Below are 106153 nucleotides of genomic sequence, written 5' to 3'. Positions count from 1 at the left end.
CATGAAAGAAAATCAGAATAAATGCATTATCTCCTAAAAAACAAAAATTGCTTTCCAGAATAGTTTACATATCAAATTTTTAATGAATTATCAATATTAGATAATCGAAAAAAATTGCATGTTTATCCGCCTCCAGTCAACTAAGAATTTAGAAAAGTTTTCTTAGCTCAACCAATAAAGGTAAAATATTCGCAACTGATTGTTAAATAGAACTTATCACAGTAAACTATACATTTGTGTTTTCTTCAAATTCCACCTAAGTTGAATACAATTATTCTGAAAAAAGTAATAAAAAAATTTTGTTTGAATAAAATAGGAAAAGCATAAATTATGTAATTAAAACTCTTGAGACATCAATGCTTCTTCTTTCCGTATTTTTTCACTTATGAAATGAGTGATTTAACATCAAGTTCATAAAAAAGAAATACGTCTCAAAATAAAAATAAAAAAAAAAGTTCATTTTATTTTTCAGATGAAGTTTGCTTTATTCTGCAAACATTTTTTCACAAACTTATATTGTTTACAAACTCGCAATGATGCAACATCATTCGTATTTCAATGATTTGCTTCAACCGCAGTTAATTCCCTATTCGAATTCGTAGAAGTTTCAACAACGACGTTACTTGCAACAGGCAAGCTTTCGACCTCATCATAACGAGGAGGAGCATCAAGTGGTGGAGGAGCACTGTAATCATAAGAGGACAATAATCCTGTGATGGTACCATAATTAGTCCTCAACCTACTAATCGTTGGAACTGTGTTGATTGATGGCTCTTCTGTGTCTGGACCTGCGAGATCTCTTCTAGGACAGGCAGCCCGTCTGCATTGAGACATTCTTTCAATTTGTTGGGAGATTTTAGGTCCTCTGAGATAAGCAGCGATGGTTAACAGAACTAATGCTCCAACGATGGTAACAAGTATCACAGCAAGAGATTCTCCTGAGGACAATGAAGCTGAAACAAAAGCAATAAAAAATTAAGCAAATGAAAATGTATTTCATCGGAGCTAATCATAATGGCTACAGGATGAATAATATGTGCATAATGATCTTGTGCTTTGAAGTCATAATGGCTTTGAAGTCATAAATTGTTAGCAATGATTAGGGTCTCATACACAAGATCCTTCTGGGATGGAAGGACCTTGTGTATGAGACCCTATTCCATTAAAGATTCACTAGATTAGCGGAAAGAAGAGATAATTCTGATGAAAATTTAAAATACAGACATAGGTCAAATATTCTTATTTTAATATAATGTGTAAGAATGGAAATGAGGTGTCATTTTTACCATCAGATCACGATTCAAAACTATAAAAACCTTCCAAATAGAAGAAACGGAACTTTAATCTAAGAATCTCGTGGTCCAAGTAGGATAAACGAATTCAAATTTACAGTAAGATTTGTTGGATCAACGAAACATTTTTGTAGGTATATAAGCTTTCAAAATTATAATATACCCCTTTATTGATCATTGTACCTGCAAAGGCAGACTTGTAAATAAACTGAGTAATCTTAGATACTGATATTAACACTAGGCCATCTGATGGACCCACGTTGGTATCATGCGAAAACTATCAATTAAATGCCGATGACACCACACTGGTGCCAAGCAAGTTTTTATTTATTTTTAGAATTTATTTTATTATAATTATTTACTATTAATAATTTTTATGTTATGAAAATTATTATTTTGACTAATTATTTATTTATTTTATGAAAATAGTGATCTTTTGAAAACCTCTAAAAACATCCAGCGGCAGAAGTCCTGCCAAACAAAAAAAAATCCCAAGTTAGACCAACGGATGGCATAGTGTTAATATTAACAATAACTGCAATTCAATTGACAAACCTCAAATAGTTTAAGAGCGGCCAACGCTAGCAACATTCAATACCACTTAGGTAATGCAGTCAGATATCAAAATCTACTTTTCCACATGTTATACTATTATCAAATCCTAGATAGTATTTGAGTTAATTATAAAGGGAAGTATACATTTGAATTAAAACACCGGCTTTTGATAAAAGATCATCTTGAAAAAAAAATCAGATTTTGTACAAGGATTCATTGTCGTTGTTTCTAATGGCACTTGTCATAGACAAGCCCACTGACTTTAGAAGTCTGTGATCAGCCAAGAGTGCGTCTCTTGTTTTTTCAGTAGCGCCATTTAGGGCCAAGAGTACGATTTAGTTACACGCACTTCACAACCCTTTTTACGGGGCGGACTTCATTCATGCATTTCATTCACTCGTAATTTAGACCTGAATCAGAACGATCACCCCTAATCCAGTACCCACAGTGGTATTACTCTCGACATGGAGGACTTTGTGACCACAACAGATTTATAAGTGCGCCAGCCACCACACACACAAAGAGTCTTCGGCCGACGGGGTTCGAACTCGTAATCCAAGGAACGCGAATCCAACGCCCTACCAACCAGGCTATCCCGGACTCTAGGATTCATTGTTCCAATCTTAACCAAACGCTTTATTGGTGGACTTTGAAGTAATATTTATATCTTAATCTACAAGGTAGATATGAAAATTAATACTTTTGCATTTAAACAATACTTTCTAAAATATTTTAAATTAAAATCATACGAAACCTCATACATTTTCAGAATTAATTACGGTATGAAAGATAAATTATATTTTCTAAACTCAGAGCAAATTTTTATGCACTTTCGAGCGTAACTGTGGAAATGCAAAGAACTCGAGTTGTTCCATTAATAAAACAATTTTTTACACTGCTTGATAGTCACTAACTGAGTCATCAACTTGATAGTCATTTCAAATCAACCCAGTATATTTTTTACTAGTTTTCTATTGAATATCATTAAATATTCAGGCTTTACTTACAACACTGAGCAATAAATGGATCCAGTTCGTCACTGAGATCTCCGCAGTTATTGTGACCATCGCATATCAGTCCTTTCCAAACGCAATGACTATTATGACATCTTTTTTCTTCTTTGAAACACCAGTTGTAACCTATGAAAGAGTATTCTTGTGATTCTCAAAGAAGTAATGAAATTTATACTATGATTGTAAATGTAAACAGTGTACAATAGAAAGGATTACATAGTTCAAATTAACTCATCCGACATTCACGACTTTATTATTTAGAGCATAGAAAACTTCATTTTAGCATAAAAAAACTTCATTTAAATGCGGGAAGCTCCCTTGGCTTCTTTGCTGTGAAGTGCATAAATTATAGTGTTTAAATCTTATCAATTATTTAGTGGGTGCGATGGAATTAAATAACTGCTTTCTCTTCACTGAAACGGCTGATTCGTTTATGTTACAAATAGACAGAGATGGATGTTTTAGTCCCGTGCAGTTTTTGAAGAGTTAGCTTCCCAAATGCGCGCAATTCGCATCTGGGTTTATTTCATAAATTCTTCTGCTCAAGAATTTAAGTTCAAGACTTAAGTAATCAAGTGTGGCTTTAGTAGATCATCTCCCCTTCTCTATAGTTCCAATCTAGCTGCATTATATTTCTATCCCACTACTCGTGACAGCATGTCAAAAAATGGGTTATGCTGTCGTAAATTAAAATAATACATTTTATTAGCAATGGCTGAATGCTTTTAATTCCTACGATACTAAAATTCTTTCTGTCAGTAACTTTGATACTGTTTATTCCCCTCAAAATTCGTTCTGTTCATTAGTTCTAGCTACCGAAGACTACAAAAATATTATTTCATAAAAACTGATGTAAGTTTCAAATTTTCAACTGAAAAAGGGGGGGGGGGTTTTAAAGAAGGAAACTTTGTACAAAAAGCAAGGGAAAAAAAATGTTGATATTATAATGCGTTGCCTTACCTCTTCGTACAACAGTAAAGGTTAGCTGAAATGCTGCATTACTGACGTCCCGGGTATCTGAAGTGTGAAACACAATATTAGTCTTTCCCCAATAAATATATGATTGAAATTCGTATGAATCATAACTATAACCGCAAAGTCTGGTATTTTTGAAACCTCGTTCTGATGATATCTGTCAAAAATAAAAGTAATAGTTATACAAGTTAGCTCACAAGTCAGATCTGAATCAAATAATATCTATATGTGCATTGCATCTAAAGCAAATAACTAAATATTTCGATTTTATTTGTCATTTGTGAAATTAATATCGGGTTTTTAAGCCTTAAAATGTCTATCTGGAATATAACTAAAAAATTCGAGACTTAGTCTGATACCAAGAACCATATGTGATTTACAGATGACATATTCTTTAAATTTTATTACCTCTTTATCATCAGGATTTCCGTTCCTGACAGATTTAATGGGTAAATGGATGACATATATGGCTGATCTAGGGTGGAAGGTATTGAACCAATCGTTTTTCTATCCATCAAATAATTAGATAATAATATCAATAGCGCTTATCAAAAAAATATATATATTGCATACTCGTAACAAAATCTGTTTGAAAAATTGTTCATAATCGTAATTATAAAAGCAACATTTTACTATCGGCACAAGCCTGCCTGATAAGATTATATATTGTCAATGTTAGAAGATAAACAAGATAGAAATTTGTCATTGATGAAAAACGTTTAAGTGATTGGCCATAAACACAGGTATAAACTATAGATTAATTAATATGCCAGCAGTTGATAACGAAAATATTAAATTTATTTTTTAAGCTTAGATAATCAAGACAGTGAAAATTTTAAAGCAAGCTTTATTATCCTGAAAATGTCTTCTTTCAATCAACAGAAACATTTGTCATCATTCAGACATGGTTAAAAAAAAAGCAACATAACACATGGACACAAAAATCGCTTTGCTAAATTCTTACTTTAGAAAATTAGTTAGTTTTGTGTAATTCTCATTTGCAGGTAGGCATTAGTTACTATAATTACATACGATGGAATTGCTTTAAAGAAAAGACTTTATTGGTTTATTAATTAGTGGCCTGTTAGGAAAGCCACGGCTTAGTAATTTTAAAGATCAAGTATTGAGATTCAATATTTCATGAAAACTATAATTTATGTGGGCTTATGGAAGTAGAATCCATTGTCATCTGTCCACATTCAAAATCACAAAATCTGACCTAAGCGGTCTTCATGCGTTATGAAAAGAGGACGTTTATTTATTGAATCAAGTAATCATTGAAGTTTGATTATTTATTGAATCAAGCAATTGTTGGCCATTTGATTATCTATTGAATCAAGTAATCATTGGCTATTTGATATGTAATCTAATATTGTTGGTCTGTAGCAAGTTACATTTATCGAGTCTAATTTGGATAAAAGATCAAAGAATTGACTTAAATAGTAAGTGAACTACGAAGTCAATATTAAATATAAATAAATTATAAATGTTTTTATCTGTGTATTTAAAAAAAAAATAATTTTCAGGAAAAATTTGTAGATTAAATCGAAAATTGCAAGAAAACAAGACGCAGGCAGAAAAACTTTACGTAAACTCAAACCTTGACTACATTTATAACGTATCTTAATTTTTATACAATAAATATTTAGGATTCTTGTTTTTTATGATATTTATTGTGGTCTTATAGCCTTTTCCAATATTTTCCTAAAAAAAAAAAATTCTGTAAATGCTTTGTTTATTGTAGAAGTGCAAAGGATAAAAGTTTTTTTCTTTAATTTTTTATATTAATTATTTTGTCTTTTTTATATTTTATATATTTTTTATATTAATTATACTGTCTTTATTTTCAATGATTCATTGTGGCTTTAAAAAAAGACATAAAACTCATAAGCTGTATCTGGGAATCGAACGCAACTATGATTTCGCTACAAATCTTTACATAAACCACTATGCCGAATTATTGACCATTTTTCTTTAAGTGAGTATCTTTATTTTAAATAATCGTATAAAAAGTCATTGTGAAGAAAATTATTAATATTCTAAATCTCTAAGAATAAATATCCTAATTCGCACATAATCTAACATTCGAAGTTAAGTAAAAGCTTTAAGAACATATCTAATTCTGAATGTTGATATAATGTAGTTTCAGAAATTGATGAAAGAATAAAAAACTTAAATTGAAAAAAAAATAAACTTGAAGTATACTTTCGATACAATAAGCAGTAAGCTAAAATGGTGAAAAAATGACATTTTAATCGTTTTCAGTGACTTCCATTCTGATTATGTATTTATTAATAAGAAAATTTTCGATCTATAGATACCTATGATCACGTTACAAAAGCGAACAGGTTCGTATCTTTTATATTACCTACTCATTTTCTTTGAAAATATCAACTGCTACTAAATAATTAAGGTCAAAACAATTTCCACTTGCATTTTAATTGCTTGGTTTCATTAAAATGTCAAAATTGAGCTTATTTAAAAAATAAATAGTAGTTTAAATTATAAATAGTAATTAAAATAAAGTAAATTATTAAAATAAAGAAAATATAAATAAAAATAATGTAAATAAAAATAGTAATTAAAATAAAGATAATTTTACTTTATGTCTGTTGTATTAAATAGTAACAAAGATAATTTTACTTTATGTCTGTTGTATTAAATAGTAACAAAGATAATTTTAATTTATGTCTGTTGTACAAAATAGTAATAAAGAAACTTAACTTGTGTCTTCTGCCATTTGTAACAGTTTAGAAATACAAGATCATTCCTGGTGGCTCTCATGTATTATGAAATTCCTAGTTCATTTCCTAGTAGCCCTCATGTATTGTGAAATGAGGAGGAATAGCGAAAAATTTAATTTAAAAGGATCCAATTGATATGATAAATTCAATTTCAAGCATTTCATCCAACATGTTTCAAAAATTTTGTTTGTAAAATGGAAATAAGTGAAAGATTCCTTACTGCTAATAGTGTCTATTTATTCAGCCGTACATACAGCTTTTACTCAGTCAACATTTAATTGCGATGGCATATTTATTCAGCACTCATCAGTTTATAATGGAAGAGGAAATAATGAATGAATAAAGATGTTGAACCAAATAAAAATAAGCAAGTTTAACAAAAACATTCAATAATGGCAACTATTTAATTTGCTAATAACTACCTTTGAAAGACAGCTGCCCGGAAAAAGTGCTGCTATCAGTTAAGTTACATGAAACACAACTTCTTATTTTAAAAATAATCCATAGAAATTAAAAGATATCTATGAAAATCTGATATTTATAAACATATCCAATATAGTACCAAAATTCGCCTTTGATGACAGAACTTTATACATATTAATCTCACCAATGGTATGGTAAAGTCACAGAATATAGCCCAACAACAATAGAAGAAATAATTTATTACTTCAATGCCCCCTGCCAGGCATTCAGAAATGGAAATTATTTAAGTCTTCCAAGTGCGATTTCACTACACATATCTGTCTACACTGTAAGATGCCTCTTTAACATTGGTTTTTGATGCAGATGTAGCCAAAAACTGGCTTTAGTGTAATTAAAGAAGCCAAACCAAAACATTACAATGCTTATAGTGATGATGGTTTTCGCAAAAACACACACTTCTGTAAGTCACTATTTATCAACAGAAATTGAGTTGTCTTGGAAAATAAAAACATGCAATAGCCTTCATACTTCCCAGAAAATTGACTGCGCTTTGACAATGACTTATGCTAAAAGGCCTAAACTGAGGTATTCGTGTCTTTATTTCTCTCCTGTTCTAATGCCACAAATCCAGTGCTTATAAGATAAAATTGTGAAGAAAACATTTTGCTGAATAATCTCCCGTTTTTGATACGATGCAAGACAACATATCATCTGACTTTCCAGATCTGAACAATTATTTCCCGAGAAGAAATGTGATTCAAATGAAAACCGATGTAAGCCTGCAACATCAGGAATTATTATTTCTAATTTATTCTTCTAATATCCTCTTAGAAGTCAATCACCGCATTTAATGCCAAGAAAAGGCACTTATCTGTTATCACCTTCGACATCCATTTTGACCATTCTAATTCTCCTTCACTCTGCATAGGATTATCCAATACTTATATGTCTTGTTAAAAAGTATCTTGGTTATGGACTCATGATTCTTTGTCTTGTATTATTTTGCAAGATTTTCCTTAGAAATTGGAAAAAGTTTATTTAATGTCAAATTACCAATTTTGATGAGGACAATGCATTGTTTCAAAGATGCCAGGCGGAATCTATACAAGATCTTTACTACAAATAACGCACCTCTTGAATTCAGACTTCAACGTGACCTTTGCAGATATAATTTAACCTTTCAAGATGGATTTGAAATAACTAAAAAATGCATTGATATAATAATGTTCCATTAAGTTCAAAAGTATTTGAAAAGTTTAAATAGACAAGAAAGTTTCAGACAGCATATGTATTGTTTAAATTTCTACTTGCTATCGCTTTTGATGTTGAAAAAATCACTACTTCATTTCTATCGCATAAATTTTATCACGATCCTGAAATCGAGAGATAAATTTTAAAAAATGAGACATCAGTGAATGTCAGATAGGGAGTTCAATTCAATTTTTTCAATTGCTCTAATTTATAACAGTTGAAAAAAAAAGTTTTATGAGAAATATTTCATTAAATTTCACGGTTGTTCTTAAAACTTGAAAGTGCTTCTGTGGCTTTCATCTCTTCTTTCAAAGGCATTGTTCAAAATAAGGTGATTTTTAGTAACCAATTTAAATTAAAACAGTTTATTTCAAAATATATTTACTTACAACTAGTTCTTCACATGAATAATTTCTAAAATTGTATCGTTTTTTTTTTTTTTTTTTTTTTACCAAACTTATAAAGGAAAGATCGAAGAGTTTCATTTTTCCCCTTAGACCGATTCATAACTATATCGTAGGTAAAAATGTCACCATCAAAATTTACGCTATCCGTGTCTTTTATTTTTATTTATAAAATAGACAAAATTCACGAAGATTCATGTTTTGCATAGAACGATATTGGCAATCATTTTTTTAATGCGTATGAACTATTATAAAAAATGAAAATAAAAACTCGTGGCACTGAAAACCTATATCATCCTTTTCATATTATCAAAACCAATTTTACAATTGATTCATCTATGAGATTTTGACTTGGTAAAGAAATGATACAGGAGAAATCAAATCAAGAATGACAGATGTATATTTTTTTATATATGTATTATCTCTGATGCAATGTTTTTATGAAAATCATGGACAATAGAGAAAAAGAGATAAACAACCACATGTGAAACTGACATTGCCCTACATATGCCAGAAAGTCATTTGATTTCTAGATTGCCATTGATTAGGGAAAGCTCATGAGCATATCCAATGTTATCGAAACTCTCGCCTCATTGAATGTTAAGTTATTTTTGTTCGCCTTATTGAATGTTAAGTTATTTTTGTTCACCTCTTTGAATGCTAGGTTATTTTCATTCGCCTCTTTAAATGTTATTTTCTTTTGATGGATTTTCACTAACGACGGTTCCGAACTTTTTCAGGAATCCAAAAAATGGCTGACATTAAGAACCATTTGTTAAGTTGAACACTGGACATCTATGAAGCCTCTTTTATTAAAGAAGAAATATGAATAAGTATGATAATATAATGAATACATCTAAGAAATATGAATGAGTATGATAATGAAATGAATACATACCTCTAAATAATTTTGACATGATGATGAATTATCCGCATGTGGCAGTAAATCTATAAATTTAATGCTAACAACAACCCCATATGAAGGTGGTGGTCGTAGAATAACCTCACAATGCAAATGTGGTTCATACCAAAAGTTCCAGTCAGAGATTAAAATTCCAGATGAATTCCATGACATAGGCGATAGTTCTATTTCAACGGATCTATTATTGGAACAGCTTCCTAATTCTTTCATTGAAACTGTAATTTAAAAAAAAACAATGCTTTCAGTTCAGAAAATAAGATAAAAGCAGAATATTTTTTGTGAAATTATTTCTAAAGATTTTGATGAAATAAATTTTTAATTTAATCCTTAAAGATCCGTCTCATGTTTGCGAGCAAATTAAATATCTATAAATAATAACATTCTTCTATCTTTTAGAATATCTAAAAGAAATTAACTGTATATATTTTAATTTCGATAATAAATAAAAAATGTCAGAAAATATTCGCGTAATGAAATTTAAAAAGAAGGAACTTTTAACTTAAAACAAATATAATCAGAATTGCATGGAATTCTAGGAACTGGCATTTTTTTCTGGGTTACTCTTCAATTACAGATTCAATAATTAAAATTTTCTTTTGGGGTGATTAAATCAGCAATATATTCGTCTGTTACAATTAATTCATCACTAATCAACGTTAAAATGCAACTTAATTTTTAAAAATAACTCTGAAGACACTCTCCAATTTTTTAATGTTTGAAATAACAAATTTACGAAAACTAAATTTTCGTTTAATTCTTTACAGTTTAATTCTGTTCTATTCAATTTGGCTGTTTGTATCCACAGGAGAGTTATTTGGATACAGATAGTCAAGTGATGAGGTTGACATAAAATTTTATTGAAATAATCCTTTATAATTAATTACATTCATATTTTTAAATATTCTAAATCCTATTCCATTCCATTCAGTTTGCCATCTTTATGATGGAACATCGAATTTTGAAGAATTTAAGAAAACCTCATTCCAAATTTTTTTTATCTAACACAATAAAATGAAAATTTATATCTATTACTTATATACATGAATTAACACTGTTAACAGTAATAAAAAATTCTAAAAAATATTTTTTAATAATTGTGTATTCTTAGTCACTTCATGTGAATTAGACATTAATTATTCTATATCATCTAAAACAATAGATTTCATAGACAGATAAAAAACAATAAAATTTTAAGTGTACTTACAAGTCCTGTATCCTTCCACTGAGCATAAATACCAAACATGCGCAGCAATGAAAGCGCAAATATTTATCCGACGCATCTCCTGCCCATTTACTAAACAAAAATAAAATCTAAAAGTTCTAAATGCTTCCTTGCATTCTCCAACTACTACCAAGATAGTATTGTTGGACTCACAGATAAGATTTTTCACGCTTTTTCTATGATTAATTAAAAGGAACAATCGTAGCTGATAAATGTTTTGTTCGATCTAAAAAAGTAGACGTCGCTTTGCAGTTCCGATAATCTCAAGTACTACAACGCACTTCAACTGATTTTGATATTTTTAGGGAAGCCAGTCATTTGAACTTTTTGTTTTCAGAAATAAACAAACTAGATTCGAGTGTCGCATTTCTCACTAAAGTAAAACAGAATGAGTGAAACGGCTATTAAGTCTTGTTTTTATAAATCAGTCATGTTATAAATAGCTTCCAAATCATGTTAAACTGACGTAACACAGAATGATATGAAATGGCAAATTTCAAGGGGTGATAGGGTTCACAAAAACATGCTTCTTTTAATGTAACAATGTGCTGCTGCGCATGATTCCTATAACACATGATTCCAGTAGCATGCATATGATTTTTGTAACACATTAAAAATGACAAAATTTTCATCCTTACAACATCATCAAATGTTTTACCAATACTCCTGAAAAGTGCATGAAACCTTCCTGTTACAAGAATTTGAGTATATTTCCTAAGTTATGAGACATTCTTCGATACAATTTAAATCACGAACGAAATTTTTATGACAATCTCAAATGGCTCACCTAAAGGTTCATATGCAATCAAAATAAGTTATATAATATTCTTATATATCTTAATATATATTTCTAATATAATAATAAGTAATATATAAAGGATGAAAGATTTGAATTTCCCACCATTCGTGCTGTAAAATGTTAGCAACCCTATTAAAAAATATTTCACAGTTGATAGTTTAGGGTTAGTAAAAATGGAGCGTAACGCTATAGAACAACGTGTTTCCATTGTTGAACAATATTTCAAAAAGAATGAAAGTCTGGCGGTCACTATCCGAAAATTGAAGAATTGGCCTCTTAGATTGTGCGATTTAACATATTGGATTTCTTTTAATGGGGTTATTTGAAATCAAAGGTCTATGCCAACAAGCCCACAAGCACACGTGCGTTGCAAAAGGAAATGCAAAGCTGCACCAACGAAATGCAGTCACATTTATGCAAAATGGTCATGGAAAATTGCGACAAAGGAGTACGTATTTGCTAGCAAAACAGTTGAGACCATTTGCCCTATGTGTTATTCCATACATAACCATATCCTACGTATTTTACAATTCAATTAAAATATAAAGAGAATTTATAGGAAAAAAATTATCTTTTTTTTATTTAATTCAAATATTGCGTTAACTCGTAGTTCTAGCGTGTAACGCTTCATTTCCACTACCCTAAACTATCAGCTGTCAAATGTTTTTTTTTAAATAGGGTTGCCAGCACTTTACTGCACGAATGATAGCAAATTCAAATCTTGAGTTAATTTTGGGACACCCTTCATTTCTGATATAATATATGTCCTCAAAAGAAAATATCCAATCCAGACAAATCACATGGTACTGATGATCTATTGGCTTCTCCATTTTGATCAGTGTTTTTAAGAATTCTTAAGAATGTTTTTTGGCTTAACCCTTCGGTCCTAGGTGGGTTCAAGATTGCTCAACCTTCATCATAGCCCTTTATGCATGTTGGTATACATTTTAATTCACCTCAAAAAGTTGAAGTTACTCATAGTCGAATAGTTTTTTTTTTTTTTTTATCTGAGGCAATGCTATGCACCAACGTTAAATGCGTAAATAAGTGGAAAAATTACACAAATCGAAACATCAGTAAGTTGCGTGTGCTGCTACGATTAAGGTTCGTGCATTATGTGATGCAATAAATTTTTGTTGTTCATAACAGTACGTGTTTTATTACGAGAGAATAGATTTCTTTATTATAAAAAAGCATGTTATTAAAGGTTTTATTCTAATATTGAAACTGTAGAGTGGTGGGATTATATACGTCCCATCTTGTAAAACAGACTTATTAAAAGTATATTATTTTCTTTAAGTAACGTTTTCTTTTAAAAAATTGAAATAATTTTTTTTTCATTTCATAATAAAAATTCTTTGCGACTAGAGGTTTATTCTCTTTAAAATCGTGTGCCTTCAAGAGTTAATAGTGAAATACTCTGGCGTTTCATCTTGCTAAAAATATAGTTGGTTGTGTGCGGCAAACAGGACAACATTAAGTTTGGAAAAATTGAATCCTCATCCCCCCCCCTTAGTACTTTATCTTGTGCATATAGATAAATGTAGAATTTTAAGTCTGATGATCTGATGCATGGTAATGATTCATTGATTTATTCCACATCTCTTGGAAGTGCGATTCTTAATTTATGCGAATTAGAACACTCACAAAATAGCATCTGTTATTAAACTAATCAATGTTCCTTTAGAGATTAGAACTATGATTATTATTCCCCATATTCAGAATAGCCAATACGAGTTGTACACAGGTGTACAAAATCTGTAACGACTATATATTTTCCATGTGCATTTTTTTAAAAGGTGAACTCAATTTTTTTTTTAATTGAATAAATTCTCTGACTGGCGATCATTGATTTTCCATTTGCTGGGCTTTGGAGAACACAGTTGAAATTAGTATTTATACAGTCAGTTCTCTGTTGAAGATCAGTGGATCGTCAAATTTCATTAAATAGGATCAACTCAGTTTTGTGATCAAAGAAAATTTTCTATGTAACTGAGATTTCGGTTGGGATAAATAAAGCATATGAAACCGACTCTGGTACTAAGTATGTCGGTCACATGGAAACTACAAAGAGCAGATGGTTATTTCGGCTTCTAACTCATGTAAAATTTTAAATTAGCAAAACTCTTGAATAAAGACAGCGGAGGATCTGGAACAGTTATGAATTGGACTCAAGCTAAGGGGGATCATGATTTTGGTACCCTACGTGAATTAAAAAATTTAATTTATAATGAATGCTTAATTTTCTTTTAACCCTTTCGCCGTTTTCTCCTGTACTCAAAAATTTCCGTTTTTTTCCCTCTGTTTTTCGCCGCATTAGAACAAAAATAACGAATCAAACAAGTAAACATTTACAAATAATATTATACATACAAGTAAACATTTACAATTAACAACATTTACAAGTAAACATTACAAAGCGTTTAAAATGTAGAAGAACGCTTGAAGCGCGTTATGGCCACCCTGCAGAAGTTTCACTTGAACGCGCTAGGTTAGTTACGGAAGACGAAGTGGTTAAACTGGAAAATAATTTTCTTTATCACCATGGAATTAAAGACTAAAATTATCATTTTGTCCTTGTGGTCAGTTGGGTTATACAGTCAAACGCTTTATTCAAGTGTTACGACTATTTATACATTCAATTACTCTTTTAGTAAGGCAAGATTTGAATGTATGAATGCCATCTTAATGAAAATATAAATAGATTGCAATTTTGACACGAACGTAAATCAAGCATTATAGTACCATCTTCAGCCCCGGCCCACTATATTTAGATATATCCTTTATCACTTACAGTCCAAGCAATTCTCCCAGCCTCCATACATGGCTTTTATATGGAGAATCCGAATTTTGACCCTCGATTCATCGAATCCAAAATGCCTTAATTACTTGGTCTCCGGTATTATGTTGAAGATTATAAATGAGAAGTCATTTTTAAAAGAAAAGGATGCCAAAGAGAGGAAGTTAGAGTACTGTTCACTTATACAATATTTGCGTATAATTAAACCATAGTGGGAGGATTAATGTTCAAGGAGCCGGTCTTTGAGACAAAACCTTGGGACGTTTATATCGCTTTTTAAAGGTCAATTCTGATCAAGTGCCGAAAATAGATTCGTACCCAGTAAAATTTAAATGCCTTCTGTCATTAACGACTACTAGGGGGACGAAAAAGCTTTGTGTCCCTAAAAATGCCATCATTTGTTATATAGGAAGTACACGGTGAATAGTTTATAGCAAGTTTAAGTTAATGTTTGTAAATAGTATGCAAGTAATGTAAGTAAATAGTATAAAAGTATGCCGTTTCATTCTCATGTTGCAGAATGTGTAGGTCAAGTGTTTAAAAATGCTACATAAAATGTAGCCAGTTTGTAAAAACTAAAGCCATAGTTTCCAAAAAAGTACATTTTTATTTACAGTTCGAAGGCATAGTAAAAGTTTATAAAAATTTTACATGCTTTGATGGACATCGTTGAGCGTTTTTAAAAGCATTCAGGTACTGGTAGAAGTCTATGGACTTTACCAGAGCTCGGCTCTCGTCCCGAAGCAAATAGTGGTCGTCAACTATCAATTGCACATAGTCATTCCTAAGATGCAACAGGATTTAAGAATTCATGGCTATTCAGTGAAGATTCACTTTGTCAATATAATAAGTTGAAAAATAAAATCAACTGGTCAAGCCATTAAAAATCAACAAGGGTTGTTATTTTTCCATCGGTGAACAGCATAGAGAATTTGCATTTCAGATGCGTTGAGTTTCAGTTTTAAGAGCGTATCGAAGATTGAGCGAGGAATTTTGGCGAAATCATCGGAAGACAAGATACGATCTGCATGATTTTCGATAACACTCACGCACTTCTCCTGTACGAAGCGCATTTTCAATTTAATTGCTATCTGCAAGATTTTCAAAACCGTATCCGGAGTCACCTCTTTGCAGATAAAAAGCTCAGTTTGTGTCATCAGTTCCTTTACTTTAAATTTCAAAGCCGTTTTGTACGTTTCCACAGCAATCTTCAAATTCGTTAAATAAATGTTTTGTCCGTATAGAAACCTGTAAAGAAATTACTTTAGTTGTGGAAGAGAACCACTGCATTCATAAAACGAGTTCCAATAAGTCGGATACATTGCATGCAATTGGAATTGCAAGCCGCATTTCAGACAGTTTCCAATTTTATACTGAAGTATAAACATAAGGCCTTAACTAGAATTTTTACTCAGATGAAATTCTCATTTAATTTTATTTACAATAGTAAAGAAATAGAAGCCTGTTTTTATTTAGAACAAATTGGTGGAATGACTCATTATGGTCCATAAAACAGTGATTATCTAATTTGCGTCGAAAGATCAAAAATGAATTTTACGAACTGTTTAAATAACCTTTTAACAGCCACATACGAGTTCAGTAAAAACCATCAGTGTGGATTATAGCCACATGCGCTTCTGGCCCAAGCCTACAGTTCAAATTCCACGGATCGATACTGCCGGCCCTATGCCGTTCACGCAAAGCACTTCAGCTTGGAGCAGTTAGTCAGAAGGTACATCCTTAAAGTTTAGATTGCTGTTGTATGGCAAAATTGGATCTTACTAAAAAAATTTGCCGAAATTATTGCCGTTTCGTTTAATACAAATTGATGCTAGCAGACATCCCGATTTTACTTTACGAAACAAGCAACGATTATCAAACATTTGATTTTATAAACATAAATAAAACTAGCCCACATAATGCAAGTTGCACTTCACTCAGCTACGTAAAATTCATTGAACGAAACTAAAGTATGGTTATTCTTAAACTTCCGAATGCTTATACTTTTAGGAAACAATTCTTATCTTAACGGCCTTTGTACAAATTTGCGGTACTTGCTATACCAAGAGAAGTTAGTACTAAATGAGCGTTCTGAAGCCATTAGATTAGATCCTCAAGTGTTCCGTTTCATTACTGCCCAATTCAATGACATTATTTCAGAAATGCTGTACTTCCGATTCGTAAAATAACTAACGAATTACACCATTCACCGATTGGATACAAATCAATATTTGTAATAATTGAAAGACTAGGCTTAAGCGATAATTCGGTTCATACGTGAAGAACGGACAAGGCCTTGAATAGTCTAGCTCGTCAATTGCCGATAGATGTGATGGTTGAACATTAATGCGGAAAGAAAATGGCCTAAAAATTTTAGATTTTAGTTTGGCAATAGTGTGGAAAGCTACCTTTAAGGTTCAAAAAACAATTTTTAAAAAATTGGGTTGCAATATTACATTATCTTGAGATGCCGCAAAAGAGCTTGAAATTTGTAAAAAAAATTGAATTTGGATGGAATATTTCCGAATTTTTCGTTCATATAATGTTAAAGATTTTTAAATACATATATAAGCATTGCAATTTGAAAGATTACTACAAAGTATAAATATTTGTCAAATTTTGCGTTTATTTCCGTAACCTTAATGATTACAAACGTTACAGCGGCAGAATGTTTCTACTTCATTGCCACATTAAACTTTAAATTTTCCCATCATCACACGTTAGTCAATTTTTGCTCTTGTGTAACCTCTTGCGATTGAACCACAAACATTTGAAGCCGATTCGGCCACCAGTTCACAGCTCTTCCCACTGCCTGCATGTGACAAGTAAGCGCAGGGAAAGTCGATAACCGAGTCCCCTATACTATTTGGTTCAGTTTCAGATGCCTTCTGTATAAAGTTTGAGAGTCACTTGAAACATTTTAGCAAGGGGAGTTCAGTTACTCCATTTTTAAGCCATGAGATCATGTCGATGTAGTCCTTTGCATTGAAGTTCATCTTTGGAACTTAAAACTTCCCGACTCTGTCATTACTTTCAGTTCCACTTTTAAAACGCGTCCTAAACTAAGTTCTCTTAGAATTCTAGGCTTATCACTTAGCAAGGACAAAGGGATATTTTCTGAAGCGGCAGAGTACCCATTTCTTCGCCTAATCTAGTCTACAGCGTTCTTGAAATTGACAGATATAACGTGATTATGAGAAGGTTCAAGAAGATGTTTGGAACTATTAGTGCATGAAAGTTTTCACGTAATATCAAACCACACATGCATCTGGTAGTTTTATCTCGCGTCTAATGGATCTGGTTGGTTTGCCTCTTTTTGTAAAGAATACCGCTGTTTAGCGTTGTCATTGTCGCCAGTAATAGCTTCTGATGCTCTAGCATTTTTGTCCGTTTTTGATTTAGTTATTCTCTGTAGTTCTTTATTCTTCCTCAAAGCGCACGTGGTAGCGATGTCAATATTAGCTATAACTTTATCAATATTGCCTTAACTCGGCAAAGCTACCGATTTGAAACCAGCTCCGTCCTTGTCACCGGATGCAGACGAATCTTCGCCTTACTTCAACAACAACCGCTCCAGCGACGACTCAGAGCCATGCCTATGTCATAGGCAGACTGTTTATACTCGTATTCATATGACGCCTATTTAAAGCCTTATTTCATAATCGGGGCAATCAAAAATCCTTAAAAGTTGCAAAAGGTGTTTATGAAATTAACGTCCTTGCGGCACCTCAAGATGTTCTCGAATATTTATTATCTATACCAAAAGGCAACTTTTCCGCGCTATTACAAATTAAAAATCGCAAATTTTTTTCGTTCCACCCTAGTCAACAGTTGCAGCAATTCCGACACGCCATATCAGGAATAAAAAGTATGCTCAACTTCGTTCAAAATTTTGCAAAATTACCCATGATAAAACCGAGTGCTGTGTGTGCACTTGTGAGACAATATAATTTAAGAACTTGGCAAGGAAGTTTTACTTCAACTCATTGTAGAGAAAAATACGGCGATAATATTCAACATTAAATTGCTCTAGATTCATACACAAAACCAAAATTCTGGAGTTCCCAACACCTTTCAAGTATGTTAAGAATTAACCAGGAAGTGTTTTTAAAGATAGAGTTCAAATCAACTACACATTTAACTTGCATTTTTACTTGAAAAGCCATCAAATTCGCGAATACATCTAGAATACAAATAGAAAGTAAAACTTACTCGATAAGATTTTGAAAGCCTTCTTTCGAAATATCGGGTACCCTAATTGGGTCGCTTATCTGATCCGATTGACAAAACATCTCCTCGAGCACTGGACTCCAACAAGCCAGAATCAATTTATGTGCTTGGAAAGATGCTGTTAATCCATCCTTCCCAACTAGAAAATTGACGTCTGTTAGCTTACCCGTTTCTCTGAAGTGATCAATTTTCTGAGGCTTCGTCATATGAGTTCTGGGTCTGCCCGATCCTGGAACGACCATTTTCATTATAAATTAAAGTAAAAATTAAATTTTAAAGCAATGTTATTAAGCAAGCCACCTTTTGAAAGCCTTCCACATCCCCACACGAAGTATCAATTTCATTATCTCGGCAATTGCAACAGTAAGGCACGTTTTCAGTGCTGGCAAGGATTAAGGATGTTGGGCAAATTATCACTCGTAAAATATTGCAAGTTTATGTGCTGAAGTCGAATCAATCTTCGCGATATTTTATGGCGGGGAGGGAGGCTGCTTCAAACCTTAGAAAAAATATACCGTTTCGTAGAATTTTTACATGAAAACGTTACATTAGTTCAGTTTGCCGTTAGCTTCAAGTTATAGTGGGCCAAAATAATAACCATATGCTTTTAAACTTGGCGTTAAAATCTCGCATGAGTTGTGGGACTCGAGATTTGCCTACTTTATAGTGACAATAAGTCAAATCTTCAGTGGAAAAAAAATTCGAACAATCTCGTTTCGATTCCTGCAAGAATAAATTGGGTATTAAAATCTAGACAAACAGCGATGATCAGGATTTCAAGTTTTTAAAAATTTGAAAGATGAATAGTTTATTTTTTCAATGATTTGTCTAAGTGTTTCTCGGAATTCTTGCTAATATTGGATTAGAGGTGGTTTTCCAAGAAACTGCACTTTCTCAACATGAAATTTCTACTCTTTGTTAGCACACAATAAAAATCTTACAAGATCAGTTTTATTCAATTTAAACTGAAAGATTCTTCACCGTTTCTCTTTTCTAGACTTTATATTGACGAGAAACCGATATATTTTCTTAAATAATTGGGATAGAAATGTCATTTAAAGGCAATACAAGTCCTTTAATTTTGCATTGGTGCAACAAATCAACTGTAAAGAAACATTAGCCCTTTTAAAGTTTCTTTACATAAACTTCAAATACTGTGTCTGACAGAAGATTACGTATCGTATACTTACTCTACTGTCATTTGGGAGCTAATGCTCAATATCGATGGATTCAGGCAATTTGACCCTAGCAGAGGGCATCACACGCCTTTTAATAAACTGCAAATTTAGTTTCATATTTTATCGTATTAACTCATCAATGCATTTTCATGCCACTATTTCGTTAACGGCGATTGTTTTTATTTCAGCAAATGCTCGATGTTCGCAGGTACAGTAATATCAAGTAACTTTTCAAATTTTCTTAGCCCTCAGCCCTAAGTTTTAAAATCTTCCCGACTGAATCTTTTGCATGCATGTTTCATTAGAAGCATACTAGAGCAGTAAAGAAGTATATTTGAACGAAAATGATATCGTCCACTATTTGGCCCAATTTTCAAAATGGCTTTGCACAACAGAAGGCGGTCAGGATACGAGAAGCTAAACCACGCCAAATTTTCAAAGAAACTGAAACTTTTCAAGATGCATTACTATGCATTCGCTCACATTTCAACAATATTAATGTCATTGCATGCGTCTTAATATTTTTTTAGAAAAAAAGATTTACCTAAAAAGCTTTATTCGCCATTACCAGCTCTATCGAAGAAGCTAATGTAATGATCAAAAGATGATTTTCCCTTTGATTTAGACCTATCAGACTCAAGATTCGTACCGAGCATGCACGATAATGCACCGTCCACAAAACCTGGTCTAAAGTAGCTATGATACTTCGACAAGCAGGCTTTTTTTCCGTAAAAAGCGGGGGGGGGGGCGCTTTTAAATGGGCAATTATTTAAAATCAAACTTAATTTTAAAAACGTTTAATTTTTTGGAGATTAACAGGAAGTCATTAACTAGAGAAATAGCATTCGAAAAAGTTTTCGAGGAACTGACTAAATATAGGATCTCGCAGTTAACTTCCAGTAACTCTGCATGTCTTTAATATCTAGGTAGTACGAATCTTGTTTTTAAATATATGAATTGCATTACTTGAATCATTATTAATTTCTCTTCAATCACGATGTCCATGAATTTTTTAAAAATTAGAACAGCAAAATGCATTAAAATTCGACAGTTTTAACTGCAATGAGACTTAAGGCCAAAAACTTCATTGCATTTTTCCTGTAATTTTTAGTATATTAGCTAGAGAGATACGCAAGTTAGTTGGGAAAAAAAATCGCAATATTAATAATTTCGCTTACCTTTCATCATAGCTGTGCTATTTTAAAACCAAATGACGCACAAAATAAGCAGATTATCAGTTCAACCAAATGAAACTTCAAATTTGATCAGTGATATTTATTTAAAACATTAGAAGAAATTTAAATACTAACCATTGCCACCATTACACAAAAATACAATATTTTTTTAACTAGTTATATAATCAATCTGCCTTCAGTTGAATTTACACTGGGACAGTTTGGAATCACGTACTTCCGTTCAGATCACTACAATAACTTTGTGTGATCTCGATGGATGACATATTTTAAACCCAACTTCACTGACTTGTGGCCATACAGTGTCATCATCCTTTTGTATGTGAATGTCTCACTGGGGCTAAACATTTTGGTACTGACTATTGTCTGGAATACATCGAAGGGTAGACTTGAATCCCCCCAAAAGATATGTTTATTAACTGAAATTCAATATGAACAACTGTGTATAGCCGCACATTGCTCTACATATTGAACTGAAGACACAATCATGATTCATCATGGAGCCGCGGTGATCTAGTGGTAAAATCTCGGATTTGGAAACTTCCAGATTCGAACCCTGATTCCACTAAGGATCTGTTGTGTATGTGAGCCTGTTGCAAGTTAAATTTGACATCATGACATGGCTAATAGCATCATTCAGTAATACTTGAAACATGTTTCCACGTTTAGTACTATTTACTTTAAACCCAACTTCACTGACTTGTGGCCATACAGTGTTATCATCCTTTAGTATGTGAATGTCTCACTGGGGCTAAACATTTTGGTACTGATTATTGTCTGGAATACATCGAAGGGTAGACTTGAATCCCCCAAAAAGGTATGTTTATTAACTGAAATTCAATATGTACAACTGTGTATAGCCGCACATTGTTCTACATATTGAACTAAAGACACAGCCATGATTCATCATGGAGCCGCGGCGATCTAGTGGTAAAATCTCGGATTTGGAAACTTCCAGATCCGAACCCTGATTCCACTAAGGATCTATCGTGTATGTGAGCCTGTTGCAAGTTAAATTTGACATCATAAGTCATGCATCATTTCAGTGGTGTGGCGCGGAAGTTTTGAGAGTGTGATACCATCTCAGATGTCATTCTCACCATTTGATCATGATTCAAAAGTACGAGCTCCATCCCTAAACAGCCTTCATGTTGTCTCATAACATAACATTAAGCCTTCTTGCGTCCCCGGTGCCTATAACACTGAGTTATCTAACTGGTTGGATGAGCACAAGATACGACAAAAGAAAAAGAAAGGCATGACAAACCATCCAAGGGATCTCCACAGAAAATCCAAACGAAATCTCATTCTGAACAGCTATATTTAATATTTTAACAAAGTAATAATTAAATGAAGTAAGCAAAAATATCTAAAACAAATGGTGACAGTGAGTTGAACTTACAGCGAAACGTTGATATTTACAAATGCAACTTCTCTACATTTTTGAGGCCGTAAGATGTGGGTAAACTAAATAGAGATTACTAATTGAAGAGAAAAGAAGAAAGAAAGAAAATGAAAAATGATAAAAATTATCAAAAGTGGACGTTCATATGACTAAAATTAACTTAAAATTGATTTCTTACAATAGTTCATCCAAAGAAAGAATTTAATATTCTTGAAAGTTCGAGTAAAAATCTTGATTTTTAGAACCATTTATTTTAATTAGTTCCCTATTTTGTTCAAAATTAATCTAATTTCAAATGTTACAATCATTTAACCCTGCTGTTCGTCCTGTTGTTGTCCTGTAACCCTGCTGTTTGTTTTTCGTTCCATTCACTATGTATTGAAGTCCGTAGAACAAATGCATTGTAAGCAGAAGTATCAAGCATGTTATAGAATACTATCATGGGCCAGCGATTTGTTTTTCTTTTACAAGTGTATATGTTTAAAAGCTGATCAAGAGTATCCACAGCCCATTTAGTTGAATTATAATCTAAGATCTTTAATGGTTTTTTATCAGGTTTGTTGCTAATTTCTTTGTCATGATTTAAAGTGCTCATAAGAATAACATTTTTGTTCTTTATTGGGATGTAGTTTACAACTGTTATGTCTTCTGTAAAATAAAATGATGAGCTGTGAACTTCTTTGTTTGGCAATTGCTCAGGAAGATCTGATTTATTTTTTCTAATGGTGCCAAGCATAGTCATTTTCTGTTTTAGAAGAAGTTGTACTAAGTTGTAAGATATGAAAAAATTATCACATGTAATATTGTGTCCCGAATGCCAATAAGTAAGATCACACACTACTCGCATTCCCTGATTTTTTTTTTCTGGCTTTGACCCTTGTTCTTTTCCAGTGTAAATTTGTGCTATCAGTACATACGAAGTCTATTTTGATCCCATATTTAGAAGTCTTACTTGGTATATACTGTTTGAAAGGGCATTGGCCACGAAATTAAAGTATCATGCCACTTTAAAAAGCGACATGATACATTCCTTCATTTGTAAAGAACGGGTGAATGATAACTATCAGTTTCCGCTGAAAGAATTTTTTTTAAAAAATTGCACATCTTCAATTGCAAGTAGAAGGAAGGGGAGAATTGCCGAAGCTGGAGGTTCGATCTTTGATCCGTCCAGACAGGAAGAACCTTTCTTTAATATCAATGCTTCTAATTTCGTGCAACTTAACGAAATGAGTGTGAGTAATAACAGCGTGTATTAACAGCAATTGTGACAACAAGTGTGAGTAATAACAGCAATAGTTGTGAGTAATAACAGCAATAAACAACAAAAGGCATTGTTGATTACAATTATTTGTTGATGAGCCAAGGAAAGAGACACGGTCGCGTTAAACAGGATTGTGTACATATGTTAGGATTAAAGAAAGAAAATAAAAAAATATTTTGATATCAGAATTAAATGATTCTACGATCCTTATATCTAAGGTAAATGCTGAAATTACAAATGAAAACAAAACTTATGTTTGAACCTCAAACTTCTTAGTGTTAACATCTTCTAATAAACTCAAGACACCTATAATAATGTTAACATGAAATTAGCAGATGAAAAGTTTAATGTACTTGAATGAATGGATATACCTTTAGGTGTAGATGTATTTTATAAATTGCTGAGGTCAAGGTGAATTTCTAAACCGGAATCAAATCTCCTTCTGCAAAATGCTGTTTTCGGCTTCGTTGTGTCAGGAACCAATAAAAACTTCCGAGATTCCAACAGTCACAAATGGCTATGAGGATTTTAAAACAACCAGCTACTGATAAAGACCAAAAATTCCCTGCTGCAGAAGTTCATATTAGAAAATGATCGTTACATGGATGACGTACTATTTGGCTCTGGTGACTGAATTGCTTAAACGCTAATTGCCTTATTGTGTAGTAGAGGGATATTGTTACGCAGATGGTGCGGTAATAACTCTGACTTGTTGTGAATAGCGAGTAATATCTCTTTTCCAATCCCGAAGAGATGCTTGGAAATCCAAAAAGATATTTTTTTGTTTCAAGGTTACTTATGAAAATTCTGGTATGACGAAACGCCGTCAACCATTACAAGCGTCTTCGATCCACTTGGCATTCCGGGTCCAGTAGTTACGGATGTAAAGATATTTTTGCAGAATTTATGGTTGCTGAAACTAAATTGGGACGACCCTCTTTCTGCAAAGAATGGTTTTAATAATTTTTCCCATCATTTAATTGATTTTTGGAATAATTATCGTAAAATAATCCCTATTTTAAGCCGTACTTACAGATTTATAAAGAATTTTAAAAACAAAAGTAATAAAAAAAGAATCCTTTAGAATCTGGAAAGAGAGTATTCGAATTCTTTGGTCCAAGAGAATCTTTGTTTAAAGTTTGGAAAGAAACTTGTTTGTATTAAAGCAGGTACAAAATGAATACTTTGCTAAAGATGTTACACTGTGAAAAAGTCAGAGGTAAGTAAAGACCATTAGTTAAGAAATTTACATCACTTTCTTGATGATGACGCTCTTGTACAAGTTGGTGGAAGTCTAGATAATAGCAAGTTAAGCGTTGTTAGGAAATATTTTCATGTACGCCAAAAATAGTGGCCTATAAACGGAATTATATATTGCAGAAGCATTGTTTACTTTCAAGAAAATTAACTAATCAAAAAAACTTTTTATAAATTTTTAGATTTAGTTAGATAATTTTATTAAATATTAATTTGGATATGTTCTTATTATCCAACATTAGGCCTTTATGAATTCCTGTATCCATTTTTGATTAATTCATTTTATTGTAATTGAAATATTTTGTAAGTATTAAAAGAAATTCAGAATTTTGTTAAATTCGGACTAAATTGATTGTAGATAAAAAGCATATTCCTTGTTAAATTCCTATTAAATATTTTCATACTCATGTTTCAACAAATTTAAGTGATTTATTGATGAAACCTGTGTTTCGATATATATACTAAAATCTAGAATGAATAACCAATTTTTTTTTTTTTCAATAGTTACATTTCAGCGCAATTAAATCTCAAGATTCTCATAGATATAGATTCAAATATTGAAATCTTTTGATGGTCCGCAAAAGAAACTGAGTAATATTTTTTTTCAAATGTCCGAACAAAGTTTTAATAATGAGAGAAAAATTAGGGTCATATTTGATTAAAAAATTATGAATTACTGTATCCCTGTTCGATTAATTCATTTTATTGTAATTGAAATATTTTGTAATTATATTCAAAAAATTCAGTTTTGTTAAATTTGAATGAAATTCAAAGTAAATGAAAACATATTCCTTGTTAAAGTCCGATTAAATATTTTCATATTCAAGCTATAACAAATTTAGGTGATTTATTGCTAAAATCTGTGTTTCGATCTATATACTAAAATCTGAAATAGATTCAAATATTGACAATCTTTTGATGATCTGTAAAAGAAACTGAAAACATTTTTTTTTTTTACGAATATCCTAACAAATTTTTAACAATGAGAGAAAAATTAGGGTCATATCTAATTTAAAAAAATTAAAATCGTGAAAAATTTTACTGAGCCAATCCTTTCATAATTAACTTTCATTTAATATAAAATTAGTTATTCTTAGTTACTTTGAAACTAAATTAAGGAAATTGTGCTTGCTTCCTTATCGAATTTTTTTTTGCCCCCACGTCGATAAATCTCTGGCGCACACTCTTGACTAAAATGTTTAATTTTATCTGGAAAAGATAGCTGAATAGTTTTTAGCTTGAACTACAAAATGTGTATATTTTGTATCGATTACGATGTATTGCAATGATATCTTAAAAAGAATAATTTATAATTCCGTACTCTGACTACTGTATACAGCGCCGATTGTCGACAACATTTGTAACCGATTTTAAAATTTCTGCATTATATGTTTATGACTTTCAAATACACAAAAGCCGTTGTTTTATTAATTTGGGGGTCATAAAGAAAGGCAAGAGTAGAAAACAAAATTAATTTATTATCAAAAGTTATATATAATTATATTCAGTAGATGCAAAAGTTTTGTATATATAAGAATAAGATACGAAAATTAAGTTTATATAAGGATAGAATACAAAAGTTATGTAAAATCATACTTTACAATCTCTACCTTTTATTTGTACCTACATAAAAGGGACAGTCAAATAAAAACGGGGCGGATTATAGAACGAGCATTCTCTTAAGGGGTCAGTGGACTTTAAAATAAGCAAAAATGAACGAAAATGTACATTTTTATTTTTATTGTTTCATTGCCAAAATATATGTTTATATTCAACTAAAATAGTGTTATAAAATATTATTGTTCAATAAAATAAATATTTGACGGGTTAACAGAATAAAAAGTACATCTTAATGACTTTTCTCTAAGTGATATTGTAATTAGATTCACATATCTTTAAAAGGTTCTAGGTGTCTTAATTTTTGAAGAAATTAAATGAAACTGACAATAAAGATTTCGGTCAAACATTAAAAGAAAATAGGGTATGCATTTTATGTTTCGAGGTTTTTTAGCTAGTCTAAAAGTTAATTTTAGTTCAGAAAAACATAAAATTCCTATGAAAACTCAGTAAGTGTGCATAAAAATATTTCTAAAAAAATTACCATTTAATTGGAATTACGAAATCATACATAGTTTTGTTCCGATAAATTTACATTGAGTAATAAGAAAAAAATAATTGAAAAAAAATTAAAAATTAAGTCGCCTGGAATATTTTGAAATTTTAAAAAATGATATATCTTTTAAATTTTTAAAAATATATTTCGTTTCAAAATGTTTTTTTAAGAAATTTGATATATTTATATTTTAATACATATGCATAAAAAAAATTTATAAGAATAACTGAATAATTCCTAAAAGTTACTAATAGAATCCACTGTCCCCTTAAAGCATATTGAAAGATATTATTCTGCAGAATAGTCCAACAACACTGGGCAAGTTTGAACTGCAAAAAGTGCACATTTTATATCGATTGCGATGTATTGCAATGATACCTTAAAAAGAATAACTTCTAATTTCGCACTCCGGCTACTGCATACAACGCCGATTGTCGGTAACATTTGTAACCACTTTTGAACTTTCTGCACTGAATTTTCATGGCTTTCAAAATACAAAATGGCTGCAAGTTTTATTAAGCTCCGATGGGTCTTAAAGAAAAACAAGAGTAGAAAAAATTAATTTTTTATCAATTTATATATAATTATACTCAATTTTTTATCATGAGTTATGTATAATTATACTGAGTAGATGCAAAAGTTATGTATATTTAAGAATATGATACAAAAATTTTGTATATATAAGAATAAGATATAAAAATTTTGTATATGTAAGTATAAGATATAAAAATTTTGTATATATAAGTATAAGATATAAAAATTTTGTATATATAAGTATAAGATATAAAAATTTTGTATATATAAGTATAAGATATAAAAATTTTGTATATATAAGTATAAGATATAAAAATTTTGTATATATAAGAATAAGATATAAAAATTTTGTATATATAAGAATAAGATATAAAAATTTTGTATATATAAGAATAAGAAACAAAAATTTTATATATATAAGAATAAGATATAAAAATTTTGTATATATAAAAATAAGATATAAAAATTTTGTATATATAAAAATAAGATATAAAAATTTTGTATATATAAAAATAAGATATAAAAATTTTGTATATATAAAAATAAGATATAAAAATTTTGTATATATAAAAATAAGATATAAAAATTTTGTATATATAAAAATAAGATATAAAAATTTTGTATATATAAAAATAAGATATAAAAATTTTGTATATATAAAAATAAGATATAAAAATTTTGTATATATAAAAATAAGATATAAAAATTTTGCATATATAAGAATAAGATATAAAAATTTTGTATATATAAGGCTAGGATGCAAAAGTTATGTACAATAATAATTTACAATATCTACCTCTTATATGTACCTATCCCTAGCAGCACCACAATATTGTATAATATTTCGAAAATATTGAACAATATTGTGAATACCGAGTTACACCGAATACCGTATCAACAATATTATACAATATCAAATAACCTGAAAGATGGTCCGAAATTTTTTGAAGTATTATAAACTTAAGATTTAAGGCTTAATATATATTTGCTTAATAATTCAGTTTATTTGAGATTTTATTTCAAGAAATTCACTGGAGTAATTTTTCATTAAAAAGCTGAATATTGTATAATATTTTATAATGTTGTGTAAACTATATTGTAAATACAATATTTAGCAATGTTAAAGAATATTGCGAAAACCATATTGTGAATTCTATGTAAAACAAAATTGATCAACGTTGTGATGTCAGTATGTTTAATTTTGTATTTGATATTATGGTACAACTTATTATTTTTATTTTAATAAGTTTTCAAATGAGCAGACAATTGGGATATCTTGGTGCATATCTTGGCTTGGTTTTTTTTACTCCGGTTTTAAAAAAATATCCTCTTTTATTGATAAAAGGATTTATGTTCTTTGTATATTGAAAATAAAATAATGTTAATTTTAAAGGAACTAATTAGGTGTAGTTATCTGTATAAAATCGAAAAATTGTATATTTCATTTTTTGAACATGGCAAATTTTTATCTCGTCTGGCCAATGCTTGTTACAGTATACAATAACTTAATCGAATTCTGTTTTGACCTGGAACAAATACACAAAAGCAATTTCGTTGCTTTAAGCTGCTGTGTTGAATTTCAAAACAAGAAATTTAAAATTGCGTATTTTCATATTATCATAATTTGTCAAAGAATGGTTGAGGTACATTCTTCTCTATGAAAGGATAAAGATACAAAATTATGAGATTTCATCATTAAGATGTTAAATTTTCGCCTTTCAACACACACACACAAAATAAATTCTTTGGAAAAAACTAAAGTATAGAAGATACAGATTTTGAAAATTAATATGCGTTCGAAAAACAAATTATTTATTTGCATGAAATATTACTTATAAATTCTGCAGAAAAAAAAATGTAAATAAGTCGCATGGTTTTAACACATTTATATCTCTGAATGTTTTTTTCTTTCATTTTTATGTGATATTATTAATGAAAAGGCAACTTGTAACTTAGGGTTTATTTTGTAAAATTGTTGAAATAAAGAAAGATAGGTAATACTCAATTTAATTATAGAAAAATCTTAATGTTTTTAGTTGCAAAAATTAAGAGTTCCAATGGAAAATATTTTTTCAGTTTCCGAAGTGTGGAAGTTTTTCGAAAAACGAATTTGGATTCGAGTTTAGTTTGGAAGTAAATATTGGTTATGTGAGGAAAAAGTTGTGTAGGGAATTGGCGAGTCAGTAAGTTAAGATAATCAGATTCATAAGAATCCATTTTCCCCACTGTGTTAATTGGATCCCCGCGATTGGGAATGAAAGGAAGTGAAAAATGCTGTTTGTTTTCCGAACTCTCATTCGCGTGAAACTGATATTTTTTTAAGTAATCTTTTGTTGAATAGAGATAAATTTTAGAGCAGCCATACTCAGAATATTTAGGCGCTCGGAGGTTTAAATCAAGATAAATGAATGATATGAAATCAATAATTAAGTATTTCATTGCTAAATTAATTTTAAAAAATCGTTATTTGGGATAATTAATTATTTTTAATTATCCCAAGCAATGATTTGCACTATCAACGACAGGCAGTGATAGAAAATGAACAACTAATAGATAAATTACTCATATTAATTCATAAAATGTGCCGTATTGATACTGAAAACGAATTTTCACAATATTATTTAAATATTATAACAAAATAAAATAATAGCCAAAATAAGTAAAAATAATTATGAACTTATAATCAAATTTGACTATAGAACAATATTTTAAGATGTGTTGATCATTTATAAATGAATCAACTGCTAAAAATTTTTCGAAATCATATCTGGATTATTCAATAAAGGATAATAACACAATTATAGTTGTGATTTGCTATTTTGATAAAGTAAATAAATTCTTATCTATACTTATAAAAAGCTCAATTTGTATATGTGTGTTTGTTGGCGCTCTATAGGTCAGACCGCTTGACCTACAGCTACCAAATTTGGTACATGTATACCTTGGAGGTCGGGAATGTGCACCTGGGGTCTCTTTTTTTTGAATTTTTAATTAGAATTTTAATTATTAATTAAAAACTAACTTTCCCACCAGAAAATCTTTTCATTTCCCCACCGTCAAATGAGTAAGGCTTCAGTTTTTTTCTTTTCCCACGCTAAAGAGGATAGGCTTAAGAAATTTTCGGCAGATTATTTCAAAGGATTCTGTTTATTTTCTTAAGGTTTGATGCATTTAAAGTTAAACATTGTTAATGAATCGATCTTTCAGATTCATTCTGAAGTACTTTTGAATTAAAATAAAACAGAATAAAGGAAATTAAAAATTTCTAATCGGCATAGCGTTACCCCAACTGGAGTAGAAAAAGTCACGCATTTGCGTTACCGTAACTGGCGTTGAAAATTCAAGCATACGCATTGTGTTCTGATTGTTGGCAACCATTATCAACGGATGCGGACTTGATTTAAATAATTTTTAGGTTAGTTGCATGCTTTTGTATGTAAATTGTATTTATGTTAGTTATATATTTTTTTATATGCTTATAGTTTTAAGTACATCGTTTTTTAGTAGTTTTTTTAACCTGTTTTCGATTATTTTAAACGATTCTGTTTATTTTCTTAGTGTTTGATGCATTTAAAATCAAACATTGTTAATGAATCGATCTGCTCATGATGAATCTGAGAAAATTTTGCTGACAAATTCTTGAGATATTATATAAATTAAGAAAGATATTCTTTAGTGGCCATAAAGTTTAAACGCTCAGTGACTCTGTTTTCAGTAATTATATTATCAAAAAAATGGTTTGTTTCAGTAAAACATATAATTATATTAATTGCAGATTAATTCTTTCCACTTTAATTTAAAGCATAAATTCTACGGGAGCTAACAGAAAATTAGAGATATACATATTACATTACGGCTGAAGGCCTTTATAATATAATAAATGAATTATATGACTATCAAAATTTGAAGCTTTAAAATATTTTGATGAAGAAGCTGTTAAAATAGGAGTTACATAAAATATTTAATTATTAAAGTTTTAACGAACATTAAGATTGGCGAACCGGCTGGTCGCCAAAGGCGGCTAGTTCAAAATAAAGTTGCTTCTTCTTTGTAAAAGTTCGAATTTCAACAATAAATTTGTTTTAATTAAAAAGTATTTTAGAAAAAAAAAAATTCTGATTAATTTCTAATTTTTATTAGTTGACAGTTAGTATTTTTCAATTCCTCAAATTAAAAGAAATAGTAAGTTGTTTTAAAACTAAAAAGCAGCGTGATATGCTACAAAATACGTGCAAGTCACACTCACTTACTAGTTGTTCAAAAAGACTTTTTCCATAAGTTTGATGCGTGTTAAAAAGTAACATCAAAAACTGCTTAATTTGAAAACAAAAATCATTTAGTTAAAATTTAAATATAAATTACAAAAAAAATTCATTTAAAATTTCGAAACTTAAAAATTGAAGAAAATTAAAATTACATTTAAACTATAGCATTTCCCAATCCCCCTAACAATTCTGTTTAGTTATGAATGAAGGGTATGCTGTGCATTCATTATTTCATGTCGTATAAAAGATGTGATCTTTTTCAAATTAAGATATAGCAATAAAATGAATTTCCTAAAAATTGAATTCATTCGCTTTTACTTTTTCCTATACGAAGAAAAATTACCATAATCAAAAAATTAGAATTAGAGATTTTGATGAATTTTAAAATTCAAAGTTTCCTCGAATTCAATTTCCCGGGCAATTCAAAAACGCTTTGAGCTAGACGCATGAAATTTGGCAGACCAAATTTGAAGATTTCTATCAAATTTTGAACGACATTTATTCAGAGGAGATCTGTCTATCCTGCTATTCGAATGTAAGCTAACACGATAATACAAAACAAAGAGAGCTAGATGGATGAAATGTGGTGCACAGATTTAACATCTGAAGTGTAGATATGTATTGAATTTGAAACCAAATTTATTCAGAAATTGACCATATGTCGATCTGTATTTTTATATCAAGCAAGTGGGATAACTCAAAAACACAATGACTAATATACAACATTTAGTATGCGACTCTGTGACTACATTTGTAGTGTTGTCTCAGTCGGCCAAGGAAAAAAAAAAAAAGGGCTATTCGAAATAAATGATGATTTTCTTTGCAACTGCTCCATTCTAAAATAGGATAAAAATTCCTTTTACATTTTCTTCATTAAATTACTTCTTATTAATTCTTAATTTCGAAATTTTTATCCTAAAGAAGTCAGGAAATGTTAATATATATAAACTTTTTTCAAATGATTGCTCTTTTACATACTGTAATTTTTAAAAATATCTACATTAAAAACCACAATTTTTTTTTCCGTTATTCCATTTTAGAATAATATTTATGACTTAGAAAAATAAAAGATTACATCGAAATTGAAATAAGATCTTTGAAAAAAAAAAATTTTGGGATTGAAAGGGACGGGAAGAAACAACAGAATTGCCTAATTACGCAATTCTAGTGTCGTCCAAATGAATGAGGCACTCGTGTCAAAGTATTTATCGAAAATGCTTAAAACAATTGTTTTGGGAAAAACAGAGAAAAGACAATTTATTTGTTGCAGATATTTTTATTATAAGAAAGAAAAAGAACAAAAAATAAAATGGCGTTTCAGTTTTTTAATTTGTTCTCATTGTAATTATATTTTATTAATCATATTAGTTAATAATATTATATTATTTTATAACTATCAGAAACAGCATTAAAATTTTGGATTATGTACATTAAATTATTCTTTTAAATTTGCCCGATTTGCAATTGAATTAAATTTTAGCAAAATTCAATCATTATACACTGCCAGTTATTAGAACTAGACATACTAAAATTCTTATTAGTTATTTGTCATTTGCAACAGTAGAATGGAATCTAATAAATAACCTTGCTTTTCTAAGCCTAAAAAAAATAAGAAGCTTATAAAAAAGTTTCAATGAACAAATGATTGTTTTAAAGTTAATAAAAATGCATATTGAAATACAAATCATCAATACAGGTTTGAGTATTTTTACATTATTGACAGGTACATGTAATTATGATTACATCTGATTATCATAGTTGAAAATGTTGTGAATGAATCGATATCTAAAATATATTATCATAAATATTTTGTGGCAATATTTGCCTGCTTGCGAATCGGCAAATATAATGAAGGAATGAAAAAAAAAAAAAAAAAAGACTATCCATTTCATCAGTATTATTCCTCTATCCTTAAAATTGAATACAGCCCGAGGTAAAAAGTGCTGAAATTCTTGTGGCACTTGTCATAAACAAGCCCACTGACTTTAGAAGTCAGTGATTTTTTAAACCAAGGGCGCGTCTCTTGTTTTTTCAGTTGCGCCATCTAGGGCCAAGAGTACGACTTTAGCTACACACACGTCACCACCTTTTTTACGGGGCGGACTTCATTCACTCATCCACAGATCGTAATTTAGACCTGAATCAGCGAACGATCACCCCTGATCCAGTACCCCCCGTGGTATTACTCTCGACATGAAGGACTTGGTGACTACGACAGAGTTATACGTTCGCCAGCCACCATACACATGAAGAGTCTTCGGCCAGGGGGTTCGAACTCGCAACCAAGGGGCACGAATCCAACGCCCTAACAATCAGGCTATCCCAGCCCTTACTGAAATTCTTTCTATTGTGGAACTAGACCCCCTTTCTCGTATAACAATGAGTCATTTCACGACCTTCATAATGTTCGTCAACGGATTCTGAGACGACCACATTTCGATGACTCCATCTCATTAAGGGGTGAGACGCGGAACGATGAGTGCATTTCTGGTATTGACCTTGCATTTCCCATATTAGATACTAGCAAATGTAAACATCTCCTCCTTTCACCTCTATTTTGACGAATTAAACCCATGCTAACGCATGCACAAAAATGCGGATGGTTTTACAATCCGTTGCTGAACAGTAATTCGTCGTGTTTTACGAAGGTTGTGGTCATTTTCTATATTTCCACTCGTTACTTTAGCTTTGCGCATGCCTTAGGCTTCTCAATGAGGGGGAAATTGACAATTTCACTTCAGGACTCATTTTAGTTTACATTATAGCTAGGGATTGCAATACCGGTATTTTGAGCCATTTGTTTACATTACAGCGTAGTTTAGTTTACATTACAGCGTAGTGGCTTTGTTTCTGGCTGTTTTCCTTGATATTTTCCCCTCCGTGATGTGAGGTCAGAGAAATTCTTACGGAACTTTCAGTCAGCAAGCTTCAAAACGTATTAAAATTAGCTCTAGAGCAAGAAGAATTGAATTGTTTAATTACCGAAGCTCAAAACCTAGAATTTTCTAAAAACAACTGCTATCAAAAGTTTTGTCTCTCTCACAGGTACCCGACTTTTCAATTTTCACCTCTCTCAACAAATTAATTTGATTCAGTACTATTTCTAATTATGTTTAATAAGTTAATGTTATTATTTACATTATAAATGGATTTCACATAATATTGGAATCGAGTTTCTTTTCCGAGAATGGAATGACATTTATTCATTGTTTTTATACATTTACTAATACTTAAGTTATCGATTACGTAGAGTAATTAATTGAAATGTGCATTTTTGTATACGACTCTGAATTTTTTGTTTAATCTTAAAAAATACAGTTAGTAGAGAATAGCTGCTATTAATAATTAATATCGAATCTGATAAATAACGCTAAAAGAACATTAAGTTCATTCATAAAGCATTTACGTAAATAAATTTAACATAAAATGCTTTTGAGGTGTAAATTTTTGACCACCACAGATTAAACAGTACTTCCAAAGATAAAAATAAGGGTTTAAAAACAACAACATTTGCATTGTTCTCTTCCTCAGGAAATATTAATTTGAAAAATATCGATAGAATTATTGTAGAGTTTATTCTTTTGTTTAATTTTTTTAGAGAATTGATTTTTAAGAGTTGAGAATGAAAATTTTTCTTCGATTTTAAAACAACCGAAAAGAAATTCGGATAAAATTAAAGATTCTATTTTAATTCATTTAATTTGATTTTTTTTAATGCTTGAAATGTATTTTGTTGATTTTCTTTTAATTGGTTGGGTAATTTGCGTTGACTTTCACTGGAAAGCTGAAAGTTCTATGGTATCGTCTTTTGCCAACTGTTAAAAAGAATTCAGACTCCATTTCGTATGTCAGCGAGAAATCAGTCTCCCCCCTTAAAAAAAAAAAAAAAAAAAAAAGTCATTTGCACTACAATTTTGCTCTTGATTGTGAATTTTCTTTGAAAAAATTTTACATCTATGAGCCTGGCTGATGTGAAAATTCTAGTCCCGGAAGATGTTTTTCGTCTGCGAAAATAGAACGGAATCTTCTCTTCCTTCAGAGTGAAAACAGAAGGGGGACACCTGTTGCGCTTTAATTGAAACGTTCTACTCTAATAGGACATTCTATGGTTGTCATTTGCGATTTTAAGGTAGAGTTTGATTAATTTGTTGTTAGTTGCTTAATTAACATTCAACCGTATTTCAAAGATTTTCGTATATATTTTTTGTGCACCTTATCGCTGCTATATAATTAGAAGCATATTGTTACAAAATTTTTCTTCTATTACAAATATCGTTAATTAATCGTAGCACATTTAATCGCTAATCATTAGTTCAGCAACTTGCTTGCTTGCTGTCTAATCCTCTACAAAATCTCTACGTGTCGGCGACTCCGACTCCTCTCACACACTTCTGACGATAAACACACAACTTCTTCTGCAGATTCAGATTGCTTGTCTTTTATAGTTCCGGGAGGCGGGGCTGGAATCTTCAGACCAATCAGGGCGTACCTGGCTGTATCTCGGGTTACTACTGGATGGATCGTGAAGCTTCTCGAACTTTCCAGTGTGATCCATTTAGTCGCCAACCTCTGAGTTCATAGACACGGCACCCGCTCAGCACACACAGGACATATCGTACAACGGTCTTTCTTAAGATGACACTATTCGTCTTGCTGGGAAGCAAAATTACAGGTTTGTAACAATATATATACAGGGTGTCTCAAAAACCTTAACCGCGGCTTTTATTCCTTAAATATTGATCATAGACATATATTGTAAATTACAAAGTTGCGTAAAAAAAGGTGTAAAATGTTATGAAATCGATCAAAATTTTCAGGGGATTAAACTTTGAAAAATACAAAATTTAAATTTTTATACGGACCCCGTACGAAAAAAAAAATCCCAGTTAGTAAATTGTGCCCCATCCTCTAACGTCATGTACAAAATTTCAGCAATAACTAAAGATACGAAGCATATTTTATTTCCTTAGGATGCATTCCTTCGTCGCGTCATTTGCACTGAAGCTGTAAACATTTGCATTTTAATTTGTGATTGACCCTTCACCAACTTTGTTTTAACATATCTTTGAGAGTTTTCATGAAAAAATTCTGAAATTTTGTACATAACCTTATTAAAGAATGGGGCACATTTTACTCATTGGGAATTTTTTTGTACGGGGTCCGTATTAAAATTAAAATTTTGTATGTTTTTTGAAGTTTAATCCCCTGAAAATTTTAATCGATTTCATAACATTTTGCACCTTTTTTTACACACTTTGTAATTTACAGTATATGTCTGTGATCAATATTTAAGGAATAAAAGCCGCGGTTAAGGTTTTTGAGACACCCTGTATATATATATATATTAAATCAGGATAGACGAATCGAATATAAAGCATTATTATCAATGAAATTTCAAACCGCTTTACATTTTTTTTCTCGAAAAATGCATTGCTTATTTATTCTCTATGAAACTTTTTAATTATTAAAATAAAGCTATTTGAAATTCGCTACGACAGAGGAATTCGCTTCATAATTATAAAAAAACACTTTATATACTGCTTTAATTTGATCGAATTATAAATAATCATAAATGAATGCTTAAAATACAAATTTGTTTTTTTACACATCCCCAATAACGTCATTCCCAACATGGTGAAGAGAAAACAGCTTTACTGATTCATATCATCTTATTTAAGAATATCAATTTTGTTTTCCTTTTCAACAAGCAATTCATATTCAAGAAATTTTTAATTTAAGTTTTTTTTTACTTTCTTTTTACACAAATTATGAATGTAAATAGAGACTTGTCACTTTAAAGCAAAGTGTTTCCTGCCTTTTTAAAAAAAAAAATGCAATATTAAGCATGCATATTTAATTTTTGCATTTCCTATAGTCTGTGTATTTTCTGTAGGTCACATTTCTACCGCGTTACTGGTACCAGATAACCAATAACGAGGTAGAAAATGTGACCTTGAACCGCCTATAGAAAATACACAGACTATAATAGAGGAAATTAAATTTTCTTCCATTCCCCCCCCCCTTCTACAAATTTAGGAAAACAATTCTAACAGCTCTTAAATTTGCGTAAATTTTATTTCGAAAAATGCAGACAAATTTTCTATAATTTTGCATTTGGAAGGACAAACTTCTTAAATTCGATTCAAAAACTTTATAAAATATTACCAATAACGAAGTATTAAATATTGCATTTTATTTCGTAAAAAGCATGTTTCTTTGCAAAAAGGCTACATAATAATGCCAAAATATATATTAGAGAAGGCTGTTATTCTATAAATTATACAAATTTGATTTTTTTACAGTTGAATACATCAAAGTTTATTTTATTTCGAATTGAACTGATTTTAATAATATTTAACAATCATAAAAATAAAAATCATGTTATTTAACAACATAAAAAATATCTGTGCACAACCAGCTGGTAATTTTACATTGTTTTAATAGTGTAACACAATATTATACAATATTTTTTTTCTCAAATTTTACAATATCATGTGTTATTAGGAACATATTTATAATATTTCAACAACAACAAAAAAATTGTTTATAAACAAATTTTGAACAAAATCATGCTGAGCTTTCAAACTATTTTGGAAACAATGAGTTTATGCCTTTTATGCTCTTCAGCTCCAGTTTCTTCCTTTTCTTTAATTGTTGAATATTTTATAAATATTAACTACGCTAACATAAGAAAAATAGGATGATTGAAGCACCGTTGGTGACGATGAGATACAAATTCTTTCACGCTGAAGAGAAAGCAAATATATGACGTCATTTATAAATCAGGTAAATGTGTTATATAAACGTATAAAAGATGCTAACTGCAAAGTTTCTAATAGAATTGAGATAGTGGAAAATACGATAAATTTGTAGAAGGCCGACGAGCCACAGGCACAATGTTCGGAAGATCTTCAATTTATATTTTCCACTATCACAATTCTATTAATCACTTTGCAGCGAACATCTATCGTACGTTTATATAACGCAATCACCTGATTTATGAATGGCATTATATAATTGCTTTAAAGTTTTAAAGTAAAGAAAAAAAATTATGAATGGCTAAACATTCCCGGTAGGGTGCGTAGTGTGAAATGGATGCAAAAATTGAGCACTTTTTAAGCACCATACCGAAAAATACTAAGCACTTTCGTATATGCATGAATACATAAACTCAAAAATTGTCTACTTATAGGATTTTTTTTTTTTTTGAAAAATCCTATAAATAGTTTTTATAGAAAAATTTGAAAAAATATCTATTTAAAAAAAAAAATTCTAAAACTTTAATCATTGATTAAAAAATAACTTTTCACATTTTAATCGATGTTTGGATGTTGAATCCAGCCTCATCTTTTATTTAAATTGGCAACATTATCTTCAGCAATAATTAATACAAAGAAACACAAAGTACAATAAAACAAAGCAATACAATTAATACAAGGAAAAATGATTAGAATTAAGAGCAATTTGAATAGAATCAATATATTTACAAACATTAAAGATTAAAATAATTAGTAAATTCGATAAAGATGAGTTATACAAAATTATCTTCACAAGACATCGGACGAAAAAAAATTATGCTACTTATACAAAAAATAACTATAATCAATTACGTATTAGGTGAGAAAACTTTATTAATACTAGATAATGCTGACAGGTTTTTATCAGAATAATTTTAAATTTATATTGAAATTTTTTTTAAAAAAATCATTAATAGAAAATTAAATAACTTCTATGTCTTAATAATTTTTATTTTTTTTATGTGTACAATTTTTAAAAATTTACACTTAAAAAGTAACCGACTGTTCCCCTTCATAATTTTTAAAATACTCAACTCAAATTTTAATATTAAAATGACAAAAATCTGACAGTATTATTTTGCATTGATTAATTAAATTAACTAATACGTACATCTTTTATTTTAACATTATTTTTATTCAAAAAATTGATTATATATGACATTTTCTATTCATATAAATATTTATGTGAATCGAAATAATAAGCACAGAAACTACAACATTGTTATTACAGCTAATTAGATAGGTTAGTAGAGAAACATTATTATTACACAACATATTATTACACAACATTATTATTACACATTGTTATTACACAACATTATTATTACACATTGTTATTACACAACATTATTATTACACATTGTTATTACACAACATTATTATTACACAACATTATTATTACACAACATTATTATTACACATTTCACATTTTTTTTAAATTCTGAATGGCAATTTCAGATTCTACATCTTATAAAATTCCCCCCCCCATCCCTGAGCCCCAGATTTGACAGATTAAAATTCTATTTGTTAATACATTTCATTAGTTTTCCTAAACTTTATTCAATTTCTTATTTTGCAAATACAAAGAAATATTAATCTATATAAATGATTTAGTTATGATCAGAAAACGAACTGCTAATTGAAAATAACAGTTATCTATTAGGTATTCATGTAACAATTGAAGCTGAAATTTGTAGATATTGATAGCTTAGAAGCCCACACAATATGTCTTAGGCCTGAATAAAAAAAAATTCTGTCATTAATTGTAAAAATGGGCATATACAATCCAGTTTACAGTTCTGGATTAAAGTTTTTAAAAAGTTTATCACACGATGTTTAGTTGCGCAACCTACCATTTTTCTTTAAGATAATTAATGCGTGAGTTATCAACTTTGCCTACTTCTTTTACAAAATTAGCAAGGCACTGATGGGACCATTGTTTAATACACATGATTTAGCGACATATTCAGAGTAGCTCTCGATATATAAAAAAATCGTCTCTTGTTCATAAAAAGAATGGTGATCATTATGTTTTACAAATCAATTATTCCCCGCATTTCCTTGTAAGACTTCCATAAAACGCCTATCATATATCTTACAGATGAAATTTTAAATCATTTGTATTAATTAAAGGATGAAATATTCTGCAGATTTGATTAGTGACGGTAATTCTCCCACTGGAAAGTTATATTAGAAAATTAGAAAACTAGCTTAAACGATGGAAGAACATATTTAATGTGGAGAAAACTGAAACAATCCTTTTCCGCAAAATTAATAACAATTGGTCTAAAATTCAGAGCACTGAATGGAAAAATAACAAAATATTTAAGGTTGGTGTTAGATAAACCAACTTGAGGCAATATTATGCTGATTTAGTGGGAAATCTATCAATTTTTCCAAACCGAATGTCTTATTCTAATGGCATAATCTTTTCAGTCAAGGCCTACTTTCATCCTATAAGAGCCTAGGCTTTTTCTGCTCCGGTTCTTGTGTATTCTCCTGAGAAGCATATATTTTTAGGTTTTGGAATTCTACTGAATTTAACCACCTTGCAACAATATTATGTTGATATTCTGAGAAATCTGCCATAGTCTTTCTAAACCGAATATCTTCTTCTGATGGCACAATCTTTTCAGGTTCCAATGGTTGCAGTAAACGACGTATTTCGGCCTCAGAACAATAGTTAATTCTTGCATATTCTAAGGCAGAAATCAGGGCCCATAGTTTAAAATCCTTGTCGTATTTCGCTATTTTTGTAATTTCTTCTACTATATGGATGGGGGTCTGAAAAAGCTCCTCTGTTAATAAAACATTTCTGAAATTATACGAAATTTTTTGGAAAGCGTATTCCTTCGATCCTTTAAAATTGTTTTCAATAGCAATTTCTAGTGATTTTAACACGCCAGCATACTTAACAACAGCGTTCATTTTAAGTTTAGTTTTTCGGAGCAGCTCTTGCTCCTTGAATTCCTTAGCTGCGGCATGGGTTCTGAAGAGGCCAATTGCATCACTCGGAAGATAATCTACATCGCCGTACAGATACCTACAAAGAAAGGAAGAATTAATTATGCATTGCAGATGTTAACGATCAATAAACAATTAAAACATCTGATAGAAGAAAATTGGATTCGATGCCGAAAATCAGATATTATGATATATCTATAAAACAACCAAGAAATAATTGATTAAAAACTGATAAGAAGAGAATTATGAGAATAGCAAACTAATATTAGGAACTGAATTTTAAAGTTGCAAAATTAAAAATTCCATTATCCAATTTAAATTTTTGTGGAAGACATTTCATCTGATTGGCACCTTCTGTTTCTCAAGATAGTATCTTTAGAGGGAAAAGGGGAATATGGGTCCTCTCAGATTCGTTGTTTAAAAGTCGAACATGTCAGCGAGTTCACGCTTCCCTGGAAAATACAAAAATGGTAGCATGGCTGTGACAACCCTATTTCCAATGATGAATATATTTTCTTCAGGAGGGTTGGTATAATCCGGCGATGGCCCTTTTGTAACTAATTGTAAATATTGGGTTATTATTGCGGCGGTTCAGTCAGGACTTGGACGCATAGGAGGGCGGGAGAAGGTAATCTGATTTTCAGGATCGCGCAATTTCCTATATTTTTACAATACACTCGATCTAAAAGTCGAACAATAATATCAACTTTAATACAGAGGTGACTACCTTTTTAATCTATTTTAGTGTTGGTAGATTGATTTTAGAACTAAAACCTTCAAAAAATTGGATATGTAGAGAGTTTGATAAAACATCATTTGTATATAAACTACTAATAGACCAGGAAACACCGAAAAGGTACTTAATAGCAAAGTATATTCAAATAACTGTGTGTGATTAAGTTATATGCTTTGTCTTTTGGCAGAGAAAATTCAAATTTTTCATTCAAAGTAGCTAAAATAAAAATATCAGTACATATATTTATCCATGAAAAGCGAAAACACTACAAGCAACAAGTCTCACATTCGCAAACCAAGTACTATATTTCTGCGAACTCGACACTAAAATCTCACCTACACTTACAATAAATTTTAGAAATGCAACTTATTGCCAGCGATGGATTTAAGCATTTTACGGACATAGGCAGTGTGCACCAGACTCGATTTTTGATGAATTGGTCGAATTACCTTTTCGTTAGAATGTATTTTTAACTTATATTAATGATTTATTTATTTTAATAACTTTGAAATGTATTCATTGGCTAAAATCCTCAAATGGATAAGTTGCTATGAAAACTAAGAATATGTATTAGAATAAGATTTAATAATAATTACAACCGAGTAAAAGCAATAAGAAGAATAAATCCACTAAAAAATAAATTTAAAAAGATTAAGGAAACAAAAAAAAAAAAAAAATTAGATGTTATGAAAAATACTAATGATTTTCAAGTATATGAAGAGGTTATGTATTCTTTCCTAACAGTAAAGGCAAGTTAAAAATGTTTGAGTTAAAGTGCTTTAACAGATGTCTCTTGAAGGCTACACAGTTTATTAACCCTTTCTAGGGCAGTTTGAAGTATGCTTCCCACCAAATTTATCAATCTTTGTATGAAATTATGTAGGTTGGCATGTTCTGACAAATTTTTTTAGTAAGTCAGAAACTTAGATGCTCTCCAGTTCTTTATCTCAGACAAAATGATGTGTCTTGATTTGTCACTTCCTTATTAATTAACCAAATTAAATTAATTAATCAAATTAAATTTATCTAATAAGCTAAATGAATCCCTTTGCTTATTCTAATTTCAAGCCCAAAAATATTTTAACATAATATGACTAGAAAAAAATGGCCCTTTAAAGGGTTAAAATATGTTGGACAGCCGATGTATCCTCACAACAATTATAAGTTGAAGAAGTCTGCGAAAAGCAGATATTTATGTGTACATCGTGTATGTTCAATACGTGCTAAAATAACATCACAGCATGTATTGTTTGACAACGGATTCTAAAACCCTCCGCGTTTTTGCGCATGCGTTAGGATGGGTTTAATTTGTCAAAATAGGGGTGAGAGGACAGATGAAAGGAGGGGATGTTTACGTTTAACAATAAAATAAACTCTGATTATTCACAGACTGAATTAAAATAATACGGTCAGAAAAGACACGCTATTCACATACACGATAAAAAAAAAATTGAACAAAAAATATCTAATAGGGCGAAAATCAAGGTTAAGAATGACGAAGAATTCCGGAAATGCGCTCATCCTTCCGCGCCCCTCCCCTTAATGAGACAAAATTGTCGAAAAGTGGTCGTCTCAAAATACTGAAACGAACAATATTAAGTTTAGAAAGCTATTGTGAAAGACTTGATTTAAAGCCACTGAGTTTGCTATTTGTTTCCATATCCCCCCCCTCCCCTGCCACTGAAAAAAGCACCCAACTACGTAAATGAAATGGAATAGAAAGAAACCTGATCAACTATACTTAACTGTTAATATAATCCTATATAATCCTAATAATTATATTAGGATTAACATTTTTTACAAATGTGGTAATCGACCTTCCAGCGCCCCTAAGTAGCTGCCTAATCAGTATCACGCTTCCACTTAACGCAGGGAATTAAGCATATATTGGCAGGGTCATAAACTTGTTATAGATCTCATGCGCCCAGCAAATTTGACAGGTCTACTCTAAACTAAGACAAAAGATTGCTTTTAGTCTTAAGAGACTATAAGTATTATTTTACTCATAGATTTCCAACCTGCGAGTATTAAGTAAAATCCTGGGCCTTAAGTTGCTGTAGAACCACGGATTTCTACTTTTAAAAGACGACCCAATTGGTTGTTGAACGAGGTACAAAATATACCATTTGACAATGAGTAGATTTGGATAACCGAGTAATACTGAAACATTCGAGATCAGGAAACGGACACTTAACTTCAGCTAGATTTAGGTACGCAATTTGAAAAATGCCTGTAGGAGATTCAGTTGTATGCGAAATCTGTAAAATTATAAGATTGACAAAAATTTTCTGTCATCTACGATTAAAACTTCGAAACAGGTAAAATTCAAATAGATTTTTGAGCATAATTTTTAATTTATAATAATTTTTACTCATATGCTTAGAAGTTAACCCGAGGAATTTGAGAAGAAGGTCATTTAATAATGGGTGACTAAAATTCTCTGGAGAAGACCTCATCAGCCCATTTTCCTATCTTCATTTTGCAAATAATTTCAGTTAAAAATAAGACACCCGAGTACAAATCATACCTATAACTACTAATGGCAGGTTTATTTTTGCGACATTTTTTAAAGAAGCAATATAAAGATTAATTACCTAATCAAAACTGTAAACCCTTGCACGTGAATCTTCGGGTTTATTCTAATTGCATCACCATAATTCTTTTCAAACAAGTTTCGGAATTCGGCATTCACACAAGCAAGCGGAAGTCGATGGGCAGAGACAATATCTAGATTGGTCTCTGGGCCAACTACGAAGCTGACATCAGTATATTCACCGATTTCCAGGTCCGCCAATAATGCCATCCTCATTTCATGATTGCATTCTACTGTCCAAGTTGCATCTTCTGTGCAACTGCACAGAAGAGGCACAGCCGATTCTACCGCTTCAGCGCTGTATTCTTCCAATTCAGTGCTGTTTTCTTCCGCTTCAGCACTGTCTTCTTCCGCTTCAGCGCTGTCTTCTTCCGATTCAGCGCCGTTTTCTTCCGATTCTGTGATGTTTGTTGTTTCTGTGCAGTTTTCTACCGCTTCAGCGCTGTCTTCTGCCGATTCAATGCCGTTTTTTTCCGATTCTGTGAGGCTTGTTGTTTCTGCGCGGCTTTCTGGGCTTTTTCTGCTGTAGGTGGTGCCATTTCTACTGTAGGTTTTTCTGCTGTATGTTGCACCTTCTCTTCTACATGATGCCTCATTATCTAGAAAGAATGAAATTTCTTAAGTTATAGAAAAGTTGAATTTGTGTTTAAATTACATGACATTTAAATTACAAGACGCTTTTCCGCACGCAAGGAACAAAACATTATAAACGTGCCTATGATACCGAGTTTCTGCAAGTACTTAGATGCGATGCTTTTGAGTATTTAACAGAGTTAATAAAAAATTTACATAAATATGAATCTCACCATATTGATGAAGTTTAGTTCAATTCATTGGCTTCGAACTGGGACCTTCAACTGCGTCTCTCATGCAGCTGCAGAATAATAATGTAAATTACAATTAAAGCACTAAAATTCCAGTGCCTCTTTAGACGCGTTCAATGGAAATTTTTTAGAGAATGTTTTGAACCGACCGTATTTCTTCATTTTTCTATGTATTTTGAAATGTAATCTGAAATAGAGGAAGTGAGTATTTTATTTGTTAATCACACTGGTTAAATGGATAACTATATCTACGGGGAATCCGTTTACTGCTCAAGATACTCTTTAATTTCTTTCGTTTGGTGTCCCAGAGCAATTTTAGCGTGTTCTGCTGCTGCAAATGTTCCATGATATTTGTACGAAGTTGTTTTTCTAAATTGGGTAATAAAGGTAATCTACTTAATAAATTCGGATAATCTGTTTTAACCTAAAACCAAGATACTTGGACATAACAGATAAATATATTTTTCTAACAAAATTATTAAGAAATCTTGCTTTTCAGATTTAGAAATCAGTTAAGCTAAATTCATTTGAAGTTCTAAATTTCAAATTGTTTATCGTACTTCATGGGGGGGGGAGGATATTTTTAATTTATTGAAGACACGGTAAGCACTAAGCGTCCTACTTCCGAACTGGTATAGAGTTGCCACTCAATTTGGGGAAAAAAATGCCTTGTGTTTTCTCTATACGTATAATCAAGATACGTGGAAATGCACGAATAGCACTGCTAGTTATAATGAAATTTCATTTTAAGGAGTAGTAAAAGAAAGGAAAGGAAGCAACAATTTAACATAATTTGAAATGAGTAGTATATTAAAATAGTATATAAAAATATATAATATATAAATATAATAGTACATATTAAAATAGTATTAATAGTATATTAAAAGAAAGTTTATACTTACACACACACACACACAAAAAAAATCCCTTGATTTATTATCCAGAATTTAGCAAGACAAAATTTATATATTAAAGGGAGATATAATACCTCTCATGCTCTTTAATTGTATGTCACACAAAATTAAGCACTCGGGTAAAATAAAACACAAAACATTTTTATTATCGTGATACAAATCATTTGATGATCACTTAACAAAAAACATTACAACGCACGATTACTTGTTTTTATTTATTCATTTTTGCCAATAAATTTATTTGGGCAGAAATTTGCACATTTTTCAGCCATCACTTTCATGAAGTTAATCCGTAAGAAATAAGGTATGACACTTTTGTACGGCCTAACATACATTTTTTAGCTATTTCACTTTCATATGTAAAAACATTTCGGATATATCAATAAATGCATTAAGCAACAAGTCATACATTCATTTAGTGTGACGCAACAAGTTTTAATGCCCATAAAAATTCAGCTTTAAATTATTAAAACGTTTAAACAAACATATTAATATAACGTTTATAACAATGTATTTGAAAAAATGGTAAATTAGCATAAAGAGCGTTTTAAAATAATGTATCGTTATTTGTCTCTATTATACAACATTTGATGCTACATATTAAAATAAAAATAAACAAATGTACATAATAGATCAAGCTGATTTCAGATTACACAAGCTGATTTTATTGCGTGAAATATCTCTTGTTGATAGTTTCAGCTTTTCAAAATCAGCTGAATAGCATGAGCACTTGTTATATAATCACTTGAAATAATCGTACTGACATGATAACATATGTATGTAGATGAAATTACGGGAAAATTGATAATGATTTCAGAATCATTAAATTTTTTTCATGAAAAACATTTTTCTTAACAGTTGTAAATCACTTTTAAAAATGGCAACAGTACTTAATCAGCTATGTTATGTATAAAAATAGAGTTAAATGGTAAGGGATAATTCGATATTAAAACGAATGACCTGGTAATAGATTAGAATAGAAAATATATCGTGTAAACAAAAAAAACTGCTGATTAATTGTCTTCTAATATCGATTTCGTGTGACTTAATCGTTCAATACAGAAAATTGTTAAAATTCTGTAACAAAAAAAGCTATCGATTTTACAGCGTTGAGTAACAGTGTGCGAATTAAAAATATCTGTGAATATTATTATAAAAATATTTTAAAATTTTAATTTCGCATATACCATTGTACTTTCATTACAATTTACAAAAAACAAAAACTCTCAGCATTCTTAATTTAATATATTTGATTATTTTGGTTTCTTTTATTTTAAGATTTCAAATTTAACTTATTAGTGGAGTACTACATGAGTTATTTAGTACATACAGTTATTGAGTTACGCTGATAAATTAAATAGATTTTTAATCAAAATTCCAATAAACTAACTTTACAATTCTATTCCTTAATATACAGTATATTATTTTGATTTTGGAAACGTAGTTGATTTAACGTGTTGAGATAAGAATAACGCTGAGCGAATATCATTTGTTACTTGTATGGAAAAAGCATGTGAGATTATTGATTAGTTTTGTGATAACATTATCGGTATAGATAAACTATGAAAGCAGAAAATATGTTAACTAAAAGAGAAAAAAAAAATATTTAAGTTCAAAAGAGAAATTGCTAATGGCAAATTATCTCTAACTTAACAATTAGCTTATTTTTAAGTCAAGTTATTTATTTTAAGATTTTATCTGAAAATTATCTAAATTCTGAAAACACAAGAAAAGTTAACCCAAAAGTCATTTAGTACAAGAAATGAGAGCAATCTGAAAACGACTGAAATAGTCTTTGCCAACTCAAGTTGACATTATGAAAAAAGATATGAAAGACCGAATCACTTTAGAAGAATGAAATGCATGTTTTTGCGCGTCTTACAGTTAAAAAATGGACTCTGTGATATTAAATAGCAACCGTTTTAAATAAAGAACTGGTTCACATCGAATATATTGATTACTAGGTCTTTAGTGATCACCTGGTTTGTTCGGGTTGATGGTTGTTAAAATTTTCAGTTTGATATTTGTAGCTTCCTCTTAATAGCATCTTCAGCAAAGTATTTTGAAACTTCAAATTTGGATACACACATTTTAGACTAGCATATATGATTTCCAATGTGTAAAAAAAGTAGGACAGTCGCTAAAATATTTTTATTTGGTTGTGCACAAGTAAAAGAATAACTATAGTCCATTATTTAATAGACTTTATCAAGAAAAGTTTATTTTGTTAAAAATTGCGTTATTATTATTTTTTATTTTTCTTTCCTCAATGCCTAGAGCAATATCCTTATATGATTTTCAAAAAAGAGCAATTTTTGGATGTAAAAGTGATGGAAAGATGTTAGACAGATTGCTCTATTGCGTATACTGCACGTCAGTTCCAATACAATTTCTAACTTCAGAAATCCAGAGAAAAATTACAGTTATATCTAAAAAGTTAAAGTTTAGCGATGAAATAAAACTTGCATATCAGTTTAAAAAGAGCAGTGGAAGTGTTGCCAAGGCTCGAAATCAAGCAGGGCGTGTTCATTCGCGACAAACCAGTTTACAATTACATAAAATATCCAAAAAATTCATTTTCAAACAGCGGAAACATCATTCAAAATGGAAATCTAGAACATATTGATAACAGTGTGGGGAAAGGCAACGACCATCATTAATATGAAAATATATTTATTAAAATTACAGGGACAAAACATTACTAAACTAATGTAAAACACATAAAAAGATATATGAGCGTGAGCGGTACGTCTTACTATCAAGCTCTCGTCTGCCACTTATGGCGGGAAAGCATCATGTTATCAATGACGCCATACAGGATATGAGATCTGTTAGCAGCTCCCACAACAGTTTATCTTGGGCCAAGGAACACATGCCATGGACTACAGAATGGAATTCTATATTTTGAGATGAGAAGTATTTCAACATGGTCAAATCAGACGGTTATCAATAGTACTGGCATTGTTTGAAGCATAAAGAAGAATTTTATTCATCTCGACAAATGGGGGAAGGAAGTTTAATGATCTGGTTAGCAGTTGGATATGGAGGAAAAACAAGTCTAGTCTTTCTCAATGGTAGACAAAAGTAAACAGACTATATTCAAGAGCTAAATTCTAAGCTTTTTCCATATGGCTCTAAATTAGGAGAAGAGTGGCTGTTTCAACAAACCGGAGCCTCCATTCACACCGCCATCGGGAGTTAAAAATTTGTTCATTGCAAATAATGTATAGGTGCTATCATAGCCATCTAAAAGCCTCTATCTTAACTAAGTGGAAAACATCTGGGCATGCTTGTTCATTGAGTATTTGCTGGTGGAAAACAGTATGAATTCATTAAAGAGCTGCGAGAAGCATTGGAAAGCTCATGGAACAATTTTTACCAAACAGAAATCCAATCTTTGGTTGATTAATTACCAAACAGAATATTCCAAGTTATGGAAGCTAATGAAAAGAGTATTCATCACTAATATCGTTTGCATTTCATTCATTATATAATTGTCCTTTAAAAAAAAATTACAGTTTCAAAAAATAGAATTTATTTTTGTCATCGTTAATATTTTATTTTTAAATATCACTGTAATGATATCAATACTTTCTTGTTAAATGATCTGTAAAATGTTGCCCATAAAATTACTTTCAGTAAAAACTCAAAGTTCTAATTCAAATTCTTATAAATCTAATAATAAATTTTGGAGTGTAGTATGCTACATTACCAGATATATACTTCATTTTGAAGATTATATCTGGCCGTTTATTACTAAAAAAACAATTTCAATAAGAGTTCTTAGAAATGTTTGGAGTTGCAATACAAAATTTCAAACAAAAAGAATTATTGCAAAATACTATTTAAAGATTTCAAAACAATTGAATAACAAAAACATCATAATCGAATTAAGTAACATAGTAATATTAAGATATCATGTACGGTAATTAAATGGTATTATTATGGTATATTATATACTAATTCAGCGATTATTAATACGATACCTCAATATGATAAAATTGTTTATTTAAAAAAACATGCAAAACATTATCTATATTATATTACATTTTCTGTCATTTTCATCAATATAATTATCCATTATCTTTTCCCAGCAGATTCTGAAGGATGATTAATTTTTCACTGTATCACAAATTCTTATAATTTCACTATATTTATATGTATCAATTTAATTATTATAATAAATAATAATTAAATATGTTATACAATTAAATTCATAAATTTCACACATTTAGAAACACCAATTTATTTTTTTAGAGTCAAATATTAATTTCTCAAACAATCAGCTACTAATGAATTTATGTCTGGGAATAAAATCATTTAATAATCATTCATTGTTTATTCGAATTTAAATATCAAATTAATTAGACCAATAATAAAAATATTTATAATTTACGGCATACAAGCAAAATAATGAATTTTCTCGAAATACACAAATTATATTTATTTATTAATTTGTGTATTGTGAAATTTATTATATTATTAAAGATCAAAATGATTAGCTCAACAATAAAAATTATTCTGATAATTAGAGCATACGAGCAGCAAAGAAAATTTCTCATAAAATGATGGCAACTACTCCTCCATTCACCCTCACACACAAATATCTTTACTATTTTATTCATTTATTTATTTTGTATCTTCATAAGCAGAAAATAAAGTTAGTATATTTCAGTTTAAATTTCCTTCCCATAAAGCTATCTGAAAGATTAAAAGTCGATTTTTTTTTTTCTTTTTTTGCGATACGATTTTTATAATATACGTGCAGAGATAATAAATAAATAAATAAATAAAATAAAAGTGAGCGATCTGTGATTAAATTTCACTTGTACAGAAATGGCAATCACAATTTCAGATAAAAAAAGATATGAACTCAGCTCGTATTGTTTAGTTTCGTCTCTTCGCGTCACGCTACTGAACGCAATAGCAGAACAGAATACAGAATCTCAAATTTAAAATGAAGTCTTATTGTGTTGTATTTATTTTATTCATACAGATTTTGCGGTCTACAGCATCTTATAAAACAGGTAAATTTTTAATTTCTTGATATCTGTTGGTTTAAATATAGAAGAAAATGTATTGTAGTTACTGCCACAACAATAACTAAATAAATAAAAAATTTCTAGATTAAGCATTCTTAAATTGCTGATATAAACTCAGGGATTAAGTAACATTATTGAGAGTCAAGAAATATTTCCCAGCGCTATCTGGCTCTTTATTTATTTATTTTGTATCACAATGAATTCTTCAAGTTTTTTGTTAACAGAATAATTTAAAAGCCCTGATTTAACCTGTTAAGTGCATTCGACGTGTACACACGTCAATCCAAATCTTCATTTTGGCGTGGTCGGTATGTAATTTTTATATAGTAAAACTGAAATCTTATTAGCTTTATTGCGATTTTTTACAAAATTTATTATGAAATCATTTGTATTGAGTTCGACGCGCATATGCGTCATCGCTTGACTTTAAAAATAAATCCGTAATTAATTGGTTAAAGAAGCCCTGATCTAAAAATTAAAGGCTTATAAACAGTAACTTAAAACACTTAACTAGGGTCACCCAGAAAATATTACGTTTGCCAAAATTTTTACCACGCCTTTCTTCAGATTCTCTACTAGGTCTTAAATAATTTTAAAAATCAGCATGGCTTAAAAAATTTCATTGAAATTCTTTCAGTTATTATTTTACTATTATTTCATTTTAAGTATGATAACACAGTGGTTTGTATTTATATATATGTAAGCATTATTTTGTTTGAAGCAGAAGGCAGGTTTGAAGACATAGATGAGACATTTTACATTTTAAAATTAATTTTAATCCATCGGGAAAGCATAATTATTTACAAGAAGGCGCGGACATGGCACGTCCGCCATAGTGCGTCACAAAAGCAGAAGTGGGGAAGAAGAGAGAAATAAATTATTCCTCGTCTTATATAACATGAGATATGGATAGGGAAAATATTTTTTTACAGTGCTAATATATTATTAAGATTCGGATAGGGATTTCTGACGCATGTCAATCACAAGTAAGGAAAACACAGGGATTTTTTTAAATAAGAATTTATCTCATCAGCGGTATTTTGTCCCTTCACGTGGAGTGTGGGAAAGTTAGGCTTTTAGCCGATTTTGCAATTTTATAAAGCTTCTCTTGAATTAATTAAGTAGAGAAAGTGGAATTGGATCATGAAATAAGAGAAAAGTTTTAGAATGAAGTTACTATGGGCTAAATTAAAATAAAATCTTGGAAATTAATTAAATTGAAATTAAGAGTTTAAAATATCATTACATATATATATATATATATATATATATATATATATATATATATATATATATATATATATATATATATATATATATATATGTAATGATATTTTAACTCTAATTTCAATTTAATTAATTTTCATAATAACTTCATCTTAATTTAGCCCATAGTAACTTCATTCTAAAATATTCTCTTATTTCGTGATCCAATTCCACTGTCTCTACTTAATTAATTCAAGAGAAGCTTTGTTAAATTGTTGAATCAGCTAAAATCTAACTTTCCCACACTACGCGTGAAGAGATAACATACCGCTGATCAAGCAAATTCTTTTTTAAAATCTCCCTGTGTTTCCCCTACCTTGTCCACCCGTATAACGAAAATCCCTATCGAAATCTCATAATACATTAGCACTGTAAAGAAGTATTTTCCCTATCAAAATCATAGGTTATATAAGACCAGGGATAAAATGTCCCAAGAGCTCTTCCCACATTCTTTTCTGTGTGCTCGTCGCTTGTACATATGCTTGCTTCTTCAAAATGAAATAAAACGACGTTCACAAAATTAAAAGTATCTTCATTGTCTTCAAACTGCATCATGCTTCACAACAAATAATATTACATATATATATATATATATATATATATATATATATATATATATATATATATATATATATATGTATATATATATATATATATATATATATATATATATATATATATTCACAAAATTGTACAATTATCATTGATTTACCTTGAAACTAACATTTGATGAGGATAACATAATTTTTGTTCGTGGGAACATATTCCCTGTAATAAAGTACAATGGACATTTGTTTCCTCCCCCCCCCCCAACCTCTAAAACCAGAGGTTAACACCCCGAATGGCCAATTGTGTCGCACCCTCTTTCTGAAAAAACGCCTTCGGCTGCAAGCATCGAAAAATGGGCTCTGAAATGTCTATTCATCTTTTACTTTTTATTATTATTATTATTATTCTACCTTCAGCTTCTGGTAGCTCCCTCTTCTAAAGATGTTTTACAGCACATTATATTACACTGAAAATTTTATAAACAGACATCATCTAATGATAATATATACAACATATTTCTGCTAAAATCAAAGACAAAATACAGGAGTTTTATTCTTACAGAAAGCGGAGGGAAAAGTCTTTCTTCAAGAGACAAAACTAATCCTTGATCTATTTTTTAAAACAAGTAAATACATCAATCTTTCAATTATACTAAAATTTAGCCTTTGCATCCGAATACAGAGTAAAATTTCTGATAACTCAAATAAAAAAGATAGCTTTCGCGTGAAGCACAACATTAAAGTTACATATTTATTTGTACTTTCTTTGTGAAAATATTTTTAAGTGTTCTGCTAAATATTACACTCGTACATAAATTAATTACGGAAAATTATTCGCTTTCAGACCCTGGCTAAAGAACATACTAAAAGCATACTTGTATGCTTCAATACAAATCGTATAGATCAAAGAATTCCATTTTCACAAGAGCCCACTCTTATTCTTGCCCAATGGCTAATTCCAAAACAGTTACTTAAGAGATAACCATAACAAAAATGTGGAAAAATGCTCTAAATTAAGTAAATAATTATTTCTGTTCTTTGAGTCAATCAATGTTCTTCTGAAATTACTACGATATCTAAATTTTTATACGGTACCCATGTCAAACATTCGCCTCTTCCATTCCTCTGCCTTTATCAACAACATCTAGACATCAATCCCAATCTAAGAAAAGGGGATCAAAACGACATATTTGTTTTTACATAGTAAAATCTGGAAATTCACAGATAATGCCAAGGTAAGTGGCAAATAATGACTGTTTTGTCTCAAGCATGTTATTTTCACAGTACCATGGTACAGTCCGTAAAAAAAAGTATCCGGACTCTTCTTATTGGTATATATAAAAAGTATTAAGCACCTTTGTATATTCATTTGCATTTTTGTATACACATGCATACGTAAACCTGCCTATTTTCTAAACAAAGGGTGTTTTCTGTTTTAGAACAATGCATAGTTTCTACTGAAACTTTTTTAAATCAATTTTAAATATGCATTATTTCAAATTTGGATACATATATTTCTTTATCTGCACAACGCCTTCTATTGTAAAACAAATTATATCTTTCTGGTTTTGACAAAAAGGGTCATAAAAATGAAAAAAAAAAAAAAAACTATCATTTCAAAAAATTAAGTCAATTTTTATAAGACCAACAATAAAAATCTGTGACCTTTTCAAATATTTCTTAAAAGTAACAAATTATCAGTTAATTTTGATGGATATCATTTCTTCCATGTCGACACTGATGTAGAAGCATAGCATTACCAAAAATTTTTGTAACTGAATGTTATATATGAAGCAGGAAATTAGATTCGACATGTTTGGAATGGAAAATGCAAATTTCTTCCTCCACTAACTTACCATATTTAGCAATCTAGAACATTTTATTTGAGGCCTTATAAAACTAAAAGCTAAAGCATTCCAGGATGGCTACCGTCCTAAGATTAGCAAAACTGCCACGAAATTGACGATAGAACAACACTGAATTTTTAAAAATCTGACTGATTTTTTTAAAATCAAAGTTGTTCAAAAGAAAAGAGCTGAATTTAGAAACAGTCAGACTATAAAAAAAAATATGTAAACGCTTCTTACTTCATAAAGGATTTTTTCGAACATTTAACACTTCAAAAATTTAATAAATTCCTACTATCTAGCCTATATGCAAAAATAAATAAAATTTTCTTACTTCAGCTTTAAAAAAAATATTGAAAAAGATTACTATTTTACAAAGAAATGAAATTTTTAAAAACCATTTCTAGTTTTTACAACTGGCGGAAACAAATTCACAAAGCAACACAATGGCCTTTAAAAAAATTGTATACAGTAATATTAAAAGTGATTAGTGACTTCTTTCCAGATTTGTAATATTTCAATGATTTTGACAGAAAAATCTATTTAGCAAGCACCATTATTGTAATATTCTCTTTATAAAAAAGTGAAATTTTTGAAGTTTTTAAAAAACTTATAACTTTTAATGTTTCTCTTCTCTTAACTTTTAATGTTTTTTATTATTATTATTTTTCAACTGATTTTTATTTTTTGGATTATTGGCAACAAAAGTTAGAATGGAATTGAAAATATGATTGTTTCCAAAAGGTTAAAAATTATTTTTCTTAAAAAAAATGAAAAAAGCCTTAAAAAGTAGAGATTTTTTGAAAAAATAACTAGAACTCTCAGACCTAAACCCGCAATAATTCTCAGAGTACACAAAATTTTTCTAGGCTCTATCTTGTGAACAAACAAAAGAAGCAAAAAAAAAAAAAAAAAAAAAAAAAAAAGGGTTAGGGAAAAGGAAGCATTTGCGTTAACAAAAAAAAGGGGGGGGGATGCATTGAAAGCTTGTAAAGGCGTTAAACAAAAACCAATAATGCAAAGCTCAGATTTTATAATATGTAATTCCCATGCTTAAAGAACACACAAAGACGTTATTTAAACTAAATATAATTGGAAATATTTTTTTCTTATTCAAATTATTATGTTTTTGCATAAGATCAATAACACTGATTACGACAATAACTTAATAACTCGATTTAATTTAAACTTAATATTTCGTAAATGTTTTGAAGACAATAGACTTCTATAAAGTAATAAAAATAACAATAATAACAGCACAAATTAAAATAAAAAATAACCTTCTTTACACACCAAACCTTTTAATTTTTGATCAGTTTTAAATCGGCACAATCAGTTAAGTTTGTTTTTCGGTTACGTGACTTTAATACTTCACTGAATTCATTTTAAATATCTACAATAATATAGTATGGTGCAACAAAGATATCTTCAATTTTATTCATAATACTTGTATTTTGTAGTCTTAGATCAGTGTCTAGAGAAGTCTGTTTTTCAGAATTTTGTTTTCATTACTCTGCTATCTCTTCAAAATATTGTAATTTAGAAACTCAAGGATGTTTCGGTCCAGTTATTTTGTCAACAGAAGATTGAATAAGAAAACAACAAAACATTAAATTGCAAAACTTCTAAATAATTAAAAAAAAAAAAACTTTGTGCAAGAAGTAATATTGATTTTTAAAAAGTACTGGTTTTTGAAAATTTATGGACATTTGATAATAATGAAAACTCAAAATGAATGCAGAATATAAACAGAAACGATCTGAGTAGTGAGATATGATAACCATTTCAACAAAGGAATTGATTTATTAAAAAATATTTTTGATAATTAACTTTAAGAATGGGAAACTGTTCCAAATGAAAACGAAACTAAGTAGCTGCCATCAATTTCAGAATGGCAATTTTCAAAAAACTTCAAATATTTTTAAAAACATAAAATCTAAAATTAGTATCAAGCTTCCCTAATGTATGGGTCTTCGCAAAATGCAATAAAATTTTTTTGATAGCTTTTTGTTATTTTGGGGGTATGTGTAGCTTTATGAAAGCTCTGTATTTAGAAGAAAAATGAAAATAAAAAATACTAGTTCATACGTTTTTAAAAAGTATCTTTTGAAACCAAAGCGAGACAATATATTGCATTGTCACAAAATTCAACAATATTCATCAAGTAGAGAATCTTATTCAATGAACTGCTATAAAATTTAAGAATTTAAATTAAAGCAAAAAAAAAGCATTTATTATTATTATTATTATTTGACATTAACAGCGGTAAAATCACGTGACTCAACGCCTCTAAGAAGCAATGCTATTGTTTTGAATTTTATTACAATAAAAATTATTGTTACAAATCGCATCCAAAAATACTTTTTCAAAAATTACTAAGGTTTAATTACTAAAAATTAAAACTCTATTTTTATTTTTTAATCAATATTGCCGCTAAAAATTCTATCTTATTGGGTCTCTAATACCCAAAAAGCAACTTTCTACAAAATTCCATGTTCTTTACATCAATGGTTTATGCTGCGTGTTACTCTGTCAATCAGGACTCATATCTGTACGGAGACGTTTCACCGGGAAACAACAATAAAAAATGTGTATTTATAAGAATTAACAGAAAAAGCAAAATCCGTTTTTAAAAAATGACGGAATCTGTATCTGAAAAATAAAAGTTATGAAAAACGTTTTTTCCCCTCTTCAAAAATTTTAAATACCAAATCTAGCAAATTTTTTTAACTACAATTTAGCGACATTAGTCTAACAAATAATAATTTTCAAATAGATGCAGAGTTAAAAGAAAAAAAAACAAAAAACACTGCGAAACAAATTATGATCATTGAAAATTCAATGGCTCCAAGGTACAATTTTATAGTTCAACGGATTCTGAGACGACCGCATTTCGACGACTTCATCTCATTAAGGGGTGAAAACGCGGAACGATGAGTGCATTTCCGCTATTCCCTTTGACCTTGGATTTCCCATATTAGATACTAGCATCTCCTCCTTTCATCTTTCCTTTCACCCCTATTTTGACAAATTAAACTCATCCTAACGCATACGCAAAAGCGCAGACGGTTTTACAATCCGTTGCTGAACTATACCATATATTTTCATCCTGGATTCTTCTCCGAATTCTTCCCTTTTGTTGATTCATCCGGTAAACAAACCCTAATGACCCTGTTTCCGATTTATCGTATTCAACATCTGGGGAAACAAAAACAAAAAAAAGTTTTCTTTGCATTCCTTGGGAAAATTACACACTTTATAAGGGCCCTTTCTCAAAACTATGCGCTTTAAAGATGTTTAAATATGGTTTTCAAATTTAAGCACTTTTTATGACTATAATTATGATCCTGATTTATCTGGATCACAATCACTTCAGTCAAAGAAAAATATCTTTCTAATACTTTAAAATTTTCAACAACTAACACTCAAAATAATAATATTAATTTAGCAATATTTAAAAAATATTTCTATATGAAGGCATAATTTCATTTCTTTATAAATCATTCTTCCTTTTTATTCACATAATATGACAAAAACCAAATTATTAGTGAAATATTTATCTTTAAATTTTAATTCAGAGTTTCAAGTAAACAAATATAGTAACATCATATGAACATCATACCACTTTAAATGGTATTCACAAATTGGTACAAATATCATTCATAGCACGCAATTTATGTACTTTTGAAGGTAACAATTTAGTAAGATTGTTAAATCCAAAATGTAATTTTAGTTTAATTTCCTTAAATTATTAATTTTTATTTGATTCATACTTTACAAGACAATATATTTGATATTTCGGAATTATTAGAAACAAAAATATTAGAGAAAATTCTTTTTCTTGCAGCTTACGTTGAAGACCTTTGCGGCAATAATAATGAAGGTGTTTGGAACTTAGGATCCGAGAATTCTAATTCATCAGGAATTCTAAAATCATCAATAAGCAAACCATTTTTGCAAGGAATGAACTGTACAGTTATAATTCAACCGCCTTTGGGCTTTGGCGTGGTTTTAAGTGTCAGGCATCTTGATTTCAGGCCATTTTATTTGCCACATTGTCAAAGCTACATAGAAGTAAGTACATTTTTTTAATGAAAGATTACTTTTTAATTAATTTAATACTCGACATAAAAGCAAGGAATAATTGCCAGATTGTTTATTTTATATGATTTGTCCCCAAATATGTTAAAATTTTTATTGCGACTCTAAAAGGCTTGTGTTATTATTTCTTGTGGTCATCCAAGATAGCATATATTTGGGGAGTTTTTGGACATCTGGCACAATTTTAGGGTGCTTGGCGAGATGTCGGATGTCATTTTTAAAACCTCAAATTTTCATTTTTTTTTTTTTTTTTTTTTTTTTTTTTTTGAAATGCATATTATGTTACTGACCTTACATTTACTAAGATTTTAATTTGAAACAAGATTAACAGTCAGTTATATGCATTTGTATGTACCTTGTTTCAAATTACATTCAATATTTGTTCTACTGATGGGAAAGGAGTCTAATTTCCTGTTATATCAAGATCATCTTCAACCTCTGAATCTCGCTATTTATAAAATACAGTATTCCCCTCATTTACACAAAAGAAATGAACGATGATGTAAAAGAATAATGGTGTAAATCTGGAACATAATTACCACTTAACCCAAATAAACTAATAAAAATGTTATAAATGGCAGCAAAACTTTAATATAAGACAAGGAAGTAAAAGAAGGATAATATTGTATTTACTTCAGAGCCTATCAGTATTTATGCCAGTCACATCACAAAATAGTAAAAGGAATGTACTTCAGTACTTACTACAAAGTTTACTCCTTTTTAAGCAATACCAATATCCATATAGTTTGTTTGTTTTTTATATTTAACAGGCAACTGCTTAAATACATGCTGATTACTCACTGTTTCAAAAAGATTAATAATAGCTATGACCATGTTACTTGTTAAGAAATCTGAGCTGGATTTTCTACAAAGACCAAAAATATTAGAATGAAGTTATCTTTCATGATAAAATAGCAACAAGTGGTGATACTAGCATCAAAATCTTCTAACTTAAAAAGCTGATCCCTCCATTATCTATTTATAAAACTTAAGAAATTACATTTCCACCCAATAAAGGAAGGGGGGGCTAAAATGTATTTGCACTCAAATTTCATGAATCTGAGCAATAACAGAAAACAGTTAGCATTTTTAGATTTTCAGATATTTGACACATCATTAGAATTTTAATTGGGAATTTCAATGGCTATGACCCATTGAAAATGTCTATCAAATAAAATAATTAAGGAGCAAAAAAATTTTTTTAATTCACTTGTTTATTAATTAAATGCCTTTCAATTTGAAAATCGGTATCATTTCAATACAACATTTTTCTACGCATTTTCCTTTACTCTTGATTAATTAATTTATACAAACATATATGCATGATTAATTTTAACAAGTAGAGGAGAGTTGGGAGGAGTGGGTCAGATTTCACAAAAACTTTCTTAATTCACTAGTTTTGATTTAGACTAAGCCAGCAGTTTATAAAAACTAACAGTATGTTCTATTTTTTAAAAAATACAACAGTAAAATAAGAACAGTTTTTATTTGTACAATTAAAAATTGTAAAATTTTTGTCCCACACCTCCCTTATATGAGGAAGGTATAAAACACATATAAAGGAAAAATGGAACAAGGGTTGAAAAAATTTGAAATTAATAAATATAGTATTTTGATATCTTTCCACTCAGTGATTTATGTTTTTGGACAGGCCAAAAAAGAGTTAATTGTGAGATCTTCATTAGTGCTGCCATATCTTGAAAGCTTTTATTTTCTTTTACAACCATTGCCAATTATAGAAATATGTTATTATATATTTCTCTTTCTGGATGCTTTGATATTTGTGGCATTTTTTATAAGAAAATATATATATAATTAGTAATTCTTTTTAATTTAGAATGGCAAAAGCTTTAATAAATAACTTTTATAGCTTTATTTTTTCATTACTTAATATTAATTATATTGTTTATTACTTTATTATATTTATAGTAGAATTTCCCTTAACAAAAATTCAGTTGTAAACATGATTTTAGGTAAAAAAATAATTTTTTTTGAGCGTGAAATGATACAAAATACTCTAGTTTGTATTCATACTTTATATGATATAGTTATTAACAACAACAAAATAAAATATTTAGAGACACAGATGTTCTTAAGTAAGTTTTAGAAGAAAAAAAATATATATGTTTTTTTGTTTTGATTAATGGAAGCTTCGCTTTTTTTACTGTTTTATATTATATACATATATATGTGTGTGTGCATGTAATGATATCTCTAAATCTAAATTAAATCCTAATTAATTTCCAAAATTTTTATCTTAATTCAACCCATATTAACTTAATTCTAAACTGTTCTCTTATTTCCTGATTCAATTACACCTTTTTTATTTAATTAATGCTACAGGAGCTCTGTAAAATTGCTTAAAAGTGTGTGTCGTATACTAACATATATTTTTAATAAATTCATATAATCAACTTACTATTGTATTGTAAAACCCCAAATATTAATTTTACTAATCAATATTAAGGAAAATTAAAAGCATTAATTGTTAGCATATTTAGCTATTTACGAAAAATATTGAGTATATATAAATCGAGTATATTCAATTTCTCACAATGCAGTATATTCTTTTAAAATGCTTATCACATAAAGCATGCTATATTTAAGCTTAATTTGACTATTAGTTTATAAACACTATATCTTTGAGCTTTTACACATTTAAAATATTATGATTTTACAAATAATAAGACTGAAAAAAAAATAAGAATTTGCAATTACTTCCGCAGCATAAAGATTATATTTTCTGTTTAAACACAAATAATATTATAGCTGGTATAACAATTAGGATCAAGCAAGGGGCTATAGCTGCTCTATCTATCGGAGAAACTAGAAATTGATTCTAATCTTTTATTTAAGTTTCTATCTATAATTTATTCAGTTGTCCCATTCCTCCGAATTCTACCCTACATTATATGAGTGTTTTCCTTATTCCATTAAATATTAATACAGTTAATATTTAAATTAATATAAAATATAAATTTATAAAAAAATATAAATATAAAAAAATTTCAATTAAAGGACAAAGTATTTGTTTTATCAAATTAATTTAAATATTAAATTTATTATTGCTTAATAGAATAAAGGAAAATATATAAATACCTTTACCTAAAATTTTAGTTCATACCCTGTTTAATGATGCAAAAAATAAGTTTTTATCTTAATTTACAGTGTAAGAAAAGTATTCTTCAAATAAACAAATTATATATATTGATAATATAGAATGAACTTAACATTAGTTCTATGTATGCAAACATTCTGCATCTCAATTAATACTTTTATAATTATTTGTGTCATTAAAATATGTATATTAATTTTAATTTATAACTTCTTATGGTATTTATTTATAACAATTCATGAAGAACATTGGTTTTATCTATAAAAACTAATTTGCTATATTCCATTCACTAAAGTTGTTAAATCATATAACTTCTCCAAACAATGATTTAGAGTCCTAATGACTGGTAATTTAAAAAAAAAATCATTAAAATAAAAATAAAGATATTATAGTAAATTTTTGAATGGCCTGGGAGTCCAGTTTGGGTAAAATGGTTGATAGATAATAATGATTTCAATTGTCTGACAGATAATTAAATATCTGAGGGTAAAACAGTATATTCATTGAAATACACTGTAAATATCACAAAATAATATTATATAGATCAGTTTTACTAGCTCATTTTTTACAATACATAAAAATAGTTTTCCATGAATGATTTATTTAACTAGTGACGAAGACAAAGGAAAATATGGAGCTTAGGTATAATAGCGTTTACTTGGCGATTTTCAGATTACGCCAAGATTGTCAAACTGCATTATATATAATGCAACCATCTTGGCGATATATCTCGGTTACTTAGTGACTCTATAATCTGGGGTTGCTATGCGATATATCCAAAATATATACTATTAAGCTTGAATTCGATGAGTTTAACAAAAAGAAATAGTAAAATGAAATATAAAAAATTATATATTTCTGCAATATTATTTCTGCAATACATATTATACACCATATATATCAAGTAAACAAAGGAAGTACATTCTACGCTTTTGTTCGCCATTTATTCCTTTCCCTTCCAAATGTTTCAGTCAAAAATGGATAATCCCAAATATAAATATAAACTTTCTGAGCACCAAAGTATAAATTTGATGTAAAGAAAATAACAAAATACTTATTATTAACAGGTAGCATATATAATAGGATGTATCACCCCCCCCCCCCTCTACTAACCAATGCCGGAATAAAAACGATTCCTGTTAGCACCTATGTGTTTCTTCACCATGAAAATTTTTTACAAAATAGTCGAACAAAACTATAAAAAGTTTAAAATTTTTTATAAGGTCAAATTTTAGAACATAAAAATACAAATATTTTATTGTATGCATTTGCCAAAAATAATAATTAGTGTATATTTGCAGTAATAAGAGGCGATTTAAATATTCTACAGCACAAATTTATTACTTTATTTGGTTAAGAAATAAAATATAACTTATTACATTTCATAAACTTCAGGTATTTCTTTTTTCTAAATCACTAAATAATTTCTATAAGAAATATGCAAATTGCAACATATTCATGCTTTTATCGAATATTTCAGAAATACATACATACTCCTTTATAGTTTTAAATCTAGAAACATTAAAATGAATGTTTAATTGTGTAAAACAAATTAAAATACTTTCCAATGACCTCAAACCAAACTGCAAAAAATAAAAACACAATAACGTCAAATTTGTACTCTGAACAAAGCATCATTTTCAACTTCCATTAACAATTTAAATGAAGCTTGGAAATTCATTGCATTGCCCTGTACAAGCACTGAATTTCATTCAACAAACCAATCGAGGATAAAAGAAAAATAATAATGCATAAAATTTAAGGATAGTACATAAAATTTAATTCTAAATTTACACATTGGTTTATTGCCATCAAATTAATTTTTAAAAAAAACCGCGATGCAGATTCAACTTTTCAATGCTCGTTCAAGCCTCAATTACAACTAACATTCATAGCATTATTCCTAATCAAAAATGAAAATCAAAAACGAAAGTCATTCAAAATGAGTATATATAAATAAATCATATCAGGATATTACTCTTTTATTTAGAAAGACGTTTACCTTTTCAGTGCAATCATTATTTCTTTCAATCGAGAATCGCTCATAGTGCGCATGTGTTATAAAAGCAACCTTAGAGGAAGCGTGGCGTCCATCACCACCTGATGGAACATGTCATCCATACAAACTATTTTCCCATTATTCACTTCTAATGCCCCCCCTACAGCTTTTCAAATATTCCTAAAATAAAAACGTGCTCCGGTTAACGAATCCTGATATTAACAGTTTTAATATTGATATGATTTACTTAGGTAATAAGATAATGCTATTGCTTTACGATATCCATGATTCCATACAACCACATCTTCTCAAACTAAATCATGCGATTATTTCAATTACAGAAATAATAAAGTGGACAAAGATGTTAAAAAAGTAACTTACACAATTGGTAAGGATCCATTTCCAAACTGTAATATCAATCTGTACTATAAGTACGCACAAAGTAAATACGTAGTCAGACAGATACGTGCAAGCTTAGACTGGTTGAAAGCAACAGGCGGTGGTAGACAACCAATCGCATCTCACGATCTTCAAACCCTCCCATTATCCAGAGGGTAGGTAGGTTGGAAGTCCCTTCACCCCTCTATGGGGCCTATCTTATCTTCGCTAGAAACGCGAACGGAGGAATTTCTAATACCGCTCCATTTCGAAATTGCTGAAACCTGTGGAAGATAGTAATCATTTTTTTATTAAAGGGATAGTAACAATTTTATTAATGAGATAGTAACCATTTTATTAATGAGATAGTAATCATTTTATTAAATTATTTTACCTTCGAATAAAAATATCAGATTAATCTAAAATTTCCTATATTTTTCTACTAAAGGTTTTATAACATATCTCTACAAATACTAGTGCGCATGCATTCAGTGGCATAACTAAGTAACTTCAGTGCCGAAGTAACAGAGCAAGGAATAAATTTCTCTAAAAAGAGAAATGCTAAACGTGGAAATTATAAGCAATAAAAAAATGTGCTGCGATAAAAGATGGTATATGGATAAGGTATATATATGCTTTTCCGACTTTATGACATACCTCTACAAATACTTGTGCGCGTGCATTCAATGGCATAATTAAGTAACTTCAGTGGCGAAGTAATGAACAGAGCGAGAATAAATTTCTCTAAAAAGAAAAGTGCTAAACGTAGAAATTAAAAACAATAAAAACTTTGTTGCGATAAAAAAATGGCATGGATAGGATAACAAACTATTAATCGGGTATTTTGACTAATAATTAAAATTTTTAAAATAACCTATTTGATTTTGTACAAAATAAGTTTTTATTTTAATTTACGGTATAAGAAAAGTATTATTCAAATAAAAAAATCATATATATATATTGATAATATATTATATAAATAAATTTAATAATTATTCAATAATATGAAGAAAGAAACACAGACAGTTTTTTCGCGTGGGGGTGTTCTTTTTTTTTTTTTTTTGCATTTAAAAACGATTATTTTTTTCTCTCTCTCTTTTCTAGGGATTCTGTTCCGTCTCACAAATTGATTTAATATGAGAAATATTAAATATAAGATTTAATATGAGAAATAGTTAAAAATCTATAGTTTTAGTTATATTACATAAAATCTAAATAGTTTTAAACCACAAAGATAAATAGCGTTTAATTGTTATAGGACATTCGACAATGAATGATTAATAGAACGATATTTCTACAGTTATATAAGCTCACTGAACTCCAAAACAGGAAGAAAAAAAATTATAGATTTCGTAAAAATTCGAAATATTTTCATATACTGGAGTTGAATACCGAAATCTTTCTTTTATTTATTAATTTTTTTTAATAAAATAGCATTCTAATATCTTTCCCTTTATTTAAATTTTGAAGAAATACTTTTGAATTTTTAAGAAAATATTGTAAGAAAATCTGGAACTATCACGAATTAAAGAGAGTTTTTCAAAATTAACTTCTGCAACTGCAAAAGAGGAAAATGAAATGAGTGATAGTTTTCCCTTTAGCTTTTTCCTATACTTTCACATGTGATCCTTTTTGCGTTTAGCTTCGTTGCACAGAGAATGGTGTCAAGTGTGTATTTAAAAATTTTTATTTTTGCAAGTTCAGCCCAAAATTTTATATTAAATCTATAATTTTTATGCCAGGAATTTATTCCAAATTTCATTTATCTAGCTTGTTGCCCTTTTTGAATTCGTAGCGTACTTACTCATATACGAGTAAGTAGATATAGGTTGCGATTTATTATTTAAAATTATTGTCCACTTCCCAATATAAAACTGCGTTATTGGAGAAAAGTTTGTCAAATGAAGATATAATCCACACCCACAGATTTCTTCTGCCATACTTGCCCGCCACACCAACATGAAGGTGAAGGTTTCAAATTCATCATACGAAACCTATAAACACGGCAGGCTATAGGCAGTTCAGGCCACTATTTAATGCTTAATTTATTAAATTAATTAATTAAAACTGAATTAAATATTTCTTGTTTAATTAATTTCAAATAATGTCTTTCATATATTGCCAGAAATTTTGAGTATCTTTTAAGATAAATTTTAATAGAAATAATTAAATGAATGAAAAAAATGTGCAAAATAATAAGCACAGTCTTTTTGTTTTATATAGAAAATATTTTAGTTGGGGGAAGGAAAGAAGAAAAGTTATAAATAGACGTAATTTTTTTATTATTATTATTAGGATAATTAATTCTCTCTAGATCAAATTATTTGTTAGTAAAAAATCAAATATTGAAAAAAAAAAAAAATCCCGTCCCCATTGTAAATATAAATAAGAAAAGAAAAGAAAAAAACTGAATTTTAATATTGGCAGATATGAGAAATTTTGCGAAATATTTGTAGATTTCTGAAGAAATTTTTTTATAACAAGGTTTTTATTTTTTATTTATTTATTTATTTATTGCTCTTTTATTGAAGAAGCTGTCAAAAGTTTTTGTTTTATGTGAGAAATATTTGGGGAGGGAGAAGTATTAGTATTTTAGTAACCGTATTTTTTACGGGAAATAATAATTTAAATAGGTTTGCTTTATACCATTTAGACTGTTAAAAAGGTCGGCAGTTTTAAAAGTATAATTTTATTTACTTTTTAGAATTATTTTTTTAAAAAAAAATGACCCAAGTTCATATTAGTTATCAGACTGAAAGAAAAAGTTATTAGTTAAAAGTTTTTGTTATCAATATTAAAAAAAACTGAGTATAATAGAATATATTTCATGCGTTAAAAATTTAATGCTTGATAAATTATCTCGAATTTTTCCACGTTTTGAAGATATATCTTGATTTGTTTGAAATAGACAACTTTCAGCTACAATCAAGTGATAAAAAAATTAACTTTCAAAGACAACCAGGTGATGAGAAAACTATACTTCAGATTTTATTACATCATGTTATGAAATTTTAGATAAATACAACGCATGCTTGATAACTTCCATATAAAATAAAAATGAGAGAAACTGAACCAGCGGATAGAGCAGGGGGATTGGTTTTAATATTTATTTAAGGTTTTAATATTTATTTAATATGGATGGAATTATTTAACATTCGTAGTAAAGCTTTATTATTTTATCCGGAATTAGGAAACCAAATGACAGATATAAAACGCAATAAATAAAGAGCAAAATTGCGAAGAAAAACGTTCATTGGCTTTCTCTGAAATAAACGTGGTATTCGCTGAGCTAAAAATAACGGGATATTAATATTCTAAAATACAACTGCCATACAAATAACTAAATGATTTCATTTTGATTTGAAATAATAAATTAAAATTTCAGTTGAATGTCTTTCTTTACTTATTAGCTTCAATGGCGTATTTAAATTTTTATTTGTGTGTATACATTTTTGCGCCGTATCTTCAACATGTGGAATTGTCATTTGCGCTCAATCGCATTTGTGCTCACTCATTAACTAATGCCATTTGCGCTCGCTTTGTAGGTTTATTGGAACTAAATTATCATTGGCAGGGAAACTTGGCGAACATCTAGAGGGACTATAGAGTCTCGTTTTGATAAGAGATATTGATGATTGAGAGTTCTTTTTCAAGGAATAATCGTTTTGTTTCGAAAGGTAAAACTGATTATTAAGGATAAACATCTTAGAAATTTTATCTCTTGATTTGTCCTCCTGTCGCGACCTCGAAATGAGGATGAGAAGTTTCCGGCTTGGTGGTTGGTTCTCTCCACCCTGCAGGATACACGAAAAGGTGAGGGTCTGGCTTCTCCCATCGATGACGGGATGTGCTTCCTTAGGGAAGGGTTTTACCGTGACCGGCAATGGTCCTTAAGACTCAACCACAGTTTCCACCATTGTTGCTGTAGCGACGGTCCGGTCATTCAGTTTTTTTATCCGTGTGCCTTCGGGCGGGTCGGAGAGTAAGGCATATAACTTATCGCTTAATTTGGAGTTTGGTGTATTCTACTTTTATTTCCCTTTCCGCTACATTGATTTGATTATAAATATAAATAATAGTATTGAAATTTTCGAAACATCAAAAGTAAAGCCATCATCTTCGTATAATGTATATCAATATCGACAATATCGTTGTAGCCTTAAGAATGCAGTTTACGTGCCGCTGCTTTAACGAAAAAAAAAAAAAAAAAAAAAAAACTGAAAAGCGCAAAGAACGTTTGAAAATAAGATACAACAGTATTCTCTACAAAATTCCTCATTTTTATAAGCCAAAATGTACTTGTAATTTTTGTAAGCATTGTAAACTTAGCATCATGAAGCTAAGATTGGCGTCAGGAAAAATGCAGCAAAAATTAAAAGGAGAGTTTATAAAACTGATGAATTCGTCTCAAAAATATAACAAGTGGAAATGTCTCCTTTTTTTCAAAGTGAATATAAATTTTTAACAGATATGAATCTTCACAAATTATAAATTTAAACAACATTCATATTTGATAGTTGTAAGATAGTCAATAAATATTTCGATTGCAAAAAAAAAAAAAAAAAATGCTTCCAATGTAAACACCACACTTTAAATTGAATAACTGTGCAACAATCTTTATAATTTGAAAAATATAACATCTTTTTCTATATATCTTTAAATGTAAGAAAAGCAATGTTCAATTATCATTAATATTCGGAAATTTTTACAATCAAAATAAAATAATTACTGTCAGTTCATATTTTCATCACTAAATGTATTACAGTACAAGAAAGAAATCATTTAATCTTTCAAATATATAATTTAAAATCACATATTTCGTGCAAAATGAGAATTTGTATAAATAATTAAAAATTTACAAACAAGGAAAAAGACGGAAAGATCTTTATTTATCTGCAGAAATAACATATTTAACTTTCTTGTCGGTCAGTGGATATATATTTTAAATGAACGTTCTTTTTTACAGGAGGTTATTTCTTATAAATAAAAATGAATTTTTTTCCCCTTTTAACATTTAAGTATTAAATATATAATAGACAATATTTAAAAATATGTTAAATGCGAAATTTTAACTTGAATGCTTTAACTACCTTATTTGTAAATGCATAAACTTTTTTTTAAGAAAAAAATAAATTTTCCTTTTGAAGTAAATACTGTTTAACTTAGATTTTTTTTTATCAATGTATTTTCATCAACATTTGGGTTCACTTTAAAATTTTGGCATAATTAATGTTTTGATGGCAAAAATTTTAAATATAAATATATTTATAGTACTTGATCTGTCAGAATATTATACCATTTAAAGTTGTAATTTATGCTAAATATTGAAAAAATTTTTTTATTTAATTCCTTTTCTGACTGAAATGTAGTTAAAGATAATATGAAATAATCTTTGAAAGATAGACGCTAAAAGTTGTATAAAATAGCGATCATCTATAGTAATTATTATAAGTAAAAAGGTATCAAAAATGCTAATCTCAATAACTTTAAATGCATCATTTTAGCAGGAATAGCATTGTCTCAATATTTAATTAAACATAAAAGAAGCTGAACTTAAAAAAAATTGTGCATAAATTTATTACTTCGAATATGTGATTCTTAAAGATAATATGAAATAATCTTTGAAAGATAGACGCTAAAAATTGTATAGAATAGCGATCATCTATAGTAATTATTATAAGTAAAAAGGTATCAAAAATGTTAATCTCAATAACTTTAAATGCATCATTTCAGCAGGAATAGCATTGTCTCAATATTTAATTAAACATAAAAGAAACTGAACTTAAAAAAAATTGTGCATAAATTTATTACTTCGAATATGTGATTCTTAAAGATAATATGAAATAATCTTTGAAAGATAGACGCTAAAAATTGTATAGAAAAGCGATCATCTATAGTAATTATTATAAGTAAAAAGGTATCAAAAATGTTAATCTCAATAACTTTAAATGCATCATTTCAGCAGGAATAGCATTGTCTCAATATTTAATTAAACATAAAAGAAACTGAACTTAAAAAAATTGTGCATAAATTTATTACTTCGAATATGTGATTCTTAAAAATAATATGAAATAATCTTTGAAAGATAGACGCTAAAAATTGTATAGAAAAGCGATCATCTATAGTAATTATTATAAGTAAAAAGGTATCAAAAATGTTAATCTCAATAACTTTAAATGCATCATTTCAGCAGGAATAGCATTGTCTCAATATTTAATTAAACATAAAAGAAACTGAACTTAAAAAAATTGTGCATAAATTTATTACTTAGAATATGTGATTCTTACAGATAATATGAAATAATCTTTGAAAGATAGACGCTAAAAATTGTATAGAATAGCGATCATCTATAGTAATTATTATAAGTAAAAAGGTATCAAAAATGTTAATCTCAATAACTTTAAATGCATCATTTCAGCAGGAATAGCATTGTCTCAATATTTAATTAAACATAAAAGAAGCTGAACTTAAAAAAATTGTGCATAAATTTATTACTTCGAATATGTGATTCTGCCAAATATTACTTTTAAATTTCTAAAAATTAAGCTTTTTTCGTTACGTTACTTTAAAAAAAAAATGAAAGTAGCACCTCAGTTACAAATGAAGTCATACATTTTGACATTTAAAAAAGGAGCATTAAGAGGCAAAATAAACTGCAATATCTTTTTTTTTTTTCGAAATATAATTCCTTATATTAAGAAAAATCGTGTATGATTGATGTTATATATGATTGTAGTAGCTAAATAATAGATTTCTGGGGTTCCGCTGCACTTTTTATGCAATGCATTACTTAGACAAAAACAACGTTTTTATTTTAATACATCTTTATGATGAATAAATTTTTAAAAAAATATTTTAAATCTTATGAATTCCATTCACATAATCACACTGCTGTTACACCGAGAAATGTCTTATTATCTCTGATACATAATGTAGGTTTTATGAACAAAAAAAAAAGCTGATAAATAATATGTTTTATGTAAAAAAATGATACATAATATATGTTTTATGAAAAAAAAATGATACATAATATACGTTTTATGAAAAAAAAATGATACATAATATATGTTTTATCAAAAAAAAATCGCAATGATTTAAACAAAATAGATGTCTAAATTGGACATATTCATGTAGGATAGAATACTGAATTTTTGCTCTATGACAGGATGTATTTTCTAGATTTAAATCCTAGTTTCATTGATACAACTATATAAATTAACAAAAATGTTAACTTAATTTATCTTTAAATAGAATTATTAGCTCATTCCATACAATTATCATTCGATAAGGTTTCGTTTCTTTCTCATTCTGTTGGGTACCTTAAGAAGAAAAATAGCTTGTTTTTCTAGAAATGCGTGATTAAAGAAGTATATTTTTAAAGTTGAGAAATAAGAGAAGTTTGCTGTATTTAAAACGTCTAAGTATTTTTTTAATGAAATTGAGTAATAATGTACAATAAATTAGAGTAATAATAAAAACCTTAGTAATGAAGTATCAATAGAATTTTAGTATAGTTTATTTATCTTTAAAAATTGAATAAACTTTTTGAGAAATACACTTTAAAGTAGAAAAAAATATAGCTTATAAAACATAGATTATTAAAATCATGTGATCGACTCAATAAAAGAAAATAGTTCCTCAAATTACATAACCAATTTCTTTAAACTCAATAAAACAAAACATTCTTTGATTTTCAAGTTCACATTAGCGCATAAAGTTTGATATTTTATGAACGGTATCATTTTTTTTCTTTTATTCGTTTGTTCCTCATATATAATACAAAAACATACAATATTAGTTTTTGTTCAGTAGAACTAATATTTTGATGTGTTTAATATCTCTTTATTGTGTCGTTTTGCTTCGACTTGTTTCAATTCCAGTTTAAAAGGTCAGATAGTTTTTATAACTGCTTTTCGAGCGAGATAATAGTCCCTTTGATTTGATCATCAAATTCAAGAAATAATTTCAGGTTTAACTTGATTAACTTTTCAACAAAACCCAAAATATTCACCTAACCTTATTTTTAAATTACTTGGATAAAATTATTATAGCTATCTGAAGTCAAAAAAATTGCCATTCTGAGGATATAGCATGTTTTGCTACTTGATTTTAATAGGAAGGGAACTACTTTTGGAACGATAGCTTAACGTTAGAAATACCGATGCTAAATATATATCTAGTTTTACCACACCCGTCAAATTAATGGATTTTTGATGATTATGAATTTCATTGCAACTTTTGGCTTAGTTTATGTAAATAAAAGAATATAATTTAACAAAAACAACATTCAATATAATAATTCATTAATTATTAATAAAAAAATCAAGAAAAACAGTTTGTATTTGCATTTATAGGATATCCAGTTAGATCATTTAGTTCTAAACTGAATCATAATAGGAATAAAATAGATCCCATTACAACGGCTGCCGAACACTTTGAATCAATCAATATAATTTCATATGAAAAATGTAATTCAAAATTTTCCAGAAAATGTCTGATAGCCATGTATAAATGAATGTAAATAGATATTGATATCCATTATTACATAGATGATCCATAAAATATTATAAACTTTGAAATTGCTAAAGCTGTCATTTTGACGGGTCTTGGTATAAATAGATATAGGTTATAACTGATTGCGGAAGTTAAAATAGCTGAGTGGAAATTGAATAGGAATATGTAATTGTTCTTATATTTTATTAAAAGTCTTAATAAAGTTCTAAAACAATACATAAACTATATCAAAATTTTTAGGTATGAAAACTGAAAACCGACAAAATGACGGTCTTTGTAGTTCTATTGTTAAATACTATCATTACTTTTTTTAAAATTTATAAATAAATATATCTACCTACACTTGCTTCTACATTATCTAAACACTTGCTTCTAAATACAACCACATTGAGCTTTTTCAAAACATTGATTCTGGAAAGCACGCTTATATCGTTGCGAGATGTCTTATTTTAGTGCTTAAATATTTAATGGAATTGAGATTACTATAAAGGTCCAATTTGTACGATGATCCAAATATGGTAATTCTCCCCTTTCGACACGAAATTCAGGAAAATAAAAGAATGAACAAAATATAAAGTAATTATGAAATTATATGCTATTCTCTAGGTTTCATGTATATAGAAAAAAATTGAAAATTGGCATGAAAACATTGGCAATGTTTTAAGGAAAATAGGTAGTAATATAATATTAATTTATGTAGGAATAAAACTTTGACTCCTGATATTACAGTACACTCCCAATTATCCGGCTTAATGTGGCATACAACAAAAAGGCCGGATAGGCCGGAGTTCTATAAACTCATTTCTTTTCCCGCCAATACCAGGGGACAAAGTTTTTAAACAAAAACTTACTTTTATAATAAGTATTTTCTCACTTCTTATTGAGTACTAAGTCCTCCATTTGCTTCAAGCCACGTAGAATATGAACGCGACCGCGGCCCGGCGAATCATAGAAGTAGGTGCTGGTAAGTGTCGAGTTAAAATAGAAGGCTCTGTATTGGTAGTTTATGTATGTTTATAATGCTGCACTGCACGTTTCAAGAATTTGTTAGAGAAAAAGTAAGTAAAAAGATATAAACTGTTCACATTTTAACATAAATTCTGTAATACATTAACGTAAATCGTAGGCCTAGTTCTTAAAAAAATTGACAGAAACTGATTTTTTTTTCGGCTGATAAATAATTAATAGATATGAAAAGATTACCCTATGATAAGAATCCAAATTTACAGTTTTTTAAAAAAGTCTTTGATAGACGACTGCTGCTGCATTTCAGCCCGCTTCCAATGCCTTGGCAGTATATCCAAAGCAACGCCTTGCCTTCCTCATTTAATTACCATAAAAGAAAACAAGGCCGGATAGCCGCAAACCGGATACTCGGGCGTGTACTGTATATTTGAGAATGAAGCGTTTCAAACTAATACTTCTAGATATTGTAATTACATATAGATTACACGTACATGGAATGATGTATTTAAATATGGCAGTAAGTGAATCAGAACCGATAAAAAATGTAATTGTAATAGGTAATAAAATGAAATAATACATTTCATGTTTGAACGAATTTCACTAATTTTCATATTTTCATATTAAAAATATGTTTTTTTTCTTATAATTAACAGCTTCTACTTTTAATATTATTAATATGAGTAATGTCTTATTTATTTTTAACCAGGATTCTTATTATTTTGCAGAAAAACTGAATTTAATACAACTTGTTTGAATAACTTCAGTGTAAAAATTGCATTCAATAGCATGTTTCCAGTATCGATACCTGAAATATATATAAATATATATTCAAATGGCCATTTACCTAAACGCTTAATTAATCTTTCAATAAATGCAATTATGACTACTAAATAATTTTTAAGAATTCAATGAAAAAAATTGCACTTCAAGAAAAATGTGCAAAGAGCATCATGAGCATGGAAAACAATAAGTTGCTTAGTATATGCTTTAACAACATAACCATTGCTTTTGCTTTTAATTAATCACGAAAAAAATATTTTAAATTAAAGTTTAAAGGTTTCTCTAGTTTAATTTTTTTTTAACAAATTCTTTGTTAATTATTTATTCTACTGAATCAAAAGGCCAATACATTTTTAAATAATTGAAAGGCATTTATATATTCAAAATTTCTAGAACTATTTACAGCATTTAAATGAAGAAAGTTGAAAACATTTAAAGCGAAACTGCATGAGAGTTCTTAGTTTAAATAGTTTTGGATTCCACAAACTTTAAATCAGGCCTTGAGTGATTGTGACTATTATTTTACAAGAATTGTTTTGATTTTATTATTTAAACGAATATGAGTTTTTATTTAATAGTTGCAATTTTAAAAATATTTATAACTGTGAAATTCATAGTCTTGTAGAAGTTTTCAACGCAATTTAGATAATGATAGATGACAAATTAGTGCTTTCAATCTTCGGATTCATTAAAGTGCCAGAAAAAAAATATATTTAAAAATTGAGATATATTGAAAATTATATTATAGCATTTTCTGCGATGACAATATGAAACAGTCTTTCTTTCACACGTGTAACAATGTTAACAATTGATATCCATTTCTTAATAGCTTGTAACTTAATAATATCATACACAAGAAGACTGTATTGTTGAAGAATTTTGAGAATAACTGAAAGAACTAAATATTATTGATATGTTTATTTTATTTCGTTATATTAAGTAAATTAAGAAGTTATAAAAAACTAAATTTCCTCGATATAAAAATAAAATTTAAAAATTATAATTCGGTTTATTAGATTGAATTAATATAATGCATATCAAAATTATAATTTTTATAAACTTATTCGACCAAGTTATAGATGTGTTCTTATTCACTAAATTTTAAGAAACATAGATTTCCCACGGAAACTTCATTCCATTATCAGAGATATGGATGTCATTTTCACCCTGATATTATTTTATTATCTAGTATCGTTCGTTGCCAATGTGCCAGTCTTAAATACAAAGATAAACTTTATGAAATGGCAACCATTTTAATTCTTGAACATATAGCACTAGTTAATGAGTGCGCACAAATGCGATTGAGCGCATCTGACTCACATCCTTTTGAACAGGCCGGATTATTAGTGAAGTGAACAATTATTCAGAGCCCTCTCATTGCAGTATTTTGAAAATAATTTTGGGCTTTCGTTTAATTATAAAGACAGTGTGATCGGACTTTTTCAAATTAAAATCAATTATTAAATTAATTTTAGAATATTATCCTAGTATCATTCCTAATTAATTATCATTTCCAAATTTTATATATTATGCTATTTTATAATTCTAAAAAAAAATTGAGTATAATTTGAAAATATGTCCAATGCTATAATTAAATATTATTTAGATTGCGCTAAAATTGTTTTGTTCAATTTTTACTATCGTGTTTAAAATTATTTTAAATTTCAGTTCTGCATTTTTTATACGCGACATACTGTTGCCAACTTTTTAGAAAATTATCTGAACTTATGCGTTTTGCTATTTTAGTTTGATAAAGCTTGTTTCTTAAAACTACTTATATGATGATTAAATCAAAGTCGGTAAGAAAAATATATAGAATGTTTGGGAGATAAAAGGGGTCACGAGATTTATATTGCCTAAGAGCCCCATAGCAGGCTTAAACCAGGGGAATAATAATCCACAATCGAAATCTTCCCGATTAAAGGCAGCAAAACAATCGACTTGGCAGATATATTCGAACAGGGAAGTTTATAATTAGTATACTTACATATTGTATTAAAATAATATTGTTTTTGAAATCATTACACTAACATATTTTATATTTTTCAAATTCTTGTTTATTTTCATTCGAAGAATAACTCTTTCTTCCGTCAATTATCCAGATTCAGGTCTCGTTCGAATTAATCTGGATAATTGGAGCAAGGATATTCAAATTTCAATTCGCTTATTATCTTCTCTCAACTCTTTCACCAAAACTTTCCATGCATTTTGATAATGTCCATAAATTATGCTAGTTAAAGAAAAACCGAATGAGAAAAACGTTTTTCATTTCTGCCATTTTATTCTTAACTATTTTCGCACGCGGTAACAATAGGAAAACTGTCATCTAAACTGGCTGCTGATTACAACTCCGAGAATGCAGAATCAAATACAATATTTTTTTACTGTTATTCAAATCAATCAAACCCAACATTTATATAATTTGCGAACTTAACAATCTTCTAATTAAACACGATTTGATACATTTTTTTCAACTCTATTTTCTAGACTAGGTTAATAAGTCGCTTTTTTCCGAAATTATGAATTTTTTTAAAATTTTATTTAATATTCTTAATGTTTGAAAAGGTTTCTTTATAAAACTGTTAGAATTTTGTTTCTAATTGTAAGTCTATTTTTGAGGAAGTTACACGGATTTCTATTATTGCATTAATATACGTTTTAATGCTCTTTTACATGTTTACAGGCTATTTTCTCAAATTCTACTCTTTGATAGAATTTTTTGTTCAAATTTGACATAATGATTTTTCAACATTTTCTGCAGCTTCTGAACTAGAGTATAAGTAATCTATTCATTTAGAAATATTTTACAGTGGTTTTAGTGCTTCACAATGTGAAAAAGTTGAAAGATTATATATTCTTTAAGCTATCTGCAAAATTTTAAGCAAATCACTTAATAAACCTCAAGAAGATTTTTGCTTTACATCTCTTTTTAGCCCCCCCCCCAAAAAAAAAGAAAGAAAGAAAAAAAAAGGCCCTTTTTCAAATTTTTAAAAAACTTTTGCCACTTAACTGGTATATTTTGTTTTCATAAATGTTTTTTCAATCTTTTAAATGCAAATATTCAAAAATATAACTATTTTCGAAAGTTTTCATCCCGAACGTATTCACATACCTTAGGAAATGAATCAGCTTTTATCAAACATGTCCTCTCATTAAATTGCTTTGATATAACCAACATACGCCGAATGGTTCCTTTCAATTCAGAAAAGCTACTTCCTAAATTAAAATTATGTGCATCACAAGTTATAATTCAACAAACTTAATTCCTGTGAAAAATACGCAGCAATTGCCAACTTCAAATGTTGAACAATTAGGTTGCCCACGTATAGGGAATTTTTCGCCTTAAATTTCTTATAATTAAAAAAAGTCTTGGTATAACATCCCAAGAAAAATCTTCATCAATCTTTTGGTATAACATAGCACCTAAAATTTTCATCAATCCTTCGGTATAACATCCCACGTAAAATCTTCATCAAGCCTTTTAAATAATATCCCACCTAAAAGTTTCTTCAATCCTTCGGTATAACATCCCACCTAAAATCTTCATAAATCCTTTTTATTTTTCGGTATAACATTCCAAGTAAAATTTCTACATCGCATGCACGCATTTTTGAAGGATTAGTTCATACACAGGGATCATTTGAACCAAAATTGAAATATAATTATTCGTAATTTTATTACCCTCATAAATTAATAGTTCCTAATAGTTGAATTTAATTTCTTCGTGCATTTTAGTTGTATTACAGATAATGATACTTCTAATATGATTTTGTTTTTATAAAATTCTTCTCAGTAAGTTTTTGTCTCCTTTACCTCCTTTATTCATATAAAACATGCTATATAAGTTATAGGCAAATCTGAATTCCAGTATTCTATAGAATACCGTAAATTGTACGGCAAAGTATAAAATGATTAATATTTCTCACATTTTCTAGGTATTCTATAGAATGCCAAATGATAAACCGGAAAGATCCGATGACTTCTGTTTACATTTTATTTCTATCTCTACTTATAATAAAGATGAATGTCTGTGTATAAGTGTTGGCGCTCAACGAACTCGACCGTTTGACCTAGAATTACAAAATTTAGCACATATATACGGTGGCAGTGTATAAGTGGGTACGTAACGTGACATAAGTACTTTGGTAGTGGATTCAGGGGTGGGGGATTTTTGAAATTTTAATTAATTGAAATGAAGCAAATTTTTTGCGTTTTTCCGGGGTAACTTCCAGATATATTTCAGCACAAAAATGATTTTTACATCATCTCAAAATTCCAAAAATTATCCTTTCAATTATAACCAATTATTTTGCAGTATAAGTTTTTTTTTTCACTTTAATATATTTATTACAATATATTTTACACAAAAAAAAAAAAAATTACGTTACGCTTGTACGAAAAAATAGCTTTTATCAAAGTATTGCCATCGCGTGGACAAAAGTTCAGATTAAAAGTTAACTCTCAATGCAAACTAAATCTCTAAAAGTCTAATTTAGAACGTGTCTGAACAAAATAAAATTATTCTGAAACATGATATTTTAGAGAAAAATAAATGCAAGGAAAAGGTTTCTGTTACTTTTAAAATACCTATATTATTAGTCCAAGAATTCAGTATTTTTAAGGCAAACGTAGTTTAATCTACAGGGTGTCCCAAAAAGATTGAAACGCGGTTTAATTCTTTACCTATTAAGATAAGTGAGCAATGTAACTTGGAAAGAAGTTCAAAATAAGGCCATGCTAATAAATAAAAATTCCTGTTTATTTTCCAAAAGTTAAACTTTTTAAATTTTTATGCGACCCCTCTAAAATATTTAGTTAATTAGAAAACTTTAATTATATTTTATGCGACAACGACATTACAAAAAAAAAAAAAAGCATACTGGTATCGTGAAAACTGAATGATTTATATTTAACTGAAAATTGAACTCTCTGCATATGTCATATCTGTCCTTCTATTACAGTACTTGTAGTGCTTCCTTCTAACCCATACAAGAAATAACTGAACATTTTAATAAATTCCAAATGATTTTAGCAAAAACGGAATGGTGGGTTCGATAACACTCATGTGTGCTTATAAACTACTTAATATACAATAATTGTATATATAATTTTAAAAATATATTTCTTAAAATTGCATTGTTTTTATTACAATACTTTAATTGTCTTCTGCTTACTTCCCCAGTGTTAATTATAAAATAAATATACCTATAAAAATAACGTCAGAAAATAAAATTTGTAAATGATACCTACACTTTTGAAATTAATGCACAGTATAGCATTTATGTTTAACAATATAGTTTAAAATGTAGGATTTGCACATTTGAAATAAAATTATATCAAATGAAAGGGTGAAGGCACTCTTTTTTAATGAAATTTGTCTAAAAAAGTGAAAACTGTCTTACTGGGGTAAGAGCAGGATATGTAAAAATGATGCAATAAATTTCTGAAACATGAAAACTTAATAATAATTCAATGATGTATTGTAATTCTTCGAATTTGCACATTTAGGAATAAAATAAATTCATTTCATTGAAAAATAGAAAGCTAATATCTCAAATTTGATTTAAGAAAGGAATTTATTTCAAAATTACAAATATAACATCATACAAAACATACAAATAGTAATTGTAAATGCTTAAAATATAAAGAAGTATATCAAAAAGTACAAAACAACAGTCTTACAAGAACTTATTACACTAACATCTAAAGTATACAAGGCTATCCATGTAAGGAAGAAGTAGCCATTCAAGTAAAGTGGATTTTTCAACAATTGTGCTGATTTTACATTAAGTAAATAGACAATTAAACATAATTATTCCGAATGAACATTTTATAAGTATACTAATCATAAAAGGAGACTGGTTAGACAATATTAAAGCAAATACTAATTTGTCAGCAATTCTAAAAAACGCAGAATATAAGGCTTTATTATGCTCATAGATTTGTTTAATCAGGAAGAATAAATTGGATAGATCAAAATTTTAACTGCAATATTTACAATATGACTCACTTTGTGGTTTTGTTGGCTTTTTTTTCTTAACTATTTTATGGATAATATATTTATCACTTAATTGTTAAAGTGGCACCAGTAAGTACTTAAATCAAAAGTAATAATCCCTAGTACATGCACAGGAAACAAAATATCATTTAACATTAATATAAACAACACACACATACATAAGTTCATATAATATTTTCCATAATAAAAATCAGATTAATATCTTCTTCACACAAATAAAAAAAGGGGAAAAAAAACCCATGAAATGACAGAAATGCAAGCATTATTCTGGAAGACATGTACATGATTGGTGATAACAAGCAATGAAAATGTCAAAACACAAAATATATAAAAATTTGAATTGAAGGAAATAGTTGTGAAGATAGAGTATAGCACTTTTATACAAATCGATCACCATTCCGCATACTGTTGTACAAAACGGAATCCACTGATTAGTGTCTATAAATTCCACACCACAAATTTGTAAAAAAAATGGCCACTGGTGATGAAACCAAGTACGAAAAATAGATTTTTACCGTTCTAAAAGTCATAGTTTTGAAGATTAATGCTTCTATCACGATTAAAGCAACATACGTTTGTCCAAATTGCATTTGTCAGAAAGGAAGGATTTGATTTTACCTCAGGTAAATTCATACCCAATTGGGTAAATTAGGTACCCACTTGCAAAAAGCCAAAATGTCAATCACGTAGTTGTCCATTTAATCATGATAACTGTTCAAGGACTCCATGAATATTATAAAAATGCCAGTTATTACTTTCAAATATTCTCAACACTGTTGGTTTTGGAATCTGAACAGATTGTTCATACACTAGCATGAGATTAACTTAAAAAGAAAGGCAAAATGACAATTTCTATATCACATGTATAACGTCTAATTTCTCCCTTGAAAATAAGGATCTTGTAGGTTGTAAATAAGGATACTATAATGGATAAAATGTTCTGTAAAAACATTTCTTAAAAGGACGCTGGTAATTCGAAAAACAACTGTTGTATTCTTTATCAATTAGACCAGCATTACGATTATATATAACATAAATCGTCAGAATATCAAACAATCCTTGTTACTGAAAATGTCATTCTTCTAGAAAGCACAGAATTGCGACCAAAGAATGTTATTTTCTTGCTCGGTATGCTAGTACTTCTCCAAAATATCTTGAATGTTTATTTTATCAAGTTTCTCTTCCCTTCTTTATAAAATCAACCAATCAAAGTGAAAATATTGCATGTGATAAGCAAATTTCTTTGAAGTCATGTTGATTGGATGTTGTGAAACTAAATAAATATTTATAAATAACAGATTTTCTGTATTGAATAAAATTGTATCTTTGAAATAAATGTCTTCGTCTAAATATGCGATTAGTCCCTTCAAATTTAAAAAGTAGCATATCTACCAATGTTATGCGTAGAAATGTGAAACTTTGTATGTGCACAGAAGAATGTAAAAGAAACATTTAACTAATTGGCATTTTCACATTCTGGGGGACATTATTTTTTTTTTAACTTAAAACCTCCTAAGGTGCAAAGACATTTTCAAACAATTACCCACATAATTTAATAAAACTTTATAATTACAATTACATGTATATGTGCAATAATTAGGGAAATAAATGCTTGCTGCCCTTTTGGGAAGGGGTACCTTATATATATCCAACAGATTAATTTTTTAAATACATACTATTGTTTATAAAGAGCCATGTTTGCCAAGAAATTCCATGGCACAGTACCATTTTAGAAATATGTAACAGATTAAAAAAATTTCTTATGTTCTATCTATACCTGAATATCAACCCCAAGCACTCACACAGTTTAAGGTGCAAGCTACTTTGTTACATCTTATCTATCAAGAAAAAGATGGTCCATAATGAACAAAAAAAATAGGGGGGGGGGGGAGATTTGCAATTTTTAAATTACTTCTAAAAAAACTGACATATTCTGACATCTAATTTCTATTATGAAGAAGCAGGGATATTATCATTCTTCCTTTACTGTAACCACAAAATAAAAACGGATTTTGAGGCTTGGTACCCATTTTTAAATTTAAAAATAATGAAAAACAAAACTTAAAGTATAAAACATAGTGTTGAAATCCATACCAGCAGAAAGATAAGTATATCTGAAGTTATATCACCAATATTAATTCAACACCATCAATCTAAATTTCCATGGTTAATCCAATAATAATTAAAACCAAATAAAATTTATTAGAACCATTCGTATGAAGTAACATATATAAAGCTCAGACTTATAATTAAAGAATTTTATTTAATGTAATAATTTTTTAAAAAAATTAAACACAAGACATTTAAAAAAAGAAATTGTAAAAAGTGCTTTACTGTGGGACTTTTTCTTCATAAATATGAATTTCTCAATGCCATAATTAATTACTGCATAAATTTCCAATAAAACTGTTAAATATAAAATTTTTTAAAGCAAATGATTACTATTAGTTCAGTCTCAGTGGCATAGCAATGGGATGGGGGATATAGATACACAGAATACCAGACTTAGAGACTGCTATGGAACAAAATGTTAATGCATATGTCATTATTTAAAAGTTAAATTTGTTGAAGAGGTAAAAAAAATAATACTGAACATTAGTTTACTACTGATAATAACTAGAGGCGAAGGAAAAAATTCCATTATTCTCTGGGCACCACTTATCCTTGTTATAACAATTCAGCCATAAGTAATAAAATGCCAGCATCATTAAATCTACAACACTTAAACTTACTAAGCAAAATTTACATGATGCACGATTTGTTACCTATTATATTACACTAGAAAAATAAGTAAAATATCGAAATAGATAAAGAATAACAATTTACTCGTGCAATTTAAAAGTTACAATTAAACAGTAAATACCAAAAAATTTATGAAAAATAATTTCAACATAAAAACAAGAGTTTCTGCTTAATGGACACAATAAAAAGGAAAATTTGTTCTTTAAATCAAATTATATTTAAAAACGGTTCAAAACTGATAAAAAATATTCGAGATTTTAGAATCAAAAACACACAATTTCATACAAAGTTTGAGTACAGACGCTAAAAGTACAGTTAAAATTTTGTTCATTAAGATAATACTCAGTTAATTACATTATACATCTACTGAGGTTTTCAGTGAATATTCTTAATTTACAGGACACATTTTCATATTACATATAATTCATCACTGTACAAAGTTTTAGAGGAAAAAGAATGAATGAATGAATTAAAAGCTCATTTCCTCATAAAACTCAGTATAAAATAAAACATTTCAAAATCAAACATGACTAGAAAAAGAGTATACAAATTTAATTTTCTAGTTACTCAAGATATTTGTAACAATATCTCTTGCTATATTACAAATTCACTCCGATAATTGATTACATCCAAAACATTTTTTAAAAATTTAAATACATCATTCTCATTATTGCTGACTCCTAAAAGTCAGCAGAAGCTGAGCTCTTGTTCCACTATTATTATTATCTGGCATCACATATGGAGAAAAAATACTATTTAATCCATTGAAAGCAAACTGCTGATGTAATGAAAGAATAAGTCTCGGGAAATGACCACTTCTGATTTCTAAACGAGCAAAGTCAGATTCAATATCTTGTACACGGCTCACTGTCGGTAATCGATTTCCAAATGATCCAAAATGAGGCAAAAAATCCAAAATTGTTTGAAAATAAGATCTTCGAATCTGCAAAAATTAATGCATTAGGAATATTTTTTTTAAAGAAGTTCATGGAAACAATCTTTAAACTAAACAAAAGAAAAAAAAATAATTCAAGTCATACAAATTCGATTAAAAATTTTTATAGTTTCCCCTTTTTCATATTAATTCTTTTCATATGCAAGAATAGAGTATATAATTTATCACAATTTGAAATAAAAATTACAATATAGCAAAAATTACATTGAGAGTTCACAATACATTCATTCATCATGAAATTGAGGCCACTAAAAACCTTAATAAAATAGTAGAATATTAAGAGAATAGTTTGCTTGTGTGAAAGAAATTTATCAAAAGAATTGGATTTCCCAACAAGGGTCTCACTAGTCATAGTCTACAATAACATCTTCAAAGAAAGAAGGTTATCTCTCCAATATATCACTGCAATAAACATTCCTTTTCACAAATCAACTTAAATTATAATTCCAGTTTACTATCCACCTTCCGAAGATATTGAAACTACTTTGATGGAACCAGAAAATTTTTTATGGTACTATCATGATAGACTATTTATTGACTACAAGAGATTTTAATGCAAAAAGCACAGTTTGGAACACTGGTTTTCAAAATAACAGTTGTGCATTACTTGAGTTTTAATAGAAGTTGTTTCAAATGAAGAAAATTTGCTTGCAATGTTTGATGGTTCTCTAGGAAGATCACGGATAGATATTACCAACAGTGACCCTAAATTGTCAGAAAATCTTTTTAAATGAAAAATTGATTTACAACCAACATGTAGTGACCATGATAGAATAGGTTTTTCAATTTATACAGAAAGACCAAAATCGATTAAAAATAGAAATAATTACAGAAAAAATTATAAAACTTTAGATCTCTATTCACTAGAAATAAAAAATAATAAAATTGGGCAGGAAAACATATAAGTCAACCTTGATGCTTTTGTTGTGAATTTTACAAAGACTATTACATCAGTTTGCATGAATAGCAAAATTAAACAAGTTATATATAAAGAAAAACATAACTGAAGGTCAAGAAAACCAGATTCTCAGAAGTGATGTTAGAAGAGTAAAAAGAAAACTGTTTAAGGCCAAAGATATAAGAGATAGGAAATATCCTCACATTTGAATTAAAGAAGCGCAGACGAAATGTGCATTAAAGTTAAGGACAAAAAGAAGAAATTGGTCAATCTTATGTGAAGATGTAGAATTAAGTGGACCATTTGGAATATATTTCGATGAGGCTGAAAATCTAGACAATATTCTTCAAAATTAGTGCTGTTAGGAAAACAGACGGTTCTTTACCTCAACCTCCTAAAAAATCAACAGACACTTTACTAGAATTCCACTTCCCCTCCGATCATGGAGATTTTATGCTTTTTCATCAAAATATTCAAAACAATAATTGAATTCCACCACATTCTATAGATGATCCTCCAGTTTCAATATTTGAAGTAGAGCATAGTTTGGATAAACAGGTTCCGGTTCAAATGTTATTTCAGCAGAAATTATTAAAGAAGCATTTAAGTGTAATAATAAAATTTTGGTTTATATTTACAACAAATGTCTACACCTTAGATATTTCTTTGCAAAATAGAAATTAGTAAAAGTTTGTATTGTTTAACAAAAAAGATACATATACAGCAGCTGTTTGCTCTGTTTGTCTTCTTGATTTCATTGGGAAAAAATATTTGATATAAAGATTACACAAATAATATTCAATTAGTTACTAAAAATAATTATCTACATCAAAATCAATGTGGTTTCATTCCTTTGAAAAGTGCAACTGAAGCAATCATTCAAATTAAAAATTGGATTGTTGAGTCAAGAAACAACTCAAAACATAGTATTATGATTTCTTTAGATGTCAGAGGTGCTTTAAGCTGAGTTTGGAGGATTGCAGCACAACTTGAAAAAGATTAAGTGCCCAAAAAAACGTTTTTAATGTAATTTCTAGTTTTCTCAACAACATAATTATTTTTTAATTATAGTGATGGAATTTTTAAGAGGGAATTTCAATAAGATGCCGTCAGTATTCTAATTCTGGATATCTGCGTTAGTTCCTAGTAGCTAATGAAGCATACACTTTAGGATTTCTTATGCAGATTATTCTTATCCATTTGTGGCTGCAACTTGAAAGCATAAAATTCAAGATTTAGTAAAAAAAAGCACAAGAAAAAACAAACAGACAATTAGTGAATGAATGTTAAAGTTATTTTTGCATATGAACAAAAATGCATTTAATTCCTTTTGGAAAGAAAGGGTGCTATATACACACATATTAATGCAGGTAATGTAATCAAGCTCACCAGAAATAAAAAGATTCTTGGTGTCATCCTTGATCAAGCATTATTAGCAATTATGGGGGCTTTACATACAATATCTATGTTAGCTTTACAAATAATTAGTCGGTTTGAATCAATAGATTTGGTGTGTGATATTGAAACCACTTAGTATTGGATAAAAAAAAATCAACATAAAGACATCAATTTCTTTGGTAAAACAATCGAAGAAAAAAAACAATTAGTTATGAAAAGAGATTCATCCTAGTAATATAGAAAAAGTGAAATGGGATTTTTCTGCAATGATAGTCAGATACTCTATCTATACAGATGGCTCAAAAATTAATGATATGGCAGTTTATATTTTTAAGGAAAACTTGATAAAAGTTTTGATATTTTCGGTATAGACTTGAAAAATAGTTGCTCTGCTTTTCAAGTAGAACTTCTTGCAATATTTCTAGCTTTAAATTGGGAAAAAAACCATAATAAACCATATACTCATTATCATGTATTCATTGACAGTCTATATGGAAGGCTTTTCAAAACCTCCACCAAAAGAGAAATAAGTAGAAGTTATTAAATGTTTGGTACATGCTAATATCTCACTTTTTGATACCAATGAAACCCATATTAGCATCAAAAGCAATGAATTGGGCTTTAAATTAGACTCCACTCCTGCCAGAGCCTTCCAAAGCATGTTTTAAGAAAATGCAAAATCAATTATTTGGTCAGCCTTTTGCTCCTGATTATGGACACAAAGATTGAACTAATGTATATATTTATTTCTCATTTTTCCTCCTTTTTTTCATTTAAAAAAAAATTCATTCTTTCTCTTTTCTTTAAAATTCTTTGATTTTCTTCTTCTACTGTTTTCTAAATTTCAATTACTTAACATTTGGAAAACTTTATTTTTCACTAATGATGTTTAAATGATACTATTATTACATAATAATACGCAGGCTCTACTTTTAGTGCCATTCTGACCTCATTCACATTTTTTTTTTTTATTTATGCTTTTCCCTTTTCTTATTTTGACTTTTTATTTTCTTTGGCTGTCTCCATTTTTCTTTACATCCAACACATACGAGCCACTTTTAGCATACACCTAATCATCACCAGACTTATCAAACACTCTATAAGGTGTCTTCAACCTTATTTTCATATATTTTTTATTTTATTTTATACTGTTTTATCATCTGCAGGTTAACTTTGTTAATATAACTCCTAATACAGCATTTCTCAGAAATTTGTATCCATGTAACTTATAAAAAAATTTCATTCTTTTAGCTTAAAAATAAAATTCAGGTTACAATTCAATTCAGGTTCAAAATTACAATTCAGGTTAAAAAAAAATAAATTTCATAAATAAATATAGAAAAAAACTGAGGAAATTCACAGAAACATGACATTACAACAAATGTAATTCATTCTATTTACAGGTAAAATATGTGATGTACTACAGATTTAATAATTGCTATTTTATATAAAATTTATATTTATGTATCGCAGATCATAAATTCTATTTTATATAATGTATCATACAGTATATACATATTTCAAAAGGCTTTATTCATGTTAAAATACACATATTTAAGTGAAATATTAAAGCATATTTACCTTTAATTTATCCATATTGTATCAGTAGGTTTAGGTTTCAGCTATATTAATGTCCACTTTTGGAAGTAGTAATATTTTATCAGCAGATCAGTTCGTTGTTAGGAAAATAGAGCATCAATATCTGAAAAGAAAATTCATATTCAGCAAATGCGGAAATCTTCCAACAAAATGATATTTCATTAAAAAAAAAATACAAATGCATTAAATAGTCCAAGTAAATCATTTAAAACCTTTTTTAAACAAAAATTTGCCCACAACAAAAGAAAATTGCTTAAAATTAAATATAAATGCTTTTATATTCCTGTTACTGAAATTTTTAAGACTCTTGACAGTTTAAATCTTATGAACTTAATATATCAGCAATTTGATGAAAGTAGAATCATATTGATATTTAATGATTATCATTTAATGTTCTAAAATATATTCTTCATTTTAGCTATTAATATTTTTTACTCTTATGAAATAAAATATGTTCCAAAGAAAAGTAAATTATATTCAAAATTATAAAAGTCACTTATCTATTAACCAGTAGGGCATAAAATACCAAATTCAGGCCAACTGCTTATGCTTAGAAACCAAACAGACTGTGTTCAAAATATACGTCATATAAATTTATTTATTTAATAAGGCATTTTTCTTTTTTGTATTTTCCTTTATGGTTTGTTTAGGTTCTAAATAATCACAGCCAAACGTCGTACAACTCCTCAAATGTAACACAAATTTATTTTTTCAAAAAGCATGCATATATTTATATATATATTAGCATTTTCCTCAAATTAGGTTGGTTTGGATTTTAAATAATCCAATACAAATATGATAATATTGTGCATCTTCAAAGTATGTTCATAGTTGGCTTATAAACAAAAAAAAAGTTTCAAATACAGAAAGTTTACACAAATTTGAAGAAATGCAATCAGTGTACAATACACTGAAGAATTGTGTTACAAATCGAGGTCACTCTTCAAATGTATGCCATGAATGAAAATTTCTATCAAATAATAATTTTTAAACGAGAAAATTGCGATCCTGAAATACAAGAAAAGTCATATCTGGGTAAGCAAATCAATTTTAGTGGATTTCAATGATTGAAGGCAATTTTCGAAAGTGGTCAAGGTCCGTACTTCCGCCAACGGTGCAACGTTTCTATCAGCAAATAAAAATTTTAATTTTCAGGTGTGCTTAATGCAATAACATAGACTACAAATAATTTAATCTATTAGTCTCCAGAAAAGAAAAAAAAAGAAGAAAGGAAGAAAAACATAGTTTGTTAAAGCATTAATTCAGTGACTTCCTTTTGACACGACATAATCAGAATAGATACAATATTTAAACATACGATCTTAAAGAAGACACTTGGTTTAGTACACACACTGTTACAATTCATACAATGTATGTAAAAAGTAAGTCTATTCAGGCAGAAATATTCTGGCACTTTTCAAGCATACTTAACATGGACATTCAATCGGACAGTTCTTTCTACTTTTGTTTATGTTTATTGGCCGCGTAATGTTCTATTCGCTTCATTTCAGGTTTCCATTCCGAAGAAATTTAACTAATTCGAGTGACTATAAAGTAAATAAAAATTTATACCTAATATTGGGCTTAGTTTCTTTTACTAAGAAAGGCTCAGGATTGTTTTTTACTTTATTCTTCCAGGTAGTTGAAGTTTTATTGATATATAATTATTGCAACACTTATGTTAATTGCTAAGGTATATTTCTAGGTCATTGACCTGTAGCAGAAAAATGCAGCTTCTTCCATCGAATACATTAAGCTAAGCATGGTATATAGCAAAATAAAGGAGGATGGAATTTCCGCCTTTATTGATATTAAAACAACATGGAAAATAAAAGTTATCACCCACACCCTCTCTTCCCTCTAAAATAGTGTACCTTTCTATGATAAGATCATCTTTCGAAATAAGCAATTCTTTTTGAATACTTTTGCGAAAAGTTATTCCAAACATTTAAAAATCGCTTTGAAAAGTGATTAATCTTTTCCTTTTTATTTAGAATCGGAAATTATAACTAATTAAGAATTATCATATTTTTTACAGTAACATCTTGTGTCAGTCTACGCTTTGTTTGGTTCTTCATAATTCAAATTTTTTATGTTTAATCAAATGAAAAGCCTGTTTCTATATTTGAATAAAACATTATCCAGAGCACGACAATAAGTTTAAGAAAGGAAAAAGTCAAGTAAGAAAGGAATTGTCAAAAACTTACGATGAAATAATATTAAATTTTTTTGCAGATATTTGAAAATGACAAAACTACAAAATTATGTGGTTACAGTGACGATGTGTCAGAATATCAGTCTTACTTCAGTGAAGGAAAGGCTTTAGAATTACATTTCCACACAGTGAACAACAGCGGGATTGAACATCATTCTGAAATTGCTTTCATAGTTACATCTTTCTTAAAACGTAAGTAAATGTTTTTGACAAGATTGATTGTTTACATCCAAGGTATAAACAATCATCGAATATAAAAAAAAAGCTAATTTTTTTTTTTTAAATAAGTGATATATTATGGGTGGATTATATTTTAATAAAATGTATTATTTAGCAACTAAAATTTATGGCGAACTAATAATGCAAGAAATGGCATAAAAAAAGAATAAATCTCCATGGATGGTAGGTCTTATAATTTTTAAATGGAGAAAATGAACATCCAAATTCAAACTCTTTTTTTTTATCAAGAAACCTGTATACTTTTAAAATGAGTTTACAATTTAAAGTAAAACTCTTAAAATTCTTTTATAGAATTATAATATATCGGCACAAAGTTAGTATTTATTTTTAGCCAATGTATTATTAGAATTACCTATAATTTTGTAGAAAAAGTCTAAGAATTTTAAAAGAATTGTTAATCATAAACAAGCATCGTTTTTTCAATATCAGTTATTTATTTTTAAGTAGTATAAAATACAAATGTAGCATGTTAATTGAAATACAGTAAAGAATAAATTCAATAACTTTTTGTTCCAACATATTGACAAAATAGAAATTTAAAGCAATAAATTCATCTTATTCACTTTCCTTTATTTTTTAAACGTTTAAAAGTGCTTTCAAAGTACTGTATGCCATTCATTTTTTTTTATCTAATTTTTAAAGTCAACATGAGAAGTTCTGTTCATATTTTGCGCATTACGACAACATAGTACCTGATCTTTTCTTGATTGCCTAAAATTGGTTTATTTAGTTTGGTGAAAATTACTCAACTGCATCTTTCAATTCTTTTACAGTGGAAAATGTAATATGTCAATTTCAGTATACGAATTTTTTTTAAATACCTGTTGTAATACAACAACTATTTTCTGGGTTTTTTTTACCTCTTTCTGAAAATTTGAAAGGCTTTCTTTAACCCTTTTTTAGTAATTGGGATGTTTTTGAAAAGTTAAAATATATATGTTTAATGGATTATGCTTAGTGTTTTCGAATCAAATTTTATTTCTTTCAATAAAATTCAAAAGAAATTTTTATTGTAAACAGTGCCATTCCACTGCGACATGAAAATGTTTCAATGCGGAAATTCACGGTGTATTTGGAAAGGCCTAAAATGTGATGGACACAATAACTGTGGAGATCAAAGTGATGAATCTTCACGAAAAGCTAATTGTGGTAAGTATGTTAGAATAAATCAATTTCTTGATAATGTACTCAGAGAATAAGGTATAACAACTTAAAGTAATAAAATGAGTAATCACGAAGAAAATAAAGAATAAAATAATACATATTTGTAAATATTTGTAAACTATCAAAAATATGCATAACTGCGAAATGTAGAATATGAAATTAAGGGCAGTTTAATTTGGCTGTATGCTGTAGCAGATGAAAAATGAATTTTGAAGAAAAATTGTAATAATTAATAATAAACAATATTAATCCTATACTCTGTTAATATTTCCTATTGTACTGGCATTTGTTTATATTATAAGTAAACGCATTTATATAATATCAAGAATTTTAATGATATTAAAATATTTTAGTTTTAAGGACTGCTGAATTTTGTAAAATACTTGAGCTGCAATTAAAACAAAATTCGTTCTAAAAATCCAAAATCCTGACCATATAATCAAATGAAAAGTATTATTATTATTATTTGCTTAGTTTGTAACATCGGTTAAATCGTTCATGCAAATTTAAACTTTGTATAATTATCTACTTACATAATTTAAAAAAAGAAAATATTTAAATAGTTTAGCTTGCATTTAAAGGTTGCCATTAATAGGAAACTAGAGGTATACATTTTAGAAAAGTAGAATATCGTCAGTGTTCTACAGCTTGAAAAATGCAGACATTTATGATACACTTACACTTAAAATATTGTCATTCTCTGTCTTCGTGTTTTGTTATCTTCAGTGAACATTTTGCAGGTACACCATTATGTTGTGTGTCCTGTTTTAAAGTCTAAATATAATTTTATACTTTCTGTTTTATGGAGCTGCGAATGGTACAAGTTGGATGTTCACTAATTAGCATCTTATCTCTTTTTTTTTCACAACATAGGTCTCCAGCCAATAACTTTCAACTTGTATTATATAAACGATGTCATCAAATGATGACAGTCTGGTCTGGGAGGATAGTTACGAAAAGTTTTGACGGCACAAACTATTGGTGACCAAAAAGTATTGCAGATGAAAACATCGAATAATAATTAGTACAGCGCAAAACGAAGTCGAAGTTGCCAATTCAAACTGGCACTCAAAAAAATACGTTTCATGATTTTAGTAATATTTGAAAAAAATACAGTCAATAGACTGATCTATGCAAGTTTAGTAAATATTGACGAATTTCAAGAATTTAGAAGAAAAAGTATTCCTTCACAAAATGGTAAAATGTGAGCAATTCAGTCACATTCAACTATATTCACTGACACAATAATTTGCATACAAACGTTTGCTTCAATTTGTTTTACTATATTAATGTATCATTTTGAAGATAATCAATTCTACCTCAGACAGATCTGAGTTAGGAGATGATTCCTTTATCAAAACTAAAATCTACACAAAGGAGAAAACTACAAAAGTTATTTATTAAAAATTGTTAATAAGCAGAATAACACAAATATTTTGCAAAGAATTTAACATTAGAACTACCGATGTTAAATATATACCTAGTTTTACCACACCCGTCAAATTGACGGTTTTTTTTTTTTTTTTTTTATCATCATAGCTTTCATTGTAACTTTGGCTTAGTTTGTGTAAATAAAAAAATATAATTTAACAAACACATTTCATATAATAATTCATTAATTATTAAAAAAAACAAGAAAAACAGTTTGTATTTGCATTCATAGGATAGTTTGTATTTTCATTCATCACATTTGATACTGAATGACCTAATTATGAGGGACATATTTTACAAGTACATGTTATCTTAGATGAACACCTTCCAATAACATATTTGTTGTATGCATTACAAGTATAAATCACTCTGTTTTTGTTGCACAATCGAATCTGGCAAGATTTGAGTTCACAAAGACTTTTGAGTTTTCTGGAGTACAATCCACTGCTTTCCGTTCTTGTTTTTGGAAGGAGGCTTCTTTTCTGTAACAACTATATTCATTAGAGAGTTCTTCTGACAATATATGAAAAATGTAATTCAATTTTTTGCAGGTAATGTCTGAAAGCGATTTATAAATGATTGTAAACACGTATTGATGTCCATCATTGCATAAATGATCCATAAAATACTATAAACTTTGGTCATACTGATTATAGAAGTCAAAATGGCTGAGTGGAAATTGAACAGAAATATGTAATTGTTTTTATATTTTATTAAAAATCGTTATAAAGTTCTAGAACAATACATAAATTATATCAAAATTTTTAAGCATGAAATTTGAAAACCGACAAAATGACGATCTTGGTAGTTATAGTGTTAAAAATAATAACTTTAAAAAGGGAATCACTTACAGCACTTATCTTTAATAGATTGATCCTCTTCGTGCTGATTCTTGCTAACAGTAGCGAGGGAAACAACAGATCATGAGTGATCTCTTCAACAATTTACATTATTAGAGAGTAATCAGTACAAATATCCCATAACAATTGCATGATATTGCACAATTTCTCGTTCTCTTCAAATACGAAATTTTTTTCAGTAAAATACATGACTTTAAGATACACCAACGCAACAAATACAGATCTAAAAAGGGAATGGGGAATCGAGATTTAAGAGCCACGGTATTCGAATTTGAAAGCCCAGATCTTCCGTACTGCTATTTTGCAGTGTTTTATACTACCTGTAAAAGTGATAGTAATCGAGATATATTTTTAAAGTCCACCATATTCAATATAAACAACTAGTCTTTGAATGGAAGGGGGGGAGGACTACACTAAGATAGATCCGATTTTCGAATTACGTATCTTAGACCCCCCATATTGATATCAGAGTTCAAAAATCACTTTTCTAGTAAAAATCAGTTTAAAGTATTATCTTAGCTGAAATAAAAAAATTATTCTTCACTTTTCAAATAATAATATATAAAAAAACATTTTGTAAAAAAAAATTATGTGAAATTTATTAAAAATCTCTTAAAAAGTGAAAAGCAATGAATAAAGTAAAACATAGTAAAGGGAATCTGTAATTCTTTTCATGTATTGGTATAAAATCTGTTGTACTGATTCTTATCTAATAAAAATAAAAAATATTTCATTTGATATTATGTGATGCAAAAGTTTTAAAAAATTATCCTCATGAAGCTTGTTGAAGTTTATGAATGTAAAATTAAAGAAAATTTCCCTTAGAAATAATTTATTTTTTTTCTAGGTGTGCTAACTCCAGGTGAAATAACGGGTATAGTAGTTGGATGTGTAGTTGGATTCCTTCTACTTATCCTTTTGCCATTTGCACTTTGCCGTTGTTGTCGTTACAAACAAACCGACAATGGCCCTTCGGCTAGGGAACCAGCTCTCATACAGCCAGCACCAACTTACGGTACAGGTAGAGAAAGTAATATCCATAGTATACAGCCACCCCCTCCGTTGGAGCCAAGTACTTCATATAGGACATACCAAGATTCCCCTCCAGCATATAAACCCTGAAATGTTAAGTGATTCTATGCCCTCTACATTCCATTGATGATGTTGAAAAATCTAAACTTAAAAAAGCTTGAGGTTAAAAATAATTTTAACAAATTCATTGTCTTTAGTTTTATTTCTTTGTATAAATTATCAATCTATAGATAATAAAATAAAAATTATTAATCGCTGAATATGCAACACGTGTTTCTTTATATTCGATATTTCATGCATTCTGCTTAAAATACAAACTAAGCAGAACGTATGCTCTGTATAGATTGTTTTATTATGTCGTAATTAGGGTTGCGTGTATTTGTTGTGACTCTAATTATTGGGACGTTTTAGAAAAATAATTTTATTTACATTTTAACTAAAGAAATTACACATTTGATTTTTATTACGAACTTTACCGAGGCAGTGTGCGAGAGCATTCCAAAGGGAAGGGGAGAATAGGTTTTTTAGAAGCTTCGCGAGTCAGTACACGACCTCCGTAATACAAGGCCTCACAACTAGTTTGTGACGTCACACGATTAGGATGATTGCCTGCCGTGAGCAGAATCCTGCTTTCTTCCTTGATGTTTAGATATATTTCAAATTCACTTAAAAATAACTTACTATTCCAAATATTAAGACATTAATCTTGCATAAAATTCAAGATTTATTTTTTCCCGTGTGAATAAAAGAAACGACATGATAGAAAATCTTGAAAGTCCTCTATTGCGTATTGACCATTTAATAACATTCAAACTTTCGAAGATGTAAATTTATTAGATATATACATTGAGGTATTGTTAGTTTTCTTGTTTTAATAGAGTTTTTTTTATTTTATTAAAAGCTGTTAAAAATCGTTTTATTTTTTCCTTGAAAATATTTTTTAAAGCTTGAAATAAATTAATCATTAAGACTTTTTAAAGTTTTTGATGATTTTTTTTATTGTAGTGACAGGTAATACATGTATTTTATAAATTAACATATAATTGTTTACTTCTCAAATTACTTATGAACTTTCAAATAAAATATTAATGTATTTAATATCAGATTTAAATTTTACACCAACTAATTCTGTTGATAAAAAAGAATTACTTTCACACCTTGTTTTTTCACATTAAGAATTGTTTTCATCTAATATATTAGTAATTCATACAATTTAATAAACTAGCTTTTATTATATCTGATTTCACATTTCAATGCATTTATACTTAATCTGAAGTAACAATAAAGGATAACACAAATAAAAAAAAATCACACACTATTTGAATCATAACATTTTATTTTCAGAGAGACAATAACAAAATACATTTTGTTTCCCAACTTTATTATAAATTTTACACAGACAAATGAAAATAATTATAATATTAAATAAAGTTAAAATACAAATTTATAAATAAAAGTTAATAACAATATTAAAAAGAAACAATTGTGATAAAAGTCAATTAACAATTTAAGCTGATATTACTTGTTATGCTTGAAAGTTTAATATTAAATATTTTTATCATCCCTCCTCTTTTTCAAGTTAGTAATTTTTAATTTTTTTTCCTTTCTTTTTTCTGCTTTCTTTACAGCTAGGTTTTTTTTCTGAACTAAAGCTTTTGATCATAAAAACTTGGGCACTAGAAGCAGAAGCTTCAGAATCACACGACATGCCCGTTACACAACCACCTTTATACTCAAAATATTCTTTTATGTGAACTTCATCTAGCAATAAAGTCACAATTTTAACTTTCTCCTGCAAATATTTAAATTTCTGTTTTATGTACAACAAAAAATATGAATCTAGCTGTTCTAATTGTGGGCTTACACTATACTTTGAAAACAGATGATTTATAGTATTTGGATGAGGCAGAACCAAATATCCACTTTGTCTTAGGAATTTATATGCAGATGGTGCTATAGTATACAGTAAAGATGAAAATATCATTATATCAGATGAATATATGTGTGCATATTTATTATTTCCAAGAAAAGAAACTTGCTCCATCAAAAAATTAATTGCTTGCGAGCTAACTTCATAATTTTCCGAAAGGGCCTTTAATAAGTTGCCTATTAACTGGACTGTATCTTTTACTTCAATTTTCCCTTTTAACTCATACATAAAATTTTCTAAATGATCTAGAATTTCTATAATTGTACCTGATTTACTTATGACTAATGGAAAAGAAAAATTGCCTAAACTTCTAACCTCATGATCTGCAACATATGTATGGGCTTCTAATTTGGAAGAAATTAATAAAGAATGACTTACCTTAGGAGCTTGAGAAGTGTCTAGACAAATAAAAATTATTTCGTTTGCTTTTTGAATTACACTCCATATATTTGATTCAAAGTTTTTAAATTTTAAAATTAAATCAGGAAAAGTGTTGATTTTTTTCCTAACTCCTCTTTTTTTGCTATGTCCTGGAGACTGCTATTTAAAGCTGCTTTTAAGTTTTCCATATCCTTACGTGTTGTCCTATCCATTGGAGTTTCTCATCTTGCTTTTGATTCCGAGGAAAAATATGAGGGTAAATTAGGGAAAATTGAAGGTACAGCACCAGGTACAAGCCTAGAAAAAAAAAAAAGTGGAATTCATTAGATAAAAAAAATTAGTAATTTTATAATGCATAAACTGAAAGCCAACGTATGTTGGACAGTATTAAATAAAATCATACTATTAAATAATAAAATTTAAAATCAACAGAAACATTCATTCATCCAAAATAAATAGTTCAATGTTGTGTTGGAATATCTAAAATAATTATTTATACTACCATTCAAATAATACAATATTCTACATGAATTAATTAATTGATTTTACAAGGTATGAAAAATTGATTTTAAAACAGTTAACTTTTCATTACTTTTTTTAAAAAGTTTAAGATATTTTGTAAAAGTTGCATTCATTTATAATTAAAGATTGTGTATAACTAATAATATTTAAAAATAATAAATATTAATTGTTTTATATATAATCTGATGATTTATAGATAAACAAATAAAAACTACATTTTCTAAACCTATATGAGCTTGCAATTCATATTGTTTTACAACTATATCTAACTTTTTTACATAATATTTTAGAACAAAATATAAATTTAATTTGCTACAATCTATAGTCATGATATATATAATTAAAAATTAAGTTTTATTATTCATTAGATGATTTTAAACTTTTTATATAAGAGTATAATAACAGTAAATCACTTAAGTACTTTGTAAGATTTTGGTGATAATTATTACATATTTCTAAAAAAAACTTACCTTTTATACTCCATTGGTACTTGAATAAGTTCTCCTGTACTGGTATTAAACGCTTCTCTAACAGTTAAAAACTGATTTTCTGGAAAATGTTTAGCACAGACCTACATAATATATGAAACAAATATTAGGCCTAAGTCAAATTTAAAAAATATATATATGAAGTATAATTAAAAAGATACAGAAACAAAACATTTTAAATATTAAGAACAAATAAAAAGACTATGAGAAATAACAATAAAACAAAGAAATTTTTTATTTAGCTCAAGCAAACAATACCAAAGTAATTGGAAGCATAAGCAACTAATTGTAAAGAAAACAAAATGACAGAAATGGAAGTTCTACATAATTTTAAATGTTTCACAGTTCAAGAGAATTAATTAACTAAAAACTGTACAAAAAAGAATCAAACTTACCTTACTATATTTAGTTGGCACGAAATTGCCCCGCTTTATTGCAGAGATCCATGCTCTTCTAGTGTTTTCATCTCTTGGAAACGAAAATACTGAAATATTGGGGCTATTTTTCGTGTAATTACTTTTACAATTAGGAACACAGCACGCACTAGGCATCTTTATTACAATAAATTAAAATTAATATGAAAAAAAGATAAGAAAGCTTTTAAATAAAACCAGTAACACATTATCCGCACTTCGCTACGCCAACATCTACCGTGACTAACCGCACTCTTTTACACCAGCTGCCTTTAGAATTTTGTAGAAAATTCATCCTAAACCGTGACGTCACGGGCTGAACGCGTTGGGAGTTGTGAGGCCTTGTATTACGAAGGTCGTGGTCAGTACCTGGATGATGAGCGGCGCGTCAATTACGTCACACATAGCCCCGACAGAGCCTGTAGTTTACAGATACCTGATATGATTTATGATAGATATATATGATTTATGATAGGCATTCACTATAATTACAATTGTAGCGTAATAAAACAAATTAAAAAGGAAGTACTCCATGTATATATTTTTTTATTACAGTTTTAATGTAATGAAACCCATTAAACAGAATCTACCTCCTTCCTTTTTACAATTATAATATAATAAAATAATTGTTTTATAATGTATGTGATATGTTCAGTACTTTGCTACCAACGCGCCAAGTTGGCAAGCGCCCATTCTAGGGTTGCTCCTTTTTTGTAACTGCGCGGGGTCATGACCCCCCAGAACTGAAAAGAACTCGGAACGCGATGCTTACCGTTGGTAGCGGGGTGACTCCATGCCCCTTCTCATAGAAATAAACCGCATTTTATAGAAGCATCGTTTTCATCCTTATAGCTACACCGCATTTCCTTAGTTTTATTTAAATTAGTTACACCGCATTATTTAGTTCTCAATCTCAATTGTGGAGCCATCATAGACCTCCACATCATTTTTGGTCCGTCGAGCCGGAGCGCACTGGATTTCTATTTGATATCCATTCAAATTAGTTATGGCAAGTGATTTAGTTGTCTTGAATAGAAGAAAGGGGAGTATTAGAGGACAGTTGACAAAACTGCGAACATTCATTGAAAAAGGAGAACATTTAACTGAATCGACAGTGATTACCCAACTGGATATTCTTTCGAGAACAAGTACAAGATTTGAAGAACTGAGAAACGAATATTATAGGACTGTGTCGGACAATGACTTTGATCAAGTGGAATCCAATCTATCCGAACTCGAGGATGAAATTTTGAAAATAGAGGTAAGCCTCAAATCCATTTTACATGATCTCAAATCTACTTCTGTTTCTAATTCTACAAATGGTGCTATTATTAAAGAGTCCATAGATAAAGTTACTTCAATTAGATTACCGGAAATACCTCTTCCATTGTTTAACGGTAAAATAGAAGAATGGAATTCCTTTAAGCAACAATTCCTAAATTTAATAAATGATAATCCCAATTTAACTGAAAACCAAAAGTGCTACTATTTACGTTCATGTTTGAGAAACGATGCAAAATTGATAGAAACGTCTGAAGATACATATGATTCCCTTCTGAAAGCCTTAGTAGAAAGATTCGAAAATAAACGTGTAATTGTAGACACTCATATCAAAAATATAATTAATCAAGAAAAAATTGCTCATGAATCCGCGAAGGAATTACGCAATTTAATAGATTGTATTCTTAAAAATTTAAGAGCATTAAATGTTTTAAAATATGAACGTAATGAATTGTCAGATGCTATTTTAATAAATATAATTTTGCAAAAATTAGACCGCGAATCTCGAAAGCAGTTTGAACTTTCCTTAGTAAACAAGGAAGTTCCTGATTTTGATGATTTCATAGAATTTTTAGAAAGAAGATATCAAGTTTTAAATGCCATTGGGCACAATATTCCATACAAATCTAAATATTCGGATGTTAGTGAACAGAAAAATAAAGCACGAACTCTATTTGTTAAGCCATCGAATAATCCCAAGTATTGTATACTGTGTAGAAACGCTGATCATCCATTGCATAAATGCGATCAGTTTTTGCAATTCTCCCCGCAAAAGCGATATGAAACTGTTCGAGAAAAACATTTATGTTTAAATTGTTTCGGATCTCACAAAATCGCTCTATGTAAATCGAAACACACTTGTTTCACTTGCAAAGCAAAGCATCATACTCTATTACACCGGATGCAGGTGGCCACAGTAAGCGATGACTCATCCTCAATGAATTCAAGGCAGACTCCCTCAGTTGCTGACCCCTGTTCGTTGTGCAACCCTTCCCCCCTGACTTCCTGTTTCGTTACGCAGAAGAAAAGAGTGATTCTAGCGACGGCTGTTGTTTATGTTTTGGATAGTTTCGGAACTGTCAGAAAGGGTAGGGCTTTATTAGATTCTGGAAGCATGTGTAATTTGATGACATCTGATTTCGCCAATGCACTTGGTTTAAAGAAAGAAAAAATAAATGTTCCAATATCGGGGATTTCCGATACTACTCTTAATGTGAAAAGAAAAAGGACCTCTTTCTACAGTAGAATTACAAAGGGGTAAATCATTCTTGGTAAAATCTGTGCAAGAAATTGCATTTCAGAGTGATATAAATTTACTTCTTCATGGAAAACAACCCACAGGTAAGATTAAAAATCTAAATCCTTTTCTTGATGAAGATGGAATTGTGAGAGTAGGAGGTCGTATTCAACACAGCAGTGTAAATTTTGACCAGAGACATCCAGTTATCTTACCTGACAAAAGTAATTTAACAAAAATTATTGTTATGTATTTTCATTTGAAAAATTTGCATATTGGGCCACAAAATTTATTGTATTGTGTTCGTAGAGAATTCTGGCCCTTAAATAGAAGGAATATTTGTAGAAAAATTGTCCACAGTTGTATTACCTGTTTCAAAGCAAAACCTTTGACTAATGAACAAATTATGGGCAATTTGCCAAAAGAACGTGTGAATGTAAATTCTCCTTTTAACTGTACAGGTATCGACTTCTGTGGACCGTTTTTCATAAAGTATAAAGGTCAAAGGAAAGGTTTATATCATAAAATTTATGTTTGTATATTTATCTGTATGGTTACTAAATGTATTCACTTAGATATTGTTTCTGATCTAACTTCTGAAGCATTCATTGCATGCCTCAAAAGGTTCTTTTCAAGACGAGGTAAATCGCAATTTATTTTTAGTGATAATGGTAAGAATTTTGTAAGTGGTAATTCTGAATTAAAGAGATTAGCTCTTATGGTAACTAAACATGATGAATATTTATCAAATTTTTTATCTGAAGAGGGCATTCAATGGAAATTTCTTCCACCCAGAGCACCTAACTTTGGTGGCTTATGGGAGGCAGGTGTCAAATCCTTCAAATACCATCTCAAACGTGTTGTTGGAGTTTCAAAGTTAACATATGAGGAATTTTTTACTATTCTGCATCAGATCGAAGGAATTTTGAATTCCCGTCCTATTACTCCTTTGTCTAGTGACATGGACGATCTGGAAATTCTGACACCTGGACATTTTCTCATTGGTCGGCCAATCACATCCATTGTTGAACCAAATTTAACAAACACGGAAAATAATAGATTGAATTTATGGCAAAGAACCTCAAAAATGGTACAAGTCATATGGAAAAGATGGCAAAATAATTATTTAAGTACTTTGCAACAAAGACATAAATGGATAATTAAGAACCAAAATTTAAAAATTGGTGACATGGTTTTGCTCAAAGAAGAAAATCTTCCATGTTGTAAATGGATTTTAGGTAGAATTGTAAATGTATTCTATGGTAAAGACAATGTAGTAAGAGTAGTAAATGTTAAAACTCATTCTGGTATCTATAAACGATCCATTTCTAAAATTGCACCTTTGCCATTGGAAGTTTAATTTCTTCTTACATAATTAATTTCTAAATGTGTACCTTGAAATCTGTAAGATTCTCTTTAATATTTGTAGTGAATATTATATCTGAAAACTTCAATATTCATTGTTATTTATCTTTATTTGTATTTTCTTTTCAGTGCTAGTGCAACTATTTGTATTTCTTAAGAATTATTAATGTCATTTTGTTATTTTCATATATTTACTGCATTAATTGTCTCCCTTGTTTTTATAAAAAATGTAATTATTGAAATGTATATTTCAACGGGGGCGGCATGTTCAGTACTTTGCTACCAACGCGCCAAGTTGGCAAGCGCCCATTCTAGGGTTGCTCCTTTTTTGTAACTGCGCGGGGTCATGACCCCCCAGAACTGAAAAGAACTCGGAACGCGATGCTTACCGTTGGTAGCGGGGTGACTCCATGCCTCTTCTCATAGAAATAAACCGCATTTTATAGAAGCATCGTTTTCATCCTTATAGCTACACCGCATTTCCTTAGTTTTATTTAAATTAGTTACACCGCATTATTTAGTTCTCAATCTCAATTGTGGAGCCATCATAGACCTATGCCATAAAGTATTTATGTGAGATTTGAGAGTGAATTAACATATAACCTTAACTGGCTACTCCGACCTGCTGGAAGGCACACGGAAAGATCTGAATGACCGGACCGCCGCAACAGCAACATTGGTGGAAACTGTGGTTGAGTCCTAATGGCCATCACCGACCACGGTACAACCTTTCCCTTAGGAAGTACGTCCCGTCATCTATGGGAGGAGCCAGACGCCTACCTCCACCACCAACCACCATGCCGAAAGCTTCTCGTCCTCAATTACGAGGTGCCCCCCCCCAGGGGACTGAATTAACATATAAAATAAAAAAAATGGAATAAAAGCAGGATTGCCACTCAAATGTGGAACAAAAATTCCCTGTGCATACGCAGTACAAGGGGAAGCGCGCAAATAGCATTCACGTGTTAGTTGCAATAGAATACCAATACCCTCTTAGTTTTTATCAATGAGAAAAGCAAAGGGAAGTAAGCAACAATTCATCATTACCTAAAATAATAGTATACTAAACGAATGTTTATATTTACAAACAGAAAAAAAAAATGTTTTCTTTAAAAATTGTCTACAATTTTGCAAAACAAATCCACATGTTTCGGTAAAAAGATATTGATCACTTTCTCATGTGCTATGATTTAAATCACACAAATTTAAGGACTCGGATTAAATAAAACACAACATGAGATTTTGCTGTTATAATGCGAACTTTTTAATGATTGCTAAGCAAAAAGCATTAAAAACTTTTTTTTGTTAATTCATATATTTAAAATCAATTCTACAACTTCTACAAATTCTTTGGTTATCAATCTCATTTTTTTCTTTTTCTTTTTCTTTTGTAACAATTTAATTTTCAAAAAACTGTTTCGCGTTTATAAGATTTTTCCCCCCATAAACTTTTTTTAAAATTTCATAACACCTCACATGCGTTAATTTTGTATACTGAAACAAATTTCGAGATCGGAACATTCAAGATCCTCCATAAAAGTTTATATCATCATGTACAATTCTTAGAACAATAAAAAAAAACACCCTATTTCAAATTTTCAACAAGAAAATGCTTGTTGATACTAAATCCGCTTTCCACATTCGCATTGCTATGTAACAATACAAGAATTATTTTTATGATTTCCGAAAAATCAGAAAATTCTTCGAACTTCAGAACATTAGAATAGAAATAATATAAATGAATTTCTTCAATAAATGAATCAAGTTGTTCGTTGTATTCACTTTTTAGTTTTTTCAGAAAAATTTCAAATTAGATCTTTGCACTTTTTGAACACGTAAAGAAAATTTGTACTTAGGAATAAAACAAATCAACGATTCCCTTTTCATTTCTATTGCATTGTTTTTCAACAATCGCTATATTCGTTTTATATCGCTATGTCTTGTCGAAAATGTTGACGTCACTAAATCTGCACATTTAGTTTTTTTTGCTCGATATTTTGTAGGAAATGTCATTAAGGAAGAATTCATTGCAATAACAATCGTTGCTAACAACTACAAAGAGCACAGATATTTGTAAGGATGTTAAAAAATCTCGTGCTGAGAAAGAAATTGCTTTGAAAATAATTGTTTCAGTAACAACTAATGGTGCTCCAAATATGGTGAGCAAAAAAAAAAAAAAAAAAAAAAAAAAGATTTCATTAGTTTATTTCAAACAAACGTATGACATTCAATTCTGAAATTTCACTGCATTATTCACTAACAAGCCTTATGTGCTCAGAGAGGTTTAACATCTTTTGATAATGTAATGGCGTTAGTCACAAAAATAGTCAACCTCATATCGTCGCAGGTTTTAAATGAACGAAAATTTGATGCTTTGTTGGATGAAGCCAACTCGGTGTATAATGGCTTACTAATGTATAATAAAGTTCGCTGGTTGAGCCGCGGGAACGTACTTCAAAGGTTTGTTGATTGCTTGAAAGAAATCAGACTGTTTCTGCAAAATGAGGGGGAAATTGAACAATACCTGCAGTTGTTGGATATTATGTGGCTTTCAAAATTGATGTTTTTTACAGACATATGCCAACATTTCAATGAATTGAACGTAAACTTCAAGGCACAAATAAAAAAAATTGTCGCCATGATAGATCTCATCCGCACTTTTGTCGCTAAACTGCATGTTTTCAGAAATGATATTATTACAAGAAACTACAAACTTGAAAAAAAATATCACTTCCCAAACTTGAAAAAAATATCAATATTATA

The 106153-nt window shown here is 29.1% G+C and overlaps 4 protein-coding genes and 1 long non-coding RNA gene across 6 annotated transcripts; 1 reads left to right on the top strand and 4 right to left on the bottom strand.

Moving 5' to 3' along the window:
- Positions 1 to 443: 443 nt before the first annotated feature.
- Positions 444 to 11171, bottom strand: LOC129959437 (uncharacterized). Of its 2 annotated transcripts, XM_056072267.1 has the most exons (5): positions 10784 to 11171; positions 9556 to 9794; positions 3821 to 3992; positions 2855 to 2986; positions 444 to 953 (listed from the first exon to the last, which is right to left on the bottom strand). In XM_056072267.1, exons 1-5 carry the CDS (start codon positions 10857 to 10859, stop codon positions 556 to 558), a joined length of 1017 nt encoding a protein of 338 aa, XP_055928242.1. In that variant the 5' UTR covers positions 10860 to 11171; the 3' UTR covers positions 444 to 555. The 2 variants fall into 2 exon arrangements, with proteins under 2 accessions (XP_055928242.1, XP_055928243.1); XM_056072268.1 differs by lacking the exon at positions 10784 to 11171 and having other exon boundaries at positions 3821 to 3877; positions 9556 to 9715.
- A 3816-nt stretch (positions 11172 to 14987) lies between these two features.
- Positions 14988 to 21125, bottom strand: LOC129958812 (BTB/POZ domain-containing protein 3-like). Its single transcript, XM_056071503.1, has 3 exons — positions 20987 to 21125; positions 18613 to 18859; positions 14988 to 15648 (listed from the first exon to the last, which is right to left on the bottom strand). Exons 1-3 carry the CDS (start codon positions 20994 to 20996, stop codon positions 15288 to 15290), a joined length of 618 nt encoding a protein of 205 aa, XP_055927478.1. The 5' UTR covers positions 20997 to 21125; the 3' UTR covers positions 14988 to 15287.
- A 16969-nt stretch (positions 21126 to 38094) lies between these two features.
- On the bottom strand, positions 38095 to 65070 carry LOC129958397 (uncharacterized). The gene is made up of 3 exons (XM_056070869.1): positions 64964 to 65070; positions 44928 to 45525; positions 38095 to 41676 (listed from the first exon to the last, which is right to left on the bottom strand). Exons 1-3 carry the CDS (start codon positions 64980 to 64982, stop codon positions 41088 to 41090), a joined length of 1206 nt encoding a protein of 401 aa, XP_055926844.1. The 5' UTR covers positions 64983 to 65070; the 3' UTR covers positions 38095 to 41087.
- Positions 51518 to 96035, top strand: LOC129958399 (uncharacterized). Its single transcript, XM_056070871.1, has 5 exons — positions 51518 to 51691; positions 59215 to 59441; positions 91067 to 91238; positions 92307 to 92435; positions 95589 to 96035. Exons 1-5 carry the CDS (start codon positions 51622 to 51624, stop codon positions 95861 to 95863), a joined length of 873 nt encoding a protein of 290 aa, XP_055926846.1. The 5' UTR covers positions 51518 to 51621; the 3' UTR covers positions 95864 to 96035.
- LOC129958400 (uncharacterized) lies at positions 80778 to 90304 on the bottom strand. The gene is made up of 3 exons (XR_008783219.1): positions 90150 to 90304; positions 88814 to 88934; positions 80778 to 84924 (listed from the first exon to the last, which is right to left on the bottom strand). It is a non-coding gene; the product is annotated as an uncharacterized LOC129958400 (long non-coding RNA).
- Positions 96036 to 106153: the final 10118 nt, after the last annotated feature.

Source organism: Argiope bruennichi, chromosome X1 (assembly GCF_947563725.1).
Source record: "Argiope bruennichi chromosome X1, qqArgBrue1.1, whole genome shotgun sequence".
Lineage (NCBI taxonomy): Eukaryota > Metazoa > Arthropoda > Arachnida > Araneae > Araneidae > Argiope > Argiope bruennichi.
Note: the sequence above shows the minus strand (reverse complement) of the source record. Positions and strands in the feature narration are given on the sequence as shown.

What these genes read in the sequence shown, in the direction of transcription:
- LOC129959437 (XM_056072267.1), bottom strand. Translation starts at nt 10,859, where the DNA reads ATGCGTCGGATAAATATTTGCGCTTTCATTGCTGCGCATGTTTGGTAT. An exon ending in CATGTCAAAATTATTTAGAG is followed by an intron (nt 3,993 to 9,555) that starts GTATGTATTCAT and finishes TATTTTTGACAG; the next exon opens with ATATCATCAGAACGAGGTTT. An exon ending in TCCATTTATTGCTCAGTGTT is followed by an intron (nt 954 to 2,854) that starts GTAAGTAAAGCC and finishes CTTTTGTTTCAG; the next exon opens with CTTCATTGTCCTCAGGAGAA.
- LOC129958812 (XM_056071503.1), bottom strand. An exon ending in GGCTTTCAAAATCTTATCGA is followed by an intron (nt 15,649 to 18,612) that starts GTAAGTTTTACT and finishes ATTTCTTTACAG; the next exon opens with GTTTCTATACGGACAAAACA.
- LOC129958399 (XM_056070871.1), top strand. Translation starts at nt 51,622, where the DNA reads ATGAAGTCTTATTGTGTTGTATTTATTTTATTCATACAGATTTTGCGG. An exon ending in AGTTACATCTTTCTTAAAAC is followed by an intron (nt 91,239 to 92,306) that starts GTAAGTAAATGT and finishes TATTGTAAACAG; the next exon opens with TGCCATTCCACTGCGACATG. An exon ending in TTCACGAAAAGCTAATTGTG is followed by an intron (nt 92,436 to 95,588) that starts GTAAGTATGTTA and finishes TTTTTTTTCTAG; the next exon opens with GTGTGCTAACTCCAGGTGAA.
- LOC129958397 (XM_056070869.1), bottom strand. An exon ending in GGGTTTACAGTTTTGATTAG is followed by an intron (nt 41,677 to 44,927) that starts GTAATTAATCTT and finishes CTTTCTTTGTAG; the next exon opens with GTATCTGTACGGCGATGTAG.